Source organism: Athene noctua, chromosome 14, assembly GCF_965140245.1.
Source record: "Athene noctua chromosome 14, bAthNoc1.hap1.1, whole genome shotgun sequence".
In the NCBI taxonomy this organism is placed as follows: Eukaryota; Metazoa; Chordata; class Aves; order Strigiformes; family Strigidae; genus Athene; species Athene noctua.
In genome coordinates, this window is record NC_134050.1 from 21094936 (window position 1) to 21233275 (window position 138340).

The following is a 138340-nucleotide window of genomic DNA, read 5'->3' on the forward strand; positions in this document are numbered from 1 at the left end:
CCGGCCAGGGAAGCGGCCGGCCAGGAACTGCAGGGTCCTAGTGCCCGCCCGCTGGGGCATCGGCGCTGCGGTTTGTTTGGGCTCCGTGTTCTAACTGTTACAGGTAAAATACCTCCTCTAACGGGAGGCAGTCATTCTGTGTTGATTGTTGTTTTGAATTTAGGTGCATACTCTGCGGGGAGAGTGCACCTCTGTACCATCTGCCTACTGAAAATATTGTCAAAAGGTCATCTGCAACCTTACAGGGGTTGTTTGTTTTACCAGGGGTCGTAGATGCTGATTATGAAGAGAAAAATCAAAATTATGGTCCGTACCCCTATGTTCAGTAACAAAAAAAAAAAAGTAAAAAATTGTTCAGCTTGTTAAAGAAGCTGCAGTTACTCAGGATTTGGATCAGCAGGTACCCCTTAAATATTTTTGGACTAAAACAGTAACACAAGGTTAACTTCTGGTAAAATGTACTCTCGTTAAAGCTAAAAAATCTGTCGAGCTGACAGGCATTTTAGATACTGGTGCAGATGTGACCATAATATCTGTGAGCAGATTGGTTGTTAGCTCTGGTACCTCAAATGCTTTTCAGGGTTGCTGTCATGCTGTAACAATTTAAAGAAAGGATCTCATTCATGTAAGAGGCCCAGAAAATTGGGTAGCAAATATTCATCCATTTATATTGGAAAACCCCTATTGCATTTTGGGGTCAGAACTGTATGACTCAATGAAGAACTCAAATTGGATCAAATTTGTCTTAATCACCACTGTAGCACAACCCACCCTGAAACCCACCCTGACACCCTTGTGAACCGAATCACCTGTGTGTATTGTCCTGCAACAACTTAAAACTGTTATTAAGACTTTAAAAGATTTTCAGACACTGTTAGGAACCATAAATTAGATACAGCCGTTGTGGGCCTAACTCATGATGATCTGCATAGCTTATTTGATATTTTGTGAAAAGATCCTTCACTGACATCACCCAAAGTACTTACAGAAAAAGCAAAACAAGATCTTCACCATATAGCTAATAAGCATCGCAAGTACACTGCATTCCCCCACAGGACAAACCATCGTAGAAAGAGCGCACCAGACCTTGAAAGCGCTTTTGCAAAAACAAAAGGGGGGAGAGAGCTTGGCTCCAGGTCAACCATTTGCTCTGCTGTAAAACGCATGCATTTCTTCCACCAGAATGTCAGAGCAGTACAAAAACAGTTTTCTTTATCAAGGTGTCAAGCTAAAAACATCACTGCAACTTGCCCTGAATACCAGACAGACTCCATCTCTTCAAACCTTTTAAACATCTCCCCTGTGTTACAGGTGTCACCAGTATTGTGTCGTCTCTCATCACAGATACCAGATCAACAAGAAGTCCAGAGCAAAGCTCAAGTGGTAACAAAAACCTAGAAAGGGGTAACTGGGAAGGACCATTTCCTTTAATAACCTGGGGAAGAGGTGATGCTTGTGTCTCCACAGGTCTCATCTCCAGTGGTCACCAGCAAGGTGTGTGCAACCCCACCTGAGGGTGAGAGGCAGCCAGCACTCAGGATCCAGCTGTGGGTGCTGTGGGTGCCCCTGTGCCGACAGTTTGCGGTCTCTTCGACTGGTCTTTTAAGCAGAATGTCTGAGTAATGTTTGCTACTGCAACAGGACAAACTACACTACAGTTGCCAATTCTTTTAAGAGAAAATGCTAACAGTAATTGTAACTCCTTAATGAAATATATAGGCTTACTAGTCACTTGTGCAAAATGTAGTTTAGATAAAATATAGTTATTAGTAAGGATAAGGTGCTGTAAGAATGTGTGTATTCCACTTCCTTTGTTTAGTAATATTAAGAATTAAGAGCTCAAGTGTTTAACCTTATTTAGAAACTCCCTTGGTTTTCCCCCTGGAGTACTGGCCAGGCTCCAGGTGGAACCCAACAGGAGGATGAAATCAGATGTTTCCGCTCAAAGAAAGCTGCCAGTTATTTTGGCCTGTTACTTTAAAGGCTGGACCTGCTTGCAGCGACTTTGGATGCCTCACCTACGGATGGACGCATCACGTAGGGTTTCCAGTTTGTGAGGAAGGGCACTCTGAATTCTGGCTGCATCCAGGGTTCCCTAGCAATTGCGGATCTGAATGTTAGTACCATACTTTCCTTACTGTTTATTTTTGTACTATTTAGTCATATCCCTTAAATATGGATAGTGAAATTAGTCTACTCTTTTTAATTAGAACTATTCTAAGTATGCTGTGTTTTGAAGTTTGTCTAACCCTTAATTGATACAGCTCTCAAACAAGCCTTGCAGGTGCCGCAGCAAAACAAAGAAAAGGGAGGGCTGGAAGGCATCGGCCTCACACAGCTCCTGACAAACAGCTAAGCTTTGATGAAGAACAGGCCTCGTAAGATAGATAAGAAACTGCAGAGTGTGCCAAGGTGGCAGGGAAAGATCAATCAGGACAGTAGGCATTTTGCCTGGGCTTAGCAACTGCTGCCGACCCATCTCAGGTTTGGTATGGCATTTGTACTGGTCATTATGGTTGGTATAATCAGACAATCTGGTTGAGGTGGCAAGATGTGACTCCTTCAGCAGTACCAGTGAATAGCACTAGGTTTTGTAGTGATGTTTCTACAATAAATTTGCGTCTTGAAGAAGGAAGAGGGTTTAATAATGATTTGACTAAAAGGTTACCAATTATTGGATGGTTGAAGATTCTTTTGTTTTTACATGGAATAACAGTTCAAATTGTCATTGTAATCCTTTTAATGATATTAACCTGTGTGTGGAAGTGTTTTATGAGAACGATGGACTGAACAATAAAAGGGGTCTGGATCACTCAAAAACAAAAAGGGGGATCTGTGGAATGCCTGGGAAACAGCGGACATGTTATGAGTGATCCAGACTGAGTGGCATCACTGTCATCAGGCTGTAGCTGTTGGGAAGAACACCGGCAAGGCCGAGAGGATGAGAAACTGCGTGAGTAGCAAAGAAATAAGGATGCTGGACTGTGGGAAATAAGATGTTTGCCTAACAGAAGAACTACGTGTGAACACCATAACGGGACCAACCATAGAGGGCGTGAAGGCTTGTGGACAGTAGTATAGAACCAATCCTAGTTTGTTTGCTTTCATGTGATTGCTCTTCGATAGTATGTGGGATGCTTTGTACTTGATAAGGTACCTTCGACAGTTTAAGGCGCGCTGTATTACAGAGTCGAGCTGCCATACACTTTCTTTTGCTTGCCCAGGGGCATGGATGTAAAGATTTTGATGGGATGTGTTGTTTTAATCTATCCGACCACAGTCAATTAATTCAAAACCAATTACAATGGATGAAGCAACGTTTACAAAAAACACAAGTGGTTGTCAATCCTTGAGACAAATGGTTACAATCTGTGTTTGGTCTGTCCCTATGGCTACAAGGTCTGTTACAAGAAGGATTGCGGTGATTAGGAATAGTACTATTGATTGTAGTAATTATTAAAAGAGCATATAGTTGTATAATGACAAATATTAGTAAATTTATGCTTGTGCAGCCTGCATAAAAAGAAAAAGGGGGAATTGTTGGAGAACGGCTTGCAGAGAGCAAGGCCATGGGTCTCTGCAGAAGCTGATTGCAGCCATCTGAGGTAAACAAAGGAATAAACCCAGGGTACAGTTATGCCAAACAACAGACTGTTATGTTAACAAAGAGAGAAACTGAGGTACACAGTGGCCTCGATGGTAAAAACAACCAACCTTGGGAAAGGAGGCAGGCCAGAAGAGGGAAGATGTTGTGACATGTCTGAGATGCCACAGGGGGCTGGGATATTATAATGTAGCTTTTTACATGTATCCAATAGATTTGTGAGTAGTGTGCATGATTATTGTAGAGTGCTTATATAAGGTGTGATTTCTGTCAATAAAGTTGAAGCTTGCTCTATCATTCACATTGAATTGGCTGCTTGCTTCCTCCGCCCGTCGCAAGAACCCATCTGCTTTCCAAGGACACGTTTCTTATTTTTGCCAAACACAGTAATTCTTGCTAAGTTTCCACAGAAAACTGCTGTTTTGATGAACACAGTAGCCCTTGGTAAGCCTCCACAGAACAGTCAGGGTAGGCAAGATTATTAAGCATTATTCAGAAATCACTGTGAGTTGCTGTGAGTTGCTGTAAGTAAATAAGCTGCAAAGCAGGTGATCACTTCCCTGCATCACTGAGGTGAAGACCACAAGGGTGCTATCACAGCGAGCCGCATTGCCTTGCAAGGCTCTCTAGCCCTGGTGTGGCCAGGAAGTTTTTATTGCTGCCCTTCATTCACATAAGGGCACCCATGGCTCGATATACCCCCCCAATTAAAGGTGGATTTACTGGTCGGTGTCTGTCTAGTTTTGCATAAAGAACTTGAGGAGAACAAGGAGGTTCTCTAAGCTGTAGCTGAGTGAGTCCCCCGGAACGCTGAAGGAACCTACTGTATTAAAGTAGCAATACACAGCTTAAAACACAGAATGAGCTGGTTCTTGCAGAGACAGGTGTCACCAGTCCTGCCCAGGCCTCCCCAGCACAGATCCTCATACTCCCAGGAACACGTACAACTGATGCAGAGCTGCTACAAGTCAGAAGCTAGATACTCCATGAGCAGCATAGCTTGCTTTAAAACAAATCAGTTTCTGTTTGAACCGAAGCAAACCTTTTGAATTCTCTTCTGGGGGGGAAATGGTTACCTTTTTGCTTTTCTTTTTAGGCCACAAAACCTAAGAGCAATCCAGTAAAACTAACCTGCTTATCAGTTCACATCTAATAGCAAGGACTGTGGCCATTCCCCCCATAGCACGGCCCAGAATATCTGTTCCCTAAGTGCACCCTCGCTGCCCCAAGGCTGGGGAGCTCCTGAGCAGCCCCAGCACACACAGCCCCGGAGCCACAGCTCTGGCATCTTCCAGGATCAGGGACTGGAAAGCCTCGGCGGCAACTGGCAACCTCAGTGCATCATGGCAAGCTGTTCACAGCTCTGTTGGACTCCTCAGCAGTCTGCGTTTTGTTTGACCTGACTGAGGATACGTATACGAGTTTGCAGCTAGGTGGTAAAGAGCTCAACTCAGCGCTCAGCCGTCAGCTCCATCCTGTAGTTCACCAAAGAGCACGAGAGGGCCCCCCCCCGCTTCATCCCACAGTCCTGGCCGTGGGCTGATGGGAGTGCAGCTTCCTAACGCAGGGTCAGTGCTTGGCCCACACAAGTCTGATGGAGTGAGAAAAGGCTCAGCAAATGGAGATACCTGCACACTGGAGAAAGGGAGGAAGAGCTACAGTATCGCAAACCACGCACAGCCTTGACCCAAGATCGAGACGAGGAAGACCTGCTTTCTTCCTCAAGCTGCTCATCGGTAACAAGCAGCAAAGATTAAGTGATTCCGGGTGGCTGCAGGAGGATGCTAAGTTTCAGCCAGCTTTCTGAAATGGCCAGGCATCTTTGCCTCTGCAGTTCAGTGCCACCAGCTGCCGTTTCCAAAGGCCTGCCACAACAACAGCCTCATGGTGCCACAGCCTGCAGTGCTGGCAAACAATGCTGCTCAGTCTGGCATTGCCAAAATGCAGCCAAGCAGGGCTGGCTGTGGCGTTTCTATCAGCACTAAGGCACCTGAACCTGGGGTGCTTCAGCAGCCTGTGTCTCCATCAGCTGAACCCCCACGTGAGCAGCACCACACTGCTCACCCCAGCAGAGGGGGGCAGGGAAAAACAATAGGGCCGAGAAGAACCCAGAGGGATGTAGGGTGTAGGGCAGCCACAGTGGAGGAGACACAAGTTGCATGGCCAGGTGTTTGCTCAGGTGGACCCCTCGGTCTTCCCTGCTCCCCGCTGTTGCCCCCAAGTCTGTCCCTCCCTCGGCCTCACGCTGAAGGGAAATTGCTACATTTACTTTTAACATTAGACATCAGTTGTGTTTTACTAGCTTTTACTTTTCATTTATAGTTTTTCCTAACTACCCTCTGTAGTCATTACCCGCTTGTAAGATGCTTTGAAACCTGTAACTCCTTGCCTAGGAAAGATAAGACAGACCTTGGACACTCTGAAAAACTCCCTGAGTACATCCCCAATCGCATAAACCTAAAAAACCAAGTGTCTAAGTTGAAGACGCCAGTGTCAAGATAAGTGACTGGAAGCTGGAACAAACAGGAGCTGAAGGACGCATGAAGTAACTCTACGACCAGATACGGACACAAGAAACCTGAAGTTCACCAAGGGACAGTGTGAGAAAGGCTGTGGGGACCCCTAAGGAGGGGAGAAGACCCTCACTCTATGGCTCTTCCCTGCCCTCTCTCAGTCATTGTAGCTTGCCCGGGTCAAGCTGGCTGGTTTGTGCTTTGGAGTGTCTTGGGAGTGCTCCTGAGGCCGTCTCTGTCTCAGAGAAGGTGCTGGTACAAACCTGTGCTGAGTGGAGCGTGGCCAGTGACTGCCCAGCCAGCAACACAGGAGCACCCCACAGCCAGCAAACTCCTTGTCAAGACTCATCAAGCCCTGGAAGCACAGGGGCCCAGCTGGCACCATCAGGAAGTCTTTGCTGAATATGAGTGGTCGAGGAAGACAACTGATGTCTGTGGATCTAGAGCCTACCAGGACACTGTACCTTGTTTCCAGACAGCAGAAATGTCTGTTTTCCCCACCTTGTGTGAGGTACTCCATCAGATGGGGAGTTTATTTGAAGGCAGCAGGTAAATCCAGTACTCCGGGAAATACCTGCACTGGAATTGTCCTGAGAGTCCCTCCAGGGCACAGCAGGCTGCTCTGGTTAGGGACAGTCATGAGCGATTAAAGACACTACCATCATTCAGACACACCACAGGACTGCAGGCACAGCCCTGTGTGAACACACACGCACGACCCAGGCAGTCCTCACCGCCCAAGCACAAGGCATGGCCTGGAGCAGGAGATCCACTCCAAAAGCCCCTGGCCCCATGCTGGGGCAAAGCTCAAGCCGAATACAAGGGAGGAGCAGAGCAGCTCCTGGTCAAAACAAGCTTCTTTGAAATGAACACTGAGGACAAGGCCCTGCCTGGGAGCCATGTCCTCTCTGCTGCACTCACCTGCTCTAGGCACAAGCAAGCTCGTCAGCTGCAGTGCATGTGGTTTCAGAGCTGGGGAGCAGATAAACTCTCATATCACAGGCCATTTGATCCAGGTCAATTCTCCTGAAGATCAAAACTGGATTTGGACTGAGCCCTTGTGGCTGTCATGGCAGGCACACGGAGTATTTTCACACTGGCAGTACACATGACAGTATGGAAAAATAAAACACGATTTGGATTTTGCCCTGATGACTGTGGACTGATGCCCAGTCTAGCGCCCACATCAGCCAAGATAAAGGCTTGCTTTCCTGACAGGTTTCTTTTTTAAGGGCAAAATAAAAAAATGTAACAAAGAGGGAAAAATCCCACAGAAACGTGTTTGGAGCACAATACTGGGCACATAAAAAAGAAGGTGACTGGGAACAGTCAGTGTTGATTTACTAACAGGTGAATCACATCTGACCATCCTGATTGTTTTCTATGATAAAATGACCAGATCCACGGGTGTGGGGAGAGCAGTGGATGCTGCTCAGCCTCAGCTCCCAAAACTGTCTGCCACAATATTCTTGCGTCCAAGCTAGGAGTTTATGGTCTGGATGGGTGGGCAACTAGATGGGTGAAGAACCTGGCTGGGCAGTAAGACTCAGAGGACAGTTGTTAGCGGGTCACATCCATGGGTCAGTCCTGGGAGTTTTCCTGTTTGACACCTTTATCAATGACCTGGCAGAGGCAACAACACACTCGCTTACGAAGTTTGAAGATGGCAGTGTAGGAAGGGGAGCAGCTGATACCCTCTAGGTCAGAGCTGCCATCCTGAGGGACCCAGACAGGCTGGAAGGATGGGCTGACAGGGACCTGAAGTTCAACAAGGACTAATGCAAAGTCCTGCAGCCAGTAAGGAAAATGCCCTTGCAAAAACACGTGCTGGGAGGTGACTGGCCAGGGGAGCAGCCAGGAAGGAAGAATCTGAGGTCAAGACGGTCAGGGGTCTGGAGCCAGCCATCACACACAACATGGGCAGAGGCTGAGGGAAGAGGGCTTGTTCAGCCTGGGAAGGAGGCTGCAGAAGGAGCTAACAGCAGCCTTCCAATACCTATGAGGAGGTTATCAGGAAGGTGGAGTCAGGCTCTTCACCCTGCTGCACGGTGAAAGGAGTTAAAATGAGAAATCCAAGCTGGAGAGAAAGAAAAAGATTTGCTCTAGCGGAAAACATGTTTTCACCCATTTAAAGAGGTTGTGCAGCCTCCATCCTTAGAGGTTTTCAAGCCTTAGCTGTTTAAAACCTTGAGCAACCCAGTCTGCCCCTGCTCTGAGCAGCAAGTTGGAGGACACACCTCCAAAGTTCCTTCCCATCTGAGTTATTCCATGATCTGGGCTGCATACGCAACACCAGGCTTTGCACACATTTAAAGCCGCGATCTCTGCACCTCTTCAGTCCCTGGCTCTGCCCATGCTGGTGGCGAGAACATTCCTAAAGCAGCCAGCTTCACCCAGGTGGCTTAAGAATGACTTACTAGTTCAGCTCCTCCATGGGCTACTCACACAGCACACGCTGTGCTGCCTTCCTTGGGTAAACCAACAGAGCTGTTCCTCATTCCTCAAGACACTCTGTCACTAGTCCCCAGCCGGGGATGGCATCAGCTCTGCAGTCGGTATTAGAGGTGCCAGCCACTCTGAAGAGATGCTACTTTCTGCCTGGTATTTTACAGGACAAGTAGGCTGGAGCTGGGTGTGGTGGGGGCTCACACAGCAGTGCTGTGGATTGGGCTCTGTGTATCGTCCATCTGCCCACAGGCTATCCAAGAGTCCCCGTTTGCCCGAGGTAACAGAAGTTCACCCTCACGGCACCAGACTCCACAAATTTCCCAAGTGAAACCCGTAGCCCAGTAAAGTTTCCACAGGGGAGACCCACTTAGGGAGCCAGGCACTCCTCGGCCCCGGCCCAGTGCTCAGCACAGCCACGGGCATGGAGCCCTGTAATAAAACTCCCCCGCCAGACCTGAGCTCCCTCCTTGTGGGCTGGGCACTGCACACTGGGCTACAGGGGGTTTGGGTACAAGGAGTACAGGCGGAGTTTGCTCTACTGACAAAGGGTCTCCAAGCCCTACCCCAGCGTATTCCCTTTCCCCCACTACATATCCACCCCCTGAACAGCTCTGCCTCCTCCTGGTGAGCATTCAGCACAGCCCTTGTTCCTCCTAAACATGCAGGGATCAGAGCTGTGCTCCTTGCTGTCACCAAGGCAGGGTGGTGAAAGCCTAAACAACAGGGGGTTTTTTAAGAAAACGAACAAAACGATACAATCCATTAAAAAAACCCCTCACTTCCAAAGAAAGTTTCCCTCCTGGAAAAGGCCAATGGAAAAGAGATGAGTAGGATCAATTTGGAGGCAGAAAAGCAGGACATCAGCTGCTCCCACTACTCAGAGGCAAGACACATGCTTGAATACTGTGACACGGTCCCCGGGCTGGTCCCTCCATCCAGTATCTTTCTGTGCCCTTCCCAGAGGCCCCCCATTCAGCCACAAGCTTCCTGTATCAGTGGCTCTGCCTTTCAGGACACAGAAAAACAAGTTAAAGGACATGACGCTTACGACAAAACATCTGGGAGAAGACAGAAATCTTACATTTGTCTCTGCAGCAGGAGTCAGCTGCAAATTTGCTTTAGGGAAATAAATGCAGATTGGGTGATCCTTGACAGGCTGCAGCCCACACGCTTTGTACTGAGTTTGCAAAGCCCTGGGACAGAGATTTGGCAGGCTTGCCTCATCCAAATTTCTACCGACTTCTACTTTGTTTTAACTCGGCTTAACTGTAATACCAGTATTTTCTTCTAAGCAGGTGGTTCTGGCTAATTTGGTGTATTTTTACTTACGATTACTTCATACAAGCCTAGTTTTACACAGACTGTACTCTGTGCAGAGTAAGGGATTTGTCACTAACATACTGATGCAATATAAAGAAATACAAGCCTGATGTGACAGCAGAAACCTTGACAAGCACAAACAAAGGAGGCTGTGTAGAGAAGTAAAGCCACAGGATGACGAGACAGGGCAGAGACTTGGCCCTGGAGACTCCACAGCTACAAACAACTCCTGGATAGTCAAATAAAGAAATACAGATCTGAAGGTGTCACCTATGAAAACCAGTTTTGTCCAGAGACCGATGTATGTTAAAAGGTATGAGGGATGAAATGTGGAGTCAGACAATGGAAAAAAGGGGGCATCTGTGGTATGACTGACTTCATTAGAGCCAGTTTTTGTTGCCCAGACACGAGAGGTGAGTAGTAGGTGTTTAACAGCAGTTTACTGTTCTCCAGGAATCCCTCACGAACAGGAGTCGATTTTTCACTATTTCTTTCCTGCTGCCAGTAACAACTGACCAGAACCTACTGAAGATCACTGTGGCAAGGAACCCATCTGCCTAGGCCCTCTCATGACATTTTTGCACAAGCACCTCCTTTACATCAGTTAAACCCCCTCCCTTTAAACCACCTCCTGCCGCAGAGTGTGTACATGCCCCTGTAGAAGGCATACAGAAGCACAGAGCTTCCATTGCATGCAAAACACCACCAGCACAGGGATTCAGGGGAAGACTCAAGGAAACTGCCATGCTTTTTGCACATGCTCCCCTGTGAAAAAGGGAAGGGCAGCAAGAGACCCCACACACAAAGGGAGGCCTCAGTCCCGGGAGGATGCGCGCTGGCGCAGCACAATATGCAACGCTGCATTCTGTGACTGCTGCTGACACAGACCCTACCCAGGCCAGAACAGACAAGCCCCCAGGCCAAGCCCTCTTCCTTGCAGAGGCTACTGCAGACACCAATTTCGAACCTCTCCTCTGCTCAGTGGTCACTTAAGTAAAATGGGGTTTAAAGAAATACACTCTCCCTTAGGCCCATGAGAAACCTGCTGCATTTTCAGCTTTGAAATACCAGCTCCTTCCCATTCCTCTTGGAAGACAGGAAATGGCTGAAAAACGTGTATTACGTCTTCTCAGTCCTGAAAGATTCAAATTACAGTATTAAAATTAAGCTTTTCTCCACAGGGTATCTTAAGCTCTTGGAAGTAACCAAGGGGAGCACAAATAGACTTCAAAGAGGCAAGTATCCTCACAGATCAGCCGCTCCATTTCTTAGTCACATTCCCACCAGGTCTTCTACACCAGGATTTGCAAGAAATACAGAACAGGGAGGAACAGACTCTCTAATACAGAAGAAGCAGCGAGACAGTCAGCACAACTCCCCCACAACCCCGCCCCCTAGGAAAAAATATTCAGATTATTTCTGGCTTTTTCAAAAAGGAAAAAAAGTATTTCCCCAATGCAAGTAAGGTAAAGAAGAACTTGGGGACTTACAGCACAAGAGATGGCTTTAGAAAAAGCTGGACGGGACTGCACTTCTAAACACTGTCCCCACTAGCAGTTCTCACTGCTCATTTCTGTTCATTACCAGTTAACATGCATTTGTCCACTACAGACTGACCCTAGCGAATGGCCAGAGTGTTGGGACGCTGACACTGATACAGAGGTGGTATTTCCATGTGGCTTATATCACAGGACTGGATAAATGTAATTTACCACCTTCTCTGTCCTAAGGCACTCTATTGCACAAGTCACCCTCAAACAACTGCATCAGAAGTTCCAAAAGAGGTGATGTCCTGGCTGGAACTCAGCCGGCAGCCAGACACCACGCAGCCTGTCCCTCGCCCAGGAAAACAGGGGAGGGACAAAAAGGAAAAACTTGTAGGTTGAAATAAAAACAGTTTAGTGATGGCAGCAAAACAGTAACAGGCAGTACCAACAGGTAATGCACAGTGTGATCGCTCACCCCCCACCAACCAACACCCAGCCCGACCTCGGCAGCGATCCCGACAAAAGGACGATACACCCCCCCCACCACCCCCAACCAGAACCCGTCTCCTTCTGATCCCAAGAATAACGTCACAGCAGATGGACTACTCCAACAGCCAACCCGAGCCCAGCACTCTGGCTGTGCCCCCTCCCAGCTCAAGAAAATTAACTCCATCCCAGCCAAAACCAGGCCACCTGGTAGAGGTCACGATGAGAAAAGGGCACACACACTGATCTGGAGCAGGGAGGCTCAGAGAGTCCTGGCAAGATAAGTTTCCTAGAAACACTGAAATGCTGGTTGCAAAGGGGGCTCCAAAGGTTTCCAGTCCAGCTTCCCACAGGACTATCACCGGCAGGTCAAGCCATGGCCTGTCTTGTGGCAAAAAACTGGTGCACAGCCACCCAAAGAAATGCAGAGCTAACAGGTGCCAAAAGTCAGCTCTGTAAAGAAATAAATTACCTCCAGGATTGTGGGGAAGAATAACAAGAAAGGAAAGGCTCTTTAGAAACAGTGCTGACACTTGCAACCACTCCATGAAAATAAAACCGGTATTGCCAGGGTGCCAGTTATCACAGACACCAATATTATTGATAACACCTTGGATCTGACACAGCCTCGAACAGAGGACTTAAAGCATGAAATTTCCTTTCAAAGCCACTCCTATTGCCTACTGCAATCAAGCCAGCCAGCACAACGAGGAAAAAAAAACCACCTGACTTCCTTTTCAGCTCCTGAGTTTAATTCTACTCCGACACTTTTTAGAATCCCCACTGTAAACTGGTACTGTCTTCCTTCAAAGAGCTTTATCAGAAGAGTGCAGTCTTAGACATACTCACAGTAACCTTCCTGATACGCCCCGGAGGTCACCGTAGCAGTGCAGGGCAGCTGATGGGGACCTACGCACTGCTTCATCGTAACCGCTCTGAAGCAGGTTAAGTTTACTGTTTTTCAGGATTTGGGAAATAAGGAAGTTTCCCACAGACATTGCACCGTCCCTCAGACAGGAACATTCTCTTCCAACCCCCACACTCAGAAGAACACCAGTGCAGGAACACTTGCATTTAGTCTGAAACACTCCGGGACTTGCACCAAGAGCTTTTCTGTTTTGTCTCCTGTGGGCCATTCTCTGGGGTTCAGCCACCTTAAAAATGCACATTCAGCTTGTGGTTTGCACTACTCTACACACACACTGCTTTTTAGAAAGAGAGAGAGCAGGAAGATGAAGCTTGACCAGTATACAAAGTTCTGATGATATAATGGTCAATCCTAACTAAGGAAAAAGAAAAATATATATTGCTTATACAAAGCAATCTTTGTTTTCAAATGCTGCACTGCATAGAATTTATCCGACAGCCCTATGCATGGCCACAGACCCCCTTTATCCACTCCACTCCACTACTCACCATAGCACAACCAGGCCCAACTACGCATGAAATTATTTAGACCGGAAGAAAAATCTATTTGCAATCCATTATTCACTTCCTTATTAAGTTAACAGAATTCACCTGGAAAAATCACCAAGAAAAACAGCATTTCATTTCCGTATTCAAATGAGGAAGAGATCAGGCACACTACAGGGCTGGTCCTATGTGTGGAAGCTGCTGACACTTTCAGTGCTCTCCACCTTCTCAGACTTGATGAAGAAGTCCTCTTAAGGCTCTCCTGCTTATAATGTTGTAACTGCCCCTCCCAGAAGGCAAAACAGTGCAGACAAAAAAAAGAAGGCAGAGGTCCTCTGAGAATGCCATGGTCCACATGACTTTTCATCAAGTAATCCTCCTCCTGCAGTGACTGTCCTTCGCTGATGTCTTGCCAAGAGACACCAATTAATTTTACCAGTGATACACACGTTCTTCTCAAATGAAAAGCGTTTTTTGCTCCCAACAATGTTTCTGAGAAGTCCCGAATTTCATTCTGTAGCCTACCCACTGCTGCACATAATATCCATCAGGAAGGCTCTACAGAGATTCTTGATAATGGTATTTTGCAGAAGTATGGTTGCCTTTCTCATCTGGAAGAAAGGAAGCATGTGGTGACAGGATGTTACACTTTATGCTTCTGCTTTAACCCAACGCCCAATTACAGCCAAACCCGCAGGTGATGTTCACATCAATCTTTGAAGAATTTCTGTTTTAGGATCTGTACTTTCTCATGTGTGCAGCAACAGAAGCAGAAATCTCAAGCGCTCCTCTTATTCTGGCCGTAATAGTCCACAAAGTCACCATCTGGCCCCAGGAGGTACATTATTATTGTGTGATCCACCTGCAAGAAAGCACATTGTGGCTTGATAAAGGAGATCACAGAATCACAGAATATCAGGCTGAGAGGGACCTCAGGATCATCTAGTCCAACCTTTCCTGGCAAAAGCCCAGTCTAGACAAGATGGCCCAGCACCCCATCCAACCAAATCTAAGTGTCCAACGTTAGGGAACCCATCACTTCCCTGGGGAGATTATTCCAACAGCTGATTGTTCGCTTTGTGAAAAATTTTCCTCGGGTCCACTTGGAATCTCCCCAGGAGTAACTTCTACCCGTTATCCCTCAGCTTTTCCATGTCACCCTTTGTAAAATGGGAGTGTCCATCTTCTTTGTAGCCACCCTTTAAATACTGCAACATCCTGCTCATCTCTAGTCAGCAGCACAGTGTCCCACTCAGCCTTTGGTTCAGCTGTCTGACAAGACTTCTCACCAAGCAGCTAAAGCAAGATAAGGAAAACCTCAGCATCACCTCAGCGATCTCTCCCTGTTTTACTCAGGAAAATAAACAGAGAAAACGAACTGCATACTCAGAATGTGAGAAGGAATACTTTAATCAGACAAGTCTTCCCTAAGCTGCAGGCACCCTTCCTGCAGCACACACAAGGCTGGGGCAAACTTGCAGGCTCGTAGTCTTTCCCCCTCACTTTTCCCAATTCCCCTCTACTTCTCATGATGCTCCATGGCCCCCACAAGGTCTTCAAGCTCCTGCTGCTAAAATGATGTAAATCCAATATAAAAAGAGGTAATTCATTAAATCGAGTTCACTGTCAGTGCAAACAATGGGACCGAGAGCATCACTGGGATACCGGAGTTGCACATCGAGGACCTGGTGCAGAGGGAATTACACGTGCTGGGAAGGGGCTCCCTCTACTGTCTGAACTGAAAGAACCTTAAAAAAGGTTCAAAGTCATGATTAACTCCACTGTAAATTTATTTAAAATGCCACTGCAAGTACTGTCTGCATCTAACTGTGACAACATCTTTATGAGCAAAGAGACAAAGTACTGAAAATGGAGGCCATGAATCTGTGATCGCTCAAGTGCCTACATCGTCTCACTGCCACTGGAGAAAAAGAACCGAAATGTACTTATGCACTGAGAGTACAACTGTGTTTGAAGTTAAAAAAAAAAGAAATCACATAAACATTTCCACAAGCTAAAAGGATGCATACAATTAATGGCACTTCTGCCACTGAAATAATGCTTCTCAAAATGTTATTGAAGCAGGTTTAACCCAAATATTTTACTCTAGTTTCCAACCTAGATGATTCTACGATTTTCAAGATAAGATCACAAAATCAAGTTGTAAGAGACATTTTAAGGAAGCTGAATCACAATTTAGAGCCTTCAACTGGAAACTATAAAAAAAAAAAAAAAGCTCTGAGCAGGCTACCTGATTAACTCCCCAGCCCACGGAAGATTAGATACAGTCAGGATGGAGTGCAGTTTGTGCAATGCAGAAGACCACTGTTTCTCAAGGTGTGTCTGAAGCCTGCACTGTTCCCACTGTATAAGATCCCCATTTGAGTGTCAATGCAATCGTGTAAACCACAGAATAAAACAAGTAAATTGGATATCCTGGTGTTGAGAAATATAAAATTGAGATTATTGAATAGGAACTAGTAACATTCAAGTATTACTTGAAAAATTCAGATGTTTAGAAATTATAATTTCCAAATGGTCATCTCAGTGCTCTTTTGAAATCAAAACAAGCAGTGAAGTTTAATGCTGTAGTGGACCTCTTCCTCTTCCCCACCTCCTACTGACAGAGCAGTAATTACCTGGGTAAGTCTCAGGCAGGCACAAACCCAGGCTCAAGCTCTCCCTCCCAGGTCTGTTGCTGGTATCCTCTTTCCATCTTGTTTCAGACATCTGTGTCCTCTGGCCTTCCTGCCTCGAACACAGAGCTCACAGCCTCTCGAAACCAAGAGCCTACGACAAATCCTGAGAGGTGCAAGTATACTCTTCCTCCTTGGTACCACGGCTGGGGCTCCCAGGCTGCTCTCCTGCTCCCAATTCCCGGGCCTGTCTTCCCTGCTGCCCTTCCCTTCTCAGACTCACAACCCTAGCACAGACCAGCAGTATTCTCCCTGGATCCTGAACCCCTTCTCCTACTTCCTTACACCTCTAGTCACATTCTGCAGTTCGGTTTCTCTCCCCAGCCTCCCTTGAAGCTGCCGTCATCTACAGAGTTATTTTCCATGGCTGAGCCCCTGTACTTTCCCTTCATGGCCATGCAGAACCCACATGTGGTTTGCCAGAATCCAGGCGTGGTTTACTCCCTCAGGAGCAGCACTCCTTCAGCTTTTCCAGCCTCCTTCCATCATCTCTCATCAACTTCAGTTCACTGACACAGCGTCAGATTCTACTGATGTTTTTCCCCGCTCCTGAGCGGGTATCCTTTGCCAATCCTGTTCCTGTAACACAGTCTTGCATTTCCACCAGCTCCCTTTTAGAAATCTGATTTTAAGTAGTACTTTTAGATTGATTTCAGATTGATGCTAGATGGATTTAAACTGGTGTTGAATTTCTCCAGCAAGCTTCTCTCCTCCACTCAAATACAGTATCTTAGACACAGACTTCTGTAGCTGCTGACTTGCCGCTTTAAGCCAAAACAGGTTCTTGGTCTCTCAATTCATACCCCTTTCAGTAATGTAGAGCAATGCATATCACCAGTGCGATTCCACCTTCTCTTTACCGAGATCATCTGCTGCTGCTCTCGCTCTTTCTACGCACCGCTTTTTTGTTCCACGTGCATAACTTATTCGCTGCAGTCAGGTGTTTTTCAAAACAGATTAATAACAGACAATACTGGACTAGACCAAAACGGATCTTCCTCAGCATCCTACCTCAAACAGTGGCCAGAAACGGTTGCTTTAAAGAGGAGTATAAAACCAAAATATCCTATCTTCCTCTGTTCCCAGTTTCCAAACACTTTTAGCCCACAGGCTTCCCGAACTAGGCAAAGATCTCTGTGCATTTTGTAATCCTCAACACACTGCTTTTTCCAAAGACTAACAGGTGTCCCTGTGGACTCCCACAAACTTCTGTCATGGGCATCCATAGGAGGGATGCCACTTCTCACATGGCCACTGCAACAAGAACCATCATCACCTGTTCACTTTTGAACCTGTTTTTAGTCTTCCCTGATGCACTTAGTTCTTGTAATGAAGAAAAAAACCAAAAGATCAGACAACACGTATCCTCACTTGCTGTATCACTTGTACCTCCTTTACTCTTCCAGTCTGCTCAGGATGTGGCAAGTCAGAAAGGCCTTGGCAGCAGCTCTGAGCCCTATAACCAGTCCTATTCACTGCCAGAGGATAAGATTCTGACTGCCCAGTTTAGCCTCACTTAAACCTCCGTTTCCCCTTTCACGCTATTACTCCACATATTTTATGCTAACAATTTAGCATTAACATCCCTTCTCTTCGAGGTCATTTGACACAGGAGGAAGATCTCCACGGTATCTGCAGGCAGGCTTTGCATCACCCAAGTCTCTTGCCAAGATGACCCCGCTCCTTGGTAGGTTTGGCAGGGAAGGAATCGTGACCTGATTTGCCTCTCATTTCTCTCTCTTCCTATTGCCTTAATTTCCCAGTTCTGTTTTTACTTTGGAGCACAGAGGAAAAACAGATGGACAAAAACAGTACATGACAGAAAAAAGTTCAAACTACTGCCAGGCTTGCTAGCTCATATGCTATTCTGTAGGCAGGCCTGGGATTCCACATTTTTAAAACAGGTTTCAGTGAGGTTCTAAGCTTGTAAGAAGGCATCTCGATCCCGACTGAGACCTCTAAAACAGAGCTCAACACATCAGTGCAACAGGGTTCTATCATGCAAGACTTCAGCACAGACTGCAACAGCTGTCTTCTGACTTTAACATCTAGACGTTGCTCTTATCCAAAGTCCTTCATTAGGCAAAGGCTCTACATTTACTTACTATGTAATCACTGTCTTCATCTTTGGGACCTTCACTGTAATACGCACGGTAAGCTTTGGCCACTTGGTCAATCTGTGCCTTGGTACCAGTCAATCCAATCAGCTTTGGAGAAAATTCTAGATAGAAAGAAGAGATGTACACGTTTTAGTGAAAAGAATCCCATCAAGAGCCTCCTTTTCAGTGCTCTGTATTACATGCTATAAGACATCAAGGAAGAAAAGAGTAATACCTTTAACATATCTGGCAACGGCTTCTTCATTGTCCCTCTCAGGATCAAGGGTGATGAAGGGTGGGGTCAGGTTAGGCAAAGATGGAATTCTATCTGTGACAGTAACAATTATTGTTTTTCTTAGAGAACTAAAAATCGTTCGTCACCTCCCTTTAAACAAGCTCACAGCCAAACTATCATAACAGCAATCCAAGTCCACCCTAAGGCCATTTTGTGCATCTTAATTTATGTGATTTGTGAATGAAGCAAATGCTGTGAAAGCCACCGGTCTGTGCTTGGGCTGGCTGCAGCTACACTTCCAGCCTCTCAGCTGGAGACCCTGCCCTGCTTCGGAGATGACAAATGGGCTCTGATGCAGAAAATACATGATGCATTTATCATTTCAAGACAACGAACGTACCCTTGTGATGGTGGAGTGGGAGGGTGAAGACACAGTTCAGGCTCTTCCCCTCACGTTCCAGCCACAGCTTTCACTCTATGTTCTTCCTATTAGCCCACCCTCCCACCTCCCTCGTTACTATTACCCCTGCTCTGTAACTCTTCAGGGCCTGCAGGCTGAGAAAACCACCTCTATCACACAGCCTTCCCCCAGCCTCTGTTCCACAGCACACTCTCAGAAGGGACTCTTGCAGAGAGTTGTTCTCAACATGAATAAAAGAAAGAAAAAAACCTTAACACACCCCACAACCACTTCTTGGCAAAACTCCAATGCAGTGGCACCGTTCCCTGTAACCTGTCACCATCACGTTTTATTACAAGGCCCCTGTTGCAGAAAGATCAGTACTGTCGTTCTCTACATGCCAGATCCTAGTGACGGGCAGATGGACGGATGTCAGTGTCACCTACCAATTAATTCAACTACTGAGCAGCAGGCAAGCTTTTTTTTTAAAAAAAACCCGTCAGTTATTATTGTTTGAGGTATTTTACCACAACAAACCTGAAGCTCCCATAAAAAGCACCACTATTCCAACCAAATTCCCATACCAATTTCATCTACCACTTCAATCATCTTCTCCAGGTCATCAGGACAGATGTCAGGGCAGTGTGGGAAGCCAAAGTAGATCAGCACCCACTGGCCGATGCAGTCCTTGCTGGTCTTGGGCTGTCCCTCATGGTTAATGAGTGAGAAGGGACCTCCTGGAAGTGGTTTCCCAATGCCTCGGTTCCGTTCCTTCTCCAGGTCTACAAAAAACCAAGAGGGGATCAAACACATCCATGCCACAACCCACGCTGCTTCCAAAGAGAAGCTTCTGAAGCAGCTGAGATTCAGGAAACCTCTCCAAGTCACAGCCCGGGATGCTGAAATGTCAAGATCTACCAACACCCGTTGTGCAGAAGCTCCATGTGGACAAGACTTGCAAAAAGCACTCCATTTTAGTCAAAACTGTACGCATCACTAAACTCCTTTGAAACATAATAATCTCGTTCACTATCATCTGATAGTATTTTTATTTTTTTAGAAAAAAAGACAACAAGGAGAAAGCCAGGTACCTGGCTTGGTATGAAACAGAAGACTAATCATCCTTTGCAAACCGACCATATCGCAGAAGCTGTAGCAGTTCTGATTGGAAACACTAAAAACATGAAAATGAAACCCATGGGCAGCTCCTGCAGGAGAGTAAAATGGGCACACACAGTACCCTGAGTGAAACCAGCAGAAAGCCCCCGTGTGCTGCATCGACTGGCTGCAGCGTGCGTGACAAAAACCCAACCACTCCAACCGCGAACGTGCCTTTAAAAATTTGAGAACGCTCAACCTTGAAGGTTTTTTTGACTTTCTGAAAATTTTCTGTGGCACATCTATACACGTAGGCACAGAGCAGCACTGTGTAAAGCACACCGTGATGCAGTGGGGTGCCCGAGTAGATAAAAGACATCCGAATGCACAAAGTACATCATCTGAATGCAAACTACAACCCTGCGGAGGCTTCTCCCGCCTGGCCGCACGCCGGCAGCCCAGGCCGGGCCCCGCCGCGGCAGCGCGGCCTCCCCGCGGCGGGCCGGGTCCAGTCCCTCCCCGCCGCACTCACCCTCCTCCTTCCGCCGTTTCACCTTCTTCGTGGCGGCCAGCAGCCCCCCGCACAGCACGACGGTGGCCGCCAACGACCGCCACGACACCAGCAGCCGCGGAGAAGCTGTTCAGTGACTGAAAGGGGGGGACGGCGCGGCCCGTCGCGCCCGGCTCCGCCGCCGAGGAAGGACGCGGCTCGCTCCCTCCCTCCCTCCTTCACTCACCCTCCTCTGCCCGCCCGGCCTGGGGCCGCTTCCCGGCGGCAGACGGGACAGCGGGCGGCTGCCGGGCGCGGGCGGCGCGGCCCGGCCCCTCGGCGCGGCCGCCGGCAGCCGCCAGCACAGCCCCGGCCGCCCGCAGCGAAGCGCCGCCGCCGCCATCTTGTGTCGCCCGCGCTTCCCCCTCAGCGAGGGGCGGCCTCCCCAGTGCCGAGCCCAGGGCTCAGATCCCTTCCCTGGCCCCGCTGGCCCCGCCGGTGCTGACACAAGCCAGGATGCCATCGGCCTTCTTGGCCCCCTGGGCACGCTGCTGGCTCATTATCACCCCCCAGGTCCCTCTCTGACCGGCAGCTCTCCAGCCGCTCCTCCCCAGGCCTGTAGCGCTGCTGGGGGGCGTTGTGGCCCAAGGGCAGAACCCAGCCTCTGGCCTCAGTGAAACTCCTCCAGTTGGCCTCAGCCGGTTCTAGGATTTGATTTTCATCTGCACTTTATCGACGAAGCTTAGGAGCAGGGCATGGCACAGCTGAAAGGCTTCTCCCCACAGCACACGTGGAGGGTGATGGAGGCTGGGTGCTGTGTCTTACTGCAGGCCCTGGTATTGCCACACGAGCCCAGATGGACAGTAGCACAAGGCAGAACATAATTTAAAACAATCTATTTAGATCCTAGATTTGTCTTATTTTGCTCTCAAACGTTTCCTTCCTACGTGATCAAATGAAGCGTTTTGGTGAAATATTGAGTGACATCACTTACAAATAATATAAAATCCAACAAAGTGCTTTGGGAACAAAATACCCGAGAAAGTCTAAATTGAAAAATGTGAGAAGAAAAAAAAGGGCATTAGAAAATTTAGATGCACACGCACATAATTCACCGTAATGCCCTCTCTTCTTCAAACAGAATACAAATGATCTAGTCTTTCTTTAATTTTCATGAGCAAGTGGAGAAGTTTTCCTTCTATCTTAACTTCAAATAATGTTTTTAAGTGTGAAGATTTTGCTCTGATCCCGTGCATCCCAAAGCAGTAGCAGGTTGGCTTCCACAATACAACAGCCCTAGTGCCTGGCTCAGCTTCACTGGCCTTGCACAGGAGGATATAGCACCAATTTTGAATGGAAACTCACAATTCCATTTGAAACATTCTGAAATAGGATTTTGAAAATAGAAGTATATTTAAATACATTAGACACTACTGGTTACAGCACCAGAGGATTTTATTCTGTTTTACATTTTCATGCAACAGCGATGAAAGCGATGGGGGTTTAGTTCATTATGACAACAGCCCCAATAACTCATGCAACTGCAGCAAAGTTCTGTGTTGCTCTAATCCTCCTCCAACATGTAGCCTCTTCAACCAGGCCCACAGAGTGTTTCTTTGTCCAACTTGTGGCAACACTATTTACATTAACTCTGCAGCAATGGAGCTGGGAAGCCCTGGAAATCCAAAGAGAAGAACACATTAACATTCTCACATCTGTGATTGCCGCCTTTGCTCTTTTTCAGCATCTCTTGCTGCATTAGTAATATCTTCTATCTCAGTTTGGACTTGTGCCATCTCAGGTTCGGGCTGCTGCTGCTTTGTATTGAAAAGGCTGCTGTTCTATAAAGGAGAAAAAGAGAGGCTCTGAGTCTCTTACACAGAGAGACTATGAATTACTATTTGTTCTTGCTCTGTGCATCTCTAGACCAAACACAGGTCTGTCTGAGCAAAGCAAACTCCCTGGCTGCGGAGGAGCCGCACACGTTCAGCGGCATCCAGGAGCTCCCGCTCAGCCACTTTCCTCGGCGGCTGGCAGTCAACAGCCGCAGGTCCCTCTCTGACTGGCAAGAGAAATGGAGGCCAAACAAACTGCGGCTCTTGACACAGGCCACTTCACATCTGCTCGTAGCCGTGGTGAAGGATCATGCCAGTGGCTACAGGTACCGCCCCCACGGGAACAAGTATGAGGGTGGGAAGCTCAGGCAAGTGGGACTTTGAAGCATGGTCAAGACAACCTGCACTAGTGACGAGAAATTCATCAAGGATAGACTTTGATCTCCAAACCCTAGAAAAGAAGTGGAACACCCTGGAACATAAAGAAAAGGTCTGGGATTGTGCTGACGATGAAATAGCGGACAACCTGGCACAGCGAACAACCGATTAATTAATGTGGCAATGAAACTAACTTTGGAGTGTCCTGGAAGGGAACCCAAGGGGCGTCACCACTTCAGCCTCGCACAGAAGCGGTGTTGTAGGGCGCTTTCTTCAGGGACTCCAGGAAGAGCTGCTCCTCGTCTAAGTAAGCGCGGTTCTGAGAGGGGAAGGGGGCAAAGGGGAAGGGAAGAGAAAAGAGAGGGATGGATGGAAGAGGTATCAGAGGGTGCCACAGAAGGGGGCTGACAGTCCTGGCTGTCACTCAGGAGGGAGGGAGGGAAGCATCCCAAACCCTCCCTCCTGCAGTCAGCAGTGGGCAGGTACCACCCGTGGCACCCCCTGGGGTGTGGGGGCTCCCCCCGCCCCGAGCCCACAACCTCACGCTCTGAGCAAGACCCACAGCGGAAGCCTCAAAGAGCAGCCCCGCCTGGGGAAGGACCCAGCAGGGAATCGGGGGGCCGACGGGAGAGGACAGGGACATCATGAAGCCAGAGGCCAGCTGGCTCCTCCCAGCCAGGGACACGGCGAGGACAAGTGCGACCCCACAGTGCCGAGGACCTTGTCCATCAGCCTGAGACCAGCTGTGAGGAGCCACCCGTCCTTGCTTCTGCCATCCCTCCTCTAGGTGCCCGGGTCTTCTACAAGCCCGCCCAGCCCCACAGCTCAGTAATGATCTTAGCCACAGCCTGGGCTGTCTCCCACCAGGCTCAAATCAGGTTTCACCCAGCCCTGCTCCCACCCAGCACGTTTGAAGCCCCTTCCCACCCCAGTCGCCCACCACCTCACCTGCAGGACCCGGAACTTCATCATCGCCACCGTGGCACTGAGCTCGGCAGAGCTGGCAGTGGCCACGAGTTTCTCGAGAGCGGCCTGGAGCGCCTCGACACCTCCCAGGCTCCCTATGGAACAGAAGCCTGATTGTGTGGTGCTGCCACCATCAGAGGATCCGCAGATGGAGACAACACAGCATCCCTTCGGGTGCTGCCTGCGGGTCCCTGCAGCAGGGTCCTCCCCGCGCTCCCAGGGCAAACGGGCTTTAACCCACCACCAGCCTCTCCCTTCCTGGCCCCTCTGCCCTCTCCTGGCACTGCCCTGGCTCAGAGCTTCGCTGAGCTCCTTCACAAGACGAGGAGGCCAACTCCTCCCGTCTGAGGCTGATACGCAGGGGAACTAAAACAGCCCCCAGGAGCAGCCCAAGCCTCCCAAGAAGGGGAGTACAATACGTCCCTCCCCACCAGCAGCAAGCACGGAGCCTTACCCGGCACACTGGAGGAGCCTGTCAGAGGGGCACTCGAGTCCTGCCTTGCGGGCCGCACCATCGTGGGGCGGTTGGACACCTCCTGGCGCAGCTGCTCAAGTCGGCTCATCTGCTTAGCCATGCTCAGCCGACCCTGCCCCGTCCCGGGGAGAAAGGGAGAGAGAGAAGATGTCGGCAAAGGTTCGGGCCCTTGGCACGGCGGCCCCAGGCCCAGAAGGGAAGCCGAGGGGGTACTTGCCTGCTGCAGACACTCTTCCTGCTGCCTGAACTGCTCCAACTGCCACTGCAGGGCCTGCAGCCTGGACTGGTCCTGCGACTCGGCCCTGAGTGCCTCCTGCAGGGCCCGCTGCCCTTCCTCGTACTTCTGGGAGGAGAGCTGCAAGGCAGAGCGGCTGGGGAGGCTGGGGACAGGGACCCTCGCTGCCCTGGGCCCAGCAGGACTCCTTCAGGCGTCCCCTCCTTCCCCTTCCAGGACAGGCTTTCCCTCCCTGCTCTGGGAGGGCAGTGGAAGCCCAGCTTTGCTGCCAGCCCGTGCGCAGCTGGCAACGGCAGCGCAGACGCTCCGCTTACCTTGGTCATTCTTCTCATCTCCTCCTCCTGCAGCCGGATGCGCAGTGCAGCCTCGCTCACATTCTCCCTCTCTGCCTTCAGCTCCTGGCAGAGCTTGTCCTGCAGCTCCTTCTCCCTCGCCAGCTGCTCCTCCTGGGCTCTCAGCGTGTGGGCCCACATCTTCACCTTGGCCCACTCCTAGGATGGGCACAGGGGAAACCAGCGCATGACCTGATCCGTCCTGGATGCTCTCTCGTGTCTTTCCAAGAGATGGGAAACATCTGCCCCGGATGAGCTTCTCGTGTGTGCCCCTCTGGGGCGCAGAGCAACTCCACTAGCTACTCCAGCAGCACCCTCACCCCCCGGCCTCGGGCTCTTCCCGGAACAGCCTCATTCTCACCACCCCAAGCGATGTCTCTGCCTCCAACAACTCGACGACTCCCCTGTAGGCAGGACCCACCCGGCAGCCTGCCAAGCGGGTGCTGGAGGCCATGGGCAGGGGCTCTGCTGCGGTACCTTGGCCAGGCTCCTCTCGGGGCCCTCTCCCTGGGAGGCCACGGGCAGCGCTCGGGCCGTGGCCTGCTCCTTGCTCAGTGGCTGCTGCTGGGCGTCAAATTCAGCCCGCTCGGCCGCCAGCTTCTGCAGCTCCCCCGCGTGCTGCCGCGTCACCGCCAGCCGCTCCTGCAGCAACGCGCTCTGGAGACGTCGCCAGAGAGGAAGAGAGAAAGCACTAAGTCCCAGTTGCTGGAACGTTTTTCTCCTTTAAACCCACCTCTGCCACTGAACCTCGGCCAACACCCAGAGGTTGCTTCAAGCCCCCGGCGCCTGGCAGGAACCCTGCGCGGAAAGCTCTGGCCCCACGCTCCTCCAGAAGCTGCAGCACCGTGCACGCACACGGCAGCCTCTCGCACCCGTGTGCCAGAGGCTCGATCTGAGGGCGATTCGCCACACAACTGGGTGTGGGATTGAGGAGGCAGAGGAAGGACGCTGCAGCCCAGCACCCAGCTCTTTCCTCTACCACACGCCGCAGCGCAGCCCCGCTCAGACTCACAGGACCTGAGAAAAGCACCTGGAAATCTCCGCCCCACCTCACCTTCGCCTTCTCCAGCTCCACTCGCTCCAAGAGCTGCCGGGTCATCGCTTGTTGCGCCTCCTCCAGCGATTCCACTTTGGAGCGCTCCGCCAGCAACCTCTGGTGCTCCTGGGTTCAGACACAGAGGAGACACAGATGCCACTCGCAGGCTCCAGCCCAGGGACCGCCAGTGGGCAAGACCCACGGCCCATCCCCAGACAGGAGGGCTGAGCTGGGCAGAGGGCACAGGGCGGGCTCACCTCCAGCAGCCGAGTCTGCTCATCCAGCCTGGCCTCCAGTTTAGCCACCATCTCCCGGAACCGGCACCCATCCTCCTCCGCCTCCCTCTGCTGCTGACACAGGCTGTCCTGGAGCTCTGGGGAGAGGCAGCAGCGGGGCCGTGAGCAGCACGAAGAGGGAAGTCCCACTCTGTCTACCCCGTATTCACAGAAGAACTGCACGCGCTTGTGCTCAGCACCTTCGGCACATCCCCCAGGACACCATGTTGGAAAGGAAAGACCCTGAGAAGCCCAGTGACCGAGGCAGGCAAGGCTCTGCCAGCCTTGGATCCAGGCCTCAGCCTGACTCGGAGCACCTTCTCCCCATTTCATGGGTGTCCCCAGCCCCGGCGGGGACCCCGTGGCCATTTTGGCGCAGAGGAATGGCAGACATACCCTGGAGACACTTCTCCTGCTTCTGTGTCCCCATGGCCAGCTCCTGGGAGGTCGTCTGCTGTGTGGCCTCCACCTTCCGTAAAACATCACAGAGGGTGCCGCAGAACTTCTCCATCTGATCCACCACACCGTTCAGAGTCCTGCAGAGAGCAGCGAGGGGAGGGTCACCCCGGGGGGACACACCTCATCTCCCCACGATGGAGAGGGGGACGTGTGGTGGGCCAAGGGCCGGGCAGCCCTGCCCCGAACCCTTCTGGGGCAGAGCAGAGCAGTATTCCTGCATCAGCAGAGCTCAGCGTCCCTGGAGGCAGGGCCTGGGAGAGGGGGTGGCCTCTGGTGCCACGGTCCAAGGCTGCTTCCCTGGAGCACAAGGAACACCGCGGCCAGGGACCAACGCAGGGACACAATGGCAGCCATCGGTACCTGGTGTGCGAAGTGGCGCTGGTCACCGCCTCAACCTCCTGGTCCTTCAGACACTTCAGCTGCTGGAGCTGCTGCTCGTGCTCTCTGCGCAGCTCCTGCACAGACACCCTGCAGGACACGGGCAAGGAGCCCACCACGGGCTGTTACAAACTGGGGCTCCCCAGGACAGGCAGTGGGGACGAGGCTTGGTCAAGGGCCTGGGAACCAGGTCCCAGGAGCTGAGCTGGCACGGGGCTCTGTCCCCGGGCACCCACCGACAGGCATCCGCACTGGGCACGGACCACAGCTGGAAGAGAACGGGCTTCTCCACTAGAAACTGATTTCTCATTGACCCCCAGTGTGTGGGCAGCAGTGACTCACTGACCGGGATAAAAGGGGGTTGGGGGAGATAAAACACTGGGCTCAGCATCTTGCACAATACAGCGCGTTCACTCGGAAAGGACGTCTCCAGCCACGTCTCCCTCTATCCGGCTACAAAGCAAATCCCCATTCCAAACGCCACCAACTGCCCACAGCCCAGTGCTTGTGGAGGCTCCTGTCACCCTGGCCCCAAACCACTCCCCAGTTCCTCTGCCACAACCAGCAGCACCGGCCCCACACCTGCGCTGCTCGTGCCACTCTCACCTCTGCAGCTCTCGCAGACGCTCCAGCTCGGCCAAGTGCTGTGCCAGCAGCTCTGCCCGCTCCCGCTCCGCCTCCTGCCTCTGCCCCTGGAGCTGAGCCACCAGCTGCTCCTTCTCCTGCCGCAGCCTCTGCTCTCGCTGCCTGCAGGTCTCCTCTAACATCTTCGCCTGGCTCCTGCCCGCAGGAAGAAGAAGTGTTACCTTCAGGTAGGAAGAAGTGTTACCTTCAGGGCAGCAGTCGGCCCTCTCCACCCACAGCTCACACGGGGATTTCAGAGCAGAGCGGCGGCGCTGGGGGTGCGGGGAAACACGTGGCTCTCCGCAGCCTGAGCCCTGCCTGGGGACATGCTGGCCCTGGGAACAGCTCCTCCTCCTTCTGCCCCACAGGACAGGGTGGGTGAGAGCAAACCCTGCCCTTGGCTCATCTGTGGGGCTCCTCTCTGCCCACACCAGCTCCACACCCACACAGCTCTGGGCCTGCCCGCCCCAGGGACGGATCTGGGCAGCGCCCCAGCGCTCCCCCCCCCGGGGAGAGGGACAGGGCTGTAGGCAAGGCCCGTTCAAAGGAAGGGAGCACGTGCTCTCGCCTGCGGGTACCTGTGGGTGCTGTCGAGGAGATCCAGGTCCTCCTGGTGCCGCTGCCGGAGGATCTCCAACAAGAGTTTGTCCTGAGCCCGTGCCAGCTCCAATGTCTGCACCTGCCGGGCACCCGGGGAGAAGGTCCTTGTGCCGCCCAAGGGACAGAGACCCCACAGCAGCACTTGCTGGCCGCAGCCTTCTCTGGACGGGCAGCTTCCTCCACTCTGCCTGTGCCCCTGATGCCACTGGGAGCAGGCGTGGCTCCTGCTCCCCCATCCAGCAGGCCATGGGGCTCACCTGGCTCTCCAACTCTGCTACGCGGGCCTGGGCACGGAACAGCGCTGCCCGACAGCCCTCGTGGAGCTGGGCCGCGGGAGCCCCCAGCTTCCTCTCATGCAGCAAGCCCAGGCCTGGAGACTCTGCCTGCAGGGACACAGATAAAAGACACAGGCCCTTCAGCATCCGGGGCTTTGTGCTGTGGCCATCAGCCCCTAAAGGCAGGCACGTGCCCCGTGGGCAGCTCTGCCCGGCCTGTGCCTGGGGAGCTCTCTCAACACTGCGCAGGCAATGCAGGGCTGCAATGCACACGATTTACAAAGCAGCCACAGCACACACGCTTTGGCCTCACAAATACAACTCGGGGCATCTCGGGGCTCTCCAAAGCCTTGGCCTGCATCAACACAGGCTCCCAGGGATGCAAAGCAGGGCACAGCCATCCCCCTGCCCAGGGAGCACAGACAGGGCTGGGTGACCCTGAGCTGGCACGGGAGGGCTCACGATCACCACCCCGATCCTGCACCTCTCGGGGGCACAGGCCCAGCACACCTACCTGAGCCAGCGGGGCAGGGCCCTGTGTCTCCTGCTCTCCCGGGAACAAGGCTGCAGGGACTGAAAAGGGAACAAGTCTGTGATTCAGACAGGCCAAGGGCAACCACTCCCTCCCACAAGGATGAGGGCCTGGCTCTCCTTGGCAGAGCGAGAAGGGTCCTGCTACACTCTGGCAGCTGGGGATGGGGACAGAGGCTCAGATAGGCTCATCCAGACCCGCATTCCTACCCCACCCCACACACAGTGGTGGGGACTCCGCTCTGCAGAGTAAGTCTGGGGGAAAAGCACAGCTCCTCCTCCTCCTCCTCCATCAACTAGGGAGGAGGCTGGGTCCCCTCAGCCACTTTCAGTGGCCTCTCGAGTGGCGCTCAGCCTCAGCCTAGGGCAGGAGGGGGTCTGCCAGCACACAGCGCTAGTGGCACGAGGGTTGGAGCAGCAGGAGGGAAGAGGGAGAGAGAAGGGACAGCACGAACTTAGGCCCACCCATTTCTCCGAGAGAGCAAGTCCCCAGCAGCCCCCTGAAACCCCACAGGCAGCACTGTGGAGCTCAGTGTGCCCCGGCACCGTGTCCCCACCACGCCACAACACGGGCATGGTGGCATCCTGCAGCCTGGCAGCCCCCTCCAGCAACGGCTGGGCAAAGCCCGGGCAGCGCTCACATGGACAAGGGCGATGCTGCGGCTCTGGCCTTTTTGTGGCTGGTCGTTCTTGCAGGGCCGGGGGGGACCCTCTCTGCATTCTGCTGCCCAAACTCGACAACCACACAAAACGCACCTGGGGCGCTGGCATCTCCGGAGGGATCCCGCTGTGCTGCCTCCGACGGCTGAGCCTGCGCTTGGGCCTTTTTGCGGGATAAGGCAGCGCTCAGCCAGTCCTCCTCCTCCTCCACTGGGGCAGGTTTAGCAGCTGCCTCCTCTCCAGCCGGGAGCTGTCTGGCGGGGCCAGGCCGCCCAGCTGCTGCAGGACTGGCCTTCGGTGGAGATGACAGCTCCAAATCCAGAAAGTCTTCGTCTTTCAAGCCCCGCCAGTCACCTCGATTCCTGCGGCCCTGCACGGGCCTCTGGCTGGCTAACGGGGGAGCTTTGGAGAGGGGCTCTGCTTTAACTTCACCGTTCTTCTCGGCTGAAAACCTGCTGTGAGGAGAAGCAGCTGCATCCCTGCCTGCGAGGGGACACCGGGGACCCTGCCCGCTCCGCTGCAGGGGCAGCGTGGCCGGTGCCTGGAGCTACAGACACAGAGAGCACAATACCTCACAGGCTGCCTTCTTGCCGGCTGGCCCTTGGCTGTGGAGGCCACTGAGGGCTGGTAAGCTCCAAACACATAATCCTCCTTGCGCCAACCCTCTTCCTTCTCTGTTCAGACAAGTGGCCTTGACTCAGCACCCAGAGGAGCAGCCGGCTGCAAAGGCTCCAGCCCTCCTCCTCCTCCTCCCGCCCTGCAATTCCCACTGATGTTGCTGCCTCCGGGAAAACACCGCTGGAAACCTCGTGCCCAGAAACCGGACAGCAAGGGGTCTCCTCAGCACGGCTGGGGAAAACTTTTGTTGGAACTCAGCCCACGGCCAAAGGCAGCCGAGTTACAGACCCTGTGCAAAGGCTGCCAAGCTGCCGCAAGGGCGCAAAGGGCATTTCCCCTGCAAGGGCAGTAGAAATCGAGCTCGCTCGCCCAAGCCAGTGCTGCCACCTCTGCAGCCCGTCCCAGCATCCCTGGCTCTGCTCACCCGGCTGCTTCTGGTGGTACTTCTGTGTGACCTCCCGGCGCTCTCCCAGGCCGGGCTCTTCCAGGATTCTGGACGCGGAGCCTCGTCCCAGCAACTCGTCCAGCATGGCGCGGGCTGGCCGGACCTCCTCTCTGCTGGGGACACAGCGGCAGATGGGTTTCTCCCAGAGGCAGGGCTCTTCCTCCTCACACAGCCTTGACAGCCTGCTCTGGCTCTTCTCTGCCACACAAGGCTGCTCCTGCCCCTTGCGCAGACCCACAGGCACAAGCTCAGCATCCCCCACCCACCATGGTGGCACCATCTCAAGACACAAGCCATCCCCTCCTTTATTCCCGCCCCCCTGCACTGCCCTTACTCTTTTGCCTTCTTGCCATCTCTTCCCGGGCTGCTGCCCAGTCCCATGGCATCCATCAGGTCGCTGATGTCCTCGTCAAAGGGGATCTCCTTCCTCCTCCACGTTGGGGCCGCGGTGCGCAGGGGCGTCTGGGCTGCGCGTGGCTCTGGGGGGGGTGAGGGAGAGAATCACACATGGTAAGAGGTTTGGAGCTAGGCTTGGGGGCTTGTCTCCCTTCTTTTTTTTCTTTTTTTTTTCCCCTCAGCAATGGGAGAACACATGCCCAGCTCCTCCTGGTGTGTCCCTCACCGGAAACCCCCCGTGCCTCAATTCCTCTGCTGAGATCCTACTGCCTCTGAGAGAAGCGTCAGCAACACCCAGGCCGGTGCTTTGGGTGAGGGTCCTTCCTGCGGCGCTTCCTCCCAAGAGCACCCACCAGGGCTGGGCTGCAGCACGACGTGCCCCCCGGCTTTGCTCCAGCTCACCCAGGGCACCCGCAAGCTCTTCTCCCGCCATCCACCCGCTCCCCTGGCCCGGCTCCCCCCCCAGCCATGCCAGACAGGGGTCACCTCTTCAGCCACACCCCGTGGTTCCCCCCGATACCCCACTGCTGACTTGGCTGGGCTGACACCAGGGGCAAGCCTGGCCCCCCTCAGGCCCAGCCCTCAGGGTACCCAGGCTCTCTCCCAAAAGTCGCGTTCACCTCTGCACCTTCCGCGTCCTCTGAAAGTAATCCGTCGAAGAAATAAATCCTCCACTACGTGGGACCTGCGACACAAGCCCGGGGGTCAGCAGCAGCACCTGTGAGCTCAGCCAGGGCGCGTTGGGGACAGCCAGCCCAGGTGGCGGCAGGCGGAGGGCACCGCACGGGCACACCGCGGCAGCCACGTCGGGTGACAGACAAGGAGATAAAAGAGTTCACTTCACCCAGCCAAAAAGGACTCCTCTTTATCAAGGAGCCTGCAGCTTCCCGTTCAGTCACCGGGCACAAGCAGCCCTTCAGCTGGCAGTTCTCACCCCACAGTGTCTCAGAGACCCTGGACAACCCCAAAGGTGCCGCTTCAGTGTCCGGGGCTGCCAGAGTGCCCCAAACAGGCACCTGGGCTTTAGGTGAGGCGAAGACCTGAACTAAGGGCAGGTACTCTGCCCCGGTCTGGGGAAAGCCCGCAGGAAAGGCCCGCAGGACCCCCACAAGCAAACCCCCTCGGCGGCAGAGGCAGGCGAGCGTCTCTCTGCTCAGCAAGGAGACGACGCCTCGGCTGCACCTCTCAGACAAGGCCCAGGAACCATCGCCGCGGCCAGGACCCCACCTGAGCCCGCTGCCCCCCCGCCTCTGGCCCCGAGTTCCCACCGCAACAAAGCACCGACGGACACCGAAGGGAACGCGCCCCAGGCTACGAAGCGTGGAAACTGCTCTGGGGGTTCGCAGCCTACGGAGGAAGACAAACGCCCTCAGAGAGGGGCGCAGGTCCGGCTCCTCCTTCCCAGAACACGCCGCAGCCAGGGGCACGGGGCTCCAGAGCGCCCCACAAGCAAGAGCAAAGCCCCTCCCGACCCCGATGGCTGGGAAACGGCCCCTCAAACGCCCCGAGAGATCCCAACTCCGGCGGCAGCGGCGAGCACAGCCCCTCCCGCCCCCCGCGGGGTCCCTGCCGCCCCCGAACCGAGGGGCCGGCGCCACAAACCCGCATTCCCCGGGCCCGCCCCGGCACTCCCCGCACTCACCACCGCGGCGGCCCGGCCTTCCCCCGCTCTCCCGCCGCCTTCCCGGCTCCTGCCGCTCTCGCCTCCGCCGCTCCCTGCAGGGGCACAAGGGTCTCCTCAGCGCCCGGCCCGGCCCGGCCCGCGGCAGCCCCCGTCACCTCCGGCCCGCGCGATCTCCCGCTCCTGCCGGGGCCCCGCTCAGCGCGCCCGGCCGGCCCCGCGCCGCTCCGCCTCGCCCGCCCGCTCGGAACAAGGCTGCGGCGCTGCCCGGGAGCGCAGGAAGGAGCGAGTCCCGCCGCCGCCCCGGGGAGCCGCCGCCGCCGCCGCCCCGCTCCGCCTCGCCTCGCCTCGCCGCGCGCCCAACGGCCCAACCGCCGCCGCTCCGCACGCGCCGCGCGGCCGCGCTGCCCTCCCGCGCGGCTCTTAAAGGGACAGGCACCCCCCGCGTGCTGAGGCGGGGGCAGCGCCGGGGGCAGCGCTGCGGCCCGGGGGCAGGACGGGGCTGGAGAAGCTCTCCCAGGGCCGCGTTCATCCAGCCCCCGCCTCGCCATCAGTCTCGCACCCGGTTTTTAAAAGAGGAAATGTCAATCACAGGTGAAGCCTTCAAAGCTTGGGAGTGCCCCAGGTAAGCTCTCCTGCTGGGCACTGCACCAAGAACGTACCGGATTGTTTAAAACCATCTGTAGGCAGCCGTTGTCTCAAATGCTCGGACTCGGGCCGTCCAGTATGTCCACAAGCTGCAGCCTCATTGCCTGCTCTCCCCAGCCCAGCAAGGGCTCGTAGCTCAAAAAATACACATTCATTCCCTTCAGATAAGTCATTCTGGTCCATGAACCGTGCAACCCGCTACAGCAGCCGTTGCTGTTACGTGCCTGCGATGTGAAAAGGCCCCACTTTTCACTACAACAGCCACACTCCTATTTCTAGCAGTTCTCCATCCTTACACGAAAACATTTCTCAAGATAATCGTTGCTGTAAAATCTGATCAGAAGGGAGCCCGTAGCAAGGGCGGAGATGGGTCTGTTACGCTGCAAAGCCCAAATGCTGAGAGGCTCGGGGAGTGCAGATGAATCTGCACATCTAGACTCTGGCCTTTTTTCTTTGCTCTTAAGAGCAGCACGCGTTAGATTTTTCTGGCTCAAGAAACAAGTGAACAAACCTTGCTCTGTTTAGACTTGTCTGTTCCTTGGAGCCTTTGAATGTCTGACAAGCTGCATGAATAGGGATGACAGAGGTTCGTGCAAGTGAAAATCACAAAGTGCCATGATACATCTAAAACTTAAACGTCTTTTCATAAATGACAATGAGAGTTGAATGAGGAGGACACTGCAGGTCTTTCAACCCAAGCAAGGAAATTCCAAAATTTTAGCAAGCACAAGAAAGAGTACTGCTTTTATTCCACGTGTCTGAAGTTTTTCAGAAAGCAACTGCTTCAGAAACACACCGTATTTCACTCTGGCAAAGTGGCTATTTTTCCCACTCTGCAGAGATCACACAGGAATAATTTGTCTCCTCTAAGGGACAGAGGCTGGGCTGCTGGAGAACGGCTTGCAGAGAGCAAGGCCATGGGTCTCTGCAGAAGCCGATTGCAGCCATCGGAGGTAAACGAAGGAAAAAAAACAGGGTACAGTTATGCTAACAAAGGACTGTTATGTTAACAAAGAGAGAAACTAAGGTACATTATGACCTGTGTATGATAAAGGAACGCCCTGGGAGAAAAATCAGGTTCAGAAGAGGGAAGATGTTGTGACATGTCTGAAATGCCACAAGGGGCTGGGGTATTATAATGTAGCCTGTTACATGTATCCAATAGATTCCTGAGCAGTATGCACGATTATTGTAGAGTGCTTATAGAAGGGGTGATTTCTCTCAATAAAGTAGAAGCTTGCTCTATCATTCACATTGAATCGGCTGCTTGCTTCCTCCGCCCGCCGCACTGGGCCAGACTCAAAGCAGGCTGCGGACATCTGGGTGCCAGCTTCTGGGTACTGGATTCCAGGGTGAAATCCAGACTCTTGGGGCTGGACATGAAGCTCCCTGTGCTGTGCAGAGGATCGTTAAGCACCTCAGGAGGATGGTTCACAAAGTCTGCTAAAAGAAAGGGGGATCTACTGAGCGTGAGCTGAGAACCAATGCTGAGCACTCAAGCCCGGAGTGTCAGTCCCAGAGCCTGTCACTGCCTTCGGAGAGCTTGAGCAGAGCTCAGCCCCTCTGACCGGCTCTGGCTGCCCCCAGCAGGACCAGCAGACAGGACACTGGAGACCCGCAATCAAACCTCTTCTTAGCCTGGGGATTTTGGGCTGATGTTCCTCACCTTCCCAGCAGAAGTGGAGACAGGTGTTAAGAGTCGGTGTCAGAAGCAGGGGTGGCAGAAGGAAACCTGGCTGCGGCTCGGGAGCTCCTGGGCTCAGCTGGTGGACACCTTGCTCCCAGGACGTGTGGGTTTTGGTCCTATTCCTGTAGAGAGACACTTCTTGTTGCACTCCCTGGGCTGAAAGACAGCTCAACCATTTCATCTAAACCCCAGGATCATGCAGGATCAGTATCCTACCCACAGAGCCATTCCCTACGGCAGGTCACACACCAGTGCCACCTCTGCACTTGTGGAGGATCCTGCCAGCCCTCAGGAAAACCCAAAGCTGCATCTTCTGGGGCTGAGCAGTACGAGCAAGACGAGCTCAGGTCTTGGGCTTGCTGCTCTGAACCCAGGTCACTGTGGTCCACCACAACTCAATTTGGGTGCCGGTGGCCTGGGAGCGAGGTTTTAGCTGCACACCCATGTTCAGAGCAATGGCTCCCTTTAACAGACACCTTTTCAAATGTGAAAAAAATATAAACTAAGTTAAGAAATGGTGTGGTGCAAATGCAGAGATCACTGGGTGAGAAGCTGTCAGACTTCAACCTGGTCCCATCCCGTCACTGCTGCAAGGCACCCGGAGCAGCGCAGGCACAGCCCAACAGGAGCTGGCCCATGGATGCAGCACCAGTAGGGATGGGGCTGCTGGGCCTTTCTAAAACCAGTCGGGTCTTACAGGGCACTGGAAATTACTCTAGTGAAGATGAAGGTCTAATTACAGAGCTTATATGTAAATTTGCTAGTTTTTTTCTCAGAAATATATATTACCTGGAAATGAGCACTCTAAGAAAGCCAGAGGCTGGTGTCACACCCTCTTCTGCACTGCAGCTCTGCATTATAGCGGCTATTTCAAAAGGTAGTAAAACCACCTGGAATAAAGCAGATTATATGTGCATCAAATTGCAACTAAGACAAATTATCACTGCAGCTGTTTTCTGACACAAGGAATTGTGCTTATTGCTGCATTCCTCCTAGGGTTCACCAGCTTCTGGTTTCAATTACTTTCCGCTTTCTTGAATATAAAAGGACTAGGCTGACCTCTTCCCTGCTGGATGTCTACGATGAAAGTTTTCATGAAGAGATCAGCAAAATACATCCATGATTTCTGGGGCCGAGGCTCGGAGCGTGTGTGCTGCAGGGAGCTGCAGGGAGCACACTGCACACATGCACAGTCTAGAGCAGGACGGGATCTTTTCAACAGGGGAAAACAGACCCCAAACCAAAATGAAGACCACAGACTCTGTGCCAATACCAGGCTGTGCCACACTGATCTCCCTGCAAAGCCCTTCTCTCCGATTTCTGGTTCTGATTCACGGACACAGGCTCTACAACTCAAACAGTTATACAGCAGGGATGTCTACTCCGGTGCCAGGGTGCAAGGGGATTTCTCCACAAAGCTTGCACAACCACTGCACATTTGACCAGAAACTGATCGAGTGTGGATATACATATTCATTGGATGACATAGCACAAATATCCATACGCATAAGTGAGGCTGGGTTAGTTCTAGAGCCTGGTGTCAGCAGTTTATGTTCTCGCCTTGCCCATTGACTCCTGGGGGGCATCTCTGGGCCTGTTGGAGGAAGGCTCACAGTCTTCCTCACCTTGTACTTTTCCACCGAGCATGTGCAGATCCTCTCAGCCAATTTCTTGAACAACAAGAGTGGTTCCAGCTGGTTTACCACCTCTGTCTTATCTAAAAGCACCACTATATCAGTTTCTACTGCCCATGCATGACTATCCAGCCACTACAAAGACTAAACTAGTTAGAACCCATCTGCTTTCCAAGGACACGTTTCTTATTTTTGCCAAACACAGTAATTCTTGCTAAGTTTCCACAGAAAACTGCTGTTTTGATGAACACAGTAGCCCTTGGTAAGCCTCCACAGAACAGTCAGGGTAGGCAAGATTATTAAGCAATATTCAGAAATCACTGTGAGTTGCTGTGAGTTGCTGTAAGTAAATAAGCTGCAAAGCAGGTGATCACTTCCCTGCATCACTGAGGTGAAGACCACAAGGGTGCTATCACAGCGAGCCGCATTGCCTTGCAAGGCTCTCTAGCCCTGGTGTGGCCAGGAAGTTTTTATTGCTGCCCTTCATTCACATAAGGGCACCCATGGCTCGATATACCCCCCCAATTAAAGGTGGATTTACTGGTCGGTGTCTGTCTAGTTTTGCATAAAGAACTTGAGGAGAACAAGGAGGTTCTCTAAGCTGTAGCTGAGTGAGTCCCCCGGAACGCTGAAGGAACCTACTGTATTAAAGTAGTAATACACAGCTTAAAACACAGAATGAGCTGGTTCTTGCAGAGACAGGTGTCACCAGTCCTGCCCAGGCCTCCCCAGCACAGATCCTCATACTCCCAGGAACACGTACAACTGATGCAGAGCTGCTACAAGTCAGAAGCTAGATACTCCATGAGCAGCATAGCTTGCTTTAAAACAAATCAGTTTCTGTTTGAACCAAAGCAAACCTTTTGAATTCTCTTCTGGGGGGGAAATGGTTACCTTTTTGCTTTTCTTTTTAGGCCACAAAACCTAAGAGCAATCCAGTAAAACTAACCTGCTTATCAGTTCACATCTAATAGCAAGGACTGTGGCCATTCCCCCCATAGCACGGCCCAGAATATCTGTTCCCTAAGTGCACCCTCGCTGCCCCAAGGCTGGGGAGCTCCTGAGCAGCCCCAGCACACACAGCCCCGGAGCCACAGCTCTGGCATCTTCCAGGATCAGGGACTGGAAAGCCTCGGCGGCAACTGGCAACCTCAGTGCATCATGGCAAGCTGTTCACAGCTCTGTTGGACTCCTCAGCAGTCTGCGTTTTGTTTGACCTGACTGAGGATACGTATACGAGTTTGCAGCTAGGTGGTAAAGAGCTCAACTCAGCGCTCAGCCGTCAGCTCCATCCTGTAGTTCACCAAAGAGCACGAGAGGGCCCCCCCCGCTTCATCCCACAGTCCTGGCCGTGGGCTGATGGGAGTGCAGCTTCCTAACGCAGGGTCAGTGCTTGGCCCACACAAGTCTGATGGAGTGAGAAAAGGCTCAGCAAATGGAGATACCTGCACACTGGAGAAAGGGAGGAAGAGCTACAGTATCGCAAACCACGCACAGCCCTGACCCAAGATCGAGACGAGGAAGACCTGCTTTCTTCCTCAAGCTGCTCATCGGTAACAAGCAGCAAAGATTAAGTGATTCCGGGTGGCTGCAGGAGGATGCTAAGTTTCAGCCAGCTTTCTGAAATGGCCAGGCATCTTTGCCTCTGCAGTTCAGTGCCACCAGCTGCCGTTTCCAAAGGCCTGCCACAACAACAGCCTCATGGTGCCACAGCCTGCAGTGCTGGCAAACAATGCTGCTCAGTCTGGCATTGCCAAAATGCAGCCAAGCAGGGCTGGCTGTGGCGTTTCTATCAGCACTAAGGCACCTGAACCTGGGGTGCTTCAGCAGCCTGTGTCTCCATCAGCTGAACCCCCACGTGAGCAGCACCACACTGCTCACCCCAGCAGAGGGGGGCAGGGAAAAACAATAGGGCCGAGAAGAACCCAGAGGGATGTAGGGTGTAGGGCAGCCACAGTGGAGGAGACACAAGTTGCATGGCCAGGTGTTTGCTCAGGTGTACCCCTCGGTCTTCCCTGCTCCCCACTGTTGCCCCCAAGTCTGTCCCTCCCTCGGCCTCACGCTGAAGGGAAATTGCTACATTTACTTTTAACGTTAGACATCAGTTGTGTTTTACTAGCTTTTACTTTTCATTTATAGTTTTTCCTAACTACCCTCTGTAGTCATTACCCGCTTGTAAGATGCTTTGAAACCTGTAACTCCTTGCCTAGGAAAGATAAGACAGACCTTGGACACTCTGAAAAACTCCCTGAGTACATCCCCAATCGCATAAACCTAAAAAACCAAGTGTCTAAGTTGAAGACGCCAGTGTCAAGATAAGTGACTGGAAGCTGGAACAAACAGGAGCTGAAGGACGCATGAAGTAACTCTACGACCAGATACGGACACAAGAAACCTGAAGTTCACCAAGGGACAGTGTGAGAAAGGCTGTGGGGACCCCTAAGGAGGGGAGAAGACCCTCACTCTATGGCTCTTCCCTGCCCTCTCTCAGTCATTGTAGCTTGCCCGGGTCAAGCTGGCTGGTTTGTGCTTTGGAGTGTCTTGGGAGTGCTCCTGAGGCCGTCTCTGTCTCAGAGAAGGTGCTGGTACAAACCTGTGCTGAGTGGAGCGTGGCCAGTGACTGCCCAGCCAGCAACACAGGAGCACCCCACAGCCAGCAAACTCCTTGTCAAGACTCATCAAGCCCTGGAAGCACAGGGGCCCAGCTGGCACCATCAGGAAGTCTTTGCTGAATATGAGTGGTCGGGGAAGACAACTGATGTCTGTGGATCTAGAGCCTACCAGGACACTGTACCTTGTTTCCAGACAGCAGAAATGTCTGTTTTCCCCACCTTGTGTGAGGTACTCCATCAGATGGGGAGTTTATTTGAAGGCAGCAGGTAAATCCAGTACTCCGGGAAATACCTGCACTGGAATTGTCCTGAGAGTCCCTCCAGGGCACAGCAGGCTGCTCTGGTTAGGGACAGTCATGAGCGATTAAAGACACTACCATCATTCAGACACACCACAGGACTGCAGGCACAGCCCTGTGTGAACACACACGCACGACCCAGGCAGTCCTCACCGCCCAAGCACAAGGCATGGCCTGGAGCAGGAGATCCACTCCAAAAGCCCCTGGCCCCATGCTGGGGCAAAGCTCAAGCCGAATACAAGTGAGGAGCAGAGCAGCTCCTGGTCAAAACAAGCTTCTTTGAAATGAACACTGAGGACAAGGCCCTGCCTGGGAGCCATGTCCTCTCTGCTGCACTCACCTGCTCTAGGCACAAGCAAGCTCGTCAGCTGCAGTGCATGTGGTTTCAGAGCTGGGGAGCAGATAAACTCTCATATCACAGGCCATTTGATCCAGGTCAATTCTCCTGAAGATCAAAACTGGATTTGGACTGAGCCCTTGTGGCTGTCATGGCAGGCACACGGAGTATTTTCACACTGGCAGTACACATGACAGTATGGAAAAATAAAACACGATTTGGATTTTGCCCTGATGACTGTGGACTGATGCCCAGTCTAGCGCCCACATCAGCCAAGATAAAGGCTTGCTTTCCTGACAGGTTTCTTTTTTAAGTGCAAAATAAAAAAATGTAACAAAGAGGGAAAAATCCCACAGAAACGTGTTTGGAGCACAATACTGGGCACATAAAAAAGAAGGTGACTGGGAACAGTCAGTGTTGATTTACTAACAGGTGAATCACATCTGACCATCCTGATTGTTTTCTATGATAAAATGACCAGATCCACGGGTGTGGGGAGAGCAGTGGATGCTGCTCAGCCTCAGCTCCCAAAACTGTCTGCCACAATATTCTTGCGTCCAAGCTAGGAGTTTATGGTCTGGATGGGTGGGCAACTAGATGGGTGAAGAACCTGGCTGGGCAGTAAGACTCAGAGGACAGTTGTTAGCGGGTCACATCCATGGGTCAGTCCTGGGAGTTTTCCTGTTTGACACCTTTATCAATGACCTGGCAGAGGCAACAACACACTCGCTTACGAAGTTTGAAGATGCCAGTGTAGGAAGGGGAGCAGCTGATACCCTCTAGGTCAGAGCTGCCATCCTGAGGGACCCAGACAGGCTGGAAGGATGGGCTGACAGGGACCTGAAGTTCAACAAGGACTAATGCAAAGTCCTGCAGCCAGTAAGGAAAATGCCCTTGCAAAAACACGTGCTGGGAGGTGACTGGCCAGGGAGCAGCCAGGAAGGAAGAATCTGAGGTCAAGACGGTCAGGGGTCTGGAGCCAGCCATCACACACAACATGGGCAGAGGCTGAGGGAAGAGGGCTTGTTCAGCCTGGGAAGGAGGCTGCAGAAGGAGCTAACAGCAGCCTTCCAATACCTATGAGGAGGTTATCAGGAAGGTGGAGTCAGGCTCTTCACCCTGCTGCACGGTGAAAGGAGTTAAAATGAGAAATCCAAGCTGGAGAGAAAGAAGAAGATTTGCTCTAGCGGAAAACATGTTTTCACCCATTTAAAGAGGTTGTGCAGCCTCCATCCTTAGAGGTTTTCAAGCCTTAGCTGTTTAAAACCTTGAGCAACCCAGTCTGCCCCTGCTCTGAGCAGCAAGTTGGAGGACACACCTCCAAAGTTCCTTCCCATCTGAGTTATTCCATGATCTGGGCTGCATACGCAACACCAGGCTTTGCACACATTTAAAGCCGCGATCTCTGCACCTCTTCAGTCCCTGGCTCTGCCCATGCTGGTGGCGAGAACATTCCTAAAGCAGCCAGCTTCACCCAGGTGGCTTAAGAATGACTTACTAGTTCAGCTCCTCCATGGGCTACTCACACAGCACACGCTGTGCTGCCTTCCTTGGGTAAACCAACAGAGCTGTTCCTCATTCCTCAAGACACTCTGTCACTAGTCCCCAGCCGGGGATGGCATCAGCTCTGCAGTCGGTATTAGAGGTGCCAGCCACTCTGAAGAGATGCTACTTTCTGCCTGGTATTTTACAGGACAAGTAGGCTGGAGCTGGGTGTGGTGGGGGCTCACACAGCAGTGCTGTGGATTGGGCTCTGTGTATCGTCCATCTGCCCACAGGCTATCCAAGAGTCCCCGTTTGCCCGAGGTAACAGAAGTTCACCCTCACGGCACCAGACTCCACAAATTTCCCAAGTGAAACCCGTAGCCCAGTAAAGTTTCCACAGGGGAGACCCACTTAGGGAGCCAGGCACTCCTCGGCCCCGGCCCAGTGCTCAGCACAGCCACGGGCATGGAGCCCTGTAATAAAACTCCCCCGCCAGACCTGAGCTCCCTCTTTGTGGGCTGGGCACTGCACACTGGGCTACAGGGGGTTTGGGTACAAGGAGTACAGGCGGAGTTTGCTCTACTGACAAAGGGTCTCCAAGCCCTACCCCAGCGTATTCCCTTTCCCCCACTACATATCCACCTCCTGAACAGCTCTGCCTCCTCCTGGTGAGCATTCAGCACAGCCCTTGTTCCTCCTAAACATGCAGGGATCAGAGCTGTGCTCCTTGCTGTCACCAAGGCAGGGTGGTGAAAGCCTAAACAACAGGGGTTTTTTTTAAGAAAACGAACAAAACGATACAATCCATTAAAAAAACCCCTCACTTCCAAAGAAAGTTTCCCTCCTGGAAAAGGCCAATGGAAAAGAGATGAGTAGGATCAATTTGGAGGCAGAAAAGCAGGACATCAGCTGCTCCCACTACTCAGAGGCAAGACACATGCTTGAATACTGTGACACGGTCCCCGGGCTGGTCCCTCCATCCAGTATCTTTCTGTGCCCTTCCCAGAGGCCCCCCATTCAGCCACAAGCTTCCTGTATCAGTGGCTCTGCCTTTCAGGACACAGAAAAACAAGTTAAAGGACATGACGCTTACGACAAAACATCTGGGAGAAGACAGAAATCTTACATTTGTCTCTGCAGCAGGAGTCAGCTGCAAATTTGCTTTAGGGAAATAAATGCAGATTGGGTGATCCTTGACAGGCTGCAGCCCACACGCTTTGTACTGAGTTTGCAAAGCCCTGGGACAGAGATTTGGCAGGCTTGCCTCATCCAAATTTCTACCGACTTCTACTTTGTTTTAACTCGGCTTAACTGTAATACCAGTATTTTCTTCTAAGCAGGTGGTTCTGGCTAATTTGGTGTATTTTTACTTACGATTACTTCATACAAGCCTAGTTTTACACAGACTGTACTCTGTGCAGAGTAAGGGATTTGTCACTAACATACTGATGCAATATAAAGAAATACAAGCCTGATGTGACAGCAGAAACCTTGACAAGCACAAACAAAGGAGGCTGTGTAGAGAAGTAAAGCCACAGGATGACGAGACAGGGCAGAGACTTGGCCCTGGAGACTCCACAGCTACAAACAACTCCTGGATAGTCAAATAAAGAAATACAGATCTGAAGGTGTCACCTATGAAAACCAGTTTTGTCCAGAGACCGATGTATGTTAAAAGGTATGAGGGATGAAATGTGGAGTCAGACAATGGAAAAAAGGGGGCATCTGTGGTATGACTGACTTCATTAGAGCCAGTTTTTGTTGCCCAGACACGAGAGGTGAGTAGTAGGTGTTTAACAGCAGTTTACTGTTCTCCAGGAATCCCTCACGAACAGGAGTCGATTTTTCACTATTTCTTTCCTGCTGCCAGTAACAACTGACCAGAACCTACTGAAGATCACTGTGGCAAGGAACCCATCTGCCTAGGCCCTCTCATGACATTTTTGCACAAGCACCTCCTTTACATCAGTTAAACCCCCTCCCTTTAAACCACCTCCTGCCGCAGAGTGTGTACATGCCCCTGTAGAAGGCATACAGAAGCACAGAGCTTCCATTGCATGCAAAACACCACCAGCACAGTGATTCAGGGGAAGACTCAAGGAAACTGCCATGCTTTTTGCACATGCTCCCCTGTGAAAAAGGGAAGGGCAGCAAGAGACCCCACACACAAAGGGAGGCCTCAGTCCCGGGAGGATGCGCGCTGGCGCAGCACAATATGCAACGCTGCATTCTGTGACTGCTGCTGACACAGACCCTACCCAGGCCAGAACAGACAAGCCCCCAGGCCAAGCCCTCTTCCTTGCAGAGGCTACTGCAGACACCAATTTCGAACCTCTCCTCTGCTCAGTGGTCACTTAAGTAAAATGGGGTTTAAAGAAATACACTCTCCCTTAGGCCCATGATAAACCTGCTGCATTTTCAGCTTTGAAATACCAGCTCCTTCCCATTCCTCTTGGAAGACAGGAAATGGCTGAAAAACGTGTATTACGTCTTCTCAGTCCTGAAAGATTCAAATTACAGTATTAAAATTAAGCTTTTCTCCACAGGGTATCTTAAGCTCTTGGAAGTAACCAAGGGGAGCACAAATAGACTTCAAAGAGGCAAGTATCCTCACAGATCAGCCGCTCCATTTCTTAGTCACATTCCCACCAGGTCTTCTACACCAGGATTTGCAAGAAATACAGAACAGGGAGGAACAGACTCTCTAATACAGAAGAAGCAGCGAGACAGTCAGCACAACTCCCCCACAACCCCGCCCCCTAGGAAAAAATATTCAGATTATTTCTGGCTTTTTCAAAAAGGAAAAAAAGTATTTCCCCAATGCAAGTAAGGTAAAGAAGAACTTGGGGACTTACAGCACAAGAGATGGCTTTAGAAAAAGCTGGACGGGACTGCACTTCTAAACACTGTCCCCACTAGCAGTTCTCACTGCTCATTTCTGTTCATTACCAGTTAACATGCATTTGTCCACTACAGACTGACCCTAGCGAATGGCCAGAGTGTTGGGACGCTGACACTGATACAGAGGTGGTATTTCCATGTGGCTTATATCACAGGACTGGATAAATGTAATTTACCACCTTCTCTGTCCTAAGGCACTCTATTGCACAAGTCACCCTCAAACAACTGCATCAGAAGTTCCAAAAGAGGTGATGTCCTGGTTGGAACTCAGCCGGCAGCCAGACACCACGCAGCCTGTCCCTCGCCCAGGAAAACAGGGGAGGGACAAAAAGGAAAAACTTGTAGGTTGAAATAAAAACAGTTTAGTGATGGCAGCAAAACAGTAACAGGCAGTACCAACAGGTAATGCACAGTGTGATCGCTCACCCCCCACCAACCAACACCCAGCCCGACCTCGGCAGCGATCCCGACAAAAGGACGATACACCCCCCCCACCACCCCCAACCAGAACCCGTCTCCTTCTGATCCCAAGAATAACGTCACAGCAGATGGACTACTCCAACAGCCAACCCGAGCCCAGCACTCTGGCTGTGCCCCCTCCCAGCTCAAGAAAATTAACTCCATCCCAGCCAAAACCAGGCCACCTGGTAGAGGTCACGATGAGAAAAGGGCACACACACTGATCTGGAGCAGGGAGGCTCAGAGAGTCCTGGCAAGATAAGTTTCCTAGAAACACTGAAATGCTGGTTGCAAAGGGGGCTCCAAAGGTTTCCAGTCCAGCTTCCCACAGGACTATCACCGGCAGGTCAAGCCATGGCCTGTCTTGTGGCAAAAAACTGGTGCACAGCCACCCAAAGAAATGCAGAGCTAACAGGTGCCAAAAGTCAGCTCTGTAAAGAAATAAATTACCTCCAGGATTGTGGGGAAGAATAACAAGAAAGGAAAGGCTCTTTAGAAACAGTGCTGACACTTGCAACCACTCCATGAAAATAAAACCGGTATTGCCAGGGTGCCAGTTATCACAGACACCAATATTATTGATAACACCTTGGATCTGACACAGCCTCGAACAGAGGACTTAAAGCATGAAATTTCCTTTCAAAGCCACTCCTATTGCCTACTGCAATCAAGCCAGCCAGCACAACGAGGAAAAAAAAACCACCTGACTTCCTTTTCAGCTCCTGAGTTTAATTCTACTCCGACACTTTTTAGAATCCCCACTGTAAACTGGTACTGTCTTCCTTCAAAGAGCTTTATCAGAAGAGTGCAGTCTTAGACATACTCACAGTAACCTTCCTGATATGCCCCGGAGGTCACCGTAGCAGTGCAGGGCAGCTGATGGGGACCTACGCACTGCTTCATCGTAACCGCTCTGAAGCAGGTTAAGTTTACTGTTTTTCAGGATTTGGGAAATAAGGAAGTTTCCCACAGACATTGCACCGTCCCTCAGACAGGAACATTCTCTTCCAACCCCCACACTCAGAAGAACACCAGTGCAGGAACACTTGCATTTAGTCTGAAACACTCCGGGACTTGCACCAAGAGCTTTTCTGTTTTGTCTCCTGTGGGCCATTCTCTGGGGTTCAGCCACCTTAAAAATGCACATTCAGCTTGTGGTTTGCACTACTCTACACACACACTGCTTTTTAGAAAGAGAGAGAGCAGGAAGATGAAGCTTGACCAGTATACAAAGTTCTGATGATATACTGGTCAATCCTAACTAAGGAAAAAGAAAAATATATATTGCTTATACAAAGCAATCTTTGTTTTCAAATGCTGCACTGCATAGAATTTATCCGACAGCCCTATGCATGGCCACAGACCCCCTTTATCCACTCCACTTCACTACTCACCATAGCACAACCAGGCCCAACTACGCATGAAATTATTTAGACCGGAAGAAAAATCTATTTGCAATCCATTATTCACTTCCTTATTAAGTTAACAGAATTCACCTGGAAAAATCACCAAGAAAAACAGCATTTCATTTCCGTATTCAAATGAGGAAGAGATCAGGCACACTACAGGGCTGGTCCTATGTGTGGAAGCTGCTGACACTTTCAGTGCTCTCCACCTTCTCAGACTTGATGAAGAAGTCCTCTTAAGGCTCTCCTGCTTATAATGTTGTAACTGCCCCTCCCAGAAGGCAAAACAGTGCAGACAAAAAAAAGAAGGCAGAGGTCCTCTGAGAATGCCATGGTCCACATGACTTTTCATCAAGTAATCCTCCTCCTGCAGTGACTGTCCTTCGCTGATGTCTTGCCAAGAGACACCAATTAATTTTACCAGTGATACACACGTTCTTCTCAAATGAAAAGCGTTTTTTGCTGCCAACAATGTTTCTGAGAAGTCCCGAATTTCATTCTGTAGCCTACCCACTGCTGCACATAATATCCATCAGGAAGGCTCTACAGAGATTCTTGATAATGGTATTTTGCAGAAGTATGGTTGCCTTTCTCATCTGGAAGAAAGGAAGCATGTGGTGACAGGATGTTACACTTTATGCTTCTGCTTTAACCCAACGCCCAATTACAGCCAAACCCGCAGGTGATGTTCACATCAATCTTTGAAGAATTTGTGTTTTAGGATCTGTACTTTCTCATGTGTGCAGCAACAGAAGCAGAAATCTCAAGCGCTCCTCTTATTCTGGCCGTAATAGTCCACAAAGTCACCATCTGGCCCCAGGAGGTACATTATTATTGTGTGATCCACCTGCAAGAAAGCACATTGTGGCTTGATAAAGGAGATCACAGAATCACAGAATATCAGGCTGAGAGGGACCTCAGGATCATCTAGTCCAACCTTTCCTGGCAAAAGCCCAGTCTAGACAAGATGGCCCAGCACCCCATCCAACCAAATCTAAGTGTCCAACGTTAGGGAACCCATCACTTCCCTGGGGAGATTATTCCAACAGCTGATTGTTCGCTTTGTGAAAAATTTTCCTCGGGTCCACTTGGAATCTCCCCAGGAGTAACTTCTACCCATTATCCCTCAGCTTTTCCATGTCACCCTTTGTAAAATGGGAGTGTCCATCTTCTTTGTAGCCACCCTTTAAATACTGCAACATCCTGCTCATCTCTAGTCAGCAGCACAGTGTCCCACTCAGCCTTTGGTTCAGCTGTCTGACAAGACTTCTCACCAAGCAGCTAAAGCAAGATAAGGAAAACCTCAGCATCACCTCAGCGATCTCTCCCTGTTTTACTCAGGAAAATAAACAGAGAAAACGAACTGCATACTCAGAATGTGAGAAGGAATACTTTAATCAGACAAGTCTTCCCTAAGCTGCAGGCACCCTTCCTGCAGCACACACAAGGCTGGGGCAAACTTGCAGGCTCGTAGTCTTTCCCCCTCACTTTTCCCAATTCCCCTCTACTTCTCATGATGCTCCATGGCCCCCACAAGGTCTTCAAGCTCCTGCTGCTAAAATGATGTAAATCCAATATAAAAAGAGGTAATTCATTAAATCGAGTTCACTGTCAGTGCAAACAATGGGACCGAGAGCATCACTGGGATACCGGAGTTGCACATCGAGGACCTGGTGCAGAGGGAATTACACGTGCTGGGAAGGGGCTCCCTCTACTGTCTGAACTGAAAGAACCTTAAAAAAGGTTCAAAGTCATGATTAACTCCACTGTAAATTTATTTAAAATGCCACTGCAAGTACTGTCTGCATCTAACTGTGACAACATCTTTATGAGCAAAGAGACAGAGTACTGAAAATGGAGGCCATGAATCTGTGATCGCTCAAGTGCCTACATCGTCTCACTGCCACTGGAGAAAAAGAACCGAAATGTACTTATGCACTGAGAGTACAACTGTGTTTGAAGTTAAAAAAAAAAGAAATCACATAAACATTTCCACAAGCTAAAAGGATGCATACAATTAATGGCACTTCTGCCACTGAAATAATGCTTCTCAAAATGTTATTGAAGCAGGTTTAACCCAAATATTTTACTCTAGTTTCCAACCTAGATGATTCTACGATTTTCAAGATAAGATCACAAAATCAAGTTGTAAGAGACATTTTAAGGAAGCTGAATCACAATTTAGAGCCTTCAACTGGAAACTATAAAAAAAAAAAAAAATGCTCTGAGCAGGCTACCTGATTAACTCCCCAGCCCACGGAAGATTAGATACAGTCAGGATGGAGTGCAGTTTGTGCAATGCAGAAGACCACTGTTTCTCAAGGTGTGTCTGAAGCCTGCACTGTTCCCACTGTATAAGATCCCCATTTGAGTGTCAATGCAATCGTGTAAACCACAGAATAAAACAAGTAAATTGGATATCCTGGTGTTGAGAAATATAAAATTGAGATTATTGAATAGGAACTAGTAACATTCAAGTATTACTTGAAAAATTCAGATGTTTAGAAATTATAATTTCCAAATGGTCATCTCAGTGCTCTTTTGAAATCAAAACAAGCAGTGAAGTTTAATGCTGTAGTGGACCTCTTCCTCTTCCCCACCTCCTACTGACAGAGCAGTAATTACCTGGGTAAGTCTCAGGCAGGCACAAACCCAGGCTCAAGCTCTCCCTCCCAGGTCTGTTGCTGGTATCCTCTTTCCATCTTGTTTCAGACATCTGTGTCCTCTGGCCTTCCTGCCTCGAACACAGAGCTCACAGCCTCTCGAAACCAAGAGCCTACGACAAATCCTGAGAGGTGCAAGTATACTCTTCCTCCTTGGTACCACGGCTGGGGCTCCCAGGCTGCTCTCCTGCTCCCAATTCCCTGGCCTGTCTTCCCTGCTGCCCTTCCCTTCTCAGACTCACAACCCTAGCACAGACCAGCAGTATTCTCCCTGGATCCTGAACCCCTTCTCCTACTTCCTTACACCTCTAGTCACATTCTGCAGTTCGGTTTCTCTCCCCAGCCTCCCTTGAAGCTGCCGTCATCTACAGAGTTATTTTCCATGGCTGAGCCCCTGTACTTTCCCTTCATGGCCATGCAGAACCCACATGTGGTTTGCCAGAATCCAGGCGTGGTTTACTCCCTCAGGAGCAGCACTCCTTCAGCTTTTCCAGCCTCCTTCCATCATCTCTCATCAACTTCAGTTCACTGACACAGTGTCAGATTCTACTGATGTTTTTCCCCGCTCCTGAGCGGGTATCCTTTGCCAATCCTGTTCCTGTAACACAGTCTTGCATTTCCACCAGCTCCCTTTTAGAAATCTGATTTTAAGTAGTACTTTTAGATTGATTTCAGATTGATGCTAGATGGATTTAAACTGGTGTTGAATTTCTCCAGCAAGCTTCTCTCCTCCACTCAAATACAGTATCTTAGACACAGACTTCTGTAGCTACTGACTTGCCGCTTTAAGCCAAAACAGGTTCTTGGTCTCTCAATTCATACCCCTTTCAGTAATGTAGAGCAATGCATATCACCAGTGCGATTCCACCTTCTCTTTACCGAGATCATCTGCTGCTGCTCTCGCTCTTTCTACGCACCGCTTTTTTGTTCCACGTGCATAACTTATTCGCTGCAGTCAGGTGTTTTTCAAAACAGATTAATAACAGACAATACTGGACTAGACCAAAACGGATCTTCCTCAGCATCCTACCTCAAACAGTGGCCAGAAACGGTTGCTTTAAAGAGGAGTATAAAACCAAAATATCCTATCTTCCTCTGTTCCCAGTTTCCAAACACTTTTAGCCCACAGGCTTCCCGAACTAGGCAAAGATCTCTGTGCATTTTGTAATCCTCAACACACTGCTTTTTCCAAAGACTAACAGGTGTCCCTGTGGACTCCCACAAACTTCTGTCATGGGCATCCATAGGAGGGATGCCACTTCTCACATGGCCACTGCAACAAGAACCATCATCACCTGTTCACTTTTGAACCTGTTTTTAGTCTTCCCTGATGCACTTAGTTCTTGTAATGAAGAAAAAAACCAAAAGATCAGACAACACGTATCCTCACTTGCTGTATCACTTGTACCTCCTTTACTCTTCCAGTCTGCTCAGGATGTGGCAAGTCAGAAAGGCCTTGGCAGCAGCTCTGAGCCCTATAACCAGTCCTATTCACTGCCAGAGGATAAGATTCTGACTGCCCAGTTTAGCCTCACTTAAACCTCCGTTTCCCCTTTCACGCTATTACTCCACATATTTTATGCTAACAATTTAGCATTAACATCCCTTCTCTTCGAGGTCATTTGACACAGGAGGAAGATCTCCACGGTATCTGCAGGCAGGCTTTGCATCACCCAAGTCTCTTGCCAAGATGACCCCGCTCCTTGGTAGGTTTGGCAGGGAAGGAATCGTGACCTGATTTGCCTCTCATTTCTCTCTCTTCCTATTGCCTTAATTTCCCAGTTCTGTTTTTACTTTGGAGCACAGAGGAAAAACAGATGGACAAAAACAGTACATGACAGAAAAAAGTTCAAACTACTGCCAGGCTTGCTAGCTCGTATGCTATTCTGTAGGCAGGCCTGGGATTCCACATTTTTAAAACAGGTTTCAGTGAGGTTCTAAGCTTGTAAGAAGGCATCTCGATCCCGACTGAGACCTCTAAAACAGAGCTCAACACATCAGTGCAACAGGGTTCTATCATGCAAGACTTCAGCACAGACTGCAACAGCTGTCTTCTGACTTTAACATCTAGACGTTGCTCTTATCCAAAGTCCTTCATTAGGCAAAGGCTCTACATTTACTTACTATGTAATCACTGTCTTCATCTTTGGGACCTTCACTGTAATACGCACGGTAAGCTTTGGCCACTTGGTCAATCTGTGCCTTGGTACCAGTCAATCCAATCAGCTTTGGAGAAAATTCTAGATAGAAAGAAGAGATGTACACGTTTTAGTGAAAAGAATCCCATCAAGAGCCTCCTTTTCAGTGCTCTGTATTACATGCTATAAGACATCAAGGAAGAAAAGAGTAATACCTTTAACATATCTGGCAATGGCTTCTTCATTGTCCCTCTCAGGATCAAGGGTGATGAAGGGTGGGGTCAGGTTAGGCAAAGATGGAATTCTATCTGTGACAGTAACAATTATTGTTTTTCTTAGAGAACTAAAAATCGTTCGTCACCTCCCTTTAAACAAGCTCACAGCCAAACTATCATAACATCAATCCAAGTCCACCCTAAGGCCATTTTGTGCATCTTAATTTATGTGATTTGTGAATGAAGCAAATGCTGTGAAAGCCACCGGTCTGTGCTTGGGCTGGCTGCAGCTACACTTCCAGCCTCTCAGCTGGAGACCCTGCCCTGCTTCGGAGATGACAAATGGGCTCTGATGCAGAAAATACATGATGCATTTATCATTTCAAGACAACGAACGTACCCTTGTGATGGTGGAGTGGGAGGGTGAAGACACAGTTCAGGCTCTTCCCCTCACGTTCCAGCCACAGCTTTCACTCTATGTTCTTCCTATTAGCCCACCCTCCCACCTCCCTCGTTACTATTACCCCTGCTCTGTAACTCTTCAGGGCCTGCAGGCTGAGAAAACCACCTCTATCACACAGCCTTCCCCCAGCCTCTGTTCCACAGCACACTCTCAGAAGGGACTCTTGCAGAGAGTTGTTCTCAACATGAATAAAAGAAAGAAAAAAACCTTAACACACCCCACAACCACTTCTTGGCAAAACTCCAATGCAGTGGCACCGTTCCCTGTAACCTGTCACCATCACGTTTTATTACAAGGCCCCTGTTGCAGAAAGATCAGTACTGTCGTTCTCTACATGCCAGATCCTAGTGACGGGCAGATGGACGGATGTCAGTGTCACCTACCAATTAATTCAACTACTGAGCACCAGGCAAGCTTTTTTTTTAAAAAAACCCATCAGTTATTATTGTTTGAGGTATTTTACCACAACAAACCTGAAGCTCCCATAAAAAGCACCACTATTCCAACCAAATTCCCATACCAATTTCATCTACCACTTCAATCATCTTCTCCAGGTCATCAGGACAGATGTCAGGGCAGTGTGGGAAGCCAAAGTAGATCAGCACCCACTGGCCGATGTAGTCCTTGCTGGTCTTGGGCTGTCCCTCATGGTTAATGAGTGAGAAGGGACCTCCTGGAAGTGGTTTCCCAATGCCTCGGTTCCGTTCCTTCTCCAGGTCTACAAAAAACCAAGAGGGGATCAAACACATCCATGCCACAACCCACGCTGCTTCCAAAGAGAAGCTTCTGAAGCAGCTGAGATTCAGGAAACCTCTCCAAGTCACAGCCCGGGATGCTGAAATGTCAAGATCTACCAACACCCGTTGTGCAGAAGCTCCATGTGGACAAGACTTGCAAAAAGCACTCCATTTTAGTCAAAACTGTACGCATCACTAAACTCCTTTGAAACATAATAATCTCGTTCACTATCATCTGATAGTATTTTTATTTTTTTAGAAAAAAAGACAACAAGGAGAAAGCCAGGTACCTGGCTTGGTATGAAACAGAAGACTAATCATCCTTTGCAAACCGACCATATCGCAGAAGCTGTAGCAGTTCTGATTGGAAACACTAAAAACATGAAAATGAAACCCATGGGCAGCTCCTGCAGGAGAGTAAAATGGGCACACACAGTACCCTGAGTGAAACCAGCAGAAAGCCCCCGTGTGCTGCATCGACTGGCTGCAGCGTGCGTGACAAAAACCCAACCACTCCAACCGCGAACGTGCCTTTAAAAATTTGAGAACGCTCAACCTTGAAGGTTTTTTTGACTTTCTGAAAATTTTCTGTGGCACATCTATACACGTAGGCACAGAGCAGCACTGTGTAAAGCACACCGTGATGCAGTGGGGTGCCCGAGTAGATAAAAGACATCCGAACGCACAAAGTACATCATCTGAATGCAAACTACAACCCTGCGGAGGCTTCTCCCGCCTGGCCGCACGCCGGCAGCCCAGGCCGGGCCCCGCCGCGGCAGCGCGGCCTCCCCGCGGCGGGCCGGGTCCAGTCCCTCCCCGCCGCACTCACCCTCCTCCTTCCGCCGTTTCACCTTCTTCGTGGCGGCCAGCAGCCCCCCGCACAGCACGACGGTGGCCGCCAACGACCGCCACGACACCAGCAGCCGCGGAGAAGCTGTTCAGTGACTGAAAGGGGGGGACGGCGCGGCCCGTCGCGCCCGGCTCCGCCGCCGAGGAAGGACGCGGCTCGCTCCCTCCCTCCCTCCTTCACTCACCCTCCTCTGCCCGCCCGGCCTGGGGCCGCTTCCCGGCGGCAGACGGGACAGCGGGCGGCTGCCGGGCGCGGGCGGCGCGGCCCGGCCCCTCGGCGCGGCCGCCGGCAGCCGCCAGCACAGCCCCGGCCGCCCGCAGCGAAGCGCCGCCGCCGCCATCTTGTGTCCCCCGCGCTTCCCCCTCAGCGAGGGGCGGCCTCCCCAGTGCCGAGCCCAGGGCTCAGATCCCTTCCCTGGCCCCGCTGGCCCCGCCGGTGCTGACACAAGCCAGGATGCCATCGGCCTTCTTGGCCCCCTGGGCACGCTGCTGGCTCATTATCACCCCCCAGGTCCCTCTCTGACCGGCAGCTCTCCAGCCGCTCCTCCCCAGGCCTGTAGCGCTGCTGGGGGGCGTTGTGGCCCAAGGGCAGAACCCAGCCTCTGGCCTCAGTGAAACTCCTCCAGTTGGCCTCAGCCGGTTCTAGGATTTGATTTTCATCTGCACTTTATCGACGAAGCTTAGGAGCAGGGCATGGCACAGCTGAAAGGCTTCTCCCCACAGCACACGTGGAGGGTGATGGAGGCTGGGTGCTGTGTCTTACTGCAGGCCCTGGTATTGCCACACGAGCCCAGATGGACAGTAGCACAAGGCAGAACATAATTTAAAACAATCTATTTAGATCCTAGATTTGTCTTATTTTGCTCTCAAACGTTTCCTTCCTACGTGATCAAATGAAGCGTTTTGGTGAAATATTGAGTGACATCACTTACAAATAATATAAAATCCAACAAAGTGCTTTGGGAACAAAATACCCGAGAAAGTCTAAATTGAAAAATGTGAGAAGAAAAAAAAGGGCATTAGAAAATTTAGATGCACACGCACATAATTCACCGTAATGCCCTCTCTTCTTCAAACAGAATACAAATGATCTAGTCTTTCTTTAATTTTCATGAGCAAGTGGAGAAGTTTTCCTTCTATCTTAACTTCAAATAATGTTTTTAAGTGTGAAGATTTTGCTCTGATCCCGTGCATCCCAAAGCAGTAGCAGGTTGGCTTCCACAATACAACAGCCCTAGTGCCTGGCTCAGCTTCACTGGCCTTGCACAGGAGGATATAGCACCAATTTTGAATGGAAACTCACAATTCCATTTGAAACATTCTGAAATAGGATTTTGAAAATAGAAGTATATTTAAATACATTAGACACTACTGGTTACAGCACCAGAGGATTTTATTCTGTTTTACATTTTCATGCAACAGCGATGAAAGCGATGGGGGTTTAGTTCATTATGACAACAGCCCCAATAACTCATGCAACTGCAGCAAAGTTCTGTGTTGCTCTAATCCTCCTCCAACATGTAGCCTCTTCAACCAGGCCCACAGAGTGTTTCTTTGTCCAACTTGTGGCAACACTATTTACATTAACTCTGCAGCAATGGAGCTGGGAAGCCCTGGAAATCCAAAGAGAAGAACACATTAACATTCTCACATCTGTGATTGCCGCCTTTGCTCTTTTTCAGCATCTCTTGCTGCATTAGTAATATCTTCTATCTCAGTTTGGACTTGTGCCATCTCAGGTTCGGGCTGCTGCTGCTTTGTATTGAAAAGGCTGCTGTTCTATAAAGGAGAAAAAGAGAGGCTCTGAGTCTCTTACACAGAGAGACTATGAATTACTATTTGTTCTTGCTCTGTGCATCTCTAGACCAAACACAGGTCTGTCTGAGCAAAGCAAACTCCCTGGCTGCGGAGGAGCCGCACACGTTCAGCGGCATCCAGGAGCTCCCGCTCAGCCACTTTCCTCGGCGGCTGGCAGTCAACAGCCGCAGGTCCCTCTCTGACTGGCAAGAGAAATGGAGGCCAAACAAACTGCGGCTCTTGACACAGGCCACTTCACATCTGCTCGTAGCCGTGGTGAAGGATCATGCCAGTGGCTACAGGTACCGCCCCCACGGGAACAAGTATGAGGGTGGGAAGCTCAGGCAAGTGGGACTTTGAAGCATGGTCAAGACAACCTGCACTAGTGACGAGAAATTCATCAAGGATAGACTTTGATCTCCAAACCCTAGAAAAGAAGTGGAACACCCTGGAACATAAAGAAAAGGTCTGGGATTGTGCTGACGATGAAATAGCGGACAACCTGGCACAGCGAACAACCGATTAATTAATGTGGCAATGAAACTAACTTTGGAGTGTCCTGGAAGGGAACCCAAGGGGCGTCACCACTTCAGCCTCGCACAGAAGCGGTGTTGTAGGGCGCTTTCTTCAGGGACTCCAGGAAGAGCTGCTCCTCGTCTAAGTAAGCGCGGTTCTGAGAGGGGAAGGGGGCAAAGGGGAAGGGAAGAGAAAAGAGAGGGATGGATGGAAGAGGTATCAGAGGGTGCCACAGAAGGGGGCTGACAGTCCTGGCTGTCACTCAGGAGGGAGGGAGGGAAGCATCCCAAACCCTCCCTCCTGCAGTCAGCAGTGGGCAGGTACCACCCGTGGCACCCCCTGGGGTGTGGGGGCTCCCCCCGCCCCGAGCCCACAACCTCACGCTCTGAGCAAGACCCACAGCGGAAGCCTCAAAGAGCAGCCCCGCCTGGGGAAGGACCCAGCAGGGAATCGGGGGGCCGACGGGAGAGGACAGGGACATCATGAAGCCAGAGGCCAGCTGGCTCCTCCCAGCCAGGGACACGGCGAGGACAAGTGCGACCCCACAGTGCCGAGGACCTTGTCCATCAGCCTGAGACCAGCTGTGAGGAGCCACCCGTCCTTGCTTCTGCCATCCCTCCTCTAGGTGCCCGGGTCTTCTACAAGCCCGCCCAGCCCCACAGCTCAGTAATGATCTTAGCCACAGCCTGGGCTGTCTCCCACCAGGCTCAAATCAGGTTTCACCCAGCCCTGCTCCCACCCAGCACGTTTGAAGCCCCTTCCCACCCCAGTCGCCCACCACCTCACCTGCAGGACCCGGAACTTCATCATCGCCACCGTGGCACTGAGCTCGGCAGAGCTGGCAGTGGCCACGAGTTTCTCGAGAGCGGCCTGGAGCGCCTCGACACCTCCCAGGCTCCCTATGGAACAGAAGCCTGATTGTGTGGTGCTGCCACCATCAGAGGATCCGCAGATGGAGACAACACAGCATCCCTTCGGGTGCTGCCTGCGGGTCCCTGCAGCAGGGTCCTCCCCGCGCTCCCAGGGCAAACGGGCTTTAACCCACCACCAGCCTCTCCCTTCCTGGCCCCTCTGCCCTCTCCTGGCACTGCCCTGGCTCAGAGCTTCGCTGAGCTCCTTCACAAGACGAGGAGGCCAACTCCTCCCGTCTGAGGCTGATACGCAGGGGAACTAAAACAGCCCCCAGGAGCAGCCCAAGCCTCCCAAGAAGGGGAGTACAATACGTCCCTCCCCACCAGCAGCAAGCACGGAGCCTTACCCGGCACACTGGAGGAGCCTGTCAGAGGGGCACTCGAGTCCTGCCTTGCGGGCCGCACCATCGTGGGGCGGTTGGACACCTCCTGGCGCAGCTGCTCAAGTCGGCTCATCTGCTTAGCCATGCTCAGCCGACCCTGCCCCGTCCCGGGGAGAAAGGGAGAGAGAGAAGATGTCGGCAAAGGTTCGGGCCCTTGGCACGGCGGCCCCAGGCCCAGAAGGGAAGCCGAGGGGGTACTTGCCTGCTGCAGACACTCTTCCTGCTGCCTGAACTGCTCCAACTGCCACTGCAGGGCCTGCAGCCTGGACTGGTCCTGCGACTCGGCCCTGAGTGCCTCCTGCAGGGCCCGCTGCCCTTCCTCGTACTTCTGGGAGGAGAGCTGCAAGGCAGAGCGGCTGGGGAGGCTGGGGACAGGGACCCTCGCTGCCCTGGGCCCAGCAGGACTCCTTCAGGCGTCCCCTCCTTCCCCTTCCAGGACAGGCTTTCCCTCCCTGCTCTGGGAGGGCAGTGGAAGCCCAGCTTTGCTGCCAGCCCGTGCGCAGCTGGCAACGGCAGCGCAGACGCTCCGCTTACCTTGGTCATTCTTCTCATCTCCTCCTCCTGCAGCCGGATGCGCAGTGCAGCCTCGCTCACATTCTCCCTCTCTGCCTTCAGCTCCTGGCAGAGCTTGTCCTGCAGCTCTTTCTCCCTCGCCAGCTGCTCCTCCCGGGCTCTCAGCGTGTGGGCCCACATCTTCACCTTGGCCCACTCCTAGGATGGGCACAGGGGAAACCAGCGCATGACCTGATCCGTCCTGGATGCTCTCTCGTGTCTTTCCAAGAGACGGGAAACATCTGCCCCGGATGAGCTTCTCGTGTGTGCCCCTCTGGGGCGCAGAGCAACTCCACTAGCTACTCCAGCAGCACCCTCACCCCCCGGCCTCGGGCTCTTCCCGGAACAGCCTCATTCTCACCACCCCAAGCGATGTCTCTGCCTCCAACAACTCGACGACTCCCCTGTAGGCAGGACCCACCCGGCAGCCTGCCAAGCGGGTGCTGGAGGCCATGGGCAGGGGCTCTGCTGCGGTACCTTGGCCAGGCTCCTCTCGGGGCCCTCTCCCTGGGAGGCCACGGGCAGCGCTCGGGCCGTGGCCTGCTCCTTGCTCAGTGGCTGCTGCTGGGCGTCAAATTCAGCCCGCTCGGCCGCCAGCTTCTGCAGCTCCCCCGCGTGCTGCCGCGTCACCGCCAGCCGCTCCTGCAGCAACGCGCTCTGGAGACGTCGCCAGAGAGGAAGAGAGAAAGCACTAAGTCCCAGTTGCTGGAACGTTTTTCTCCTTTAAACCCACCTCTGCCACTGAACCTCGGCCAACACCCAGAGGTTGCTTCAAGCCCCCGGCGCCTGGCAGGAACCCTGCGCGGAAAGCTCTGGCCCCACGCTCCTCCAGAAGCTGCAGCACCGTGCACGCACACGGCAGCCTCTCGCACCCGTGTGCCAGAGGCTCGATCTGAGGGCGATTCGCCACACAACTGGGTGTGGGATTGAGGAGGCAGAGGAAGGACGCTGCAGCCCAGCACCCAGCTCTTTCCTCTACCACACGCCGCAGCGCAGCCCCGCTCAGACTCACAGGACCTGAGAAAAGCACCTGGAAATCTCCGCCCCACCTCACCTTCGCCTTCTCCAGCTCCACTCGCTCCAAGAGCTGCCGGGTCATCGCTTGTTGCGCCTCCTCCAGCGATTCCACTTTGGAGCGCTCCGCCAGCAACCTCTGGTGCTCCTGGGTTCAGACACAGAGGAGACACAGATGCCACTCGCAGGCTCCAGCCCAGGGACCGCCAGTGGGCAAGACCCACGGCCCATCCCCAGACAGGAGGGCTGAGCTGGGCAGAGGGCACAGGGCGGGCTCACCTCCAGCAGCCGAGTCTGCTCATCCAGCCTGGCCTCCAGTTTAGCCACCATCTCCCGGAACCGGCACCCATCCTCCTCCGCCTCCCTCTGCTGCTGACACAGGCTGTCCTGGAGCTCTGGGGAGAGGCAGCAGCGGGGCCGTGAGCAGCACGAAGAGGGAAGTCCCACTCTGTCTACCCCGTATTCACAGAAGAACTGCACGCGCTTGTGCTCAGCACCTTCGGCACATCCCCCAGGACACCATGTTGGAAAGGAAAGACCCTGAGAAGCCCAGTGACCGAGGCAGGCAAGGCTCTGCCAGCCTTGGATCCAGGCCTCAGCCTGACTCGGAGCACCTTCTCCCCATTTCATGGGTGTCCCCAGCCCCGGCGGGGACCCCGTGGCCATTTTGGCGCAGAGGAATGGCAGACATACCCTGGAGACACTTCTCCTGCTTCTGTGTCCCCATGGCCAGCTCCTGGGAGGTCGTCTGCTGTGTGGCCTCCACCTTCCGTAAAACATCACAGAGGGTGCCGCAGAATTTCTCCACCTGATCCACCACACCGTTCAGAGTCCTGCAGAGAGCAGCGAGGGGAGGGTCACCCCGGGGGGACACACCTCATCTCCCCACGATGGAGAGGGGGACGTGTGGTGGGCCAAGGGCCGGGCAGCCCTGCCCCGAACCCTTCTGGGGCAGAGCAGAGCAGTATTCCTGCATCAGCAGAGCTCAGCGTCCCTGGAGGCAGGGCCTGGGAGAGGGGGTGGCCTCTGGTGCCACGGTCCAAGGCTGCTTCCCTGGAGCACAGGGAACACCGCGGCCAGGGACCAACGCAGGGACACAATGGCAGCCATCGGTACCTGGTGTGCGAAGTGGCGCTGGTCACCGCCTCAACCTCCTGGTCCTTCAGACGCTTCAGCTGCTGGAGCTGCTGCTCGTGCTCTCTGCGCAGCTCCTGCACAGACACCCTGCAGGACACGGGCAAGGAGCCCACCACGGGCTGTTACAAACTGGGGCTCCCCAGGACAGGCAGTGGGGACGAGGCTTGGTCAAGGGCCTGGGAACCAGGTCCCAGGAGCTGAGCTGGCACGGGGCTCTGTCCCCGGGCACCCACCGACAGGCATCCGCACTGGGCACGGACCACAGCTGGAAGAGAACGGGCTTCTCCACTAGAAACTGATTTCTCATTGACCCCCAGTGTGTGGGCAGCAGTGACTCACTGACCGGGATAAAAGGGGGTTGGGGGAGATAAAACACTGGGCTCAGCATCTTGCACAATACAGCGCGTTCACTCGGAAAGGACGTCTCCAGCCACGTCTCCCTCTATCCGGCTACAAAGCAAATCCCCATTCCAAACGCCACCAACTGCCCACAGCCCAGTGCTTGTGGAGGCTCCTGTCACCCTGGCCCCAAACCACTCCCCAGTTCCTCTGCCACAACCAGCAGCACCGGCCCCACACCTGCGCTGCTCGTGCCACTCTCACCTCTGCAGCTCTCGCAGACGCTCCAGCTCGGCCAAGTGCTGTGCCAGCAGCTCTGCCCGCTCCCGCTCCGCCTCCTGCCTCTGCCCCTGGAGCTGAGCCACCAGCTGCTCCTTCTCCTGCCGCAGCCTCTGCTCTCGCTGCCTGCAGGTCTCCTCTAACATCTTCGCCTGGCTCCTGCCCGCAGGAAGAAGAAGTGTTACCTTCAGGTAGGAAGAAGTGTTACCTTCAGGGCAGCAGTCGGCCCTCTCCACCCACAGCTCACACGGGGATTTCAGAGCAGAGCGGCGGCGCTGGGGGTGCGGGGAAACACGTGGCTCTCCGCAGCCTGAGCCCTGCCTGGGGACATGCTGGCCCTGGGAACAGCTCCTCCTCCTTCTGCCCCACAGGACAGGGTGGGTGAGAGCAAACCCTGCCCTTGGCTCATCTGTGGGGCTCCTCTCTGCCCACACCAGCTCCACACCCACACAGCTCTGGGCCTGCCCGCCCCAGGGACGGATCTGGGCAGCGCCCCAGCGCTCCCCCCCCCGGGGAGAGGGACAGGGCTGTAGGCAAGGCCCGTTCAAAGGAAGGGAGCACGTGCTCTCGCCTGTGGGTACCTGTGGGTGCTGTCGAGGAGATCCAGGTCCTCCTGGTGCCGCTGCCGGAGGATCTCCAACAAGAGTTTGTCCTGAGCCCGTGCCAGCTCCAATGTCTGCACCTGCCGGGCACCCGGGGAGAAGGTCCTTGTGCCGCCCAAGGGACAGAGACCCCACAGCAGCACTTGCTGGCCGCAGCCTTCTCTGGACGGGCAGCTTCCTCCACTCTGCCTGTGCCCCTGATGCCACTGGGAGCAGGCGTGGCTCCTGCTCCCCCATCCAGCAGGCCATGGGGCTCACCTGGCTCTCCAACTCTGCTACGCGGGCCTGGGCACGGAACAGCGCTGCCCGACAGCCCTCGTGGAGCTGGGCCGCGGGAGCCCCCAGCTTCCTCTCATGCAGCAAGCCCAGGCCTGGAGACTCTGCCTGCAGGGACACAGATAAAAGACACAGGCCCTTCAGCATCCGGGGCTTTGTGCTGTGGCCATCAGCCCCTAAAGGCAGGCACGTGCCCCGTGGGCAGCTCTGCCCGGCCTGTGCCTGGGGAGCTCTCTCAACACTGCGCAGGCAATGCAGGGCTGCAATGCACACGATTTACAAAGCAGCCACAGCACACACGCTTTGGCCTCACAAATACAACTCGGGGCATCTCGGGGCTCTCCAAAGCCTTGGCCTGCATCAACACAGGCTCCCAGGGATGCAAAGCAGGGCACAGCCATCCCCCTGCCCAGGGAGCACAGACAGGGCTGGGTGACCCTGAGCTGGCACGGGAGGGCTCACGATCACCACCCCGATCCTGCACCTCTCGGGGGCACAGGCCCAGCACACCTACCTGAGCCAGCGGGGCAGGGCCCTGTGTCTCCTGCTCTCCCGGGAACAAGGCTGCAGGGACTGAAAAGGGAACAAGTCTGTGATTCAGACAGGCCAAGGGCAACCACTCCCTCCCACAAGGATGAGGGCCTGGCTCTCCTTGGCAGAGCGAGAAGGGTCCTGCTACACTCTGGCAGCTGGGGATGGGGACAGAGGCTCAGATAGGCTCATCCAGACCCGCATTCCTACCCCACCCCACGCACAGTGGTGGGGACTCCGCTCTGCAGAGTAAGTCTGGGGGAAAACCACAGCTCCTCCTCCTCCTCCATCAACTAGGGAGGAGGCTGGGTCCCCTCAGCCACTTTCAGTGGCCTCTCGAGTGGCGCTCAGCCTCAGCCTAGGGCAGGAGGGGGTCTGCCAGCACACAGCGCTAGTGGCACGAGGGTTGGGGCAGCAGGAGGGAAGAGGGAGAGAGAAGGGACAGGACGAACTTAGGCCCACCCATTTCTCCGAGAGAGCAAGTCCCCAGCAGCGCCCTGAAACCCCACAGGCAGCACTGTGGAGCTCAGTGTGCCCCGGCACCGTGTCCCCACCACGCCACAACACGGGCATGGTGGCATCCTGCAGCCTGGCAGCCCCCTCCAGCAACGGCTGGGCAAAGCCCGGGCAGCGCTCCCATGGACAAGGGCGATGCTGCGGCTCTGGCCTTTTTGTGGCTGGTCGTTCTTGCAGGGCCGGGGGGGACCCTCTCTGCATTCTGCTGCCCAAACTCGACAACCACACAAAACGCACCTGGGGCGCTGGCATCTCCGGAGGGATCCCGCTGTGCTGCCTCTGACGGCTGAGCCTGCGCTTGGGCCTTTTTGCGGGATAAGGCAGCGCTCAGCCAGTCCTCCTCCTCCTCCACTGGGGCAGGTTTAGCAGCTGCCTCCTCTCCAGCCGGGAGCTGTCTGGCGGGGCCAGGCCGCCCAGCTGCTGCAGGACTGGCCTTCGGTGGAGATGACAGCTCCAAATCCAGAAAGTCTTCGTCTTTCAAGCCCCGCCAGTCACCTCGATTCCTGCGGCCCTGCACGGGCCTCTGGCTGGCTAACGGGGGAGCTTTGGAGAGGGGCTCTGCTTTAACTTCACCGTTCTTCTCGGCTGAAAACCTGCTGTGAGGAGAAGCAGCTGCACCCCTGCCTGCGAGGGGACACCGGGGACCCTGCCCGCTCCGCTGCTGGGGCAGCGTGGCCGGTGCCTGGAGCTACAGACACAGAGAGCACAATACCTCACAGGCTGCCTTCTTGCCGGCTGGCCCTTGGCTGTGGAGGCCACTGAGGGCTGGTAAGCTCCAAACACATAATCCTCCTTGCGCCAACCCTCTTCCTTCTCTGTTCAGACAAGTGGCCTTGACTCAGCACCCAGAGGAGCAGCCGGCTGCAAAGGCTCCAGCCCTCCTCCTCCTCCTCCCGCCCTGCAATTCCCACTGATGTTGCTGCCTCCGGGAAAACACCGCTGGAAACCTCGTGCCCAGAAACCGGACAGCAAGGGGTCTCCTCAGCACGGCTGGGGAAAACTTTTGTTGGAACTCAGCCCACGGCCAAAGGCAGCCGAGTTACAGACCCTGTGCAAAGGCTGCCAAGCTGCCGCAAGGGCGCAAAGGGCATTTCCCCTGCAAGGGCAGTAGAAATCGAGCTCGCTCGCCCAAGCCAGTGCTGCCACCTCTGCAGCCCGTCCCAGCATCCCTGGCTCTGCTCACCCGGCTGCTTCTGGTGGTACTTCTGTGTGACCTCCCGGCGCTCTCCCAGGCCGGGCTCTTCCAGGATTCTGGACGCGGAGCCTCGTCCCAGCAACTCATCCAGCATGGCGCGGGCTGGCCGGACCTCCTCTCTGCTGGGGACACAGCGGCAGATGGGTTTCTCCCAGAGGCAGGGCTCTTCCTCCTCACACAGCCTTGCCAGCCTGCTCTGGCTCTTCTCTGCCACACAAGGCTGCTCCTGCCCCTTGCGCAGACCCACAGGCACAAGCTCAGCATCCCCCACCCACCATGGTGGCACCATCTCAAGACACAAGCCATCCCCTCCTTTATTCCCGCCCCCCTGCACTGCCCTTACTCTTTTGCCTTCTTGCCATCTCTTCCCGGGCTGCTGCCCAGTCCCATGGCATCCATCAGGTCGCTGATGTCCTCGTCAAAGGGGATCTCCTTCCTCCTCCACGTTGGGGCCGCGGTGCGCAGGGGCGTCTGGGCTGCGCGTGGCTCTGGGGGGGGTGAGGGAGAGAATCACACATGGTAAGAGGTTTGGAGCTAGGCTTGGGGGCTTGTCTCCCTTCTTTTTTTTCTTCTTTTTTTCCCCTCAGCAATGGGAGAACACATGCCCAGCTCCTCCTGGTGTGTCCCTCACCGGAAACCCCCCGTGCCTCAATTCCTCTGCTGAGATCCTACTGCCTCTGAGAGAAGCGTCAGCAACACCCAGGCCGGTGCTTTGGGTGAGGGTCCTTCCTGCGGCGCTTCCTCCCAAGAGCACCCACCAGGGCTGGGCTGCAGCACGACGTGCCCCCCGGCTTTGCTCCAGCTCACCCAGGGCACCCGCAAGCTCTTCTCCCGCCATCCACCCGCTCCCCTGGCCCGGCTCCCCCCCAGCCATGCCAGACAGGGGTCACCTCTTCAGCCACACCCCATGGTTCCCCCCGATACCCCACTGCTGACTTGGCTGGGCTGACACCAGGGGCAAGCCTGGCCCCCCTCAGGCCCAGCCCTCAGGGTACCCAGGCTCTCTCCCAAAAGTCGCGTTCACCTCTGCACCTTCCGCGTCCTCTGAAAGTAATCCGTCGAAGAAATAAATCCTCCACTACGTGGGACCTGCGACACAAGCCCGGGGGTCAGCAGCAGCACCTGTGAGCTCAGCCAGGGCGCGTTGGGGACAGCCAGCCCAGGTGGCGGCAGGCGGAGGGCACCGCACGGGCACACCGCGGCAGCCACGTCGGGTGACAGACAAGGAGATAAAAGAGTTCACTTCACCCAGCCAAAAAGGACTCCTCTTTATCAAGGAGCCTGCAGCTTCCCGCTCAGTCACCGGCCACAAGCAGCCCTTCAGCTGGCAGTTCTCACCCCACAGTGTCTCAGAGCCCCTGGGCAACCCCAAAGGTGCCGCTTCAGTGTCCGGGGCTGCCAGAGTGCCCCAAACAGGCACCTGGGCTTTAGGTGAGGCGAAGACCTGAACTAAGGGCAGGTACTCTGCCCCGGTCTGGGGAAAGCCCGCAGGAAAGGCCCGCAGGACCCCCACAAGCAAACCCCCTCGGCGGCAGAGGCAGGCGAGCGTCTCTCTGCTCAGCAAGGAGACGACGCCTCGGCTGCACCTCTCAGACAAGGCCCAGGAACCATCGCCGCGGCCAGGACCCCACCTGAGCCCGCTGCCCCCCCGCCTCTGGCCCCGAGTTCCCACCACAACAAAGCACCGACGGACACCGAAGGGAACGCGCCCCAGGCTACGAAGCGTGGAAACTGCTCTGGGGGTTCGCAGCCTACGGAGGAAGACAAACGCCCTCAGAGAGGGGCGCAGGTCCGGCTCCTCCTTCCCAGAACACGCCGCAGCCAGGGGCACGGGGCTCCAGAGCGCCCCACAAGCAAGAGCAAAGCCCCTCCCGACCCCGATGGCTGGGAAACGGCCCCTCAAACGCCCCGAGAGATCCCAACTCCGGCGGCAGCGGCGAGCACAGCCCCTCCCGCCCCCCGCGGGGTCCCTGCCGCCCCCGAACCGAGGGGCCGGCGCCACAAACCCGCATTCCCCGGGCCCGCCCCGGCACTCCCCGCACTCACCACCGCGGCGGCCCGGCCTTCCCCCGCTCTCCCGCCGCCTTCCCGGCTCCTGCCGCTCTCGCCTCCGCCGCTCCCTGCAGGGGCACAAGGGTCTCCTCAGCGCCCGGCCCGGCCCGGCCCGCGGCAGCCCCCGTCACCTCCGGCCCGCGCGATCTCCCGCTCCTGCCGGGGCCCCGCTCAGCGCGCCCGGCCGGCCCCGCGCCGCTCCGCCTCGCCCGCCCGCTCGGAACAAGGCTGCGGCGCTGCCCGGGAGCGCAGGAAGGAGCGAGTCCCGCCGCCGCCCCGGGGAGCCGCCGCCGCCGCCCCGCTCCGCCTCGCCTCGCCTCGCCGCGCGCCCAACGGCCCAACCGCCGCCGCTCCGCACGCGCCGCGCGGCCGCGCTGCCCTCCCGCGCGGCTCTTAAAGGGACAGGCACCCCCCGCGTGCTGAGGCGGGGGCAGCGCCGGGGGCAGCGCTGCGGCCCGGGGGCAGGACGGGGCTGGAGAAGCTCTCCCAGGGCCGCGTTCATCCAGCCCCCGCCTCGCCATCAGTCTCGCACCCGGTTTTTAAAAGAGGAAATGTCAATCACAGGTGAAGCCTTCAAAGCTTGGGAGTGCCCCAGGTAAGCTCTCCTGCTGGGCACTGCACCAAGAACGTACCGGATTGTTTAAAACCATCTGTAGGCAGCCGTTGTCTCAAATGCTCGGACTCGGGCCGTCCAGTATGTCCACAAGCTGCAGCCTCATTGCCCGCTCTCCCCAGCCCAGCAAGGGCTCGTAGCTAAAAAAATACACATTCATTCCCTTCAGATAAGTCATTCTGGTCCATGAACCGTGCAACCCGCTACAGCAGCCGTTGCTGTTACGCGCCTGCGATGTGAAAAGGCCCCACTTTTCACTACAACAGCCACACTCCTATTTCTAGCAGTTCTCCATCCTTACACGAAAACATTTCTCAAGATAATCGTTGCTGTAAAATCTGATCAGAAGGGAGCCCGTAGCAAGGGCGGAGATGGGTCTGTTACGCTGCAAAGCCCAAATGCTGAGAGGCTCGGGGAGTGCAGATGAATCTGCACATCTAGACTCTGGCCTTTTTTCTTTGCTCTTAAGAGCAGCACGCGTTAGATTTTTCTGGCTCAAGAAACAAGTGAACAAACCTTGCTCTGTTTAGACTTGTCTGTTCCTTGGAGCCTTTGAATGTCTGACAAGCTGCATGAATAGGGATGACAGAGGTTCGTGCAAGTGAAAATCACAAAGTGCCATGATACATCTAAAACTTAAACGTCTTTTCATAAATGACAATGAGAGTTGAATGAGGAGGACACTGCAGGTCTTTCAACCCAAGCAAGGAAATTCCAAAATTTCAGCAAGCACAAGAAAGAGTACTGCTTTTATTCCACGTGTCTGAAGTTTTTCAGAAAGCAACTGCTTCAGAAACACACCGTATTTCACTCTGGCAAAGTGGCTATTTTTCCCACTCTGCAGAGATCACACAGGAATAATTTGTCTCCTCTAAGGGACAGAGGCTGGGCTGCTGGAGAACGGCTTGCAGAGAGCAAGGCCATGGGTCTCTGCAGAAGCCGATTGCAGCCATCGGAGGTAAACGAAGGAAAAAAAACAGGGTACAGTTATGCTAACAAAGGACTGTTATGTTAACAAAGAGAGAAACTAAGGTACATTATGACCTGTGTATGATAAAGGAACGGCCCTGGGAGAAAAATCAGGTTCAGAAGAGGGAAGATGTTGTGACATGTCTGAAATGCCACAAGGGGCTGGGGTATTATAATGTAGCCTGTTACATGTATCCAATAGATTCCTGAGCAGTATGCACGATTATTGTAGAGTGCTTATAGAAGGGGTGATTTCTCTCAATAAAGTAGAAGCTTGCTCTATCATTCACATTGAATCGGCTGCTTGCTTCCTCCGCCCGCCGCACTGGGCCAGACTCAAAGCAGGCTGCGGACATCTGGGTGCCAGCTTCTGGGTACTGGATTCCAGGGTGAAATCCAGACTCTTGGGGCTGGACATGAAGCTCCCTGTGCTGTGCAGAGGATCGTTAAGCACCTCAGGAGGATGGTTCACAAAGTCTGCTAAAAGAAAGGGGGATCTACTGAGCGTGAGCTGAGAACCAATGCTGAGCACTCAAGCCTGGAGTGTCAGTCCCAGAGCCTGTCACTGCCTTCGGAGAGCTTGAGCAGAGCTCAGCCCCTCTGACCGGCTCTGGCTGCCCCCAGCAGGACCAGCAGACAGGACACTGGAGACCCGAAATCAAACCTCTTCTTAGCCTGGGGATTTTGGGCTGATGTTCCTCACCTTCCCAGCAGAAGTGGAGACAGGTGTTAAGAGTCGGTGTCAGAAGCAGGGGTGGCAGAAGGAAACCTGGCTGCGGCTCGGGAGCTCCTGGGCTCAGCTGGTGGACACCTTGCTCCCAGGACGTGTGGGTTTTGGTCCTATTCCTGTAGAGAGACACTTCTTGTTGCACTCCCTGGGCTGAAAGACAGCTCAACCATTTCATCTAAACCCCAGGATCATGCAGGATCAGTCTCCTACCCACAGAGCCATTCCCTACGGCAGGTCACACACCAGTGCCACCTCTGCACTTGTGGAGGATCCTGCCAGCCCTCAGGAAAACCCAAAGCTGCATCTTCTGGGGCTGAGCAGTCCGAGCAAGACGAGCTCAGGTCTTGGGCTTGCTGCTCTGAACCCAGGTCACTGTGGTCCACCACAACTCAATTTGGGTGCCGGTGGCCTGGGAGCGAGGTTTTAGCTGCACACCCATGTTCAGAGCAATGGCTCCCTTTAACAGACACCTTTTCAAATGTGAAAAAAATATAAACTAAGTTAAGAAATGGTGTGGTGCAAATGCAGAGATCACTGGGTGAGAAGCTGTCAGACTTCAACCTGGTCCCATCCCGTCACTGCTGCAAGGCACCCGGAGCAGCGCAGGCACAGCCCAACAGGAGCTGGCCCATGGATGCAGCACCAGTAGGGATGGGGCTGCTGGGCCTTTCTAAAACCAGTCGGGTCTTACAGGGCACTGGAAATTACTCTAGTGAAGATGAAGGTCTAATTACAGAGCTTGTATGTAAATTTGCTAGTTTTTTTCTCAGAAATATATATTACCTGGAAAATGAGCACTCTAAGAAAGCCAGAGGCTGGTGTCACACCCTCTTCTGCACTGCAGCTCTGCATTATAGCGGCTATTTCAAAAGGTAGTAAAACCACCTGGAATAAAGCAGATTATATGTGCATCAAATTGCAACTAAGACAAATTATCACTGCAGCTGTTTTCTGACACAAGGAATTGTGCTTATTGCTGCATTCCTCCTAGGGTTCACCAGCTTCTGGTTTCAATTACTTTCCGCTTTCTTGAATATAAAAGGACTAGGCTGACCTCTTCCCTGCTGGATGTCTACGATGAAAGTTTTCATGAAGAGATCAGCAAAATACATCCATGATTTCTGGGGCCGAGGCTCGGAGCGTGTGTGCTGCAGGGAGCTGCAGGGAGCACACTGCACACATGCACAGTCTAGAGCAGGACGGGATCTTTTCAACAGGGGAAAACAGACCCCAAACCAAAATGAAGACCACAGACTCTGTGCCAATACCAGGCTGTGCCACACTGATCTCCCTGCAAAGCCCTTCTCTCCGATTTCTGGTTCTGATTCACGGACACAGGCTCTACAACTCAAACAGTTATACAGCAGGGATGTCTACTCCGGTGCCAGGGTGCAAGGGGATTTCTCCACAAAGCTTGCACAACCACTGCACATTTGACCAGAAACTGATCGAGTGTGGATATACATATTCATTGGATGACATAGCACAAATATCCATACGCATAAGTGAGGCTGGGTTAGTTCTAGAGCCTGGTGTCAGCAGTTTATGTTCTCCGCCTTGCCCATTGACTCCTGGGGGGCATCTCTGGGCCTGTTGGAGGAAGGCTCACAGTCTTCCTCACCTTGTACTTTTCCACCGAGCATGTGCAGATCCTCTCAGCCAATTTCTTGAACAACAAGAGTGGTTCCAGCTGGTTTACCACCTCTGTCTTATCTAAAAGCACCACTATATCAGTTTCTACTGCCCATGCATGACTATCCAGCCACTACAAAGACTAAACTAGTTAGAACCCATCTGCTTTCCAAGGACACGTTTCTTATTTTTGCCAAACACAGTAATTCTTGCTAAGTTTCCACAGAAAACTGCTGTTTTGATGAACACAGTAGCCCTTGGTAAGCCTCCACAGAACAGTCAGGGTAGGCAAGATTATTAAGCAATATTCAGAAATCACTGTGAGTTGCTGTGAGTTGCTGTAAGTAAATAAGCTGCAAAGCAGGTGATCACTTCCCTGCATCACTGAGGTGAAGACCACAAGGGTGCTATCACAGCGAGCCGCATTGCCTTGCAAGGCTCTCTAGCCCTGGTGTGGCCAGGAAGTTTTTATTGCTGCCCTTCATTCACATAAGGGCACCCATGGCTCGATATACCCCCCCAATTAAAGGTGGATTTACTGGTCGGTGTCTGTCTAGTTTTGCATAAAGAACTTGAGGAGAACAAGGAGGTTCTCTAAGCTGTAGCTGAGTGAGTCCCCCGGAACGCTGAAGGAACCTACTGTATTAAAGTAGCAATACACAGCTTAAAACACAGAATGAGCTGGTTCTTGCAGAGACAGGTGTCACCAGTCCTGCCCAGGCCTCCCCAGCACAGATCCTCATACTCCCAGGAACACGTACAACTGATGCAGAGCTGCTACAAGTCAGAAGCTAGATACTCCATGAGCAGCATAGCTTGCTTTAAAACAAATCAGTTTCTGTTTGAACCAAAGCAAACCTTTTGAATTCTCTTCTGGGGGGGAAATGGTTACCTTTTTGCTTTTCTTTTTAGGCCACAAAACCTAAGAGCAATCCAGTAAAACTAAGCTGCTTATCAGTTCACATCTAATAGCAAGGACTGTGGCCATTCCCCCCATAGCACGGCCCAGAATATCTGTTCCCTAAGTGCACCCTCGCTGCCCCAAGGCTGGGGAGCTCCTGAGCAGCCCCAGCACACACAGCCCCGGAGCCACAGCTCTGGCATCTTCCAGGATCAGGGACTGGAAAGCCTCGGCTGCAACTGGCAACCTCAGGGCATCATGGCAAGCTGTTCACAGCTCTGTTGGACTCCTCAGCAGTCTGCGTTTTGTTTGACCTGACTGAGGATACGTATACGAGTTTGCAGCTAGGTGGTAAAGAGCTCAACTCAGCGCTCAGCCGTCAGCTCCATCCTGTAGTTCACCAAAGAGCACGAGAGGGCCCCCCCCCGCTTCATCCCACAGTCCTGGCCGTGGGCTGATGGGAGTGCAGCTTCCTAACGCAGGGTCAGTGCTTGGCCCACACAAGTCTGATGGAGTGAGAAAAGGCTCAGCAAATGGAGATACCTGCACACTGGAGAAAGGGAGGAAGAGCTACAGTATCGCAAACCACGCACAGCCTTGACCCAAGATCGAGACGAGGAAGACCTGCTTTCTTCCTCAAGCTGCTCATCGGTAACAAGCAGCAAAGATTAAGTGATTCCGGGTGGCTGCAGGAGGATGCTAAGTTTCAGCCAGCTTTCTGAAATGGCCAGGCATCTTTGCCTCTGCAGTTCAGTGCCACCAGCTGCCGTTTCCAAAGGCCTGCCACAACAACAGCCTCATGGTGCCACAGCCTGCAGTGCTGGCAAACAATGCTGCTCAGTCTGGCATTGCCAAAATGCAGCCAAGCAGGGCTGGCTGTGGCGTTTCTATCAGCACTAAGGCACCTGAACCTGGGGTGCTTCAGCAGCCTGTGTCTCCATCAGCTGAACCCCCACGTGAGCAGCACCACACTGCTCACCCCAGCAGAGGGGGGCAGGGAAAAACAATAGGGCCGAGAAGAACCCAGAGGGATGTAGGGTGTAGGGCAGCCACAGTGGAGGAGACACAAGTTGCATGGCCAGGTGTTTGCTCAGGTGGACCCCTCGGTCTTCCCTGCTCCCCGCTGTTGCCCCCAAGTCTGTCCCTCCCTCGGCCTCACGCTGAAGGGAAATTGCTACATTTACTTTTAACGCTAGACATCAGTTGTGTTTTACTAGCTTTTACTTTTCATTTATAGTTTTTCCTAACTACCCTCTGTAGTCATTACCCGCTTGTAAGATGCTTTGAAACCTGTAACTCCTTGCCTAGGAAAGATAAGACAGACCTTGGACACTCTGAAAAACTCCCTGAGTACATCCCCAATCGCATAAACCTAAAAAACCAAGTGTCTAAGTTGAAGACGCCAGTGTCAAGATAAGTGACTGGAAGCTGGAACAAACAGGAGCTGAAGGACGCATGAAGTAACTCTACGACCAGATACGGACACAAGAAACCTGAAGTTCACCAAGGGACAGTGTGAGAAAGGCTGTGGGGACCCCTAAGGAGGGGAGAAGACCCTCACTCTATGGCTCTTCCCTGCCCTCTCTCAGTCATTGTAGCTTGCCCGGGTCAAGCTGGCTGGTTTGTGCTTTGGAGTGTCTTGGGAGTGCTCCTGAGGCCGTCTCTGTCTCAGAGAAGGTGCTGGTACAAACCTGTGCTGAGTGGAGCGTGGCCAGTGACTGCCCAGCCAGCAACACAGGAGCACCCCACAGCCAGCAAACTCCTTGTCAAGACTCATCAAGCCCTGGAAGCACAGGGGCCCAGCTGGCACCATCAGGAAGTCTTTGCTGAATATGAGTGGTCGGGGAAGACAACTGATGTCTGTGGATCTAGAGCCTACCAGGACACTGTACCTTGTTTCCAGACAGCAGAAATGTCTGTTTTCCCCACCTTGTGTGAGGTACTCCATCAGATGGGGAGTTTATTTGAAGGCAGCAGGTAAATCCAGTACTCCGGGAAATACCTGCACTGGAATTGTCCTGAGAGTCCCTCCAGGGCACAGCAGGCTGCTCTGGTTAGGGACAGTCATGAGCGATTAAAGACACTACCATCATTCAGACACACCACAGGACTGCAGGCACAGCCCTGTGTGAACACACACGCACGACCCAGGCAGTCCTCACCGCCCAAGCACAAGGCATGGCCTGGAGCAGGAGATCCACTCCAAAAGCCCCTGGCCCCATGCTGGGGCAAAGCTCAAGCCGAATACAAGGGAGGAGCAGAGCAGCTCCTGGTCAAAACAAGCTTCTTTGAAATGAACACTGAGGACAAGGCCCTGCCTGGGAGCCATGTCCTCTCTGCTGCACTCACCTGCTCTAGGCACAAGCAAGCTCGTCAGCTGCAGTGCATGTGGTTTCAGAGCTGGGGAGCAGATAAACTCTCATATCACAGGCCATTTGATCCAGGTCAATTCTCCTGAAGATCAAAACTGGATTTGGACTGAGCCCTTGTGGCTGTCATGGCAGGCACACGGAGTATTTTCACACTGGCAGTACACATGACAGTATGGAAAAATAAAACACGATTTGGATTTTGCCCTGATGACTGTGGACTGATGCCCAGTCTAGCTCCCACATCAGCCAAGATAAAGGCTTGCTTTCCTGACAGGTTTCTTTTTTAAGGGCAAAATAAAAAAATGTAACAAAGAGGGAAAAATCCCACAGAAACGTGTTTGGAGCACAATACTGGGCACATAAAAAAGAAGGTGACTGGGAACAGTCAGTGTTGATTTACTAACAGGTGAATCACATCTGACCATCCTGATTGTTTTCTATGATAAAATGACCAGATCCACGGGTGTGGGGAGAGCAGTGGATGCTGCTCAGCCTCAGCTCCCAAAACTGTCTGCCACAATATTCTTGCGTCCAAGCTAGGAGTTTATGGTCTGGATGGGTGGGCAACTAGATGGGTGAAGAACCTGGCTGGGCAGTAAGACTCAGAGGACAGTTGTTAGCGGGTCACATCCATGGGTCAGTCCTGGGAGTTTTCCTGTTTGACACCTTTATCAATGACCTGGCAGAGGCAACAACACACTCGCTTACGAAGTTTGAAGATGGCAGTGTAGGAAGGGGAGCAGCTGATACCCTCTAGGTCAGAGCTGCCATCCTGAGGGACCCAGACAGGCTGGAAGGATGGGCTGACAGGGACCTGAAGTTCAACAAGGACTAATGCAAAGTCCTGCAGCCAGTAAGGAAAATGCCCTTGCAAAAACACGTGCTGGGAGGTGACTGGCCAGGGAGCAGCCAGGAAGGAAGAATCTGAGGTCAAGACGGTCAGGGGTCTGGAGCCAGCCATCACACACAACATGGGCAGAGGCTGAGGGAAGAGGGCTTGTTCAGCCTGGGAAGGAGGCTGCAGAAGGAGCTAACAGCAGCCTTCCAATACCTATGAGGAGGTTATCAGGAAGGTGGAGTCAGGCTCTTCACCCTGCTGCACGGTGAAAGGAGTTAAAATGAGAAATCCAAGCTGGAGAGAAAGAAAAAGATTTGCTCTAGCGGAAAACATGTTTTCACCCATTTAAAGAGGTTGTGCAGCCTCCATCCTTAGAGGTTTTCAAGCCTTAGCTGTTTAAAACCTTGAGCAACCCAGTCTGCCCCTGCTCTGAGCAGCAAGTTGGAGGACACACCTCCAAAGTTCCTTCCCATCTGAGTTATTCCATGATCTGGGCTGCATACGCAACACCAGGCTTTGCACACATTTAAAGCCGCGATCTCTGCACCTCTTCAGTCCCTGGCTCTGCCCATGCTGGTGGCGAGAACATTCCTAAAGCAGCCAGCTTCACCCAGGTGGCTTAAGAATGACTTACTAGTTCAGCTCCTCCATGGGCTACTCACACAGCACACGCTGTGCTGCCTTCCTTGGGTAAACCAACAGAGCTGTTCCTCATTCCTCAAGACACTCTGTCACTAGTCCCCAGCCGGGGATGGCATCAGCTCTGCAGTCGGTATTAGAGGTGCCAGCCACTCTGAAGAGATGCTACTTTCTGCCTGGTATTTTACAGGACAAGTAGGCTGGAGCTGGGTGTGGTGGGGGCTCACACAGCAGTGCTGTGGATTGGGCTCTGTGTATCGTCCATCTGCCCACAGGCTATCCAAGAGTCCCCGTTTGCCCGAGGTAACAGAAGTTCACCCTCACGGCACCAGACTCCACAAATTTCCCAAGTGAAACCCGTAGCCCAGTAAAGTTTCCACAGGGGAGACCCACTTAGGGAGCCAGGCACTCCTCGGCCCCGGCCCAGTGCTCAGCACAGCCACGGGCATGGAGCCCTGTAATAAAACTCCCCCGCCAGACCTGAGCTCCCTCTTTGTGGGCTGGGCACTGCACACTGGGCTACAGGGGGTTTGGGTACAAGGAGTACAGGCGGAGTTTGCTCTACTGACAAAGGGTCTCCAAGCCCTACCCCAGCGTATTCCCTTTCCCCCACTACATATCCACCCCCTGAACAGCTCTGCCTCCTCCTGGTGAGCATTCAGCACAGCCCTTGTTCCTCCTAAACATGCAGGGATCAGAGCTGTGCTCCTTGCTGTCACCAAGGCAGGGTGGTGAAAGCCTAAACAACAGGGGTTTTTTTTAAGAAAACGAACAAAACGATACAATCCATTAAAAAAACCCCTCACTTCCAAAGAAAGTTTCCCTCCTGGAAAAGGCCAATGGAAAAGAGATGAGTAGGATCAATTTGGAGGCAGAAAAGCAGGACATCAGCTGCTCCCACTACTCAGAGGCAAGACACATGCTTGAATACTGTGACACGGTCCCCGGGCTGGTCCCTCCATCCAGTATCTTTCTGTGCCCTTCCCAGAGGCCCCCCATTCAGCCACAAGCTTCCTGTATCAGTGGCTCTGCCTTTCAGGACACAGAAAAACAAGTTAAAGGACATGACGCTTACGACAAAACATCTGGGAGAAGACAGAAATCTTACATTTGTCTCTGCAGCAGGAGTCAGCTGCAAATTTGCTTTAGGGAAATAAATGCAGATTGGGTGATCCTTGACAGGCTGCAGCCCACACGCTTTGTACTGAGTTTGCAAAGCCCTGGGACAGAGATTTGGCAGGCTTGCCTCATCCAAATTTCTACCGACTTCTACTTTGTTTTAACTCGGCTTAACTGTAATACCAGTATTTTCTTCTAAGCAGGTGGTTCTGGCTAATTTGGTGTATTTTTACTTACGATTACTTCATACAAGCCTAGTTTTACACAGACTGTACTCTGTGCAGAGTAAGGGATTTGTCACTAACATACTGATGCAATATAAAGAAATACAAGCCTGATGTGACAGCAGAAACCTTGACAAGCACAAACAAAGGAGGCTGTGTAGAGAAGTAAAGCCACAGGATGATGAGACAGGGCAGAGACTTGGCCCTGGAGACTCCACAGCTACAAACAACTCCTGGATAATCAAATAAAGAAATACAGATCTGAAGGTGTCACCTATGAAAACCAGTTTTGTCCAGAGACCGATGTATGTTAAAAGGTATGAGGGATGAAATGTGGAGTCAGACAATGGAAAAAAGGGGGCATCTGTGGTATGACTGACTTCATTAGAGCCAGTTTTTGTTGCCCAGACACGAGAGGTGAGTAGTAGGTGTTTAACAGCAGTTTACTGTTCTCCAGGAATCCCTCACGAACAGGAGTCGATTTTTCACTATTTCTTTCCTGCTGCCAGTAACAACTGACCAGAACCTACTGAAGATCACTGTGGCAAGGAACCCATCTGCCTAGGCCCTCTCATGACATTTTTGCACAAGCACCTCCTTTACATCAGTTAAACCCCCTCCCTTTAAACCACCTCCTGCCGCAGAGTGTGTACATGCCCCTGTAGAAGGCATACAGAAGCACAGAGCTTCCATTGCATGCAAAACACCACCAGCACAGGGATTCAGGGGAAGACTCAAGGAAACTGCCATGCTTTTTGCACATGCTCCCCTGTGAAAAAGGGAAGGGCAGCAAGAGACCCCACACACAAAGGGAGGCCTCAGTCCCGGGAGGATGCGCGCTGGCGCAGCACAATATGCAACGCTGCATTCTGTGACTGCTGCTGACACAGACCCTACCCAGGCCAGAACAGACAAGCCCCCAGGCCAAGCCCTCTTCCTTGCAGAGGCTACTGCAGACACCAATTTCGAACCTCTCCTCTGCTCAGTGGTCACTTAAGTAAAATGGGGTTTAAAGAAATACACTCTCCCTTAGGCCCATGATAAACCTGCTGCATTTTCAGCTTTGAAATACCAGCTCCTTCCCATTCCTCTTGGAAGACAGGAAATGGCTGAAAAACGTGTATTACGTCTTCTCAGTCCTGAAAGATTCAAATTACAGTATTAAAATTAAGCTTTTCTCCACAGGGTATCTTAAGCTCTTGGAAGTAACCAAGGGGAGCACAAATAGACTTCAAAGAGGCAAGTATCCTCACAGATCAGCCGCTCCATTTCTTAGTCACATTCCCACCAGGTCTTCTACACCAGGATTTGCAAGAAATACAGAACAGGGAGGAACAGACTCTCTAATACAGAAGAAGCAGCGAGACAGTCAGCACAACTCCCCCACAACCCCGCCCCCTAGGAAAAAATATTCAGATTATTTCTGGCTTTTTCAAAAAGGAAAAAAAGTATTTCCCCAATGCAAGTAAGGTAAAGAAGAACTTGGGGACTTACAGCACAAGAGATGGCTTTAGAAAAAGCTGGACGGGACTGCACTTCTAAACACTGTCCCCACTAGCAGTTCTCACTGCTCATTTCTGTTCATTACCAGTTAACATGCATTTGTCCACTACAGACTGACCCTAGCGAATGGCCAGAGTGTCGGGACGCTGACACTGATACAGAGGTGGTATTTCCATGTGGCTTATATCACAGGACTGGATAAATGTAATTTACCACCTTCTCTGTCCTAAGGCACTCTATTGCACAAGTCACCCTCAAACAACTGCATCAGAAGTTCCAAAAGAGGTGATGTCCTGGTTGGAACTCAGCCGGCAGCCAGACACCACGCAGCCTGTCCCTCGCCCAGGAAAACAGGGGAGGGACAAAAAGGAAAAACTTGTAGGTTGAAATAAAAACAGTTTAGTGATGGCAGCAAAACAGTAACAGGCAGTACCAACAGGTAATGCACAGTGTGATCGCTCACCCCCCACCAACCAACACCCAGCCCGACCTCGGCAGCGATCCCGACAAAAGGACGATACACCCCCCCCACCACCCCCAACCAGAACCCGTCTCCTTCTGATCCCAAGAATAATGTCACAGCAGATGGACTACTCCAACAGCCAACCCGAGCCCAGCACTCTGGCTGTGCCCCCTCCCAGCTCAAGAAAATTAACTCCATCCCAGCCAAAACCAGGCCACCTGGTAGAGGTCACGATGAGAAAAGGGCACACACACTGATCTGGAGCAGGGAGGCTCAGAGAGTCCTGGCAAGATAAGTTTCCTAGAAACACTGAAATGCTGGTTGCAAAGGGGGCTCCAAAGGTTTCCAGTCCAGCTTCCCACAGGACTATCACCGGCAGGTCAAGCCATGGCCTGTCTTGTGGCAAAAAACTGGTGCACAGCCACCCAAAGAAATGCAGAGCTAACAGGTGCCAAAAGTCAGCTCTGTAAAGAAATAAATTACCTCCAGGATTGTGGGGAAGAATAACAAGAAAGGAAAGGCTCTTTAGAAACAGTGCTGACACTTGCAACCACTCCATGAAAATAAAACCGGTATTGCCAGGGTGCCAGTTATCACAGACACCAATATTATTGATAACACCTTGGATCTGACACAGCCTCGAACAGAGGACTTAAAGCATGAAATTTCCTTTCAAAGCCACTCCTATTGCCTACTGCAATCAAGCCAGCCAGCACAACGAGGAAAAAAAAACCACCTGACTTCCTTTTCAGCTCCTGAGTTTAATTCTACTCAGACACTTTTTAGAATCCCCACTGTACACTGGTACTGTCTTCCTTCAAAGAGCTTTATCAGAAGAGTGCAGTCTTAGACATACTCACAGTAACCTTCCTGATACGCCCCGGAGGTCACCGTAGCAGTGCAGGGCAGCTGATGGGGACCTACGCACTGCTTCATCGTAACCGCTCTGAAGCAGGTTAAGTTTACTGTTTTTCAGGATTTGGGAAATAAGGAAGTTTCCCACAGACATTGCACCGTCCCTCAGACAGGAACATTCTCTTCCAACCCCCACACTCAGAAGAACACCAGTGCAGGAACACTTGCATTTAGTCTGAAACACTCCGGGACTTGCACCAAGAGCTTTTCTGTTTTGTCTCCTGTGGGCCATTCTCTGGGGTTCAGCCACCTTAAAAATGCACATTCAGCTTGTGGTTTGCACTACTCTACACACACACTGCTTTTTAGAAAGAGAGAGAGCAGGAAGATGAAGCTTGACCAGTATACAAAGTTCTGATGATATACTGGTCAATCCTAACTAAGGAAAAAGAAAAATATATATTTGCTTATACAAAGCAATCTTTGTTTTCAAATGCTGCACTGCATAGAATTTATCCGACAGCCCTATGCATGGCCACAGACCCCCTTTATCCACTCCACTCCACTACTCACCATAGCACAACCAGGCCCAACTACGCATGAAATTATTTAGACCGGAAGAAAAATCTATTTGCAATCCATTATTCACTTCCTTATTAAGTTAACAGAATTCACCTGGAAAAATCACCAAGAAAAACAGCATTTCATTTCCGTATTCAAATGAGGAAGAGATCAGGCACACTACAGGGCTGGTCCTATGTGTGGAAGCTGCTGACACTTTCAGTGCTCTCCACCTTCTCAGACTTGATGAAGAAGTCCTCTTAAGGCTCTCCTGCTTATAATATTGTAACTGCCCCTCCCAGAAGGCAAAAAAGTGCAGAAAAAAAAAAGAAGGCAGAGGTCCTCTGAGAATGCCATGGTCCACATGACTTTTCATCAAGTAATCCTCCTCCTGCAGTGACTGTCCTTCGCTGATGTCTTGCCAAGAGACACCAATTAATTTTACCAGTGATACACACGTTCTTCTCAAATGAAAAGCGTTTTTTGCTGCCAACAATGTTTCTGAGAAGTCCCGAATTTCATTCTGTAGCCTACCCACTGCTGCACATAATATCCGTCAGGAAGGCTCTACAGAGATTCTTGATAATGGTATTTTGCAGAAGTATGGTTGCCTTTCTCATCTGGAAGAAAGGAAGCATGTGGTGACAGGATGTTACACTTTATGCTTCTGCTTTAACCCAACGCCCAATTACAGCCAAACCCGCAGGTGATGTTCACATCAATCTTTGAAGAATTTGTGTTTTAGGATCTGTACTTTCTCATGTGTGCAGCAACAGAAGCAGAAATCTCAAGCGCTCCTCTTATTCTGGCCGTAATAGTCCACAAAGTCACCATCTGGCCCCAGGAGGTACATTATTATTGTGTGATCCACCTGCAAGAAAGCACATTGTGGCTTGATAAAGGAGATCACAGAATCACAGAATATCAGGCTGAGAGGGACCTCAGGATCATCTAGTCCAACCTTTCCTGGCAAAAGCCCAGTCTAGACAAGATGGCCCAGCACCCCATCCAACCAAATCTAAGTGTCCAACGTTAGGGAACCCATCACTTCCCTGGGGAGATTATTCCAACAGCTGATTGTTCGCTTTGTGAAAAATTTTCCTCGGGTCCACTTGGAATCTCCCCAGGAGTAACTTCTACCCATTATCCCTCAGCTTTTCCATGTCACCCTTTGTAAAATGGGAGTGTCCATCTTCTTTGTAGCCACCCTTTAAATACTGCAACATCCTGCTCATCTCTAGTCAGCAGCACAGTGTCCCACTCAGCCTTTGGTTCAGCTGTCTGACAAGACTTCTCACCAAGCAGCTAAAGCAAGATAAGGAAAACCTCAGCATCACCTCAGCGATCTCTCCCTGTTTTACTCAGGAAAATAAACAGAGAAAACGAACTGCATACTCAGAATGTGAGAAGGAATACTTTAATCAGACAAGTCTTCCCTAAGCTGCAGGCACCCTTCCTGCAGCACACACAAGGCTGGGGCAAACTTGCAGGCTCGTAGTCTTTCCCCCTCACTTTTCCCAATTCCCCTCTACTTCTCATGATGCTCCATGGCCCCCACAAGGTCTTCAAGCTCCTGCTGCTAAAATGATGTAAATCCAATATAAAAAGAGGTAATTCATTAAATCGAGTTCACTGTCAGTGCAAACAATGGGACCGAGAGCATCACTGGGATACCGGAGTTGCACATCGAGGACCTGGTGCAGAGGGAATTACACGTGCTGGGAAGGGGCTCCCTCTACTGTCTGAACTGAAAGAACCTTAAAAAAGGTTCAAAGTCATGATTAACTCCACTGTAAATTTATTTAAAATGCCACTGCAAGTACTGTCTGCATCTAACTGTGACAACATCTTTATGAGCAAAGAGACAAAGTACTGAAAATGGAGGCCATGAATCTGTGATCGCTCAAGTGCCTACATCGTCTCACTGCCACTGGAGAAAAAGAACCGAAATGTACTTATGCACTGAGAGTACAACTGTGTTTGAAGTTAAAAAAAAAAGAAATCACATAAACATTTCCACAAGCTAAAAGGATGCATACAATTAATGGCACTTCTGCCACTGAAATAATGCTTCTCAAAATGTTATTGAAGCAGGTTTAACCCAAATATTTTACTCTAGTTTCCAACCTAGATGATTCTACGATTTTCAAGATAAGATCACAAAATCAAGTTGTAAGAGACATTTTAAGGAAGCTGAATCACAATTTAGAGCCTTCAACTGGAAACTATAAAAAAAAAAAAAAATGCTCTGAGCAGGCTACCTGATTAACTCCCCAGCCCACGGAAGATTAGATACAGTCAGGATGGAGTGCAGTTTGTGCAATGCAGAAGACCACTGTTTCTCAAGGTGTGTCTGAAGCCTGCACTGTTCCCACTGTATAAGATCCCCATTTGAGTGTCAATGCAATCGTGTAAACCACAGAATAAAACAAGTAAATTGGATATCCTGGTGTTGAGAAATATAAAATTGAGATTATTGAATAGGAACTAGTAACATTCAAGTATTACTTGAAAAATTCAGATGTTTAGAAATTATAATTTCCAAATGGTCATCTCAGTGCTCTTTTGAAATCAAAACAAGCAGTGAAGTTTAATGCTGTAGTGGACCTCTTCCTCTTCCCCACCTCCTACTGACAGAGCAGTAATTACCTGGGTAAGTCTCAGGCAGGCACAAACCCAGGCTCAAGCTCTCCCTCCCAGGTCTGTTGCTGGTATCCTCTTTCCATCTTGTTTCAGACATCTGTGTCCTCTGGCCTTCCTGCCTCGCACACAGAGCTCACAGCCTCTCGAAACCAAGAGCCTACGACAAATCCTGAGAGGTGCAAGTATACTCTTCCTCCTTGGTACCACGGCTGGGGCTCCCAGGCTGCTCTCCTGCTCCCAATTCCCTGGCCTGTCTTCCCTGCTGCCCTTCCCTTCTCAGACTCACAACCCTAGCACAGACCAGCAGTATTCTCCCTGGATCCTGAACCCCTTCTCCTACTTCCTTACACCTCTAGTCACATTCTGCAGTTCGGTTTCTCTCCCCAGCCTCCCTTGAAGCTGCCGTCATCTACAGAGTTATTTTCCATGGCTGAGCCCCTGTACTTTCCCTTCATGGCCATGCAGAACCCACATGTGGTTTGCCAGAATCCAGGCGTGGTTTACTCCCTCAGGAGCAGCACTCCTTCAGCTTTTCCAGCCTCCTTCCATCATCTCTCATCAACTTCAGTTCACTGACACAGTGTCAGATTCTACTGATGTTTTTCCCCGCTCCTGAGCGGGTATCCTTTGCCAATCCTGTTCCTGTAACACAGTCTTGCATTTCCACCAGCTCCCTTTTAGAAATCTGATTTTAAGTAGTACTTTTAGATTGATTTCAGATTGATGCTAGATGGATTTAAACTGGTGTTGAATTTCTCCAGCAAGCTTCTCTCCTCCACTCAAATACAGTATCTTAGACACAGACTTCTGTAGCTGCTGACTTGCCGCTTTAAGCCAAAACAGGTTCTTGGTCTCTCAATTCATACCCCTTTCAGTAATGTAGAGCAATGCATATCACCAGTGCGATTCCACCTTCTCTTTACCGAGATCATCTGCTGCTGCTCTCGCTCTTTCTACGCACCGCTTTTTTGTTCCACGTGCATAACTTATTCGCTGCAGTCAGGTGTTTTTCAAAACAGATTAATAACAGACAATACTGGACTAGACCAAAACGGATCTTCCTCAGCATGCTACCTCAAACAGTGGCCAGAAACGGTTGCTTTAAAGAGGAGTATAAAACCAAAATATCCTATCTTCCTCTGTTCCCAGTTTCCAAACACTTTTAGCCCACAGGCTTCCCGAACTAGGCAAAGATCTCTGTGCATTTTGTAATCCTCAACACACTGCTTTTTCCAAAGACTAACAGGTGTCCCTGTGGACTCCCACAAACTTCTGTCATGGGCATCCATAGGAGGGATGCCACTTCTCACATGGCCACTGCAACAAGAACCATCATCACCTGTTCACTTTTGAACCTGTTTTTAGTCTTCCCTGATGCACTTAGTTCTTGTAATGAAGAAAAAAACCAAAAGATCAGACAACACGTATCCTCACTTGCTGTATCACTTGTACCTCCTTTACTCTTCCAGTCTGCTCAGGATGTGGCAAGTCAGAAAGGCCTTGGCAGCAGCTCTGAGCCCTATAACCAGTCCTATTCACTGCCAGAGGATAAGATTCTGACTGCCCAGTTTAGCCTCACTTAAACCTCCGTTTCCCCTTTCACGCTATTACTCCACATATTTTATGCTAACAATTTAGCATTAACATCCCTTCTCTTCGAGGTCATTTGACACAGGAGGAAGATCTCCACGGTATCTGCAGGCAGGCTTTGCATCACCCAAGTCTCTTGCCAAGATGACCCCGCTCCTTGGTAGGTTTGGCAGGGAAGGAATCGTGACCTGATTTGCCTCTCATTTCTCTCTCTTCCTATTGCCTTAATTTCCCAGTTCTGTTTTTACTTTGGAGCACAGAGGAAAAACAGATGGACAAAAACAGTACATGACAGAAAAAAGTTCAAACTACTGCCAGGCTTGCTAGCTCGTATGCTATTCTGTAGGCAGGCCTGGGATTCCACATTTTTAAAACAGGTTTCAGTGAGGTTCTAAGCTTGTAAGAAGGCATCTCGATCCCGACTGAGACCTCTAAAACAGAGCTCAACACATCAGTGCAACAGGGTTCTATCATGCAAGACTTCAGCACAGACTGCAACAGCTGTCTTCTGACTTTAACATCTAGACGTTGCTCTTATCCAAAGTCCTTCATTAGGCAAAGGCTCTACATTTACTTACTATGTAATCACTGTCTTCATCTTTGGGACCTTCACTGTAATACGCACGGTAAGCTTTGGCCACTTGGTCAATCTGTGCCTTGGTACCAGTCAATCCAATCAGCTTTGGAGAAAATTCTAGATAGAAAGAAGAGATGTACACGTTTTAGTGAAAAGAATCCCATCAAGAGCCTCCTTTTCAGTGCTCTGTATTACATGCTATAAGACATCAAGGAAGCAAAGAGTAATACCTTTAACATATCTGGCAATGGCTTCTTCATTGTCCCTCTCAGGATCAAGGGTGATGAAGGGTGGGGTCAGGTTAGGCAAAGATGGAATTCTATCTGTGACATTAACAATTATTGTTTTTCTTAGAGAACTAAAAATCGTTCGTCACCTCCCTTTAAACAAGCTCACAGCCAAACTATCATAACATCAATCCAAGTCCACCCTAAGGCCATTTTGTGCATCTTAATTTATGTGATTTGTGAATGAAGCAAATGCTGTGAAAGCCACCGGTCTGTGCTTGGGCTGGCTGCAGCTACACTTCCAGCCTCTCAGCTGGAGACCCTGCCCTGCTTCGGAGATGACAAATGGGCTCTGATGCAGAAAATACATGATGCATTTATCATTTCAAGACAACGAACGTACCCTTGTGATGGTGGAGTGGGAGGGTGAAGACACAGTTCAGGCTCTTCCCCTCACGTTCCAGCCACAGCTTTCACTCTATGTTCTTCCTATTAGCCCACCCTCCCACCTCCCTCGTTACTATTACCCCTGCTCTGTAACTCTTCAGGGCCTGCAGGCTGAGAAAACCACCTCTATCACACAGCCTTCCCCCAGCCTCTGTTCCACAGCACACTCTCAGAAGGGACTCTTGCAGAGAGTTGTTCTCAACATGAATAAAAGAAAGAAAAAAACCTTAACACACCCCACAACCACTTCTTGGCAAAACTCCAATGCAGTGGCACCGTTCCCTGTAACCTGTCACCATCACGTTTTATTACAAGGCCCCTGTTGCAGAAAGATCAGTACTGTCGTTCTCTACATGCCAGATCCTAGTGACGGGCAGATGGACGGATGTCAGTGTCACCTACCAATTAATTCAACTACTGAGCACCAGGCAAGCTTTTTTTTTAAAAAAAACCCGTCAGTTATTATTGTTTGAGGTATTTTACCACAACAAACCTGAAGCTCCCATAAAAAGCACCACTATTCCAACCAAATTCCCATACCAATTTCATCTACCACTTCAATCATCTTCTCCAGGTCATCAGGACAGATGTCAGGGCAGTGTGGGAAGCCAAAGTAGATCAGCACCCACTGGCCGATGTAGTCCTTGCTGGTCTTGGGCTGTCCCTCATGGTTAATGAGTGAGAAGGGACCTCCTGGAAGTGGTTTCCCAATGCCTCGGTTCCGTTCCTTCTCCAGGTCTACAAAAAACCAAGAGGGGATCAAACACATCCATGCCACAACCCACGCTGCTTCCAAAGAGAAGCTTCTGAAGCAGCTGAGATTCGGGAAACCTCTCCAAGTCACAGCCCGGGATGCTGAAATGTCAAGATCTACCAACACCCGTTGTGCAGAAGCTCCATGTGGACAAGACTTGCAAAAAGCACTCCATTTTAGTCAAAACTGTACGCATCACTAAACTCCTTTGAAACATAATAATCTCGTTCACTATCATCTGATAGTATTTTTATTTTTTTAGAAAAAAAGACAACAAGGAGAAAGCCAGGTACCTGGCTTGGTATGAAACAGAAGACTAATCATCCTTTGCAAACCGACCATATCGCAGAAGCTGTAGTAGTTCTGATTGGAAACACTAAAAACATGAAAATGAAACCCATGGGCAGCTCCTGCAGGAGAGTAAAATGGGCACACACAGTACCCTGAGTGAAACCAGCAGAAAGCCCCCGTGTGCTGCATCGACTGGCTGCAGCGTGCGTGACAAAAACCCAACCACTCCAACCGCGAACGTGCCTTTAAAAATTTGAGAACGCTCAACCTTGAAGGTTTTTTTGACTTTCTGAAAATTTTCTGTGGCACATCTATACACGTAGGCACAGAGCAGCACTGTGTAAAGCACACCGTGATGCAGTGGGGTGCCCGAGTAGATAAAAGACATCCGAATGCACAAAGTACATCATCTGAATGCAAACTACAACCCTGCGGAGGCTTCTCCCGCCTGGCCGCACGCCGGCAGCCCAGGCCGGGCCCCGCCGCGGCAGCGCGGCCTCCCCGCGGCGGGCCGGGTCCAGTCCCTCCCCGCCGCACTCACCCTCCTCCTTCCGCCGTTTCACCTTCTTCGTGGCGGCCAGCAGCCCCCCGCACAGCACGACGGTGGCCGCCAACGACCGCCACGACACCAGCAGCCGCGGAGAAGCTGTTCAGTGACTGAAAGGGGGGGACGGCGCGGCCCGTCGCGCCCGGCTCCGCCGCCGAGGAAGGACGCGGCTCGCTCCCTCCCTCCCTCCTTCACTCACCCTCCTCTGCCCGCCCGGCCTGGGGCCGCTTCCCGGCGGCAGACGGGACAGCGGGCGGCTGCCGGGCGCGGGCGGCGCGGCCCGGCCCCTCGGCGCGGCCGCCGGCAGCCGCCAGCACAGCCCCGGCCGCCCGCAGCGAAGCGCCGCCGCCGCCATCTTGTGTCCCCCGCGCTTCCCCCTCAGCGAGGGGCGGCCTCCCCAGTGCCGAGCCCAGGGCTCAGATCCCTTCCCTGGCCCCGCTGGCCCCGCCGGTGCTGACACAAGCCAGGATGCCATCGGCCTTCTTGGCCCCCTGGGCACGCTGCTGGCTCATTATCACCCCCCAGGTCCCTCTCTGACCGGCAGCTCTCCAGCCGCTCCTCCCCAGGCCTGTAGCGCTGCTGGGGGGCGTTGTGGCCCAAGGGCAGAACCCAGCCTCTGGCCTCAGTGAAACTCCTCCAGTTGGCCTCAGCCGGTTCTAGGATTTGATTTTCATCTGCACTTTATCGACGAAGCTTAGGAGCAGGGCATGGCACAGCTGAAAGGCTTCTCCCCACAGCACACGTGGAGGGTGATGGAGGCTGGGTGCTGTGTCTTACTGCAGGCCCTGGTATTGCCACACGAGCCCAGATGGACAGTAGCACAAGGCAGAACATAATTTAAAACAATCTATTTAGATCCTAGATTTGTCTTATTTTGCTCTCAAACGTTTCCTTCCTACGTGATCAAATGAAGCGTTTTGGTGAAATATTGAGTGACATCACTTACAAATAATATAAAATCCAACAAAGTGCTTTGGGAACAAAATACCCGAGAAAGTCTAAATTGAAAAATGTGAGAAGAAAAAAAAGGGCATTAGAAAATTTAGATGCACACGCACATAATTCACCGTAATGCCCTCTCTTCTTCAAACAGAATACAAATGATCTAGTCTTTCTTTAATTTTCATGAGCAAGTGGAGAAGTTTTCCTTCTATCTTAACTTCAAATAATGTTTTTAAGTGTGAAGATTTTGCTCTGATCCCGTGCATCCCAAAGCAGTAGCAGGTTGGCTTCCACAATACAACAGCCCTAGTGCCTGGCTCAGCTTCACTGGCCTTGCACAGGAGGATATAGCACCAATTTTGAATGGAAACTCACAATTCCATTTGAAACATTCTGAAATAGGATTTTGAAAATAGAAGTATATTTAAATACATTAGACACTACTGGTTACAGCACCAGAGGATTTTATTCTGTTTTACATTTTCATACAACAGCGATGAAAGCGATGGGGGTTTAGTTCATTATGACAACAGCCCCAATAACTCATGCAACTGCAGCAAAGTTCTGTGTTGCTCTAATCCTCCTCCAACATGTAGCCTCTTCAACCAGGCCCACAGAGTGTTTCTTTGTCCAACTTGTGGCAACACTATTTACATTAACTCTGCAGCAATGGAGCTGGGAAGCCCTGGAAATCCAAAGAGAAGAACACATTAACATTCTCACATCTGTGATTGCCGCCTTTGCTCTTTTTCAGCATCTCTTGCTGCATTAGTAATATCTTCTATCTCAGTTTGGACTTGTGCCATCTCAGGTTCGGGCTGCTGCTGCTTTGTATTGAAAAGGCTGCTGTTCTATAAAGGAGAAAAAGAGAGGCTCTGAGTCTCTTACACAGAGAGACTATGAATTACTATTTGTTCTTGCTCTGTGCATCTCTAGACCAAACACAGGTCTGTCTGAGCAAAGCAAACTCCCTGGCTGCGGAGGAGCCGCACACGTTCAGCGGCATCCAGGAGCTCCCGCTCAGCCACTTTCCTCGGCGGCTGGCAGTCAACAGCCGCAGGTCCCTCTCTGACTGGCAAGAGAAATGGAGGCCAAACAAACTGCGGCTCTTGACACAGGCCACTTCACATCTGCTCGTAGCCGTGGTGAAGGATCATGCCAGTGGCTACAGGTACCGCCCCCACGGGAACAAGTATGAGGGTGGGAAGCTCAGGCAAGTGGGACTTTGAAGCATGGTCGAGACAACCTGCACTAGTGACGAGAAATTCATCAAGGATAGACTTTGATCTCCAAACCCTAGAAAAGAAGTGGAACACCCTGGAACATAAAGAAAAGGTCTGGGATTGTGCTGACGATGAAATAGCGGACAACCTGGCACAGCGAACAACCGATTAATTAATGTGGCAATGAAACTAACTTTGGAGTGTCCTGGAAGGGAACCCAAGGGGCGTCACCACTTCAGCCTCGCACAGAAGCGGTGTTGTAGGGCGCTTTCTTCAGGGACTCCAGGAAGAGCTGCTCCTCGTCTAAGTAAGCGCGGTTCTGAGAGGGGAAGGGGGCAAAGGGGAAGGGAAGAGAAAAGAGAGGGATGGATGGAAGAGGTATCAGAGGGTGCCACAGAAGGGGGCTGACAGTCCTGGCTGTCACTCAGGAGGGAGGGAGGGAAGCATCCCAAACCCTCCCTCCTGCAGTCAGCAGTGGGCAGGTACCACCCGTGGCACCCCCTGGGGTGTGGGGGCTCCCCCCGCCCCGAGCCCACAACCTCACGCTCTGAGCAAGACCCACAGCGGAAGCCTCAAAGAGCAGCCCCGCCTGGGGAAGGACCCAGCAGGGAATCGGGGGGCCGACGGGAGAGGACAGGGACATCATGAAGCCAGAGGCCAGCTGGCTCCTCCCAGCCAGGGACACGGCGAGGACAAGTGCGACCCCACAGTGCCGAGGACCTTGTCCATCAGCCTGAGACCAGCTGTGAGGAGCCACCCGTCCTTGCTTCTGCCATCCCTCCTCTAGGTGCCCGGGTCTTCTACAAGCCCGCCCAGCCCCACAGCTCAGTAATGATCTTAGCCACAGCCTGGGCTGTCTCCCACCAGGCTCAAATCAGGTTTCACCCAGCCCTGCTCCCACCCAGCACGTTTGAAGCCCCTTCCCACCCCAGTCGCCCACCACCTCACCTGCAGGACCCGGAACTTCATCATCGCCACCGTGGCACTGAGCTCGGCAGAGCTGGCAGTGGCCACGAGTTTCTCGAGAGCGGCCTGGAGCGCCTCGACACCTCCCAGGCTCCCTATGGAACAGAAGCCTGATTGTGTGGTGCTGCCACCATCAGAGGATCCGCAGATGGAGACAACACAGCATCCCTTCGGGTGCTGCCTGCGGGTCCCTGCAGCAGGGTCCTCCCCGCGCTCCCAGGGCAAACGGGCTTTAACCCACCACCAGCCTCTCCCTTCCTGGCCCCTCTGCCCTCTCCTGGCACTGCCCTGGCTCAGAGCTTCGCTGAGCTCCTTCACAAGACGAGGAGGCCAACTCCTCCCGTCTGAGGCTGATACGCAGGGGAACTAAAACAGCCCCCAGGAGCAGCCCAAGCCTCCCAAGAAGGGGAGTACAATACGTCCCTCCCCACCAGCAGCAAGCACGGAGCCTTACCCGGCACACTGGAGGAGCCTGTCAGAGGGGCACTCGAGTCCTGCCTTGCGGGCCGCACCATCGTGGGGCGGTTGGACACCTCCTGGCGCAGCTGCTCAAGTCGGCTCATCTGCTTAGCCATGCTCAGCCGACCCTGCCCCGTCCCGGGGAGAAAGGGAGAGAGAGAAGATGTCGGCAAAGGTTCGGGCCCTTGGCACGGCGGCCCCAGGCCCAGAAGGGAAGCCGAGGGGGTACTTGCCTGCTGCAGACACTCTTCCTGCTGCCTGAACTGCTCCAACTGCCACTGCAGGGCCTGCAGCCTGGACTGGTCCTGCGACTCGGCCCTGAGTGCCTCCTGCAGGGCCCGCTGCCCTTCCTCGTACTTCTGGGAGGAGAGCTGCAAGGCAGAGCGGCTGGGGAGGCTGGGGACAGGGACCCTCGCTGCCCTGGGCCCAGCAGGACTCCTTCAGGCGTCCCCTCCTTCCCCTTCCAGGACAGGCTTTCCCTCCCTGCTCTGGGAGGGCAGTGGAAGCCCAGCTTTGCTGCCAGCCCGTGCGCAGCTGGCAACGGCAGCGCAGACGCTCCGCTTACCTTGGTCATTCTTCTCATCTCCTCCTCCTGCAGCCGGATGCGCAGTGCAGCCTCGCTCACATTCTCCCTCTCTGCCTTCAGCTCCTGGCAGAGCTTGTCCTGCAGCTCCTTCTCCCTCGCCAGCTGCTCCTCCTGGGCTCTCAGCGTGTGGGCCCACATCTTCACCTTGGCCCACTCCTAGGATGGGCACAGGGGAAACCAGCGCATGACCTGATCCGTCCTGGATGCTCTCTCGTGTCTTTCCAAGAGATGGGAAACATCTGCCCCGGATGAGCTTCTCGTGTGTGCCCCTCTGGGGCGCAGAGCAACTCCACTAGCTACTCCAGCAGCACCCTCACCCCCCGGCCTCGGGCTCTTCCCGGAACAGCCTCATTCTCACCACCCCAAGCGATGTCTCTGCCTCCAACAACTCGACGACTCCCCTGTAGGCAGGACCCACCCGGCAGCCTGCCAAGCGGGTGCTGGAGGCCATGGGCAGGGGCTCTGCTGCGGTACCTTGGCCAGGCTCCTCTCGGGGCCCTCTCCCTGGGAGGCCACGGGCAGCGCTCGGGCCGTGGCCTGCTCCTTGCTCAGTGGCTGCTGCTGGGCGTCAAATTCAGCCCGCTCGGCCGCCAGCTTCTGCAGCTCCCCCGCGTGCTGCCGCGTCACCGCCAGCCGCTCCTGCAGCAACGCGCTCTGGAGACGTCGCCAGAGAGGAAGAGAGAAAGCACTAAGTCCCAGTTGCTGGAACGTTTTTCTCCTTTAAACCCACCTCTGCCACTGAACCTCGGCCAACACCCAGAGGTTGCTTCAAGCCGCCGGCGCCTGGCAGGAACCCTGCGCGGAAAGCTCTGGCCCCACGCTCCTCCAGAAGCTGCAGCACCGTGCACGCACACGGCAGCCTCTCGCACCCGTGTGCCAGAGGCTGGATCTGAGGGCGATTCACCACACAACTGGGTGTGGGATTGAGGAGGCAGAGGAAGGACGCTGCAGCCCAGCACCCAGCTCTTTCCTCTACCACACGCCGCAGCGCAGCCCCGCTCAGACTCACAGGACCTGAGAAAAGCACCTGGAAATCTCCGCCCCACCTCACCTTCGCCTTCTCCAGCTCCACTCGCTCCAAGAGCTGCCGGGTCATCGCTTGTTGCGCCTCCTCCAGCGATTCCACTTTGGAGCGCTCCGCCAGCAACCTCTGGTGCTCCTGGGTTCAGACACAGAGGAGACACAGATGCCACTCGCAGGCTCCAGCCCAGGGACCGCCAGTGGGCAAGACCCACGGCCTATCCCCAGACAGGAGGGCTGAGCTGGGCAGAGGGCACAGGGCGGGCTCACCTCCAGCAGCCGAGTCTGCTCATCCAGCCTGGCCTCCAGTTTAGCCACCATCTCCCGGAACCGGCACCCATCCTCCTCCGCCTCCCTCTGCTGCTGACACAGGCTGTCCTGGAGCTCTGGGGAGAGGCAGCAGCGGGGCCGTGAGCAGCACGAAGAGGGAAGTCCCACTCTGTCTACCCCGTATTCACAGAAGAACTGCACGCGCTTGTGCTCAGCACCTTCGGCACATCCCCCAGGACACCATGTTGGAAAGGAAAGACCCTGAGAAGCCCAGTGACCGAGGCAGGCAAGGCTCTGCCAGCCTTGGATCCAGGCCTCAGCCTGACTCGGAGCACCTTCTCCCCATTTCATGGGTGTCCCCAGCCCCGGCGGGGACCCCGTGGCCATTTTGGCGCAGAGGAATGGCAGACATACCCTGGAGACACTTCTCCTGCTTCTGTGTCCCCATGGCCAGCTCCTGGGAGGTCGTCTGCTGTGTGGCCTCCACCTTCCGTAAAACATCACGGAGGGTGCCGCAGAATTTCTCCATCTGATCCACCACACCGTTCAGAGTCCTGCAGAGAGCAGCGAGGGGAGGGTCACCCCGGGGGGACACACCTCATCTCCCCACGATGGAGAGGGGGACGTGTGGTGGGCCAAGGGCCGGGCAGCCCTGCCCCGAACCCTTCTGGGGCAGAGCAGAGCAGTATTCCTGCATCAGCAGAGCTCAGCGTCCCTGGAGGCAGGGCCTGGGAGAGGGGGTGGCCTCTGGTGCCACGGTCCAAGGCTGCTTCCCTGGAGCACAGGGAACACCGCGGCCAGGGACCAACGCAGGGACACAATGGCAGCCATCGGTACCTGGTGTGCGAAGTGACGCTGGTCACCGCCTCAACCTCCTGGTCCTTCAGACGCTTCAGCTGCTGGAGCTGCTGCTCGTGCTCTCTGCGCAGCTCCTGCACAGACACCCTGCAGGACACGGGCAAGGAGCCCACCACGGGCTGTTACAAACTGGGGCTCCCCAGGACAGGCAGTGGGGACGAGGCTTGGTCAAGGGCCTGGGAACCAGGTCCCAGGAGCTGAGCTGGCACGGGGCTCTGTCCCCGGGCACCCACCGACAGGCATCCGCACTGGGCACGGACCACAGCTGGAAGAGAACGGGCTTCTCCACTAGAAACTGATTTCTCATTGACCCCCAGTGTGTGGGCAGCAGTGACTCACTGACCGGGATAAAAGGGGGTTGGGGGAGATAAAACACTGGGCTCAGCATCTTGCACAATACAGCGCGTTCACTCGGAAAGGACGTCTCCAGCCACGTCTCCCTCTATCCGGCTACAAAGCAAATCCCCATTCCAAACGCCACCAACTGCCCACAGCCCAGTGCTTGTGGAGGCTCCTGTCACCCTGGCCCCAAACCACTCCCCAGTTCCTCTGCCACAACCAGCAGCACCGGCCCCACACCTGCGCTGCTCGTGCCACTCTCACCTCTGCAGCTCTCGCAGACGCTCCAGCTCGGCCAAGTGCTGTGCCAGCAGCTCTGCCCGCTCCCGCTCCGCCTCCTGCCTCTGCCCCTGGAGCTGAGCCACCAGCTGCTCCTTCTCCTGCCGCAGCCTCTGCTCTCGCTGCCTGCAGGTCTCCTCTAACATCTTCGCCTGGCTCCTGCCCGCAGGAAGAAGAAGTGTTACCTTCAGGTAGGAAGAAGTGTTACCTTCAGGTAGGAAGAAGTGTTACCTTCAGGGCAGCAGTCGGCCCTCTCCACCCACAGCTCACACGGGGATTTCAGAGCAGAGCGGCGGCGCTGGGGGTGCGGGGAAACACGTGGCTCTCCGCAGCCTGAGCCCTGCCTGGGGACATGCTGGCCCTGGGAACAGCTCCTCCTCCTTCTGCCCCACAGGACAGGGTGGGTGAGAGCAAACCCTGCCCTTGGCTCATCTGTGGGGCTCCTCTCTGCCCACACCAGCTCCACACCCACACAGCTCTGGGCCTGCCCGCCCCAGGGACGGATCTGGGCAGCGCCCCAGCGCTCCCCCCCCCGGGGAGAGGGACAGGGCTGTAGGCAAGGCCCGTTCAAAGGAAGGGAGCACGTGCTCTCGCCTGCGGGTACCTGTGGGTGCTGTCGAGGAGATCCAGGTCCTCCTGGTGCCGCTGCCGGAGGATCTCCAACAAGAGTTTGTCCTGAGCCCGTGCCAGCTCCAATGTCTGCACCTGCCGGGCACCCGGGGAGAAGGTCCTTGTGCCGCCCAAGGGACAGAGACCCCACAGCAGCACTTGCTGGCCGCAGCCTTCTCTGGACGGGCAGCTTCCTCCACTCTGCCTGTGCCCCTGATGCCACTGGGAGCAGGCGTGGCTCCTGCTCCCCCATCCAGCAGGCCATGGGGCTCACCTGGCTCTCCAACTCTGCTACGCGGGCCTGGGCACGGAACAGCGCTGCCCGACAGCCCTCGTGGAGCTGGGCCGCGGGAGCCCCCAGCTTCCTCTCATGCAGCAAGCCCAGGCCTGGAGACTCTGCCTGCAGGGACACAGATAAAAGACACAGGCCCTTCAGCATCCGGGGCTTTGTGCTGTGGCCATCAGCCCCTAAAGGCAGGCACGTGCCCCGTGGGCAGCTCTGCCCGGCCTGTGCCTGGGGAGCTCTCTCAACACTGCGCAGGCAATGCAGGGCTGCAATGCACACGATTTACAAAGCAGCCACAGCACACACGCTTTGGCCTCACAAATACAACTCGGGGCATCTCGGGGCTCTCCAAAGCCTTGGCCTGCATCAACACAGGCTCCCAGGGATGCAAAGCAGGGCACAGCCATCCCCCTGCCCAGGGAGCACAGACAGGGCTGGGTGACCCTGAGCTGGCACGGGAGGGCTCACGATCACCACCCCGATCCTGCACCTCTCGGGGGCACAGGCCCAGCACACCTACCTGAGCCAGCGGGGCAGGGCCCTGTGTCTCCTGCTCTCCCGGGAACAAGGCTGCAGGGACTGAAAAGGGAACAAGTCTGTGATTCAGACAGGCCAAGGGCAACCACTCCCTCCCACAAGGATGAGGGCCTGGCTCTCCTTGGCAGAGCGAGAAGGGTCCTGCTACACTCTGGCAGCTGGGGATGGGGACAGAGGCTCAGATAGGCTCATCCAGACCCGCATTCCTACCCCACCCCACGCACAGTGGTGGGGACTCCGCTCTGCAGAGTAAGTCTGGGGGAAAACCACAGCTCCTCCTCCTCCTCCATCAACTAGGGAGGAGGCTGGGTCCCCTCAGCCACTTTCAGTGGCCTCTCGAGTGGCGCTCAGCCTCAGCCTAGGGCAGGAGGGGGTCTGCCAGCACACAGCGCTAGTGGCACGAGGGTTGGGGCAGCAGGAGGGAAGAGGGAGAGAGAAGGGACAGGACGAACTTAGGCCCACCCATTTCTCCGAGAGAGCAAGTCCCCAGCAGCCCCCTGAAACCCCACAGGCAGCACTGTGGAGCTCAGTGTGCCCCGGCACCGTGTCCCCACCACGCCACAACACGGGCATGGTGGCATCCTGCAGCCTGGCAGCCCCCTCCAGCAACGGCTGGGCAAAGCCCGGGCAGCGCTCGCATGGACAAGGGCGATGCTGCGGCTCTGGCCTTTTTGTGGCTGGTCGTTCTTGCAGGGCCGGGGGGGACCCTCTCTGCATTCTGCTGCCCAAACTCGACAACCACACAAAACGCACCTGGGGCGCTGGCATCTCCGGAGGGATCCCGCTGTGCTGCCTCCGACGGCTGAGCCTGCGCTTGGGCCTTTTTGCGGGATAAGGCAGCGCTCAGCCAGTCCTCCTCCTCCTCCACTGGGGCAGGTTTAGCAGCTGCCTCCTCTCCAGCCGGGAGCTGTCTGGCGGGGCCAGGCCGCCCAGCTGCTGCAGGACTGGCCTTCGGTGGAGATGACAGCTCCAAATCCAGAAAGTCTTCGTCTTTCAAGCCCCGCCAGTCACCTCGATTCCTGCGGCCCTGCACGGGCCTCTGGCTGGCTAACGGGGGAGCTTTGGAGAGGGGCTCTGCTTTAACTTCACCGTTCTTCTCGGCTGAAAACCTGCTGTGAGGAGAAGCAGCTGCACCCCTGCCTGCGAGGGGACACCGGGGACCCTGCCCGCTCCGCTGCAGGGGCAGCGTGGCCGGTGCCTGGAGCTACAGACACAGAGAGCACAATACCTCACAGGCTGCCTTCTTGCCGGCTGGCCCTTGGCTGTGGAGGCCACTGAGGGCTGGTAAGCTCCAAACACATAATCCTCCTTGCGCCAACCCTCTTCCTTCTCTGTTCAGACAAGTGGCCTTGACTCAGCACCCAGAGGAGCAGCCGGCTGCAAAGGCTCCAGCCCTCCTCCTCCTCCTCCCGCCCTGCAATTCCCACTGATGTTGCTGCCTCCGGGAAAACACCGCTGGAAACCTCGTGCCCAGAAACCGGACAGCAAGGGGTCTCCTCAGCACGGCTGGGGAAAACTTTTGTTGGAACTCAGCCCACGGCCAAAGGCAGCCGAGTTACAGACCCTGTGCAAAGGCTGCCAAGCTGCCGCAAGGGCGCAAAGGGCATTTCCCCTGCAAGGGCAGTAGAAATCGAGCTCGCTCGCCCAAGCCAGTGCTGCCACCTCTGCAGCCCGTCCCAGCATCCCTGGCTCTGCTCACCCGGCTGCTTCTGGTGGTACTTCTGTGTGACCTCCCGGCGCTCTCCCAGGCCGGGCTCTTCCAGGATTCTGGACGCGGAGCCTCGTCCCAGCAACTCGTCCAGCATGGCGCGGGCTGGCCGGACCTCCTCTCTGCTGGGGACACAGCGGCAGATGGGTTTCTCCCAGAGGCAGGGCTCTTCCTCCTCACACAGCCTTGCCAGCCTGCTCTGGCTCTTCTCTGCCACACAAGGCTGCTCCTGCCCCTTGCGCAGACCCACAGGCACAAGCTCAGCATCCCCCACCCACCATGGTGGCACCATCTCAAGACACAAGCCATCCCCTCCTTTATTCCCGCCCCCCTGCACTGCCCTTACTCTTTTGCCTTCTTGCCATCTCTTCCCGGGCTGCTGCCCAGTCCCATGGCATCCATCAGGTCGCTGATGTCCTCGTCAAAGGGGATCTCCTTCCTCCTCCACGTTGGGGCCGCGGTGCGCAGGGGCGTCTGGGCTGCGCGTGGCTCTGGGGGGGGTGAGGGAGAGAATCACACATGGTAAGAGGTTTGGAGCTAGGCTTGGGGGCTTGTCTCCCTTCTTTTTTTTCTTCTTTTTTTCCCCTCAGCAATGGGAGAACACATGCCCAGCTCCTCCTGGTGTGTCCCTCACCGGAAACCCCCCGTGCCTCAATTCCTCTGCTGAGATCCTACTGCCTCTGAGAGAAGCGTCAGCAACACCCAGGCCGGTGCTTTGGGTGAGGGTCCTTCCTGCGGCGCTTCCTCCCAAGAGCACCCACCAGGGCTGGGCTGCAGCACGACGTGCCCCCCGGCTTTGCTCCAGCTCACCCAGGGCACCCGCAAGCTCTTCTCCCGCCATCCACCCGCTCCCCTGGCCCGGCTCCCCCCCAGCCATGCCAGACAGGGGTCACCTCTTCAGCCACACCCCGTGGTTCCCCCCGATACCCCACTGCTGACTTGGCTGGGCTGACACCAGGGGCAAGCCTGGCCCCCCTCAGGCCCAGCCCTCAGGGTACCCAGGCTCTCTCCCAAAAGTCGCGTTCACCTCTGCACCTTCCGCGTCCTCTGAAAGTAATCCGTCGAAGAAATAAATCCTCCACTACGTGGGACCTGCGACACAAGCCCGGGGGTCAGCAGCAGCACCTGTGAGCTCAGCCAGGGCGCGTTGGGGACAGCCAGCCCAGGTGGCGGCAGGCGGAGGGCACCGCACGGGCACACCGCGGCAGCCACGTCGGGTGACAGACAAGGAGATAAAAGAGTTCACTTCACCCAGCCAAAAAGGACTCCTCTTTATCAAGGAGCCTGCAGCTTCCCGCTCAGTCACCGGCCACAAGCAGCCCTTCAGCTGGCAGTTCTCACCCCACAGTGTCTCAGAGCCCCTGGGCAACCCCAAAGGTGCCGCTTCAGTGTCCGGGGCCGCCAGAGTGCCCCAAACAGGCACCTGGGCTTTAGGTGAGGCGAAGACCTGAACTAAGGGCAGGTACTCTGCCCCGGTCTGGGGAAAGCCCGCAGGAAAGGCCCGCAGGACCCCCACAAGCAAACCCCCTCGGCGGCAGAGGCAGGCGAGCGTCTCTCTGCTCAGCAAGGAGACGACGCCTCGGCTGCACCTCTCAGACAAGGCCCAGGAACCATCGCCGCGGCCAGGACCCCACCTGAGCCCGCTGCCCCCCCGCCTCTGGCCCCGAGTTCCCACCACAACAAAGCACCGACGGACACCGAAGGGAACGCGCCCCAGGCTACGAAGCGTGGAAACTGCTCTGGGGGTTCGCAGCCTACGGAGGAAGACAAACGCCCTCAGAGAGGGGCGCAGGTCCGGCTCCTCCTTCCCAGAACACGCCGCAGCCAGGGGCACGGGGCTCCAGAGCGCCCCACAAGCAAGAGCAAAGCCCCTCCCGACCCCGATGGCTGGGAAACGGCCCCTCAAACGCCCCGAGAGATCCCAACTCCGGCGGCAGCGGCGAGCACAGCCCCTCCCGCCCCCCGCGGGGTCCCTGCCGCCCCCGAACCGAGGGGCCGGCGCCACAAACCCGCATTCCCCGGGCCCGCCCCGGCACTCCCCGCACTCACCACCGCGGCGGCCCGGCCTTCCCCCGCTCTCCCGCCGCCTTCCCGGCTCCTGCCGCTCTCGCCTCCGCCGCTCCCTGCAGGGGCACAAGGGTCTCCTCAGCGCCCGGCCCGGCCCGGCCCGCGGCAGCCCCCGTCACCTCCGGCCCGCGCGATCTCCCGCTCCTGCCGGGGCCCCGCTCAGCGCGCCCGGCCGGCCCCGCGCCGCTCCGCCTCGCCCGCCCGCTCGGAACAAGGCTGCGGCGCTGCCCGGGAGCGCAGGAAGGAGCGAGTCCCGCCGCCGCCCCGGGGAGCCGCCGCCGCCGCCCCGCTCCGCCTCGCCTCGCCTCGCCGCGCGCCCAACGGCCCAACCGCCGCCGCTCCGCACGCGCCGCGCGGCCGCGCTGCCCTCCCGCGCGGCTCTTAAAGGGACAGGCACCCCCCGCGTGCTGAGGCGGGGGCAGCGCTGCGGCCCGGGGGCAGGACGGGGCTGGAGAAGCTCTCCCAGGGCCGCGTTCATCCAGCCCCCGCCTCGCCATCAGTCTCGCACCCGGTTTTTAAAAGAGGAAATGTCAATCACAGGTGAAGCCTTCAAAGCTTGGGAGTGCCCCAGGTAAGCTCTCCTGCTGGGCACTGCACCAAGAACGTACCGGATTGTTTAAAACCATCTGTAGGCAGCCGTTGTCTCAAATGCTCGGACTCGGGCCGTCCAGTATGTCCACAAGCTGCAGCCTCATTGCCCGCTCTGCCCAGCCCAGCAAGGGCTCGTAGCTAAAAAAATACACATTCATTCCCTTCAGATAAGTCATTCTGGTCCATGAACCGTGCAACCCGCTACAGCAGCCGTTGCTGTTACGCGCCTGCGATGTGAAAAGGCCCCACTTTTCACTACAACAGCCACACTCCTATCTCTAGCAGTTCTCCATCCTTACACGAAAACATTTCTCAAGATAATCGTTGCTGTAAAATCTGATCAGAAGGGAGCCCGTAGCAAGGGCGGAGATGGGTCTGTTACGCTGCAAAGCCCAAATGCTGAGAGGCTCGGGGAGTGCAGATGAATCTGCACATCTAGACTCTGGCCTTTTTTCTTTGCTCTTAAGAGCAGCACGCGTTAGATTTTTCTGGCTCAAGAAACAAGTGAACAAACCTTGCTCTGTTTAGACTTGTCTGTTCCTTGGAGCCTTTGAATGTCTGACAAGCTGCATGAATAGGGATGACAGAGGTTCGTGCAAGTGAAAATCACAAAGTGCCACGATACATCTAAAACTTAAACGTCTTTTCATAAATGACAATGAGAGTTGAATGAGGAGGACACTGCAGGTCTTTCAACCCAAGCAAGGAAATTCCAAAATTTCAGCAAGCACAAGAAAGAGTACTGCTTTTATTCCACGTGTCTGAAGTTTTTCAGAAAGCAACTGCTTCAGAAACACACCGTATTTCACTCTGGCAAAGTGGCTATTTTTCCCACTCTGCAGAGATCACACAGGAATAATTTGTCTCCTCTAAGGGACAGAGGCTGGGCTGCTGGAGAACGGCTTGCAGAGAGCAAGGCCATGGGTCTCTGCAGAAGCCGATTGCAGCCATCGGAGGTAAACGAAGGAAAAAAAACAGGGTACAGTTATGCTAACAAAGGACTGTTATGTTAACAAAGAGAGAAACTAAGGTACATTATGACCTGTGTATGATAAAGGAACGGCCCTGGGAGAAAAATCAGGTTCAGAAGAGGGAAGATGTTGTGACATGTCTGAAATGCCACAAGGGGCTGGGGTATTATAATGTAGCCTGTTACATGTATCCAATAGATTCCTGAGCAGTATGCACGATTATTGTAGAGTGCTTATAGAAGGGGTGATTTCTCTCAATAAAGTAGAAGCTTGCTCTATCATTCACATTGAATCGGCTGCTTGCTTCCTCCGCCCGCCGCACTGGGCCAGACTCAAAGCAGGCTGCGGACATCTGGGTGCCAGCTTCTGGGTACTGGATTCCAGGGTGAAATCCAGACTCTTGGGGCTGGACATGAAGCTCCCTGTGCTGTGCAGAGGATCGTTAAGCACCTCAGGAGGATGGTTCACAAAGTCTGCTAAAAGAAAGGGGGATCTACTGAGCGTGAGCTGAGAACCAATGCTGAGCACTCAAGCCTGGAGTGTCAGTCCCAGAGCCTGTCACTGCCTTCGGAGAGCTTGAGCAGAGCTCAGCCCCTCTGACCGGCTCTGGCTGCCCCCAGCAGGACCAGCAGACAGGACACTGGAGATCCGAAATCAAACCTCTTCTTAGCCTGGGGATTTTGGGCTGATGTTCCTCACCTTCCCAGCAGAAGTGGAGACAGGTGTTAAGAGTCGGTGTCAGAAGCAGGGGTGGCAGAAGGAAACCTGGCTGCGGCTCGGGAGCTCCTGGGCTCAGCTGGTGGACACCTTGCTCCCAGGACGTGTGGGTTTTGGTCCTATTCCTGTAGAGAGACACTTCTTGTTGCACTCCCTGGGCTGAAAGACAGCTCAACCATTTCATCTAAACCCCAGGATCATGCAGGATCAGTCTCCTACCCACAGAGCCATTCCCTACGGCAGGTCACACACCAGTGCCACCTCTGCACTTGTGGAGGATCCTGCCAGCCCTCAGGAAAACCCAAAGCTGCATCTTCTGGGGCTGAGCAGTCCGAGCAAGACGAGCTCAGGTCTTGGGCTTGCTGCTCTGAACCCAGGTCACTGTGGTCCACCACAACTCAATTTGGGTGCCGGTGGCCTGGGAGCGAGGTTTTAGCTGCACACCCATGTTCAGAGCAATGGCTCCCTTTAACAGACACCTTTTCAAATGTGAAAAAAATATAAACTAAGTTAAGAAATGGTGTGGTGCAAATGCAGAGATCACTGGGTGAGAAGCTGTCAGACTTCAACCTGGTCCCATCCCGTCACTGCTGCAAGGCACCCGGAGCAGCGCAGGCACAGCCCAACAGGAGCTGGCCCATGGATGCAGCACCAGTAGGGATGGGGCTGCTGGGCCTTTCTAAAACCAGTCGGGTCTTACAGGGCACTGGAAATTACTCTAGTGAAGATGAAGGTCTAATTACAGAGCTTGTATGTAAATTTGCTAGTTTTTTTCTCAGAAATATATATTACCTGGAAAATGAGCACTCTAAGAAAGCCAGAGGCTGGTGTCACACCCTCTTCTGCACTGCAGCTCTGCATTATAGCGGCTATTTCAAAAGGTAGTAAAACCACCTGGAATAAAGCAGATTATATGTGCATCAAATTGCAACTAAGACAAATTATCACTGCAGCTGTTTTCTGACACAAGGAATTGTGCTTATTGCTGCATTCCTCCTAGGGTTCACCAGCTTCTGGTTTCAATTACTTTCCGCTTTCTTGAATATAAAAGGACTAGGCTGACCTCTTCCCTGCTGGATGTCTACGATGAAAGTTTTCATGAAGAGATCAGCAAAATACATCCATGATTTCTGGGGCCGAGGCTCGGAGCGTGTGTGCTGCAGGGAGCTGCAGGGAGCACACTGCACACATGCACAGTCTAGAGCAGGACGGGATCTTTTCAACAGGGGAAAACAGACCCCAAACCAAAATGAAGACCACAGACTCTGTGCCAATACCAGGCTGTGCCACACTGATCTCCCTGCAAAGCCCTTCTCTCCGATTTCTGGTTCTGATTCACAGACACAGGCTCTACAACTCAAACAGTTATACAGCAGGGATGTCTACTCCGGTGCCAGGGTGCAAGGGGATTTCTCCACAAAGCTTGCACAACCACTGCACATTTGACCAGAAACTGATCGAGTGTGGATATACATATTCATTGGATGACATAGCACAAATATCCATACGCATAAGTGAGGCTGGGTTAGTTCTAGAGCCTGGTGTCAGCAGTTTATGTTCTCCGCCTTGCCCATTGACTCCTGGGGGGCATCTCTGGGCCTGTTGGAGGAAGGCTCACAGTCTTCCTCACCTTGTACTTTTCCACCGAGCATGTGCAGATCCTCTCAGCCAATTTCTTGAACAACAAGAGTGGTTCCAGCTGGTTTACCACCTCTGTCTTATCTAAAAGCACCACTATATCAGTTTCTACTGCCCATGCATGACTATCCAGCCACTACAAAGACTAAACTAGTTAGAACCCATCTGCTTTCCAAGGACACGTTTCTTATTTTTGCCAAACACAGTAATTCTTGCTAAGTTTCCACAGAAAACTGCTGTTTTGATGAACACAGTAGCCCTTGGTAAGCCTCCACAGAACAGTCAGGGTAGGCAAGATTATTAAGCAATATTCAGAAATCACTGTGAGTTGCTGTGAGTTGCTCTAAGTAAATAAGCTGCAAAGCAGGTGATCACTTCCCTGCATCACTGAGGTGAAGACCACAAGGGTGCTATCACAGCGAGCCGCATTGCCTTGCAAGGCTCTCTAGCCCTGGTGTGGCCAGGAAGTTTTTATTGCTGCCCTTCATTCACATAAGGGCACCCATGGCTCGATATACCCCCCCAATTAAAGGTGGATTTACTGGTCGGTGTCTGTCTAGTTTTGCATAAAGAACTTGAGGAGAACAAGGAGGTTCTCTAAGCTGTAGCTGAGTGAGTCCCCCGGAACGCTGAAGGAACCTACTGTATTAAAGTAGCAATACACAGCTTAAAACACAGAATGAGCTGGTTCTTGCAGAGACAGGTGTCACCAGTCCTGCCCAGGCCTCCCCAGCACAGATCCTCATACTCCCAGGAACACGTACAACTGATGCAGAGCTGCTACAAGTCAGAAGCTAGATACTCCATGAGCAGCATAGCTTGCTTTAAAACAAATCAGTTTCTGTTTGAACCAAAGCAAACCTTTTGAATTCTCTTCTGGGGGGGAAATGGTTACCTTTTTGCTTTTCTTTTTAGGCCACAAAACCTAAGAGCAATCCAGTAAAACTAACCTGCTTATCAGTTCACATCTAATAGCAAGGACTGTGGCCATTCCCCCCATAGCACGGCCCAGAATATCTGTTCTCTAAGTGCACCCTCGCTGCCCCAAGGCTGGGGAGCTCCTGAGCAGCCCCAGCACACACAGCCCCGGAGCCACAGCTCTGGCATCTTCCAGGATCAGGGACTGGAAAGCCTCGGCTGCAACTGGCAACCTCAGGGCATCATGGCAAGCTGTTCACAGCTCTGTTGGACTCCTCAGCAGTCTGCGTTTTGTTTGACCTGACTGAGGATACGTATACGAGTTTGCAGCTAGGTGGTAAAGAGCTCAACTCAGCGCTCAGCCGTCAGCTCCATCCTGTAGTTCACCAAAGAGCACGAGAGGGCCCCCCCCGCTTCATCCCACAGTCCTGGCCGTGGGCTGATGGGAGTGCAGCTTCCTAACGCAGGGTCAGTGCTTGGCCCACACAAGTCTGATGGAGTGAGAAAAGGCTCAGCAAATGGAGATACCTGCACACTGGAGAAAGGGAGGAAGAGCTACAGTATCGCAAACCACGCACAGCCCTGACCCAAGATCGAGACGAGGAAGACCTGCTTTCTTCCTCAAGCTGCTCATCGGTAACAAGCAGCAAAGATTAAGCGATTCCGGGTGGCTGCAGGAGGATGCTAAGTTTCAGCCAGCTTTCTGAAATGGCCAGGCATCTTTGCCTCTGCAGTTCAGTGCCACCAGCTGCCGTTTCCAAAGGCCTGCCACAACAACAGCCTCATGGTGCCACAGCCTGCAGTGCTGGCAAACAATGCTGCTCAGTCTGGCATTGCCAAAATGCAGCCAAGCAGGGCTGGCTGTGGCGTTTCTATCAGCACTAAGGCACCTGAACCTGGGGTGCTTCAGCAGCCTGTGTCTCCATCAGCTGAACCCCCACGTGAGCAGCACCACACTGCTCACCCCAGCAGAGGGGGGCAGGGAAAAACAATAGGGCCGAGAAGAACCCAGAGGGATGTAGGGTGTAGGGCAGCCACAGTGGAGGAGACACAAGTTGCATGGCCAGGTGTTTGCTCAGGTGTACCCCTCGGTCTTCCCTGCTCCCCGCTGTTGCCCCCAAGTCTGTCCCTCCCTCGGCCTCACGCTGAAGGGAAATTGCTACATTTACTTTTAACGTTAGACATCAGTTGTGTTTTACTAGCTTTTACTTTTCATTTATAGTTTTTCCTAACTACCCTCTGTAGTCATTACCCGCTTGTAAGATGCTTTGAAACCTGTAACTCCTTGCCTAGGAAAGATAAGACAGACCTTGGACACTCTGAAAAACTCCCTGAGTACATCCCCAATCGCATAAACCTAAAAAACCAAGTGTCTAAGTTGAAGACGCCAGTGTCAAGATAAGTGACTGGAAGCTGGAACAAACAGGAGCTGAAGGACGCATGAAGTAACTCTACGACCAGATACGGACACAAGAAACCTGAAGTTCACCAAGGGACAGTGTGAGAAAGGCTGTGGGGACCCCTAAGGAGGGGAGAAGACCCTCACTCTATGGCTCTTCCCTGCCCTCTCTCAGTCATTGTAGCTTGCCCGGGTCAAGCTGGCTGGTTTGTGCTTTGGAGTGTCTTGGGAGTGCTCCTGAGGCCGTCTCTGTCTCAGAGAAGGTGCTGGTACAAACCTGTGCTGAGTGGAGCGTGGCCAGTGACTGCCCAGCCAGCAACACAGGAGCACCCCACAGCCAGCAAACTCCTTGTCAAGACTCATCAAGCCCTGGAAGCACAGGGGCCCAGCTGGCACCATCAGGAAGTCTTTGCTGAATATGAGTGGTCGGGGAAGACAACTGATGTCTGTGGATCTAGAGCCTACCAGGACACTGTACCTTGTTTCCAGACAGCAGAAATGTCTGTTTTCCCCACCTTGTGTGAGGTACTCCATCAGATGGGGAGTTTATTTGAAGGCAGCAGGTAAATCCAGTACTCCGGGAAATACCTGCACTGGAATTGTCCTGAGAGTCCCTCCAGGGCACAGCAGGCTGCTCTGGTTAGGGACAGTCATGAGCGATTAAAGACACTACCATCATTCAGACACACCACAGGACTGCAGGCACAGCCCTGTGTGAACACACACGCACGACCCAGGCAGTCCTCACCGCCCAAGCACAAGGCATGGCCTGGAGCAGGAGATCCACTCCAAAAGCCCCTGGCCCCATGCTGGGGCAAAGCTCAAGCCGAATACAAGGGAGGAGCAGAGCAGCTCCTGGTCAAAACAAGCTTCTTTGAAATGAACACTGAGGACAAGGCCCTGCCTGGGAGCCATGTCCTCTCTGCTGCACTCACCTGCTCTAGGCACAAGCAAGCTCGTCAGCTGCAGTGCATGTGGTTTCAGAGCTGGGGAGCAGATAAACTCTCATATCACAGGCCATTTGATCCAGGTCAATTCTCCTGAAGATCAAAACTGGATTTGGACTGAGCCCTTGTGGCTGTCATGGCAGGCACACGGAGTATTTTCACACTGGCAGTACACATGACAGTATGGAAAAATAAAACACGATTTGGATTTTGCCCTGATGACTGTGGACTGATGCCCAGTCTAGCTCCCACATCAGCCAAGATAAAGGCTTGCTTTCCTGACAGGTTTCTTTTTTAAGGGCAAAATAAAAAAATGTAACAAAGAGGGAAAGATCCCACAGAAACGTGTTTGGAGCACAATACTGGGCACATAAAAAAGAAGGTGACTGGGAACAGTCAGTGTTGATTTACTAACAGGTGAATCACATCTGACCATCCTGATTGTTTTCTATGATAAAATGACCAGATCCACGGGTGTGGGGAGAGCAGTGGATGCTGCTCAGCCTCAGCTCCCAAAACTGTCTGCCACAATATTCTTGCGTCCAAGCTAGGAGTTTATGGTCTGGATGGGTGGGCAACTAGATGGGTGAAGAACCTGGCTGGGCAGTAAGACTCAGAGGACAGTTGTTAGCGGGTCACATCCATGGGTCAGTCCTGGGAGTTTTCCTGTTTGACACCTTTATCAATGACCTGGCAGAGGCAACAACACACTCGCTTACGAAGTTTGAAGATGGCAGTGTAGGAAGGGGAGCAGCTGATACCCTCTAGGTCAGAGCCGCCATCCTGAGGGACCCAGACAGGCTGGAAGGATGGGCTGACAGGGACCTGAAGTTCAACAAGGACTAATGCAAAGTCCTGCAGCCAGTAAGGAAAATGCCCTTGCAAAAACACGTGCTGGGAGGTGACTGGCCAGGGAGCAGCCAGGAAGGAAGAATCTGAGGTCAAGACGGTCAGGGGTCTGGAGCCAGCCATCACACACAACATGGGCAGAGGCTGAGGGAAGAGGGCTTGTTCAGCCTGGGAAGGAGGCTGCAGAAGGAGCTAACAGCAGCCTTCCAATACCTATGAGGAGGTTATCAGGAAGGTGGAGTCAGGCTCTTCACCCTGCTGCACGGTGAAAGGAGTTAAAATGAGAAATCCAAGCTGGAGAGAAAGAAGAAGATTTGCTCTAGCGGAAAACATGTTTTCACCCATTTAAAGAGGTTGTGCAGCCTCCATCCTTAGAGGTTTTCAAGCCTTAGCTGTTTAAAACCTTGAGCAACCCAGTCTGCCCCTGCTCTGAGCAGCAAGTTGGAGGACACACCTCCAAAGTTCCTTCCCATCTGAGTTATTCCATGATCTGGGCTGCATACGCAACACCAGGCTTTGCACACATTTAAAGCCGCGATCTCTGCACCTCTTCAGTCCCTGGCTCTGCCCATGCTGGTGGCGAGAACATTCCTAAAGCAGCCAGCTTCACCCAGGTGGCTTAAGAATGACTTACTAGTTCAGCTCCTCCATGGGCTACTCACACAGCACACGCTGTGCTGCCTTCCTTGGGTAAACCAACAGAGCTGTTCCTCATTCCTCAAGACACTCTGTCACTAGTCCCCAGCCGGGGATGGCATCAGCTCTGCAGTCGGTATTAGAGGTGCCAGCCACTCTGAAGAGATGCTACTTTCTGCCTGGTATTTTACAGGACAAGTAGGCTGGAGCTGGGTGTGGTGGGGGCTCACACAGCAATGCTGTGGATTGGGCTCTGTGTATCGTCCGTCTGCCCACAGGCTATCCAAGAGTCCCCGTTTGCCCGAGGTAACAGAAGTTCACCCTCACGGCACCAGACTCCACAAATTTCCCAAGTGAAACCCGTAGCCCAGTAAAGTTTCCACAGGGGAGACCCACTTAGGGAGCCAGGCACTCCTCGGCCCCAGCCCAGTGCTCAGCACAGCCACGGGCATGGAGCCCTGTAATAAAACTCCCCCGCCAGACCTGAGCTCCCTCTTTGTGGGCTGGGCACTGCACACTGGGCTACAGGGGGTTTGGGTACAAGGAGTACAGGCGGAGTTTGCTCTACTGACAAAGGGTCTCCAAGCCCTACCCCAGCGTATTCCCTTTCCCCCACTACATATCCACCCCCTGAACAGCTCTGCCTCCTCCTGGTGAGCATTCAGCACAGCCCTTGTTCCTCCTAAACATGCAGGGATCAGAGCTGTGCTCCTTGCTGTCACCAAGGCAGGGTGGTGAAAGCCTAAACAACAGGGGTTTTTTTTAAGAAAACGAACAAAACGATACAATCCATTAAAAAAACCCCTCACTTCCAAAGAAAGTTTCCCTCCTGGAAAAGGCCAATGGAAAAGAGATGAGTAGGATCAATTTGGAGGCAGAAAAGCAGGACATCAGCTGCTCCCACTACTCAGAGGCAAGACACATGCTTGAATACTGTGACACGGTCCCCGGGCTGGTCCCTCCATCCAGTATCTTTCTGTGCCCTTCCCAGAGGCCCCCCATTCAGCCACAAGCTTCCTGTATCAGTGGCTCTGCCTTTCAGGACACAGAAAAACAAGTTAAAGGACATGACGCTTACGACAAAACATCTGGGAGAAGACAGAAATCTTACATTTGTCTCTGCAGCAGGAGTCAGCTGCAAATTTGCTTTAGGGAAATAAATGCAGATTGGGTGATCCTTGACAGGCTGCAGCCCACACGCTTTGTACTGAGTTTGCAAAGCCCTGGGACAGAGATTTGGCAGGCTTGCCTCATCCAAATTTCTACCGACTTCTACTTTGTTTTAACTCGGCTTAACTGTAATACCAGTATTTTCTTCTAAGCAGGTGGTTCTGGCTAATTTGGTGTATTTTTACTTACGATTACTTCATACAAGCCTAGTTTTACACAGACTGTACTCTGTGCAGAGTAAGGGATTTGTCACTAACATACTGATGCAATATAAAGAAATACAAGCCTGATGTGACAGCAGAAACCTTGACAAGCACAAACAAAGGAGGCTGTGTAGAAAAGTAAAGCCACAGGATGATGAGACTTGGCCCTGGAGACTCCACAGCTACAAACAACTCCTGGATAGTCAAATAAAGAAATACAGATCTGAAGGTGTCACCTATGAAAACCAGTTTTGTCCAGAGACCGATGTATGTTAAAAGGTATGAGGGATGAAATGTGGAGTCAGACAATGGAAAAAAGGGGGCATCTGTGGTATGACTGACTTCATTAGAGCCAGTTTTTGTTGCCCAGACACGAGAGGTGAGTAGTAGGTGTTTAACAGCAGTTTACTGTTCTCCAGGAATCCCTCACGAACAGGAGTCGATTTTTCACTATTTCTTTCCTGCTGCCAGTAACAACTGACCAGAACCTACTGAAGATCACTGTGGCAAGGAACCCATCTGCCTAGGCCCTCTCATGACATTTTTGCACAAGCACCTCCTTTACATCAGTTAAACCCCCTCCCTTTAAACCACCTCCTGCCGCAGAGTGTGTACATGCCCCTGTAGAAGGCATACAGAAGCACAGAGCTTCCATTGCATGCAAAACACCACCAGCACAGTGATTCAGGGGAAGACTCAAGGAAACTGCCATGCTTTTTGCACATGCTCCCCTGTGAAAAAGGGAAGGGCAGCAAGAGACCCCACACACAAAGGGAGGCCTCAGTCCCGGGAGGATGCGCGCTGGCGCAGCACAATATGCAACGCTGCATTCTGTGACTGCTGCTGACACAGACCCTACCCAGGCCAGAACAGACAAGCCCCCAGGCCAAGCCCTCTTCCTTGCAGAGGCTACTGCAGACACCAATTTCGAACCTCTCCTCTGCTCAGTGGTCACTTAAGTAAAATGGGGTTTAAAGAAATACACTCTCCCTTAGGCCCATGATAAACCTGCTGCATTTTCAGCTTTGAAATACCAGCTCCTTCCCATTCCTCTTGGAAGACAGGAAATGGCTGAAAAACGTGTATTACGTCTTCTCAGTCCTGAAAGATTCAAATTACAGTATTAAAATTAAGCTTTTCTCCACAGGGTATCTTAAGCTCTTGGAAGTAACCAAGGGGAGCACAAATAGACTTCAAAGAGGCAAGTATCCTCACAGATCAGCCGCTCCATTTCTTAGTCACATTCCCACCAGGTCTTCTACACCAGGATTTGCAAGAAATACAGAACAGGGAGGAACAGACTCTCTAATACAGAAGAAGCAGCGAGACAGTCAGCACAACTCCCCCACAACCCCGCCCCCTAGGAAAAAATATTCAGATTATTTCTGGCTTTTTCAAAAAGGAAAAAAAGTATTTCCCCAATGCAAGTAAGGTAAAGAAGAACTTGGGGACTTACAGCACAAGAGATGGCTTTAGAAAAAGCTGGACGGGACTGCACTTCTAAACACTGTCCCCACTAGCAGTTCTCACTGCTCATTTCTGTTCATTACCAGTTAACATGCATTTGTCCACTACAGACTGACCCTAGCGAATGGCCAGAGTGTCGGGACGCTGACACTGATACAGAGGTGGTATTTCCATGTGGCTTATATCACAGGACTGGATAAATGTAATTTACCACCTTCTCTGTCCTAAGGCACTCTATTGCACAAGTCACCCTCAAACAACTGCATCAGAAGTTCCAAAAGAGGTGATGTCCTGGTTGGAACTCAGCCGGCAGCCAGACACCACGCAGCCTGTCCCTCGCCCAGGAAAACAGGGGAGGGACAAAAAGGAAAAACTTGTAGGTTGAAATAAAAACAGTTTAGTGATGGCAGCAAAACAGTAACAGGCAGTACCAACAGGTAATGCACAGTGTGATCGCTCACCCCCCACCAACCAACACCCAGCCCGACCTCGGCAGCGATCCCGACAAAAGGACGATACACCCCCCCCACCACCCCCAACCAGAACCCGTCTCCTTCTGATCCCAAGAATAATGTCACAGCAGATGGACTACTCCAACAGCCAACCCGAGCCCAGCACTCTGGCTGTGCCCCCTCCCAGCTCAAGAAAATTAACTCCATCCCAGCCAAAACCAGGCCACCTGGTAGAGGTCACGATGAGAAAAGGGCACACACACTGATCTGGAGCAGGGAGGCTCAGAGAGTCCTGGCAAGATAAGTTTCCTAGAAACACTGAAATGCTGGTTGCAAAGGGGGCTCCAAAGGTTTCCAGTCCAGCTTCCCACAGGACTATCACCGGCAGGTCAAGCCATGGCCTGTCTTGTGGCAAAAAACTGGTGCACAGCCACCCAAAGAAATGCAGAGCTAACAGGTGCCAAAAGTCAGCTCTGTAAAGAAATAAATTACCTCCAGGATTGTGGGGAAGAATAACAAGAAAGGAAAGGCTCTTTAGAAACAGTGCTGACACTTGCAACCACTCCATGAAAATAAAACCGGTATTGCCAGGGTGCCAGTTATCACAGACACCAATATTATTGATAACACCTTGGATCTGACACAGCCTCGAACAGAGGACTTAAAGCATGAAATTTCCTTTCAAAGCCACTCCTATTGCCTACTGCAATCAAGCCAGCCAGCACAACGAGGAAAAAAAAACCACCTGACTTCCTTTTCAGCTCCTGAGTTTAATTCTACTCAGACACTTTTTAGAATCCCCACTGTAAACTGGTACTGTCTTCCTTCAAAGAGCTTTATCAGAAGAGTGCAGTCTTAGACATACTCACAGTAACCTTCCTGATACGCCCCGGAGGTCACCGTAGCAGTGCAGGGCAGCTGATGGGGACCTACGCACTGCTTCATCGTAACCGCTCTGAAGCAGGTTAAGTTTACTGTTTTTCAGGATTTGGGAAATAAGGAAGTTTCCCACAGACATTGCACCGTCCCTCAGACAGGAACATTCTCTTCCAACCCCCACACTCAGAAGAACACCAGTGCAGGAACACTTGCATTTAGTCTGAAACACTCCGGGACTTGCACCAAGAGCTTTTCTGTTTTGTCTCCTGTGGGCCATTCTCTGGGGTTCAGCCACCTTAAAAATGCACATTCAGCTTGTGGTTTGCACTACTCTACACACACACTGCTTTTTAGAAAGAGAGAGAGCAGGAAGATGAAGCTTGACCAGTATACAAAGTTCTGATGATATACTGGTCAATCCTAACTAAGGAAAAAGAAAAATATATATTGCTTATACAAAGCAATCTTTGTTTTCAAATGCTGCACTGCATAGAATTTATCCGACAGCCCTATGCATGGCCACAGACCCCCTTTATCCACTCCACTCCACTACTCACCATAGCACAACCAGGCCCAACTACGCATGAAATTATTTAGACCGGAAGAAAAATCTATTTGCAATCCATTATTCACTTCCTTATTAAGTTAACAGAATTCACCTGGAAAAATCACCAAGAAAAACAGCATTTCATTTCCGTATTCAAATGAGGAAGAGATCAGGCACACTACAGGGCTGGTCCTATGTGTGGAAGCTGCTGACACTTTCAGTGCTCTCCACCTTCTCAGACTTGATGAAGAAGTCCTCTTAAGGCTCTCCTGCTTATAATGTTGTAACTGCCCCTCCCAGAAGGCAAAAAAGTGCAGAAAAAAAAAAGAAGGCAGAGGTCCTCTGAGAATGCCATGGTCCACATGACTTTTCATCAAGTAATCCTCCTCCTGCAGTGACTGTCCTTCGCTGATGTCTTGCCAAGAGACACCAATTAATTTTACCAGTGATACACACGTTCTTCTCAAATGAAAAGCGTTTTTTGCTGCCAACAATGTTTCTGAGAAGTCCCGAATTTCATTCTGTAGCCTACCCACTGCTGCACATAATATCCGTCAGGAAGGCTCTACAGAGATTCTTGATAATGGTATTTTGCAGAAGTATGGTTGCCTTTCTCATCTGGAAGAAAGGAAGCATGTGGTGACAGGATGTTACACTTTATGCTTCTGCTTTAACCCAACGCCCAATTACAGCCAAACCCGCAGGTGATGTTCACATCAATCTTTGAAGAATTTGTGTTTTAGGATCTGTACTTTCTCATGTGTGCAGCAACAGAAGCAGAAATCTCAAGCGCTCCTCTTATTCTGGCCGTAATAGTCCACAAAGTCACCATCTGGCCCCAGGAGGTACATTATTATTGTGTGATCCACCTGCAAGAAAGCACATTGTGGCTTGATAAAGGAGATCACAGAATCACAGAATATCAGGCTGAGAGGGACCTCAGGATCATCTAGTCCAACCTTTCCTGGCAAAAGCCCAGTCTAGACAAGATGGCCCAGCACCCCATCCAACCAAATCTAAGTGTCCAACGTTAGGGAACCCATCACTTCCCTGGGGAGATTATTCCAACAGCTGATTGTTCGCTTTGTGAAAAATTTTCCTCGGGTCCACTTGGAATCTCCCCAGGAGTAACTTCTACCCATTATCCCTCAGCTTTTCCATGTCACCCTTTGTAAAATGGGAGTGTCCATCTTCTTTGTAGCCACCCTTTAAATACTGCAACATCCTGCTCATCTCTAGTCAGCAGCACAGTGTCCCACTCAGCCTTTGGTTCAGCTGTCTGACAAGACTTCTCACCAAGCAGCTAAAGCAAGATAAGGAAAACCTCAGCATCACCTCAGCGATCTCTCCCTGTTTTACTCAGGAAAATAAACAGAGAAAACGAACTGCATACTCAGAATGTGAGAAGGAATACTTTAATCAGACAAGTCTTCCCTAAGCTGCAGGCACCCTTCCTGCAGCACACACAAGGCTGGGGCAAACTTGCAGGCTCGTAGTCTTTCCCCCTCACTTTTCCCAATTCCCCTCTACTTCTCATGATGCTCCATGGCCCCCACAAGGTCTTCAAGCTCCTGCTGCTAAAATGATGTAAATCCAATATAAAAAGAGGTAATTCATTAAATCGAGTTCACTGTCAGTGCAAACAATGGGACCGAGAGCATCACTGGGATACCGGAGTTGCACATCGAGGACCTGGTGCAGAGGGAATTACACGTGCTGGGAAGGGGCTCCCTCTACTGTCTGAACTGAAAGAACCTTAAAAAAGGTTCAAAGTCATGATTAACTCCACTGTAAATTTATTTAAAATGCCACTGCAAGTACTGTCTGCATCTAACTGTGACAACATCTTTATGAGCAAAGAGACAAAGTACTGAAAATGGAGGCCATGAATCTGTGATCGCTCAAGTGCCTACATCGTCTCACTGCCACTGGAGAAAAAGAACCGAAATGTACTTATGCACTGAGAGTACAACTGTGTTTGAAGTTAAAAAAAAAAGAAATCACATAAACATTTCCACAAGCTAAAAGGATGCATACAATTAATGGCACTTCTGCCACTGAAATAATGCTTCTCAAAATGTTATTGAAGCAGGTTTAACCCAAATATTTTACTCTAGTTTCCAACCTAGATGATTCTACGATTTTCAAGATAAGATCACAAAATCAAGTTGTAAGAGACATTTTAAGGAAGCTGAATCACAATTTAGAGCCTTCAACTGGAAACTATAAAAAAAAAAAAAAATGCTCTGAGCAGGCTACCTGATTAACTCCCCAGCCCACGGAAGATTAGATACAGTCAGGATGGAGTGCAGTTTGTGCAATGCAGAAGACCACTGTTTCTCAAGGTGTGTCTGAAGCCTGCACTGTTCCCACTGTATAAGATCCCCATTTGAGTGTCAATGCAATCGTGTAAACCACAGAATAAAACAAGTAAATTGGATATCCTGGTGTTGAGAAATATAAAATTGAGATTATTGAATAGGAACTAGTAACATTCAAGTATTACTTGAAAAATTCAGATGTTTAGAAATTATAATTTCCAAATGGTCATCTCAGTGCTCTTTTGAAATCAAAACAAGCAGTGAAGTTTAATGCTGTAGTGGACCTCTTCCTCTTCCCCACCTCCTACTGACAGAGCAGTAATTACCTGGGTAAGTCTCAGGCAGGCACAAACCCAGGCTCAAGCTCTCCCTCCCAGGTCTGTTGCTGGTATCCTCTTTCCATCTTGTTTCAGACATCTGTGTCCTCTGGCCTTCCTGCCTCGCACACAGAGCTCACAGCCTCTCGAAACCAAGAGCCTACGACAAATCCTGAGAGGTGCAAGTATACTCTTCCTCCTTGGTACCACGGCTGGGGCTCCCAGGCTGCTCTCCTGCTCCCAATTCCCTGGCCTGTCTTCCCTGCTGCCCTTCCCTTCTCAGACTCACAACCCTAGCACAGACCAGCAGTATTCTCCCTGGATCCTGAACCCCTTCTCCTACTTCCTTACACCTCTAGTCACATTCTGCAGTTCGGTTTCTCTCCCCAGCCTCCCTTGAAGCTGCCGTCATCTACAGAGTTATTTTCCATGGCTGAGCCCCTGTACTTTCCCTTCATGGCCATGCAGAACCCACATGTGGTTTGCCAGAATCCAGGCGTGGTTTACTCCCTCAGGAGCAGCACTCCTTCAGCTTTTCCAGCCTCCTTCCATCATCTCTCATCAACTTCAGTTCACTGACACAGTGTCAGATTCTACTGATGTTTTTCCCCGCTCCTGAGCGGGTATCCTTTGCCAATCCTGTTCCTGTAACACAGTCTTGCATTTCCACCAGCTCCCTTTTAGAAATCTGATTTTAAGTAGTACTTTTAGATTGATTTCAGATTGATGCTAGATGGATTTAAACTGGTGTTGAATTTCTCCAGCAAGCTTCTCTCCTCCACTCAAATACAGTATCTTAGACACAGACTTCTGTAGCTACTGACTTGCCGCTTTAAGCCAAAACAGGTTCTTGGTCTCTCAATTCATACCCCTTTCAGTAATGTAGAGCAATGCATATCACCAGTGCGATTCCACCTTCTCTTTACCGAGATCATCTGCTGCTGCTCTCGCTCTTTCTACGCACCGCTTTTTTGTTCCACGTGCATAACTTATTCGCTGCAGTCAGGTGTTTTTCAAAACAGATTAATAACAGACAATACTGGACTAGACCAAAACGGATCTTCCTCAGCATCCTACCTCAAACAGTGGCCAGAAACGGTTGCTTTAAAGAGGAGTATAAAACCAAAATATCCTATCTTCCTCTGTTCCCAGTTTCCAAACACTTTTAGCCCACAGGCTTCCCGAACTAGGCAAAGATCTCTGTGCATTTTGTAATCCTCAACACACTGCTTTTTCCAAAGACTAACAGGTGTCCCTGTGGACTCCCACAAACTTCTGTCATGGGCATCCATAGGAGGGATGCCACTTCTCACATGGCCACTGCAACAAGAACCATCATCACCTGTTCACTTTTGAACCTGTTTTTAGTCTTCCCTGATGCACTTAGTTCTTGTAATGAAGAAAAAAACCAAAAGATCAGACAACACGTATCCTCACTTGCTGTATCACTTGTACCTCCTTTACTCTTCCAGTCTGCTCAGGATGTGGCAAGTCAGAAAGGCCTTGGCAGCAGCTCTGAGCCCTATAACCAGTCCTATTCACTGCCAGAGGATAAGATTCTGACTGCCCAGTTTAGCCTCACTTAAACCTCCGTTTCCCCTTTCACGCTATTACTCCACATATTTTATGCTAACAATTTAGCATTAACATCCCTTCTCTTCGAGGTCATTTGACACAGGAGGAAGATCTCCACGGTATCTGCAGGCAGGCTTTGCATCACCCAAGTCTCTTGCCAAGATGACCCCGCTCCTTGGTAGGTTTGGCAGGGAAGGAATCGTGACCTGATTTGCCTCTCATTTCTCTCTCTTCCTATTGCCTTAATTTCCCAGTTCTGTTTTTACTTTGGAGCACAGAGGAAAAACAGATGGACAAAAACAGTACATGACAGAAAAAAGTTCAAACTACTGCCAGGCTTGCTAGCTCGTATGCTATTCTGTAGGCAGGCCTGGGATTCCACATTTTTAAAACAGGTTTCAGTGAGGTTCTAAGCTTGTAAGAAGGCATCTCGATCCCGACTGAGACCTCTAAAACAGAGCTCAACACATCAGTGCAACAGGGTTCTATCATGCAAGACTTCAGCACAGACTGCAACAGCTGTCTTCTGACTTTAACATCTAGACGTTGCTCTTATCCAAAGTCCTTCATTAGGCAAAGGCTCTACATTTACTTACTATGTAATCACTGTCTTCATCTTTGGGACCTTCACTGTAATACGCACGGTAAGCTTTGGCCACTTGGTCAATCTGTGCCTTGGTACCAGTCAATCCAATCAGCTTTGGAGAAAATTCTAGATAGAAAGAAGAGATGTACACGTTTTAGTGAAAAGAATCCCATCAAGAGCCTCCTTTTCAGTGCTCTGTATTACATGCTATAAGACATCAAGGAAGAAAAGAATAATACCTTTAACATATCTGGCAATGGCTTCTTCATTGTCCCTCTCAGGATCAAGGGTGATGAAGGGTGGGGTCAGGTTAGGCAAAGATGGAATTCTATCTGTGACAGTAACAATTATTGTTTTTCTTAGAGAACTAAAAATCGTTCGTCACCTCCCTTTAAACAAGCTCACAGCCAAACTATCATAACATCAATCCAAGTCCACCCTAAGGCCATTTTGTGCATCTTAATTTATGTGATTTGTGAATGAAGCAAATGCTGTGAAAGCCACCGGTCTGTGCTTGGGCTGGCTGCAGCTACACTTCCAGCCTCTCAGCTGGAGACCCTGCCCTGCTTCGGAGATGACAAATGGGCTCTGATGCAGAAAATACATGATGCATTTATCATTTCAAGACAACGAACGTACCCTTGTGATGGTGGAGTGGGAGGGTGAAGACACAGTTCAGGCTCTTCCCCTCACGTTCCAGCCACAGCTTTCACTCTATGTTCTTCCTATTAGCCCACCCTCCCACCTCCCTCGTTACTATTACCCCTGCTCTGTAACTCTTCAGGGCCTGCAGGCTGAGAAAACCACCTCTATCACACAGCCTTCCCCCAGCCTCTGTTCCACAGCACACTCTCAGAAGGGACTCTTGCAGAGAGTTGTTCTCAACATGAATAAAAGAAAGAAAAAAACCTTAACACACCCCACAACCACTTCTTGGCAAAACTCCAATGCAGTGGCACCGTTCCCTGTAACCTGTCACCATCACGTTTTATTACAAGGCCCCTGTTGCAGAAAGATCAGTACTGTCGTTCTCTACATGCCAGATCCTAGTGACGGGCAGATGGACGGATGTCAGTGTCACCTACCAATTAATTCAACTACTGAGCACCAGGCAAGCTTTTTTTTTAAAAAAACCCATCAGTTATTATTGTTTGAGGTATTTTACCACAACAAACCTGAAGCTCCCATAAAAAGCACCACTATTCCAACCAAATTCCCATACCAATTTCATCTACCACTTCAATCATCTTCTCCAGGTCATCAGGACAGATGTCAGGGCAGTGTGGGAAGCCAAAGTAGATCAGCACCCACTGGCCGATGTAGTCCTTGCTGGTCTTGGGCTGTCCCTCATGGTTAATGAGTGAGAAGGGACCTCCTGGAAGTGGTTTCCCAATGCCTCGGTTCCGTTCCTTCTCCAGGTCTACAAAAAACCAAGAGGGGATCAAACACATCCATGCCACAACCCACGCTGCTTCCAAAGAGAAGCTTCTGAAGCAGCTGAGATTCAGGAAACCTCTCCAAGTCACAGCCCGGGATGCTGAAATGTCAAGATCTACCAACACCCGTTGTGCAGAAGCTCCATGTGGACAAGACTTGCAAAAAGCACTCCATTTTAGTCAAAACTGTACGCATCACTAAACTCCTTTGAAACATAATAATCTCGTTCACTATCATCTGATAGTATTTTTATTTTTTTAGAAAAAAAGACAACAAGGAGAAAGCCAGGTACCTGGCTTGGTATGAAACAGAAGACTAATCATCCTTTGCAAACCGACCATATCGCAGAAGCTGTAGCAGTTCTGATTGGAAACACTAAAAACATGAAAATGAAACCCATGGGCAGCTCCTGCAGGAGAGTAAAATGGGCACACACAGTACCCTGAGTGAAACCAGCAGAAAGCCCCCGTGTGCTGCATCGACTGGCTGCAGCGTGCGTGACAAAAACCCAACCACTCCAACCGCGAACGTGCCTTTAAAAATTTGAGAACGCTCAACCTTGAAGGTTTTTTTGACTTTCTGAAAATTTTCTGTGGCACATCTATACACGTAGGCACAGAGCAGCACTGTGTAAAGCACACCGTGATGCAGTGGGGTGCCCGAGTAGATAAAAGACATCCGAACGCACAAAGTACATCATCTGAATGCAAACTACAACCCTGCGGAGGCTTCTCCCGCCTGGCCGCACGCCGGCAGCCCAGGCCGGGCCCCGCCGCGGCAGCGCGGCCTCCCCGCGGCGGGCCGGGTCCAGTCCCTCCCCGCCGCACTCACCCTCCTCCTTCCGCCGTTTCACCTTCTTCGTGGCGGCCAGCAGCCCCCCGCACAGCACGACGGTGGCCGCCAACGACCGCCACGACACCAGCAGCCGCGGAGAAGCTGTTCAGTGACTGAAAGGGGGGGACGGCGCGGCCCGTCGCGCCCGGCTCCGCCGCCGAGGAAGGACGCGGCTCGCTCCCTCCCTCCCTCCTTCACTCACCCTCCTCTGCCCGCCCGGCCTGGGGCCGCTTCCCGGCGGCAGACGGGACAGCGGGCGGCTGCCGGGCGCGGGCGGCGCGGCCCGGCCCCTCGGCGCGGCCGCCGGCAGCCGCCAGCACAGCCCCGGCCGCCCGCAGCGAAGCGCCGCCGCCGCCATCTTGTGTCCCCCGCGCTTCCCCCTCAGCGAGGGGCGGCCTCCCCAGTGCCGAGCCCAGGGCTCAGATCCCTTCCCTGGCCCCGCTGGCCCCGCCGGTGCTGACACAAGCCAGGATGCCATCGGCCTTCTTGGCCCCCTGGGCACGCTGCTGGCTCATTATCACCCCCCAGGTCCCTCTCTGACCGGCAGCTCTCCAGCCGCTCCTCCCCAGGCCTGTAGCGCTGCTGGGGGGCGTTGTGGCCCAAGGGCAGAACCCAGCCTCTGGCCTCAGTGAAACTCCTCCAGTTGGCCTCAGCCGGTTCTAGGATTTGATTTTCATCTGCACTTTATCGACGAAGCTTAGGAGCAGGGCATGGCACAGCTGAAAGGCTTCTCCCCACAGCACACGTGGAGGGTGATGGAGGCTGGGTGCTGTGTCTTACTGCAGGCCCTGGTATTGCCACACGAGCCCAGATGGACAGTAGCACAAGGCAGAACATAATTTAAAACAATCTATTTAGATCCTAGATTTGTCTTATTTTGCTCTCAAACGTTTCCTTCCTACGTGATCAAATGAAGCGTTTTGGTGAAATATTGAGTGACATCACTTACAAATAATATAAAATCCAACAAAGTGCTTTGGGAACAAAATACCCGAGAAAGTCTAAATTGAAAAATGTGAGAAGAAAAAAAAGGGCATTAGAAAATTTAGATGCACACGCACATAATTCACCGTAATGCCCTCTCTTCTTCAAACAGAATACAAATGATCTAGTCTTTCTTTAATTTTCATGAGCAAGTGGAGAAGTTTTCCTTCTATCTTAACTTCAAATAATGTTTTTAAGTGTGAAGATTTTGCTCTGATCCCGTGCATCCCAAAGCAGTAGCAGGTTGGCTTCCACAATACAACAGCCCTAGTGCCTGGCTCAGCTTCACTGGCCTTGCACAGGAGGATATAGCACCAATTTTGAATGGAAACTCACAATTCCATTTGAAACATTCTGAAATAGGATTTTGAAAATAGAAGTATATTTAAATACATTAGACACTACTGGTTACAGCACCAGAGGATTTTATTCTGTTTTACATTTTCATGCAACAGCGATGAAAGCGATGGGGGTTTAGTTCATTATGACAACAGCCCCAATAACTCATGCAACTGCAGCAAAGTTCTGTGTTGCTCTAATCCTCCTCCAACATGTAGCCTCTTCAACCAGGCCCACAGAGTGTTTCTTTGTCCAACTTGTGGCAACACTATTTACATTAACTCTGCAGCAATGGAGCTGGGAAGCCCTGGAAATCCAAAGAGAAGAACACATTAACATTCTCACATCTGTGATTGCCGCCTTTGCTCTTTTTCAGCATCTCTTGCTGCATTAGTAATATCTTCTATCTCAGTTTGGACTTGTGCCATCTCAGGTTCGGGCTGCTGCTGCTTTGTATTGAAAAGGCTGCTGTTCTATAAAGGAGAAAAAGAGAGGCTCTGAGTCTCTTACACAGAGAGACTATGAATTACTATTTGTTCTTGCTCTGTGCATCTCTAGACCAAACACAGGTCTGTCTGAGCAAAGCAAACTCCCTGGCTGCGGAGGAGCCGCACACGTTCAGCGGCATCCAGGAGCTCCCGCTCAGCCACTTTCCTCGGCGGCTGGCAGTCAACAGCCGCAGGTCCCTCTCTGACTGGCAAGAGAAATGGAGGCCAAACAAACTGCGGCTCTTGACACAGGCCACTTCACATCTGCTCGTAGCCGTGGTGAAGGATCATGCCAGTGGCTACAGGTACCGCCCCCACGGGAACAAGTATGAGGGTGGGAAGCTCAGGCAAGTGGGACTTTGAAGCATGGTCAAGACAACCTGCACTAGTGACGAGAAATTCATCAAGGATAGACTTTGATCTCCAAACCCTAGAAAAGAAGTGGAACACCCTGGAACATAAAGAAAAGGTCTGGGATTGTGCTGACGATGAAATAGCGGACAACCTGGCACAGCGAACAACCGATTAATTAATGTGGCAATGAAACTAACTTTGGAGTGTCCTGGAAGGGAACCCAAGGGGCGTCACCACTTCAGCCTCGCACAGAAGCGGTGTTGTAGGGCGCTTTCTTCAGGGACTCCAGGAAGAGCTGCTCCTCGTCTAAGTAAGCGCGGTTCTGAGAGGGGAAGGGGGCAAAGGGGAAGGGAAGAGAAAAGAGAGGGATGGATGGAAGAGGTATCAGAGGGTGCCACAGAAGGGGGCTGACAGTCCTGGCTGTCACTCAGGAGGGAGGGAGGGAAGCATCCCAAACCCTCCCTCCTGCAGTCAGCAGTGGGCAGGTACCACCCGTGGCACCCCCTGGGGTGTGGGGGCTCCCCCCGCCCCGAGCCCACAACCTCACGCTCTGAGCAAGACCCACAGCGGAAGCCTCAAAGAGCAGCCCCGCCTGGGGAAGGACCCAGCAGGGAATCGGGGGGCCGACGGGAGAGGACAGGGACATCATGAAGCCAGAGGCCAGCTGGCTCCTCCCAGCCAGGGACACGGCGAGGACAAGTGCGACCCCACAGTGCCGAGGACCTTGTCCATCAGCCTGAGACCAGCTGTGAGGAGCCACCCGTCCTTGCTTCTGCCATCCCTCCTCTAGGTGCCCGGGTCTTCTACAAGCCCGCCCAGCCCCACAGCTCAGTAATGATCTTAGCCACAGCCTGGGCTGTCTCCCACCAGGCTCAAATCAGGTTTCACCCAGCCCTGCTCCCACCCAGCACGTTTGAAGCCCCTTCCCACCCCAGTCGCCCACCACCTCACCTGCAGGACCCGGAACTTCATCATCGCCACCGTGGCACTGAGCTCGGCAGAGCTGGCAGTGGCCACGAGTTTCTCGAGAGCGGCCTGGAGCGCCTCGACACCTCCCAGGCTCCCTATGGAACAGAAGCCTGATTGTGTGGTGCTGCCACCATCAGAGGATCCGCAGATGGAGACAACACAGCATCCCTTCGGGTGCTGCCTGCGGGTCCCTGCAGCAGGGTCCTCCCCGCGCTCCCAGGGCAAACGGGCTTTAACCCACCACCAGCCTCTCCCTTCCTGGCCCCTCTGCCCTCTCCTGGCACTGCCCTGGCTCAGAGCTTCGCTGAGCTCCTTCACAAGACGAGGAGGCCAACTCCTCCCGTCTGAGGCTGATACGCAGGGGAACTAAAACAGCCCCCAGGAGCAGCCCAAGCCTCCCAAGAAGGGGAGTACAATACGTCCCTCCCCACCAGCAGCAAGCACGGAGCCTTACCCGGCACACTGGAGGAGCCTGTCAGAGGGGCACTCGAGTCCTGCCTTGCGGGCCGCACCATCGTGGGGCGGTTGGACACCTCCTGGCGCAGCTGCTCAAGTCGGCTCATCTGCTTAGCCATGCTCAGCCGACCCTGCCCCGTCCCGGGGAGAAAGGGAGAGAGAGAAGATGTCGGCAAAGGTTCGGGCCCTTGGCACGGCGGCCCCAGGCCCAGAAGGGAAGCCGAGGGGGTACTTGCCTGCTGCAGACACTCTTCCTGCTGCCTGAACTGCTCCAACTGCCACTGCAGGGCCTGCAGCCTGGACTGGTCCTGCGACTCGGCCCTGAGTGCCTCCTGCAGGGCCCGCTGCCCTTCCTCGTACTTCTGGGAGGAGAGCTGCAAGGCAGAGCGGCTGGGGAGGCTGGGGACAGGGACCCTCGCTGCCCTGGGCCCAGCAGGACTCCTTCAGGCGTCCCCTCCTTCCCCTTCCAGGACAGGCTTTCCCTCCCTGCTCTGGGAGGGCAGTGGAAGCCCAGCTTTGCTGCCAGCCCGTGCGCAGCTGGCAACGGCAGCGCAGACGCTCCGCTTACCTTGGTCATTCTTCTCATCTCCTCCTCCTGCAGCCGGATGCGCAGTGCAGCCTCGCTCACATTCTCCCTCTCTGCCTTCAGCTCCTGGCAGAGCTTGTCCTGCAGCTCTTTCTCCCTCGCCAGCTGCTCCTCCCGGGCTCTCAGCGTGTGGGCCCACATCTTCACCTTGGCCCACTCCTAGGATGGGCACAGGGGAAACCAGCGCATGACCTGATCCGTCCTGGATGCTCTCTCGTGTCTTTCCAAGAGACGGGAAACATCTGCCCCGGATGAGCTTCTCGTGTGTGCCCCTCTGGGGCGCAGAGCAACTCCACTAGCTACTCCAGCAGCACCCTCACCCCCCGGCCTCGGGCTCTTCCCGGAACAGCCTCATTCTCACCACCCCAAGCGATGTCTCTGCCTCCAACAACTCGACGACTCCCCTGTAGGCAGGACCCACCCGGCAGCCTGCCAAGCGGGTGCTGGAGGCCATGGGCAGGGGCTCTGCTGCGGTACCTTGGCCAGGCTCCTCTCGGGGCCCTCTCCCTGGGAGGCCACGGGCAGCGCTCGGGCCGTGGCCTGCTCCTTGCTCAGTGGCTGCTGCTGGGCGTCAAATTCAGCCCGCTCGGCCGCCAGCTTCTGCAGCTCCCCCGCGTGCTGCCGCGTCACCGCCAGCCGCTCCTGCAGCAACGCGCTCTGGAGACGTCGCCAGAGAGGAAGAGAGAAAGCACTAAGTCCCAGTTGCTGGAACGTTTTTCTCCTTTAAACCCACCTCTGCCACTGAACCTCGGCCAACACCCAGAGGTTGCTTCAAGCCCCCGGCGCCTGGCAGGAACCCTGCGCGGAAAGCTCTGGCCCCACGCTCCTCCAGAAGCTGCAGCACCGTGCACGCACACGGCAGCCTCTCGCACCCGTGTGCCAGAGGCTCGATCTGAGGGCGATTCGCCACACAACTGGGTGTGGGATTGAGGAGGCAGAGGAAGGACGCTGCAGCCCAGCACCCAGCTCTTTCCTCTACCACACGCCGCAGCGCAGCCCCGCTCAGACTCACAGGACCTGAGAAAAGCACCTGGAAATCTCCGCCCCACCTCACCTTCGCCTTCTCCAGCTCCACTCGCTCCAAGAGCTGCCGGGTCATCGCTTGTTGCGCCTCCTCCAGCGATTCCACTTTGGAGCGCTCCGCCAGCAACCTCTGGTGCTCCTGGGTTCAGACACAGAGGAGACACAGATGCCACTCGCAGGCTCCAGCCCAGGGACCGCCAGTGGGCAAGACCCACGGCCCATCCCCAGACAGGAGGGCTGAGCTGGGCAGAGGGCACAGGGCGGGCTCACCTCCAGCAGCCGAGTCTGCTCATCCAGCCTGGCCTCCAGTTTAGCCACCATCTCCCGGAACCGGCACCCATCCTCCTCCGCCTCCCTCTGCTGCTGACACAGGCTGTCCTGGAGCTCTGGGGAGAGGCAGCAGCGGGGCCGTGAGCAGCACGAAGAGGGAAGTCCCACTCTGTCTACCCCGTATTCACAGAAGAACTGCACGCGCTTGTGCTCAGCACCTTCGGCACATCCCCCAGGACACCATGTTGGAAAGGAAAGACCCTGAGAAGCCCAGTGACCGAGGCAGGCAAGGCTCTGCCAGCCTTGGATCCAGGCCTCAGCCTGACTCGGAGCACCTTCTCCCCATTTCATGGGTGTCCCCAGCCCCGGCGGGGACCCCGTGGCCATTTTGGCGCAGAGGAATGGCAGACATACCCTGGAGACACTTCTCCTGCTTCTGTGTCCCCATGGCCAGCTCCTGGGAGGTCGTCTGCTGTGTGGCCTCCACCTTCCGTAAAACATCACAGAGGGTGCCGCAGAATTTCTCCACCTGATCCACCACACCGTTCAGAGTCCTGCAGAGAGCAGCGAGGGGAGGGTCACCCCGGGGGGACACACCTCATCTCCCCACGATGGAGAGGGGGACGTGTGGTGGGCCAAGGGCCGGGCAGCCCTGCCCCGAACCCTTCTGGGGCAGAGCAGAGCAGTATTCCTGCATCAGCAGAGCTCAGCGTCCCTGGAGGCAGGGCCTGGGAGAGGGGGTGGCCTCTGGTGCCACGGTCCAAGGCTGCTTCCCTGGAGCACAGGGAACACCGCGGCCAGGGACCAACGCAGGGACACAATGGCAGCCATCGGTACCTGGTGTGCGAAGTGGCGCTGGTCACCGCCTCAACCTCCTGGTCCTTCAGACGCTTCAGCTGCTGGAGCTGCTGCTCGTGCTCTCTGCGCAGCTCCTGCACAGACACCCTGCAGGACACGGGCAAGGAGCCCACCACGGGCTGTTACAAACTGGGGCTCCCCAGGACAGGCAGTGGGGACGAGGCTTGGTCAAGGGCCTGGGAACCAGGTCCCAGGAGCTGAGCTGGCACGGGGCTCTGTCCCCGGGCACCCACCGACAGGCATCCGCACTGGGCACGGACCACAGCTGGAAGAGAACGGGCTTCTCCACTAGAAACTGATTTCTCATTGACCCCCAGTGTGTGGGCAGCAGTGACTCACTGACCGGGATAAAAGGGGGTTGGGGGAGATAAAACACTGGGCTCAGCATCTTGCACAATACAGCGCGTTCACTCGGAAAGGACGTCTCCAGCCACGTCTCCCTCTATCCGGCTACAAAGCAAATCCCCATTCCAAACGCCACCAACTGCCCACAGCCCAGTGCTTGTGGAGGCTCCTGTCACCCTGGCCCCAAACCACTCCCCAGTTCCTCTGCCACAACCAGCAGCACCGGCCCCACACCTGCGCTGCTCGTGCCACTCTCACCTCTGCAGCTCTCGCAGACGCTCCAGCTCGGCCAAGTGCTGTGCCAGCAGCTCTGCCCGCTCCCGCTCCGCCTCCTGCCTCTGCCCCTGGAGCTGAGCCACCAGCTGCTCCTTCTCCTGCCGCAGCCTCTGCTCTCGCTGCCTGCAGGTCTCCTCTAACATCTTCGCCTGGCTCCTGCCCGCAGGAAGAAGAAGTGTTACCTTCAGGTAGGAAGAAGTGTTACCTTCAGGGCAGCAGTCGGCCCTCTCCACCCACAGCTCACACGGGGATTTCAGAGCAGAGCGGCGGCGCTGGGGGTGCGGGGAAACACGTGGCTCTCCGCAGCCTGAGCCCTGCCTGGGGACATGCTGGCCCTGGGAACAGCTCCTCCTCCTTCTGCCCCACAGGACAGGGTGGGTGAGAGCAAACCCTGCCCTTGGCTCATCTGTGGGGCTCCTCTCTGCCCACACCAGCTCCACACCCACACAGCTCTGGGCCTGCCCGCCCCAGGGACGGATCTGGGCAGCGCCCCAGCGCTCCCCCCCCCGGGGAGAGGGACAGGGCTGTAGGCAAGGCCCGTTCAAAGGAAGGGAGCACGTGCTCTCGCCTGTGGGTACCTGTGGGTGCTGTCGAGGAGATCCAGGTCCTCCTGGTGCCGCTGCCGGAGGATCTCCAACAAGAGTTTGTCCTGAGCCCGTGCCAGCTCCAATGTCTGCACCTGCCGGGCACCCGGGGAGAAGGTCCTTGTGCCGCCCAAGGGACAGAGACCCCACAGCAGCACTTGCTGGCCGCAGCCTTCTCTGGACGGGCAGCTTCCTCCACTCTGCCTGTGCCCCTGATGCCACTGGGAGCAGGCGTGGCTCCTGCTCCCCCATCCAGCAGGCCATGGGGCTCACCTGGCTCTCCAACTCTGCTACGCGGGCCTGGGCACGGAACAGCGCTGCCCGACAGCCCTCGTGGAGCTGGGCCGCGGGAGCCCCCAGCTTCCTCTCATGCAGCAAGCCCAGGCCTGGAGACTCTGCCTGCAGGGACACAGATAAAAGACACAGGCCCTTCAGCATCCGGGGCTTTGTGCTGTGGCCATCAGCCCCTAAAGGCAGGCACGTGCCCCGTGGGCAGCTCTGCCCGGCCTGTGCCTGGGGAGCTCTCTCAACACTGCGCAGGCAATGCAGGGCTGCAATGCACACGATTTACAAAGCAGCCACAGCACACACGCTTTGGCCTCACAAATACAACTCGGGGCATCTCGGGGCTCTCCAAAGCCTTGGCCTGCATCAACACAGGCTCCCAGGGATGCAAAGCAGGGCACAGCCATCCCCCTGCCCAGGGAGCACAGACAGGGCTGGGTGACCCTGAGCTGGCACGGGAGGGCTCACGATCACCACCCCGATCCTGCACCTCTCGGGGGCACAGGCCCAGCACACCTACCTGAGCCAGCGGGGCAGGGCCCTGTGTCTCCTGCTCTCCCGGGAACAAGGCTGCAGGGACTGAAAAGGGAACAAGTCTGTGATTCAGACAGGCCAAGGGCAACCACTCCCTCCCACAAGGATGAGGGCCTGGCTCTCCTTGGCAGAGCGAGAAGGGTCCTGCTACACTCTGGCAGCTGGGGATGGGGACAGAGGCTCAGATAGGCTCATCCAGACCCGCATTCCTACCCCACCCCACGCACAGTGGTGGGGACTCCGCTCTGCAGAGTAAGTCTGGGGGAAAAGCACAGCTCCTCCTCCTCCTCCATCAACTAGGGAGGAGGCTGGGTCCCCTCAGCCACTTTCAGTGGCCTCTCGAGTGGCGCTCAGCCTCAGCCTAGGGCAGGAGGGGGTCTGCCAGCACACAGCGCTAGTGGCACGAGGGTTGGGGCAGCAGGAGGGAAGAGGGAGAGAGAAGGGACAGCACGAACTTAGGCCCACCCATTTCTCCGAGAGAGCAAGTCCCCAGCAGCCCCCTGAAACCCCACAGGCAGCACTGTGGAGCTCAGTGTGCCCCGGCACCGTGTCCCCACCACGCCACAACACGGGCATGGTGGCATCCTGCAGCCTGGCAGCCCCCTCCAGCAACGGCTGGGCAAAGCCCGGGCAGCGCTCGCATGGACAAGGGCGATGCTGCGGCTCTGGCCTTTTTGTGGCTGGTCGTTCTTGCAGGGCCGGGGGGGACCCTCTCTGCATTCTGCTGCCCAAACTCGACAACCACACAAAACGCACCTGGGGCGCTGGCATCTCCGGAGGGATCCCGCTGTGCTGCCTCCGACGGCTGAGCCTGCGCTTGGGCCTTTTTGCGGGATAAGGCAGCGCTCAGCCAGTCCTCCTCCTCCTCCACTGGGGCAGGTTTAGCAGCTGCCTCCTCTCCAGCCGGGAGCTGTCTGGCGGGGCCAGGCCGCCCAGCTGCTGCAGGACTGGCCTTCGGTGGAGATGACAGCTCCAAATCCAGAAAGTCTTCGTCTTTCAAGCCCCGCCAGTCACCTCGATTCCTGCGGCCCTGCACGGGCCTCTGGCTGGCTAACGGGGGAGCTTTGGAGAGGGGCTCTGCTTTAACTTCACCGTTCTTCTCGGCTGAAAACCTGCTGTGAGGAGAAGCAGCTGCATCCCTGCCTGCGAGGGGACACCGGGGACCCTGCCCGCTCCGCTGCGGGGGCAGCGTGGCCGGTGCCTGGAGCTACAGACACAGAGAGCACAATACCTCACAGGCTGCCTTCTTGCCGGCTGGCCCTTGGCTGTGGAGGCCACTGAGGGCTGGTAAGCTCCAAACACATAATCCTCCTTGCGCCAACCCTCTTCCTTCTCTGTTCAGACAAGTGGCCTTGACTCAGCACCCAGAGGAGCAGCCGGCTGCAAAGGCTCCAGCCCTCCTCCTCCTCCTCCCGCCCTGCAATTCCCACTGATGTTGCTGCCTCCGGGAAAACACCGCTGGAAACCTCGTGCCCAGAAACCGGACAGCAAGGGGTCTCCTCAGCACGGCTGGGGAAAACTTTTGTTGGAACTCAGCCCACGGCCAAAGGCAGCCGAGTTACAGACCCTGTGCAAAGGCTGCCAAGCTGCCGCAAGGGCGCAAAGGGCATTTCCCCTGCAAGGGCAGTAGAAATCGAGCTCGCTCGCCCAAGCCAGTGCTGCCACCTCTGCAGCCCGTCCCAGCATCCCTGGCTCTGCTCACCCGGCTGCTTCTGGTGGTACTTCTGTGTGACCTCCCGGCGCTCTCCCAGGCCAGGCTCTTCCAGGATTCTGGACGCGGAGCCTCGTCCCAGCAACTCGTCCAGCATGGCGCGGGCTGGCCGGACCTCCTCTCTGCTGGGGACACAGCGGCAGATGGGTTTCTCCCAGAGGCAGGGCTCTTCCTCCTCACACAGCCTTGCCAGCCTGCTCTGGCTCTTCTCTGCCACACAAGGCTGCTCCTGCCCCTTGCGCAGACCCACAGGCACAAGCTCAGCATCCCCCACCCACCATGGTGGCACCATCTCAAGACACAAGCCATCCCCTCCTTTATTCCCGCCCCCCTGCACTGCCCTTACTCTTTTGCCTTCTTGCCATCTCTTCCCGGGCTGCTGCCCAGTCCCATGGCATCCATCAGGTCGCTGATGTCCTCGTCAAAGGGGATCTCCTTCCTCCTCCACGTTGGGGCCGCGGTGCGCAGGGGCGTCTGGGCTGCGCGTGGCTCTGGGGGGGGTGAGGGAGAGAATCACACATGGTAAGAGGTTTGGAGCTAGGCTTGGGGGCTTGTCTCCCTTCTTTTTTTTCTTCTTTTTTTCCCCTCAGCAATGGGAGAACACATGCCCAGCTCCTCCTGGTGTGTCCCTCACCGGAAACCCCCCGTGCCTCAATTCCTCTGCTGAGATCCTACTGCCTCTGAGAGAAGCGTCAGCAACACCCAGGCCGGTGCTTTGGGTGAGGGTCCTTCCTGCGGCGCTTCCTCCCAAGAGCACCCACCAGGGCTGGGCTGCAGCACGACGTGCCCCCCGGCTTTGCTCCAGCTCACCCAGGGCACCCGCAAGCTCTTCTCCCGCCATCCACCCGCTCCCCTGGCCCGGCTCCCCCCCAGCCATGCCAGACAGGGGTCACCTCTTCAGCCACACCCCGTGGTTCCCCCCGATACCCCACTGCTGACTTGGCTGGGCTGACACCAGGGGCAAGCCTGGCCCCCCTCAGGCCCAGCCCTCAGGGTACCCAGGCTCTCTCCCAAAAGTCGCGTTCACCTCTGCACCTTCCGCGTCCTCTGAAAGTAATCCGTCGAAGAAATAAATCCTCCACTACGTGGGACCTGCGACACAAGCCCGGGGGTCAGCAGCAGCACCTGTGAGCTCAGCCAGGGCGCGTTGGGGACAGCCAGCCCAGGTGGCGGCAGGCGGAGGGCACCGCACGGGCACACCGCGGCAGCCACGTCGGGTGACAGACAAGGAGATAAAAGAGTTCACTTCACCCAGCCAAAAAGGACTCCTCTTTATCAAGGAGCCTGCAGCTTCCCGCTCAGTCACCGGCCACAAGCAGCCCTTCAGCTGGCAGTTCTCACCCCACAGTGTCTCAGAGCCCCTGGGCAACCCCAAAGGTGCCGCTTCAGTGTCCGGGGCTGCCAGAGTGCCCCAAACAGGCACCTGGGCTTTAGGTGAGGCGAAGACCTGAACTAAGGGCAGGTACTCTGCCCCGGTCTGGGGAAAGCCCGCAGGAAAGGCCCGCAGGACCCCCACAAGCAAACCCCCTCGGCGGCAGAGGCAGGCGAGCGTCTCTCTGCTCAGCAAGGAGACGACGCCTCGGCTGCACCTCTCAGACAAGGCCCAGGAACCATCGCCGCGGCCAGGACCCCACCTGAGCCCGCTGCCCCCCCGCCTCTGGCCCCGAGTTCCCACCACAACAAAGCACCGACGGACACCGAAGGGAACGCGCCCCAGGCTACGAAGCGTGGAAACTGCTCTGGGGGTTCGCAGCCTACGGAGGAAGACAAACGCCCTCAGAGAGGGGCGCAGGTCCGGCTCCTCCTTCCCAGAACACGCCGCAGCCAGGGGCACGGGGCTCCAGAGCGCCCCACAAGCAAGAGCAAAGCCCCTCCCGACCCCGATGGCTGGGAAACGGCCCCTCAAACGCCCCGAGAGATCCCAACTCCGGCGGCAGCGGCGAGCACAGCCCCTCCCGCCCCCCGCGGGGTCCCTGCCGCCCCCGAACCGAGGGGCCGGCGCCACAAACCCGCATTCCCCGGGCCCGCCCCGGCACTCCCCGCACTCACCACCGCGGCGGCCCGGCCTTCCCCCGCTCTCCCGCCGCCTTCCCGGCTCCTGCCGCTCTCGCCTCCGCCGCTCCCTGCAGGGGCACAAGGGTCTCCTCAGCGCCCGGCCCGGCCCGGCCCGCGGCAGCCCCCGTCACCTCCGGCCCGCGCGATCTCCCGCTCCTGCCGGGGCCCCGCTCAGCGCGCCCGGCCGGCCCCGCGCCGCTCCGCCTCGCCCGCCCGCTCGGAACAAGGCTGCGGCGCTGCCCGGGAGCGCAGGAAGGAGCGAGTCCCGCCGCCGCCCCGGGGAGCCGCCGCCGCCGCCCCGCTCCGCCTCGCCTCGCCTCGCCGCGCGCCCAACGGCCCAACCGCCGCCGCTCCGCACGCGCCGCGCGGCCGCGCTGCCCTCCCGCGCGGCTCTTAAAGGGACAGGCACCCCCCGCGTGCTGAGGCGGGGGCAGCGCCGGGGGCAGCGCTGCGGCCCGGGGGCAGGACGGGGCTGGAGAAGCTCTCCCAGGGCCGCGTTCATCCAGCCCCCGCCTCGCCATCAGTCTCGCACCCGGTTTTTAAAAGAGGAAATGTCAATCACAGGTGAAGCCTTCAAAGCTTGGGAGTGCCCCAGGTAAGCTCTCCTGCTGGGCACTGCACCAAGAACGTACCGGATTGTTTAAAACCATCTGTAGGCAGCCGTTGTCTCAAATGCTCGGACTCGGGCCGTCCAGTATGTCCACAAGCTGCAGCCTCATTGCCCGCTCTCCCCAGCCCAGCAAGGGCTCGTAGCTAAAAAAATACACATTCATTCCCTTCAGATAAGTCATTCTGGTCCATGAACCGTGCAACCCGCTACAGCAGCCGTTGCTGTTACGCGCCTGCGATGTGAAAAGGCCCCACTTTTCACTACAACAGCCACACTCCTATTTCTAGCAGTTCTCCATCCTTACACGAAAACATTTCTCAAGATAATCGTTGCTGTAAAATCTGATCAGAAGGGAGCCCGTAGCAAGGGCGGAGATGGGTCTGTTACGCTGCAAAGCCCAAATGCTGAGAGGCTCGGGGAGTGCAGATGAATCTGCACATCTAGACTCTGGCCTTTTTTCTTTGCTCTTAAGAGCAGCACGCGTTAGATTTTTCTGGCTCAAGAAACAAGTGAACAAACCTTGCTCTGTTTAGACTTGTCTGTTCCTTGGAGCCTTTGAATGTCTGACAAGCTGCATGAATAGGGATGACAGAGGTTCGTGCAAGTGAAAATCACAAAGTGCCACGATACATCTAAAACTTAAACGTCTTTTCATAAATGACAATGAGAGTTGAATGAGGAGGACACTGCAGGTCTTTCAACCCAAGCAAGGAAATTCCAAAATTTCAGCAAGCACAAGAAAGAGTACTGCTTTTATTCCACGTGTCTGAAGTTTTTCAGAAAGCAACTGCTTCAGAAACACACCGTATTTCACTCTGGCAAAGTGGCTATTTTTCCCACTCTGCAGAGATCACACAGGAATAATTTGTCTCCTCTAAGGGACAGAGGCTGGGCTGCTGGAGAACGGCTTGCAGAGAGCAAGGCCATGGGTCTCTGCAGAAGCCGATTGCAGCCATCGGAGGTAAACGAAGGAAAAAAAACAGGGTACAGTTATGCTAACAAAGGACTGTTATGTTAACAAAGAGAGAAACTAAGGTACATTATGACCTGTGTATGATAAAGGAACGGCCCTGGGAGAAAAATCAGGTTCAGAAGAGGGAAGATGTTGTGACATGTCTGAAATGCCACAAGGGGCTGGGGTATTATAATGTAGCCTGTTACATGTATCCAATAGATTCCTGAGCAGTATGCACGATTATTGTAGAGTGCTTATAGAAGGGGTGATTTCTCTCAATAAAGTAGAAGCTTGCTCTATCATTCACATTGAATCGGCTGCTTGCTTCCTCCGCCCGCCGCACTGGGCCAGACTCAAAGCAGGCTGCGGACATCTGGGTGCCAGCTTCTGGGTACTGGATTCCAGGGTGAAATCCAGACTCTTGGGGCTGGACATGAAGCTCCCTGTGCTGTGCAGAGGATCGTTAAGCACCTCAGGAGGATGGTTCACAAAGTCTGCTAAAAGAAAGGGGGATCTACTGAGCGTGAGCTGAGAACCAATGCTGAGCACTCAAGCCTGGAGTGTCAGTCCCAGAGCCTGTCACTGCCTTCGGAGAGCTTGAGCAGAGCTCAGCCCCTCTGACCGGCTCTGGCTGCCCCCAGCAGGACCAGCAGACAGGACACTGGAGACCCGAAATCAAACCTCTTCTTAGCCTGGGGATTTTGGGCTGATGTTCCTCACCTTCCCAGCAGAAGTGGAGACAGGTGTTAAGAGTCGGTGTCAGAAGCAGGGGTGGCAGAAGGAAACCTGGCTGCGGCTCGGGAGCTCCTGGGCGCAGCTGGTGGACACCTTGCTCCCAGGACGTGTGGGTTTTGGTCCTATTCCTGTAGAGAGACACTTCTTGTTGCACTCCCTGGGCTGAAAGACAGCTCAACCATTTCATCTAAACCCCAGGATCATGCAGGATCAGTCTCCTACCCACAGAGCCATTCCCTACGGCAGGTCACACACCAGTGCCACCTCTGCACTTGTGGAGGATCCTGCCAGCCCTCAGGAAAACCCAAAGCTGCATCTTCTGGGGCTGAGCAGTCCGAGCAAGACGAGCTCAGGTCTTGGGCTTGCTGCTCTGAACCCAGGTCACTGTGGTCCACCACAACTCAATTTGGGTGCCGGTGGCCTGGGAGCGAGGTTTTAGCTGCACACCCATGTTCAGAGCAATGGCTCCCTTTAACAGACACCTTTTCAAATGTGAAAAAAATATAAACTAAGTTAAGAAATGGTGTGGTGCAAATGCAGAGATCACTGGGTGAGAAGCTGTCAGACTTCAACCTGGTCCCATCCCGTCACTGCTGCAAGGCACCCGGAGCAGCGCAGGCACAGCCCAACAGGAGCTGGCCCATGGATGCAGCACCAGTAGGGATGGGGCTGCTGGGCCTTTCTAAAACCAGTCGGGTCTTACAGGGCACTGGAAATTACTCTAGTGAAGATGAAGGTCTAATTACAGAGCTTATATGTAAATTTGCTAGTTTTTTTCTCAGAAATATATATTACCTGGAAAATGAGCACTCTAAGAAAGCCAGAGGCTGGTGTCACACCCTCTTCTGCACTGCAGCTCTGCATTATAGCGGCTATTTCAAAAGGTAGTAAAACCACCTGGAATAAAGCAGATTATATGTGCATCAAATTGCAACTAAGACAAATTATCACTGCAGCTGTTTTCTGACACAAGGAATTGTGCTTATTGCTGCATTCCTCCTAGGGTTCACCAGCTTCTGGTTTCAATTACTTTCCGCTTTCTTGAATATAAAAGGACTAGGCTGACCTCTTCCCTGCTGGATGTCTACGATGAAAGTTTTCATGAAGAGATCAGCAAAATACATCCATGATTTCTGGGGCCGAGGCTCGGAGCGTGTGTGCTGCAGGGAGCTGCAGGGAGCACACTGCACACATGCACAGTCTAGAGCAGGACGGGATCTTTTCAACAGGGGAAAACAGACCCCAAACCAAAATGAAGACCACAGACTCTGTGCCAATACCAGGCTGTGCCACACTGATCTCCCTGCAAAGCCCTTCTCTCCGATTTCTGGTTCTGATTCACGGACACAGGCTCTACAACTCAAACAGTTATACAGCAGGGATGTCTACTCCGGTGCCAGGGTGCAAGGGGATTTCTCCACAAAGCTTGCACAACCACTGCACATTTGACCAGAAACTGATCGAGTGTGGATATACATATTCATTGGATGACATAGCACAAATATCCATACGCATAAGTGAGGCTGGGTTAGTTCTAGAGCCTGGTGTCAGCAGTTTATGTTCTCCGCCTTGCCCATTGACTCCTGGGGGGCATCTCTGGGCCTGTTGGAGGAAGGCTCACAGTCTTCCTCACCTTGTACTTTTCCACCGAGCATGTGCAGATCCTCTCAGCCAATTTCTTGAACAACAAGAGTGGTTCCAGCTGGTTTACCACCTCTGTCTTATCTAAAAGCACCACTATATCAGTTTCTACTGCCCATGCATGACTATCCAGCCACTACAAAGACTAAACTAGTTAGAACCCATCTGCTTTCCAAGGACACGTTTCTTATTTTTGCCAAACACAGTAATTCTTGCTAAGTTTCCACAGAAAACTGCTGTTTTGATGAAGACAGTAGCCCTTGGTAAGCCTCCACAGAACAGTCAGGGTAGGCAAGATTATTAAGCAATATTCAGAAATCACTGTGAGTTGCTGTGAGTTGCTCTAAGTAAATAAGCTGCAAAGCAGGTGATCACTTCCCTGCATCACTGAGGTGAAGACCACAAGGGTGCTATCACAGCGAGCCGCATTGCCTTGCAAGGCTCTCTAGCCCTGGTGTGGCCAGGAAGTTTTTATTGCTGCCCTTCATTCACATAAGGGCACCCATGGCTCGATATACCCCCCCAATTAAAGGTGGATTTACTGGTCGGTGTCTGTCTAGTTTTGCATAAAGAACTTGAGGAGAACAAGGAGGTTCTCTAAGCTGTAGCTGAGTGAGTCCCCCGGAACGCTGAAGGAACCTACTGTATTAAAGTAGCAATACACAGCTTAAAACACAGAATGAGCTGGTTCTTGCAGAGACAGGTGTCACCAGTCCTGCCCAGGCCTCCCCAGCACAGATCCTCATACTCCCAGGAACACGTACAACTGATGCAGAGCTGCTACAAGTCAGAAGCTAGATACTCCATGAGCAGCATAGCTTGCTTTAAAACAAATCAGTTTCTGTTTGAACCAAAGCAAACCTTTTGAATTCTCTTCTGGGGGGGAAATGGTTACCTTTTTGCTTTTCTTTTTAGGCCACAAAACCTAAGAGCAATCCAGTAAAACTAAGCTGCTTATCAGTTCACATCTAATAGCAAGGACTGTGGCCATTCCCCCCATAGCACGGCCCAGAATATCTGTTCCCTAAGTGCACCCTCGCTGCCCCAAGGCTGGGGAGCTCCTGAGCAGCCCCAGCACACACAGCCCCGGAGCCACAGCTCTGGCATCTTCCAGGATCAGGGACTGGAAAGCCTCGGCTGCAACTGGCAACCTCAGTGCATCATGGCAAGCTGTTCACAGCTCTGTTGGACTCCTCAGCAGTCTGCGTTTTGTTTGACCTGACTGAGGATACGTATACGAGTTTGCAGCTAGGTGGTAAAGAGCTCAACTCAGCGCTCAGCCGTCAGCTCCATCCTGTAGTTCACCAAAGAGCACGAGAGGGCCCCCCCCCGCTTCATCCCACAGTCCTGGCCGTGGGCTGATGGGAGTGCAGCTTCCTAACGCAGGGTCAGTGCTTGGCCCACACAAGTCTGATGGAGTGAGAAAAGGCTCAGCAAATGGAGATACCTGCACACTGGAGAAAGGGAGGAAGAGCTACAGTATCGCAAACCACGCACAGCCCTGACCCAAGATCGAGACGAGGAAGACCTGCTTTCTTCCTCAAGCTGCTCATCGGTAACAAGCAGCAAAGATTAAGCGATTCCGGGTGGCTGCAGGAGGATGCTAAGTTTCAGCCAGCTTTCTGAAATGGCCAGGCATCTTTGCCTCTGCAGTTCAGTGCCACCAGCTGCCGTTTCCAAAGGCCTGCCACAACAACAGCCTCATGGTGCCACAGCCTGCAGTGCTGGCAAACAATGCTGCTCAGTCTGGCATTGCCAAAATGCAGCCAAGCAGGGCTGGCTGTGGCGTTTCTATCAGCACTAAGGCACCTGAACCTGGGGTGCTTCAGCAGCCTGTGTCTCCATCAGCTGAACCCCCACGTGAGCAGCACCACACTGCTCACCCCAGCAGAGGGGGGCAGGGAAAAACAATAGGGCCGAGAAGAACCCAGAGGGATGTAGGGTGTAGGGCAGCCACAGTGGAGGAGACACAAGTTGCATGGCCAGGTGTTTGCTCAGGTGTACCCCTCGGTCTTCCCTGCTCCCCGCTGTTGCCCCCAAGTCTGTCCCTCCCTCGGCCTCACGCTGAAGGGAAATTGCTACATTTACTTTTAACGTTAGACATCAGTTGTGTTTTACTAGCTTTTACTTTTCATTTATAGTTTTTCCTAACTACCCTCTGTAGTCATTACCCGCTTGTAAGATGCTTTGAAACCTGTAACTCCTTGCCTAGGAAAGATAAGACAGACCTTGGACACTCTGAAAAACTCCCTGAGTACATCCCCAATCGCATAAACCTAAAAAACCAAGTGTCTAAGTTGAAGACGCCAGTGTCAAGATAAGTGACTGGAAGCTGGAACAAACAGGAGCTGAAGGACGCATGAAGTAACTCTACGACCAGATACGGACACAAGAAACCTGAAGTTCACCAAGGGACAGTGTGAGAAAGGCTGTGGGGACCCCTAAGGAGGGGAGAAGACCCTCACTCTATGGCTCTTCCCTGCCCTCTCTCAGTCATTGTAGCTTGCCCGGGTCAAGCTGGCTGGTTTGTGCTTTGGAGTGTCTTGGGAGTGCTCCTGAGGCCGTCTCTGTCTCAGAGAAGGTGCTGGTACAAACCTGTGCTGAGTGGAGCGTGGCCAGTGACTGCCCAGCCAGCAACACAGGAGCACCCCACAGCCAGCAAACTCCTTGTCAAGACTCATCAAGCCCTGGAAGCACAGGGGCCCAGCTGGCACCATCAGGAAGTCTTTGCTGAATATGAGTGGTCGGGGAAGACAACTGATGTCTGTGGATCTAGAGCCTACCAGGACACTGTACCTTGTTTCCAGACAGCAGAAATGTCTGTTTTCCCCACCTTGTGTGAGGTACTCCATCAGATGGGGAGTTTATTTGAAGGCAGCAGGTAAATCCAGTACTCCGGGAAATACCTGCACTGGAATTGTCCTGAGAGTCCCTCCAGGGCACAGCAGGCTGCTCTGGTTAGGGACAGTCATGAGCGATTAAAGACACTACCATCATTCAGACACACCACAGGACTGCAGGCACAGCCCTGTGTGAACACACACGCACGACCCAGGCAGTCCTCACCGCCCAAGCACAAGGCATGGCCTGGAGCAGGAGATCCACTCCAAAAGCCCCTGGCCCCATGCTGGGGCAAAGCTCAAGCCGAATACAAGGGAGGAGCAGAGCAGCTCCTGGTCAAAACAAGCTTCTTTGAAATGAACACTGAGGACAAGGCCCTGCCTGGGAGCCATGTCCTCTCTGCTGCACTCACCTGCTCTAGGCACAAGCAAGCTCGTCAGCTGCAGTGCATGTGGTTTCAGAGCTGGGGAGCAGATAAACTCTCATATCACAGGCCATTTGATCCAGGTCAATTCTCCTGAAGATCAAAACTGGATTTGGACTGAGCCCTTGTGGCTGTCATGGCAGGCACACGGAGTATTTTCACACTGGCAGTACACATGACAGTATGGAAAAATAAAACACGATTTGGATTTTGCCCTGATGACTGTGGACTGATGCCCAGTCTAGCTCCCACATCAGCCAAGATAAAGGCTTGCTTTCCTGACAGGTTTCTTTTTTAAGGGCAAAATAAAAAAATGTAACAAAGAGGGAAAAATCCCACAGAAACGTGTTTGGAGCACAATACTGGGCACATAAAAAAGAAGGTGACTGGGAACAGTCAGTGTTGATTTACTAACAGGTGAATCACATCTGACCATCCTGATTGTTTTCTATGATAAAATGACCAGATCCACGGGTGTGGGGAGAGCAGTGGATGCTGCTCAGCCTCAGCTCCCAAAACTGTCTGCCACAATATTCTTGCGTCCAAGCTAGGAGTTTATGGTCTGGATGGGTGGGCAACTAGATGGGTGAAGAACCTGGCTGGGCAGTAAGACTCAGAGGACAGTTGTTAGCGGGTCACATCCATGGGTCAGTCCTGGGAGTTTTCCTGTTTGACACCTTTATCAATGACCTGGCAGAGGCAACAACACACTCGCTTACGAAGTTTGAAGATGGCAGTGTAGGAAGGGGAGCAGCTGATACCCTCTAGGTCAGAGCTGCCATCCTGAGGGACCCAGACAGGCTGGAAGGATGGGCTGACAGGGACCTGAAGTTCAACAAGGACTAATGCAAAGTCCTG

The 138340-nt window shown here is 53.3% G+C and overlaps 9 protein-coding genes and 1 pseudogene across 9 annotated transcripts; all 10 read right to left on the minus strand.

Annotated features, from left to right (window-relative positions):
- Window positions 1-14003: 14003 nt before the first annotated feature.
- On the minus strand, window positions 14004-20692 carry LOC141966219 (protein SCO1 homolog, mitochondrial-like; annotated as a pseudogene).
- A 1100-nt stretch (window positions 20693-21792) lies between these two features.
- On the minus strand, window positions 21793-28481 carry LOC141965920 (fas-binding factor 1 homolog). The gene is made up of 14 exons (XM_074918117.1): window positions 28140-28481; window positions 27861-27961; window positions 27265-27438; window positions 26641-26748; window positions 26218-26357; window positions 25804-25919; window positions 25565-25672; window positions 24988-25167; window positions 24493-24669; window positions 24161-24298; window positions 23923-24055; window positions 23451-23563; window positions 22697-22821; window positions 21793-21964 (listed from the first exon to the last, which is right to left on the minus strand). Exons 1-13 carry the CDS (start codon window positions 28302-28304, stop codon window positions 22738-22740), a joined length of 1737 nt encoding a protein of 578 aa, XP_074774218.1. The 5' UTR covers window positions 28305-28481; the 3' UTR covers window positions 21793-21964; window positions 22697-22737.
- An 844-nt stretch (window positions 28482-29325) lies between these two features.
- On the minus strand, window positions 29326-31265 carry LOC141966220 (fas-binding factor 1 homolog). Its single transcript, XM_074918652.1, has 4 exons — window positions 30746-31265; window positions 30391-30521; window positions 29920-30022; window positions 29326-29800 (listed from the first exon to the last, which is right to left on the minus strand). Exons 1-4 carry the CDS (start codon window positions 30799-30801, stop codon window positions 29326-29328), a joined length of 765 nt encoding a protein of 254 aa, XP_074774753.1. The 5' UTR covers window positions 30802-31265.
- A 14666-nt stretch (window positions 31266-45931) lies between these two features.
- On the minus strand, window positions 45932-53302 carry LOC141966221 (protein SCO1 homolog, mitochondrial-like). The gene is given in 7 exon segments (XM_074918653.1): window positions 45932-46661; window positions 46663-46743; window positions 50684-50799; window positions 50913-51005; window positions 51896-52093; window positions 52942-53046; window positions 53143-53302. Coding segments are annotated over 7 exon segments (801 nt in total). The 3' UTR covers window positions 45932-46613.
- A 1100-nt stretch (window positions 53303-54402) lies between these two features.
- On the minus strand, window positions 54403-63847 carry LOC141966222 (fas-binding factor 1 homolog). Its single transcript, XM_074918654.1, has 20 exons — window positions 63817-63847; window positions 63353-63497; window positions 62998-63131; window positions 62527-62629; window positions 61966-62410; window positions 61282-61302; window positions 60750-60875; window positions 60471-60571; window positions 59875-60048; window positions 59251-59358; window positions 58828-58967; window positions 58414-58529; window positions 58175-58282; window positions 57598-57777; window positions 57103-57279; window positions 56771-56908; window positions 56533-56665; window positions 56061-56173; window positions 55307-55431; window positions 54403-54574 (listed from the first exon to the last, which is right to left on the minus strand). Exons 1-19 carry the CDS (start codon window positions 63845-63847, stop codon window positions 55348-55350), a joined length of 2577 nt encoding a protein of 858 aa, XP_074774755.1. The 3' UTR covers window positions 54403-54574; window positions 55307-55347.
- A 15203-nt stretch (window positions 63848-79050) lies between these two features.
- LOC141966223 (protein SCO1 homolog, mitochondrial-like) lies at window positions 79051-85911 on the minus strand. Its single transcript, XM_074918655.1, is given in 7 exon segments — window positions 79051-79269; window positions 79271-79351; window positions 83292-83407; window positions 83521-83613; window positions 84505-84702; window positions 85551-85655; window positions 85752-85911. Coding segments are annotated over 7 exon segments (801 nt in total). The 3' UTR covers window positions 79051-79221.
- A 1049-nt stretch (window positions 85912-86960) lies between these two features.
- LOC141965927 (fas-binding factor 1 homolog) lies at window positions 86961-93723 on the minus strand. The gene is made up of 14 exons (XM_074918134.1): window positions 93382-93723; window positions 93103-93203; window positions 92484-92657; window positions 91860-91967; window positions 91437-91576; window positions 91023-91138; window positions 90784-90891; window positions 90207-90386; window positions 89712-89888; window positions 89380-89517; window positions 89142-89274; window positions 88670-88782; window positions 87916-88040; window positions 86961-87183 (listed from the first exon to the last, which is right to left on the minus strand). Exons 1-13 carry the CDS (start codon window positions 93544-93546, stop codon window positions 87957-87959), a joined length of 1737 nt encoding a protein of 578 aa, XP_074774235.1. The 5' UTR covers window positions 93547-93723; the 3' UTR covers window positions 86961-87183; window positions 87916-87956.
- Window positions 93724-94456: 733 nt separating this feature from the next.
- Window positions 94457-96480, minus strand: LOC141966225 (fas-binding factor 1 homolog). Its single transcript, XM_074918656.1, has 4 exons — window positions 95985-96480; window positions 95630-95760; window positions 95159-95261; window positions 94457-95039 (listed from the first exon to the last, which is right to left on the minus strand). The coding sequence occupies exons 1-4, from the start codon at window positions 96038-96040 to the stop codon at window positions 94457-94459; spliced, it is 873 nt and encodes a 290-aa protein (XP_074774757.1). The 5' UTR covers window positions 96041-96480.
- A 15177-nt stretch (window positions 96481-111657) lies between these two features.
- LOC141966226 (protein SCO1 homolog, mitochondrial-like) lies at window positions 111658-118517 on the minus strand. The gene is given in 7 exon segments (XM_074918657.1): window positions 111658-111876; window positions 111878-111958; window positions 115899-116014; window positions 116128-116220; window positions 117111-117308; window positions 118157-118261; window positions 118358-118517. Coding segments are annotated over 7 exon segments (801 nt in total). The 3' UTR covers window positions 111658-111828.
- A 1100-nt stretch (window positions 118518-119617) lies between these two features.
- Window positions 119618-128722, minus strand: LOC141966227 (fas-binding factor 1 homolog; the record flags this gene model as incomplete). The annotated part of the gene is made up of 19 exons (XM_074918658.1): window positions 119618-119789; window positions 120522-120646; window positions 121276-121388; window positions 121748-121880; window positions 121986-122123; window positions 122318-122494; window positions 122813-122992; window positions 123390-123497; window positions 123629-123744; window positions 124043-124182; window positions 124466-124573; window positions 125090-125263; window positions 125686-125786; window positions 125965-126090; window positions 126497-126517; window positions 127181-127625; window positions 127742-127844; window positions 128213-128346; window positions 128568-128722. Coding segments are annotated over 18 exons (2556 nt in total), but the record flags the coding sequence as incomplete, so codon positions are not given.
- Between the last annotated feature and the right edge of the window lie 9618 nt (window positions 128723-138340).

Excerpts from the sequence above, each read along its gene's own strand:
- LOC141965920 (XM_074918117.1), bottom strand. The coding sequence starts at position 28,304 with ATGCTGAAGGGCCTGTGTCTTTTATCTGTGTCCCTGCAGGCAGAGTCT. Across the intron at positions 25,920-26,217 it reads GCAGGAGAAGTGTCTCCAGG|AGCTCCAGGACAGCCTGTGT; the intron begins GTATGTCTGCCA and ends GCCTCTCCCCAG. Across the intron at positions 24,670-24,987 it reads CCGAGAGGAGCCTGGCCAAG|GAGTGGGCCAAGGTGAAGAT; the intron begins GTACCGCAGCAG and ends TGCCCATCCTAG.
- LOC141966220 (XM_074918652.1), bottom strand. The coding sequence starts at position 30,801 with ATGGATGCCATGGGACTGGGCAGCAGCCCGGGAAGAGATGGCAAGAAG. Across the intron at positions 30,023-30,390 it reads GTACCACCAGAAGCAGCCGG|AGAAGGAAGAGGGTTGGCGC; the intron begins GTGAGCAGAGCC and ends TTGTCTGAACAG. Across the intron at positions 29,801-29,919 it reads GCAAGAAGGCAGCCTGTGAG|GTTTTCAGCCGAGAAGAACG; the intron begins GTATTGTGCTCT and ends TCCTCACAGCAG.
- LOC141965927 (XM_074918134.1), bottom strand. The coding sequence starts at position 93,546 with ATGCTGAAGGGCCTGTGTCTTTTATCTGTGTCCCTGCAGGCAGAGTCT. Across the intron at positions 91,968-92,483 it reads CGTCTGCGAGAGCTGCAGAG|GGTGTCTGTGCAGGAGCTGC; the intron begins GTGAGAGTGGCA and ends CGTGTCCTGCAG. Across the intron at positions 89,275-89,379 it reads AGGAAGAGTGTCTGCAGCAG|GGTCGGCTGAGCATGGCTAA; the intron begins GCAAGTACCCCC and ends GGGACGGGGCAG.
- LOC141966222 (XM_074918654.1), bottom strand. The coding sequence starts at position 63,847 with ATGGCGGGAGAAGAGCTTGCGGGTGCCCTGG. Across the intron at positions 63,498-63,816 it reads AGAGCTTGCGGGTGCCCTGG|AGCCACGCGCAGCCCAGACG; the intron begins GTGAGCTGGAGC and ends CACCCCCCCCAG. Across the intron at positions 63,132-63,352 it reads GATGGCAAGAAGGCAAAAGA|CAGAGAGGAGGTCCGGCCAG; the intron begins GTAAGGGCAGTG and ends CTGTGTCCCCAG.
- LOC141966225 (XM_074918656.1), bottom strand. The coding sequence starts at position 96,040 with ATGGATGCCATGGGACTGGGCAGCAGCCCGGGAAGAGATGGCAAGAAG. Across the intron at positions 95,262-95,629 it reads GTACCACCAGAAGCAGCCGG|AGAAGGAAGAGGGTTGGCGC; the intron begins GTGAGCAGAGCC and ends TTGTCTGAACAG. Across the intron at positions 95,040-95,158 it reads GCAAGAAGGCAGCCTGTGAG|GTTTTCAGCCGAGAAGAACG; the intron begins GTATTGTGCTCT and ends TCCTCACAGCAG.